The sequence below is a fragment of the Typopeltis vanoorti genome, chromosome 14, assembly GCF_054136105.1.
Source record: "Typopeltis vanoorti isolate ZY-2024b chromosome 14, IOZ_Tvanoo_1.0, whole genome shotgun sequence".
In the NCBI taxonomy this organism is placed as follows: Eukaryota; Metazoa; Arthropoda; class Arachnida; order Uropygi; family Thelyphonidae; genus Typopeltis; species Typopeltis vanoorti.
Window position 1 is genome coordinate 72,416,051 of NC_143562.1, and position 121,896 is coordinate 72,537,946.

Consider the following 121,896-nt stretch of genomic DNA (forward strand, 5'->3'; position numbering starts at 1 on the left):
GAACAATTATTGGTAGATAGTGCAACTTAGTTAACTGTGTTATCTGATCATCTGCATATTATCTATCAGACTATATCCTAGTTATTGAAGGGGATACTTAGCTAATTCGAAAAATAGTCTTCGACTCATACTAAGCCAGCCATGAAGACCTTTCATAATTCACTCAAAGCAGCCCAGTTTCGTTTAAAATGTCTAATGACCTTCGTACAAAACCAGTTAAATTAATGAATAATTTTATAAAATGCTCGTTATTTTGTTGAGGAATTTCTCTCTCTCTCTCTCTCTCTCTCTCTCTCTCTATCCTTCGCTCTACTTAACCGTTTGCGTGGATTCATATCAATTCAATGCAGTTCAATATCTTGAACATGTATTCGTTCAGAATAGGAAGGAACTCTAAATTGTGCGAGTCCGGTTTAGGAAAGTGTTTTTCCGGCCAACAGTCTTTGATTGGTCCAAAACAAGCCAGTGATGACTCGGACATCACTGGGTCCTCTTGCCTAAATTCAACATGCCTTAACTGCTAATTGTTGCCTAGGGATTTTTCCAACCAGGTACGGCCCTACATGTTGGCAATGTGGTTACATGGATCCGAACTCTTCCAGCAAAACAGCACAACGTACTACATCGCTTGCATTTGTATTAGCATAGGAAGAAGAGCATATCCAGTTCGTGTGTTCTCCTGGATTCCTAATTCTTCTGATTTGAATGACATCGCACATTTTTGGGATCCCGTGAAATGAAACAACTGCTAGTCGATGTCAGTGCCTCATACGTCGCTAACCTCAGGTACATTATTCTGTCTAGTTAGTTTTAGATATGACTTAAGACTACTTCCAGCCTACTGGAATCAGCGCCAAGATGGGTGCAAAGGGTTATCTCTGCCGAAGGAAGCCCACCACACTACTAAGTAGGTGGTCTTAATGTCCTTGTTCCTGAGTGTAATCTTGTACAGCACGTTGCCCATTTATTGCACAGTAAATCCTCAGTTATTCGAATGATATTTTCTTCTGTTTTCTTATTGCAAGAAACAAAGAACTTATTTAAGCAAACAGCCGAACAATATTTTATGGAATTAAATCTCAGACCTCTTTTTTTTTCATTGTTAATTATGCTGAATTATATCTACTTATATCTAGGAGCCTGTGTAGCTCAGTGGATGTGGCGTTTGCACACCACGGCGCTTGGCCGCACGAAGGAAGACTTCGTTTCGAGTCTAGTCGGCGACTAGATGAAATTTTTCTAAGCCTTTTTTTTCGACCGGTTCCCGAGTTAGTCGATCTCTGGCACGGGCAAGCGGGTTTTTTCTCCCGGAAACTCGGGTTTTTCGTCCTGTAAACTCAAGAAAATCGACCGTGGAACCCACATTATTTTAGACATTAAATATATTGTGTTAGGGTTAGGGACCACGAGATGACGGCACATTTGAGCCGTCTCTCTTTTCACTGTGTACCGTTTAATTAGTGAGAGCCATGGGCCATCTATCTCTGATTGGTACCAGTGGAGATTGAACTGCCCACTCAGTCTCCAAAAGTTAATTAGGGCTAAATGGCCTCGCCTACTCCCCGTATACGGGAATAAAAAGGCGTTAGCTGTTTTTTTTTTTTTTTTTTTTTTTATATCTACAAGAGCTGTTTTATGTAGAAACGGCAAAATTTCTCCATCAAAACAGACGAACAGAACCGAACACAGATACTAATGATAATGCTTTCAACTTGTAGTCTTGTTAAACTGTGGGCATTTTAAACAAACAAACATAAAAGCAACAGAGAGAGAGAGAGAGAGAGAGAAGGAAAGAAGTCAGATGGGTCTGTTGCCAGACCTTGCTAGAAAGGTATTCATGTTATTGCAAGAAATAAAAAGTACATTGACTTTTAGCAACAATTCCGAATGTATCTATCTTCATGGTTTAAATGCGCAAATTCCTTACCCAACGTTCTTTAACTGTATAACTGATTTTTTTTCTTGATCTAAAGGGAATGTCTTTTGAAATATTGATTTCTTTCATGTTCTTCCCATTTGTAAAATAGTATTACATTTTTATTATTTTCAATCTTCTACAGCTCTGTGAGGTATGACTTACATATCCAAACAACTTCCATGAGAGGAATAGAGGTAAGAAATATTTATATTTCTCAAATGGCTTGAGAGACACTTTTCCTAATAACTAAACTCTAAGAGTGAACAATACTTGCTTAACTCAAAGAGTAGCCTAGACTCGTAGACTTTTACATACATGGAGTTCAGGTGTGCGTTTCGGGATGCCGACCTACTCAGAATCGACCACATGCAAGAATAATTGTAGCAGATTGGATCAAGTCCGCGCGGTTAGCCGAGTGGTTATGCGCTTCGCAACCATATGCCTGGGAAAGGAGTGTCCTAGGTTCGATTCCCGTCGCTGACGTGAAGAGTTTAAGGATCTTCCTCAGACATAGCCAAGTTATCCGGTCTTGGGCATGGACAGCATGGTTTTTCTTCCCAGTTTTTTTGAGGTTTTTCATCCGAGAAGCAGGCAAACCGGCGCCCTGAACGCACATGGATTACACTCATGAATACTTAGAGGAATAGGGCTGATCATCTTATTCTCGTATGTCGGTTACTAAATCCAAGCATGCTTGGAAGATTGTGGGAGCTTAAATCCCTGTTAAAGCCTGATACGATATATTGTATTAGAGAACTGAAGAGGCGTGGTAGCGAATGGCTCAATATAAACTTTCCGTCTCGTCGTAAAGACGCCGAAATGAATGAACAGGCCATCATCATGCTCATGGAACTATTTTCAAATCGCCTTTTGCGTTGGAAGATGGCGCATTATTCTGTTGGCAATAATCGTTATCACATGGATAAACTGCAAGCAAAAATGATGCCCTTAGTTAATAAAAATATTAAAAGAGCTTGTTCTATTTTCCAGACTGCACTGTTGCCACTTAGCGAGATGGATCCATTAATTTATGCAGCTATCTCCATTCCTACCATTCCTTAGATTTACCATCGTGTGGACCCAAGGAATGGAAGGACTAGTTACTTCTTATAGCTGACCATAACAAAACCCCACAAAGTTATCGCTTGTTTCATCCGTTACAGAACAGAGTCTTAACGTACTGTACATGTTCCGATGTGCTCCTTTCCATGTGCCTTTCTATTTAATCGAATGGAAGCCCATCCATTATAAACTACGAGTCTTCTGACATCAGGCTTCCCACGTTATCAAGGTACATCGGATTCTAGAACATATATTGACATTTGAGTAACACTTCATATTATTGGACTGTTCTCGATGCGTTTTGGATACTGATGTGCTGTGCAGTGTGGCGTGGTGATAGATGTAGTGACGCATGCCCTCGACTGGCATGTCTGGCTGTGATTATCATGCAGAACTGGCTATCACTTCTCTTCTTAGTGACCATTACCCTTCAAACTCACATACACACACGGTCTCTATTCCTTGATGTCAGCCTAACTGCGTGATGTAACTTGAAACAGACACTGTCATTGAAGTCGTGGATTTCACAGATAATCAATAAATAATAAATGGGCCACTCAATCGCCTCTTTTCTTGTATTGTCCCATCCATAAAGTATATCATCGGGTGAGGAAACATAGAATTTAACAGATTAAATTAGAATTGTTTAGTTGGAATTAATACCGAAGCAACCGAGGGTATTAATCACATTGTGTGTGTTCGTTCGTTCGTTTTCTGGCCGATTTATCTGTTTCGCGAGAGGGATGGAAAATCATACATCTCCATATAGGACCAACTCGACTTTACTTAAAAAGCCTTTGTAAAGGATCTGTTCTAAACTGGATTCGAACCCTTTTCTTTACTACCGAAGGGCAAATGTTGCGACGCCTTTGCGATTGCGCCAAAAAGACACATCAGCTGTGGTACTAAGTTTTACTCTGATACTGAATCTCCTACATAAGAAGTTTTCTTTCCCCTTCACGATACGCCACTTCTTTCTAGATTCACTGGCCTGGTTGCTTTTCTTTCGCAATGCATCCACCTGCATACAATGCACGTATGCAGTAGATAACTTTCAATAAATATTGATTACTTTCTCCAAGCCACGTTTGCCTGTGAACAAGCTTTAATGATCCCAATCCATCCCAGCTTCAGTTAACATGCTTGGACAAAATAGCATGTCATGTCGAACAAACCGGTTTTCATAAGCATAATTATTTCTACAACAGGATTAGTCTTCCTCCCCCCCGTAGTCGGTCAGTGTATATGTGTGTGTTCTCTTGGCAAGAAAGAAGTTTATGCGGGGAAAACAACCTCTTTTCATATCCGCACGAGACCGGCTAACTCAGCCTCAAATGAAAAGCTCTTTATATATATATACAATAATAATAATAATAATAATATATATATATATACAGGATGTTCGGGATAAATTTGACATATTTATAATTAATTATATTTTTCCGTAAGTTACATGTATTAACACACACTTCTCTTCATTTAAAAGTTTGGACCCTTCTTCATTCATATACAAGATGTCAGAAAGGATGGATAGCTGGAACCCACCTGAATCATGGAAGAGAATAACTTGTATCATGATGATTCGTGCCCGCCATCAAAATAAGGATATTACGACTGCTGCCCAATGCTCCCTGAATACAGTAAAAACAATCAGGCATGAACTAGAGACTTGCAATGGTGACTACGAGGATGTAGCAAGAAGAAAGATCCCTAGCAGACGATCTGATTGCGTTCGTACAGCAGAATTCCTCGCAAATCTGCAGGAACAGGTGTTGAAGAACCCTGGCATTGGAATTCGGGCTTTGTTCGTGGAGTTGCTAACTGTAGTCAAGCCCTGGATAACAAGGGTAGCCAATGGTAGGCCGTATGTATGGCAGCAGGATTCGGCCCCTTGCCACACCTCTGGGAAAAGTCAAAAATGGTTGTCTGAAAATTTCTACGACTTCACCAGTCCAAATGTTTGGCCTCCAAACTCCCCAGACCTTAACCCCATGGATTATTTTGTATGGGGCGCAGTTGAAAAAGACACCAATCGCACTTCCAGTAATACAAAAGCCCAGTTAATGGATAAAATTAAAACAGTTTTTGCGGCCCTTCCCAGGGAGACTGTAGCATCATCTTGTTCGAGGTTCCGAAGCAGAATTGAAGCTGTGATCGATGCTAATGGTGGTTATTTTGAGTAAATCTTGTTGATAGTATTGTAATTAACTCTGCCTGTAATGTTTTTTGTCAATTCATTAAATTTAATAGATACAAAGAAGATTTTCTTTTTCCTTACGAAACTGTCAAATTTATCCCGAACACCCTGTATGTATGTATTAAATTTGTTTAGTTAGCAACTTTCAAAGATTTTTCTTTCTTTCTTTTTATTTCAGATTTTTCCCCTGGTTGCGGAAAGGAACAGACTGTAAGTACGTTAGATAACTTCACATTAGCCTGCTGCTGGCTGGCGAACTAAATGCACATCAAAACATGAAAAAAAATCGATTTTTATATACTCAAATGAAATCAGAAATGAATTTTGTACATTTGTTTTTTTCAAATCAATTTTGTTCATATTCGTACAGAATGAAGGTTGAAAATATATTTTATAAAGTTCCTTTTTTAGCTTTCGACTTTACAATGGAAATTGTTTTTTATAAAATTGAGAAATGTAAAACAAACTTATAACTACTGAAAAAGAGAGCCAAAAGGCTTCACTTTGGCAATACAAAATTATTCAACTTCAGTGGAAATTGAATCCAAAATTACTTCATAGCCGAATATAGAAACTACAAAGGTATTCTTGGTCTAGCTCCCACTGACGAGACCTCAAAAAAGGATGACCGGTTTCGACCTTTTAATGACCTCCCCCCATAATGTACAACATCATATATCTCCTAGGAGATGTGTTTTACATTATGGGAAAATACTAAGGATGATCCGACCTTGCTCCACCTTTACTACGAGTTGCCCTGTCATGAAAGGTTGGCGTACGCTTGTATCCGCCGAAACTTTTATAGTCTCTATATTCGGCATGAAACTCTTGTAGTTTCTATATTCCGCTATGAAATAATGTTGGATTCAATATCCACTTAATCCGAGCTTATAAATTTTTTGCAGTCTAGCATGGAATCAAATCCATTGTCTAATAATCTAAAGATGAAAGTGAAAATCATAAATAAGTAATGAAGGTGTAATTAATTATAAAACTGCTTGAACCTGGTGAATTCAATCCGATACTACGAATAACTAAATTTTCAGTTTCTATGAAGCATCAAGTAAAGCTTACTTGAGTGGTTTTATTAGTAGCAATGATTTTACTCATACTTTGATGAAACAACTGTTGAGCCTTTGGGAAATCCATCACTGATTACACTTTGAAAACAAATTCATTATTTATAAGAAATTATCATAATTATCATAGTACAATTAACATAATTAATATAATGTAATTTTAGGAGAAGTCGACCAAAAATTCTGGTGTCGTTCAAGGATATGGAATATGTCAAATATACTTACCAACCAAAATATCCGGTAAGAGCGATATTTGAATATTACATAAAACAGTATTTACCACACGAAACATTTATTCCCAATTTGTGTGAACTTTTTTCATTTACAGAGCGATATGATATTGCAAACATCCCAGTAAAACAACGACTACTTAATCAGTTTCATAACAAAAAATTATTTATTACGTCGCAAGACAACATGTTAATTTATTGTTAGATTTCAACAATAAAATTTAATAACCAAGCTGTATTGTTTCCTTTGTATTTGAATGAGAATTAATGTCGTTTTCTGTCTGTTATGTAATAGTATTATATAGAATAACCTAACAATTTCTATATTCATGCTTTACCTATTTATCGCAAAATGAAATGTTATTGTAATAATGTTATTAGTACAACAGTTTGTTTATTTTAAATAAAACAATATTTACACATTGTATATTGATTTTAAATGTGTTGTTACTAACTATGACTGTTTTAGTTAAGCGAAAATTACTTTATTAACATAAACTATGGGAATTCTAAGCTGTTAATATAACTGCCTCATCCCTGTTGTTTTTCAGGACATGGAACTCTTTAGTTACATCGGAGGTTACATCGGCATCTGGCTTGGAGCATCATTGATCACTGTTTATGGCACTCTGGAGACTGTTTGCTTGCATATCTGTAAACGCGATTCTTTGAGAAAACCTAGAAGAACAAAAGTGAAAGCGATTAAAATACATAAAACGTGGGATTACTAATAAATCGAATTTAATCGATGAATACAGAATTACGAATAATGATTTTCAATTCGCAGTTTGAAAACATTTTTCCCAAAAGTTTCAAGAATATAATGCAACTCAAAAAATATAGTATAGCACGGGCTATTATAAAATGATAGAATATTATAGCCTCGCGAATTATAAATTAATGCCACACTAGAGCATCACCTATTATAAAACTATATAATTCTATAATGTCATGATCATAAACTAATAACGTATTAGAGCATGATCATCAAAAAATAATGTTGTGTATAACAGCACCTATTTTACATACTATCTAATAGCACATTGTTGAAATTTCCACCTTCATTCATTTGTTATATTCAGTCTTTGCACAATTATTCGATACATGCTGTTTGGCTAAGATAAAAAATGGTAAACATTCTATGTCATCCACTGTTTCAAACCATTGTGCAGATTATCGCATTTTAGAAGTCTATATCAAACATTAATCCTTTTTATGTGAGCAAACACCAACTGATCATTAAAAAACCTGTCATTTGTGCATACTTCAAGCTTCGTTTACGTTAAGATAAATTACCTGAAGATTTATGTTGAAACTATTCGAAAGTATGGATCATTCAGCTGATAAATAAAAGCAATTGTGCTGGTTTATTTTTCTGTGAATTCTTTTTAAATGTTTATTTTCTATGTACCTCGAAGTTTGGCTTAATTTTCTTTATGCCTTAGATATTAATTAATACTCTGTTATCATTAAGATAATCTCAAGCATAATAGATGCCAAAAGAAATAAACCTGGAAGCAGTACTTTCTCATAAACTGCAGGAAATTTCATACGAGCAATTGGAGGGAGACTTTAAACCTCATTTGGGAATACCATAACATGACTCATATCCTTCTAGAAGATGAACCTCCATGTGGACTTTTGACATTTGACTGTGGTGGCTATACAGATCTTCTGCCTCCTCCTTACCTTAAAAATTATACAAAAAAGGCAAACTAGTTCGTCTTTCGTATCTCTATCAATTCATGGCCAGTAACAACAAGTTAGTGGCAAACTATTGCAAACTTTCTTTTAAATGTAATATTTTATGCTGTGCTGTCCAATAATCATTATTCTGTTTCGATGATGTAGAAGTAGGAGTTGATGATGGAAGAAGCTTGACGTGTTGCCTCTATACAATACTTCTAAGGTTGGCGGCATAAATGATTTTAAAAAATCAAAAGCAATCTTGTTAAACTTGCCAAGATATTCTTGTTGAATCGTTTATCCAAATATAAGTAAAGTTTGCAAAGTAGCCTAGTCACGAAGTATCTTCGCGACTAGGCTACTTATATAGTCTGATGCCTTATTATCCCAAAATGCAAAAAACACTTCGTTTCAGAAGTTCGTATTAGTATACATTAGGAGAAGGGCCACTACTGATACCGGTTTGAGGTCTGATCAGTGGGCACCACATACCTAAGGGTCCACTGTTCCTTCATTCGATTGTCCAATTGTTAGGCAGCATATTCCCAAATAGAAAGAGACTATAAAGAAAACAATTTACTACACACATTTCCTTTCTGTAATACATTTTAAAGCGACAATTAAGAAAACATTAATTATTGAATAAGGCAATCTGAAAGAAAAATTATAGAAATAATCAAAATCTATTCATCTATCAGTAGGCCGAAATTATTAGGAGTAGCCATGCATGCGTGCACTCGCGAATGTGTGTATTTGTGTGTATTATCTTAGTTAACACACTCTCGTGTTATCTTAGATAGCACGCACGCACGCGCGCGCGCACACACACACACACACACACACACACACACACACACACACACACACACACACACACACACACACACACACACACACACACACACACACACACACACACACACAATGCAGCCTGAATATCTTAGAAATATTGCATTGTGAAGGTGAAAGATAAACATTGTAAACATAGCTTTACATTGTACTTATGTAAATATAGCTTTAACTTGAATTTGAATTGCGCATGTCTTTCATTTTAAACTTATGGAATTCACTCAAAAATAAAATATTCTGACATCATCAATAAAAAAGCGATGTACAACTAGATAATTTCGACACATAAGTTCATATATTTCTAAAACTATAAAGGGCATCTCCTGTGGTGATTACAACACTACCCTATAATTTCATCGCGACATTGACAACTATTTTTTACTCATAAAAGTAGAAATATTGTATAGGCTATCTTATCCCTCCTTTCATGTGTCAGCTTCCATGTATTATGGTTCGAAACATATTTCATTTTTAATTTTTTAATAATTTTGCCTACATTTTACACCTGTTATTGAAATAGTATTTTATATAGACACAATATCGAAATTCGCCCCTACAAGAATACAAAAAACAATCTGACCTTCATTTCAAGCAGTAAATGAAAATCGGAGACATAAAGAAGGACTTCATAGACTTTATCAATTCCATTTCTGATGAACAAACCCTTTCATATACCTGAATCTCTAAATATGACTATAGAAAGCAAGAATATAAGAACCCTCCCAAATGTACACGATAACTAGAAATCAGAAATCTAGCTCGAAAATCTGACTTAAGTAGCCATAAATTTAAGCTACTTAACTTTCACACGGAAATCATCTGTAAAGATTTCACCCATATCAGCTGTCATGCGACTGGGCGAGAAACTTATAAAAAATATCATCGGTTAGCTGAAGGTTCACACATGAGAGGATGAAATGTTGGAAATATTCATATGGCATTAGATTCATAAATATCTCCAAACGAACAACTCATATTTTCCAAGTATTTAATTGATTTTTAGATATCGTATCTCTTCCAGCTTTACATATTTATCCTAAAAGCAAACTATTTTCAAGATTAAAATGTACCTTGCTGTGTTTCCCGATCTACATGTCAGTATCGTGAAAAACGTAATATTGAACCCAGGGTGCTCTGCTCAATTAAGAATCTGTTGTAATGTATTGAGGACTCGTAAAAACCGCATAATAATGTCAATTCAGCCTGCTGTTGCCGAATAAGTTGTGGACTGCATATCTCCAGGAGCTAACCTATAAGATAGTGCAGCAGATATACACTGCATAATCGGTATCTGTGAGCATAAGGACTTTTTCTCTTAAACAGAGTCATACAATTTCATATTATAATTTCATAACATAACACTATTGTGAAGACCTATTTATCGTTCCAATTTCGTTTCTTATATTTCAAATTCAGGGTTTAGGCAGAGAGTCCTAGAAGTATATTACAGTCTCCAACAAAAGTGAATGATGTTATGAATGAGGAACACAGAAAGTATAGGATTAATCTTAGAGGGAAATATAACATAGGCACATGGAATGTTCGGGGTCTATAGATAGGTACTCTTAAGATTGTCTTAAAAAGATAGACAGGTATAAAATTGAGATCCTGGGAATTACAGAGACCAGATGGAATGGAGAAGGTCACTTCAAAAGACAGGATGCTAAGCTAGTTGTTTACTCAGGAGGTGACTCAAAGCATCATGGGATAGCTGTGATACTGGTGACAGTTAAGGTAAGAATCCTTCTTGATTATAAAGAATACATAGAGAATTCAGAAGAGCAATCAAGCAGGACGAGGACAAGTTATATACTAATAAATGTGAAGAGACAGAGTTCCAAATGAGGATTCACAATTATAAAAGGATATTTTATTTAGTTCCTGACCTAAAGCACACGTTTAAGTCGAAATTGAATATCATCAAAGGCAGGAATTGAGCATTACTAACAGAAGAATGGGAAATCGAGATAAAAAGATAAAGAAAATTTGGAGGAGCCCTCTCTCGAGGAAAATTCCGATTTGGAACTTCTTCCGCTTAGGCATGAATTTGGAAGAGCATTTAAGCAGCTTAACAGCTCTAAGGCCTCAGGTGCAGATGGAATCCTAGCGGAGTTAATTAAGTCACATGGTATGGAGGGATAAGAGTGTTTCATAGATTGATTGCAAGGATATTTAAAGCAGTCTGTTTTCATACCATTACATAAGAAGGGAGATATGAAGGCTTGCAAGAATTATAGAACTATTAGTTTAATTCATTCAAGCAAAATTTTATTGAATATCATCTTTAATATGATTGAGGCCAAACTTGAAGCAGAGCTTCCCGAAGAATAAGCAGGTTTTAGGAAAGTTAAGGGCACCAGAGATCTGATCTTTTGCCTTAGACAGATCATAGAATAATATAAAGGATTTAGACTCCCTCTGATAATGCGTTTCTTAGACTACTCTATATCGTTTGCCTGTGAACAGCATGTGAAAATGTGGGGAGAGTAATGAAAACAATGGGGTTTCCTAAACATACTATCAGGTTGATAACCGACTTGTTCAGGGGAACAAGAAGCCGCGGTAAGAACAGTTGTTGGATTGACTGATAGGCTTCAGGTTGGAAATGGAGTTAGGCAAGAATGTTTACTTTCTCCTCACTTGTTTAGTATATATACGGAGGACATCATGCTTGAAACATTGGATAAGCTCAAGAGAGGGGATTAGGGTAGGTTGTAGATTGATCCGTAATCAGATGTGTGCTGATGACATTGTACTCCTTTGCAATGTCAAGGAAGAACTAGGACAAATGCTTGACAAAGTTAACAAGATCAGTAATAACAGAGAACTTCAACTCAATCCTAGCAAGACAAAGATTATGGTTCTCAAAAGAAATAGAAACAGTGAAGCTCTTGAGAAACAAGTGTACTTTAATGGAGAAAGAATTGAGGAAGTCAGCATGTACCTGACTTCCTAAATTGAGTACCTGGGATCCGTTATTAATGTGAAGAATTGCTGTTCAGATGACATCAGAAGAAGTTTAAGAATAACTAAAACAACAGTCAGATACTTGTTTAAAATCTGGAAGGATGGATCTATCTCCATGGGAACAAAATTGGGGATTTTGGATGTAGTTCTGTTTCAAACAGTGCATTATGGATGTAAGACTTGGAAAATTCTTTAAGTCAGATAAGATAACTACTTTTGAGATGGGGGTGTTAAAGAAGGCTGTTGAAGATATCATATACCGAAAGGCGTACAAATGAATGAGTGTTGGAAAAGTAGAACTTTACGGTTCCTTAAGAATATTGACAGAAGAAAGTTAAAATTACTGAAAAAGAGAGCCAAAAGGCTTTACTTTGGCGATGCAAAATTATTCAAATTAATGGATATTGAATCCAACATTATTTCAAAGCCGAATAGAGAAACTACAAGAGTTTCATGCCGAATATAGAGACTATAAAAGTTTCGGCGGATACAAGCGTAAGCTGATACCTTCCATGACAGGGCAACTCGTAGTAAAGGTGGAGTATAAAGTGGAAAATATAAGGACAGTGATCGGTTTTACTCCACCTTTACTGCGAGTTGCCCTGTCATGAAAGGTCAGCTTACGCTTGTATCCGCCGAAACTTTTATAGTCTCTATATTCCGCATGAAACTCTTGTAGTTTCTATATTCGGCTTTGAAATATGTTGGATTCAATAACCACTTAATTTGGAGACTTAATTCGGAGAAAGTTAAAATATTTTAGACACAATGAAAGGATGGAAGTAGGACTTCTCAGAAAAGTAAGAGAAGGTAATGTTCTTGGGAAAAGAGAAAGGTGGTGGACCATCAATGAGAGGAATGAATGGTGTGTGTGTGTGTGTGTGTGTGTGTGTGTGTGTGTGTGTGTGTGTGTGTGTGTGTGTGTGTGTGTGTGTGTGTGTGTGTGTGTGTGTGTGTGTGTGTGTGTGTGTGTGTGTGTGTGTGTGTGTGTGTGTGTGTGTGTGTGTGTGTGTGTGTGTGTGTGTGTGTGTGTGTGTGTGTGTGTGTGTGTGTGTGTGTGTGTGTGTGTGTGTGGTGACTGTTTTCAGAGAGTTGAAGCTCGAGAAAAGCATACTCTACAGGTCTACATTGCAAAGCCTGCGAACATCGAAATGACCATACGGCTTTTATGGATGCCCAATGAACACATGATGATATGACTTAAACCTGCTATTAAAATAGTATTTTAGATAGACCCAATATCAACAATAGCCACTACAAGAATAGAAAAAATAATCATTTGATCTTCATTTCAAGCAGTAAATTAAATTAGGAGACATAATGTGGGATTTCATGGACTTCATCAATTTCATTTCTGATGGACAAACCCTTGCATATACCTGAATCTCTACATATAATTATAGAAAGCAAGAATATAAGAACCCTCCCAAATGTACACAATTACTAGAAATGAGAAATCTGGTACGGAAGTTAATCTAATTTTAGGCTACTTAAGTATCACGTGGAAATCATCTGTAAAAACTTCACCCATATCAGCTGTCATGCGACTGGGCGAGAAACTTATAAAAAATATCATCGGTTAGCTGAAGGTTCACACATGAGAGGAAGAAATGTTGGAAACATTCATAAATATCTCCAAACGAACAACTCATATTTACCAAGTATTTAATTAATTTTTAGATATCGTATCTCGTCCAGCATTACATATTTATCCTAAAAGCAAGATTAAAATGTACCTTGCTGTGTTGCCCGAACTTCATGTCAGTATCGTGAAAAACATAATATTGAACCCAGGGTGCTCAATTGAGAATCTGTTGTAATGTATTGAGGACTCATAAAAACTGCATAATAATGTCAATTCAGATGCTGTTGCCGAATACGTTGTGGACTGCGTATCATTCTAGGAGCTAACCTATAAGATAGTGCAGCAGATATACACTGCATAATCGGTATCTGTGAGCGTAAGGACTCTTTCCCTTAAGCAGAGTCATATAATTTCATATTATAGTTTCATAACATAACACTACATGTTATGACGACCTGTTGGTCGTTCCAGTTTCGTTTCTTATATTTCAAATCAGAGGGTTATCTTCTGGGCATCCAGATTTCTTTCTTAGAAGACAAGCTCTGACACTGAATACAAACCATCTGCTCATATGCAGTCTATCATCATACAACGAGGGACTTAGGAGATCATATGATAGGTGAACTTAAGGGTAAGGACAACAATTTTTTTAAAATATTCTCACCTTCAGAGGCTAATCTAGTCAGTGCAACTCACATGAGAGAAATTTAATTAGGCCTATTAACTGCATGTTTTCTCTCGACGATTTTGCGAATAAAAAAAAGCTATTCACAATGAGGAATTTATTCTGCTATCTTTGTATAAGAATGACAAATTCGCGTTCAAATGAATAGAATTTATAAAGAATACATGCATCATAGATAAGAAACAAACCACGATCCTTTCAATTGAATGATGAATATTACCAAATCTTTTCGATTTCATTACTGAAGTTCCCTAAATGACGGGAACATTCATTATTTTACGCTTTTATTTTCCACAAATAGCTGAGTGACGATTAGATGCAAACAAAATTTCAAGAATAATTCTGAACTATCCAGTTTAATGAGAACAGCACTCAGGACGCTTCATAACGAAACATTTTGGATGGCTTATCGATGACTGAATTTTGATGAGAAGAAAGCATACAATTTCTAACGATGCGCAATGTTTATAATGTTTATAAGATCAGAGTTTGGAGAATAACGTTAAAATGTAGATTTATCATCCGTTCAGAATGCTTGTTCCGAACCCACGGTATTCTATGGTTCAAACTGTTATGATTTATTGTCACTGAAAACTCGCATGCTGTAAACAGGAATATCGGGTGTTCCTTATGTTGGTTGCGCAAGTCCATTCGCAAGTATGGTTGCAATCATTGCAGTAGCCTATCCTGTAGATGAGAGAGTATGACCTTCAGGACAGATACTTCCCCCATCCATTAAGCAAATCATTTCAAATATAGCGAGAGAACATGAGAATGAATGAATTATGTTGGTTGTTTCCATCCAGAACCGTTCCTCAACTGACTGTTATTAAAGACGTGGATACTATGGAAGAGACGCAGAAAAAATACACCCAAAGCGTTGCAGCCTACCTCTTGCATGATAGACTGTTTGAGTAATCAAACTGAGTCTCATTACTTTGTTCCGCTATTCTTTCATTCAAGTGTTTAGCACTAATGTAATTACAACAGCATTTTTTTGTACAATGAATATTCTTACTACTGCAATCAGAAGTAATCCATTTAGTTTGCAAAAAAATGTCAATCCCGTGATAGCTTCGTTCACTTTCCTTAAAAAAAAAAAAAACAGCAATAGTATTTTGGAGAAACGTGAAGTCCTTGAAAAGTTGGCTGAATGAAAAAATATCATCAAAAGAAGACAATAACGACCGGGAAATCTCTTGTCAATTCACGCTCTTTAATTTGAAGTTTACTTTAGATGGAATTTAATATGCAAAGTGACCAAACATATACCCCATTCTTCCACAAAACGTGTTATCACTTTGTTTGTCTTTGACAAGATCCTTTCTTCTGTATCATTCACTACCTTTCTTCTCTCTAATTTATTGAATTTTTGTCTTTTTCATTTTTAAAACAAGAGAGCGCAACTTTCTAAGTCACGCACAAAACCTATTTGAATCAAAAGCTATTAAAATGATTAAACATATCTTATGCGTGTTGCATGAACTGGACTGGTTTGTTTTAGATGTTTAATGTCGCAATCATACACAAGCAGTTTCAAAACTACTCTAAATAAATAGAATGATAATATGTATACAAGTTATTAGAAATTATTCGTTATTGCAGCAAAGGTGACATGAAATTTACACAGTTTTGTGGGAAAGGGAATAAATTCAGTGTTCTATCAAATTTTACGACAATAATTATAAATAGAAACTGAGATTTTAATGTCATTAGTTCTTCTCTAGTGATTTTATCAAGCTAGTCCTACCTAAAGACAGTGCCAGAATACTCATTCTGATAGTGCGATCCAATCCCGCAGCCTGATTGCTTGTAGCGGATACGCTGAACCACTCGACGTTCCAGATAGGCGGTTTACATAATACGAAGTTACTAGAAAAATAATTAAAAAACAAATGATTGACAGTATAACCGTGTGTAAACGAGTTACTTGATTTTTGGCATAATCAAGGTCTGAAATATTAATTATTGTAATATTTCATCTGAAATATTGCTTTGGGACATCGATTTTATAGCACATGAATATCAGATTCGGACTGATAAGGACTTGAAACCAACAGAGAAGTCTTCTTGATAAAAAACTAGGCGGTGTCTAAGCTAAGTCAGAAGGCCACTGATGGTTATTAATGCCATCGGAAACCACGCACCTCGTGCTTCTCCTTGTGTAATTGAGCACCAATCGATTTAGGCTTTTAACTCAAATAACATTTCGTCGGAGAAGGACTCTCAACTTTATCGTCACATAGGTGTAACTTTTCAGAGTGTATAAGAAACTGAGCCTTCCCATTTCTTCGCTACGTAATGCAGGTATGGTCGTCATAACTTTGATGAGTATTAGACATTATTTCTACTAAGACTGGTGAATTTTTTTTTCAAATCAAAAAATCATGTTTATTTGTAAGCTTCCTATAATAGTACAATATGTTGAATAATCATATGTGTAACCTAAGAGTAACAGCTCATCCAGGTTACGATATGCATAAAGTTACAAAAATTTATGTGATGCATTTTCATTATATACACATATGTACATTCATATAATATACATATTGCATATTATTATTATAATATAATTACGTACTAAAATCACAAATAAAATAAAATTTCATCATACAAAGAAAGTTGCATAACAATTAATTAGGAACAAAATAAAACAAAGCAGTTAAATAGCATTTAAATTTTACGTTTTCCACATGAGACTGGATCTTTGAATACAAATATGCTAAACACCAATAATTTATACAATTATTTTGAACAGAGCTTCCTCATTTCTGTGGGAAAATAAAGTATCTTGTTTGATATTTACGTATTCGTTGTCGTTTTTTATGAATAATAGTATCCTATAGACGTATAAATATCTAAGGGGTAGTGTGTTTGGCATGGTGTATTTATTACACATTGCGGTATCCTTATATTTGTTTCTAGTTAAGATTTTAATTACTTTATTCTGAGTCGAGACTAAAGGTTTCAGAGTGGTGCGATAGATTCCTCCCCAACTTAATATACCTATTGTAGTGTGCTTTGAATCCAGGCAGAGTATAATATTTTTAGCATATTTAAATTTAAGAATCTGTTTAGGTAGTAAAGTCTGTTTAACATAATCCTTACTTTATTTACGACATCGGTGATATGCGGTTTCCAGCTTAAATTACTATCAATTTTTAATCCCAAGTAAGTTATACGCTGACTTTTTCTATTTTCTCGCAATTGCAATTTAGATTTGTCCTGCAATTCCAATCATGCAAAATTAATTGTGCAGTGAAGTTCATTTTGCCAGTTGTATTTCGCATGTTAAAATTTACATATTTATTTTTTGAGACATTCAGACTGAGTTTGTTTGACGGGAACCAATTTGAGAAGAATCAAAACACTCTGATAATCTTTCTTGACTTGGAGAAAGCCTTCGATAGTATTCACTGGAACCAAATGTTTCACTTCCTAAAAACAATAAAGGTTTTAAAAATAAAACTTCTATAATAAAACTAAAAATAAAATTAATTAATTAATTAAAAATAAATAAATAAATAAAAATAAAACTTTTATCTTTCCATAGATTGGAAAGATAGAAGGCTCATATTTAATCTTTACGAGCACCAAGAAGCCCAAATAGAAACAGCCAGCAATAAAACAAAAACCTCAAGAGCAAGAATACCTAGAGATGTAAGAAAGGGATGCTCTCTTTCATCTATTCACCCATGCTGTTTAATCTCTACATCGAAGACGCAATGAATAAAATGAAAGAACTAATAGAAACAGGAATTAAGATAAGTGGAATTGATATTCACCGGCTATGGTTTGCGGATGATATAGCAGTTAGAACTGTTAACGAATATAAACTTTACTTGTAATTAATAGTTTTATTTTCTTATGAATTTTCACACAGTACAGCCTAAAAATTAATTATAAGTTAATAAAACTATTAATTGCAAGTAAAGCAAAGCCAATGAAAATAAACCTGGAAATTAACTATAACCTAATACAACAGGTATCCTCTTTTAAATAACTTGGCAGTCTTATCACAGAAGATGGAAGAAACCAATCAGATATTAAAGCACGAGTAATCTTAGCCAAAAAGAGCATTCTACAACATAAGAAACATTTTTACCAGTAAAGGACTTAGCACCCAGCTCAAAAAAAAAGGCTAGCGAAAACATACATATGAAGCATTGCATTATATGGTTGTGAGGCCTCGCTAACAAAACAAGACATCAAAAGGTTGGAGGCATTTGAACTTTGGTGCTGGAGAAAGATGATGAAAATTAGTTGAAGAGCGGTCACTAATGAACCACATCAATAAGAGAACCACATCTAATGAGACACAATTTGAGGCATGGGTTACTAATTACAGAAATAATGGAGTGTACTGTAAACGGAAAGAGGCCACGAAGCAGACCAAGAATTTCATATATAAATAACATAATGATGCTAATCGACGCTAATATTTATGAAAAAATAAAAAGGAGGTCACAAGACAGGATGTCATGATGTGCTGCTATAACTAATTAATCTTCGGATTGATGCACTAAAGAAGAAGAAGAGCTTGAAATCAAACTCTGTTTCATGCAAATATTTATCTTATTTCATGTACTGCTTCATAATATCTTAATACGCCTAAGTTTATTAATATACTACTAGTAGCATTAGCGTATCTCAAAATACGAATTGTCATATCATCTTATTATTGTAAATTTACTTCTGTCATGTTAACTTAAACTCAATGTATTAAATAAATTATAGTGGAATACATTAACGTTAATACAAGCTGTGTATCACCTGGGTTTTTTTTTTTTTTTTGGAATACGTGTCCTTTCCTCTCATTGAACTTGCATATTATTCTTAATAGGTTTGATCATTCTTATTTAATTACTAGAATGATCATTCTTATAATTTAATAAATCATAACTAGTATACTATAACTACTTCTTCAACTTCTTTCATATTTCAGATTGCATTTAAAGAAGCAAAAATGGACTATTTTTCTAGAAATCCGAAGAAAACTTTTAAAGTTATGTTTTCTTTGGCATGTCTATCTGGATTTCTCTTCCAAATGTTCGTCTTTCTTAGGACGTACTTTACGTATCCTACTGTAGTCGGAATAGCGGTCTCCAAACCCTCAGAGGTGGAACTTCCTGCAATTACTTTATGTAATTCAAATGTGTAAGTTTTTTTTTAAAACAATGATAATAAAAATTGATTTGTATTTATTGAATCTTATTTCCCATCTGGAAGTAGCCACTTATTCTCATATTCAATAAAGTTTTTGGTTATAGTTTTTTCTCAAATGATGTTACACTTTTAGGACATTTTCTGGACATTTTACTAAATCATTTCTTACGTACTTCAAAACGACACACTCGATATTTAGCACAGAATCGCAGGAAACACGTGGTTTGAAAAGAACAACATCGGCCCAGTGAAATGACCATCACTGAGTTGGTCCTGTTTTCAACAGGACATTCCTAAGACGAATATAAAATTAAGGTGGGGTTAAGACAGCTCACTTTAATGGTAGAATTAATAATTAAAAAAAAATCTAGCAAAACACCACCAAAAGTCTATTGAAGTAAGTCAGTCGATAGTCGGATATTATGTGCTGAATCAGTTACATAACATATTTAGTCTACATTAAGCATTCGCGTTTGTTTATTTTAATGCAATTATGTTTTTCTTTATATATTTTATTTTGAATATCTGCATCTATCCCTTGGAAGGCCGAGTCCATCTTTTTTCTGTTCAAATTTGAATATCGAAAAGCTAATAATATTGCTCTAAACTTTAGGTATCGCGGTTTGTTTTCCTCATCTCACTCACTCTCAACTTGAAACAAAAATTACAAAGTTCCTCACGTGTTGAACTGAATTCGAACCAACGTCTTTCTAAATACACTGTCATCGCCTTACACTATGTTTTGCATCTTAGAATTTCAATAAAGACATTATTTTTATTTAACTTCTACAAATAACCAATTTTTACATAGAAAATGAATTCTCTTTCGGTATATATGAAAATAGAAATACATAATCATATAGAATGCTTCCGGTACTACAGTATTTCAAGGAATCTTTCTCATATTCCTAGCAGGGACTAGAAAATGTTGCTAGCCACTAATAGGGATATTTTTTTAATTAATGAGATCTTAGAATCAGTGCGGATTTGACCATATCTTGGCACAAAAGGCACGAACAATCACAGATTAATAAAAAGATTATTGTAATGGTATTTCTGATTGGTTCTTTAATTTAGTCTCAAACGTTTCTTTCTTTGATTATATTATTCTTGCTAATATAATTATGGAACTTCCAAATTCTTATAATTTCGATTTTTTTCTTTCTTTATAGATAAATAAAACTAAACAGAAAATTAAAATTCTTTTTAATTATTTGCGAATTTATATCTTTATATCGACAAGCAAAAATATCAGTCTGCGTGTGTACTCGTATATAAGAAATCTCGTATCTTACTCTGACGGTAAATTACCATAATTATACAGGGTGGCCATAAAATAACTTTCCCTCTTTGGAGGCATCTGTAGCTAAAATCAATAAACGGAATAAGACCAAATTTTATTGAGACTTTTAAAGGCGTGGGGAGATGATTTCCGCGAAAAAACGATTTAGTACCAAAAGTCGCCGATAGGGGGAATTTTGGCGCTGCTGGGCCGAAAACAGCTGATAATTACATTAAAGGCAGATAAAATGGAATAATAGCATTTCGACGGTGTAAGCGACAGCCGCGTCACTCATTTCAGATGGATATGTGGCGCATTACAATGATAATAAGAATAATAATAATTAAACTAAAACAACAACTTGCGAGAGACACAGAAATTAATGTAGTGATTGAACTCACAGGAAATAATGTTTGATTCATCAGAATCAGAGTCCCCTGGACCACATACACGATTTTCAAGGTGCTGACCTTTCTTGTGTACAACAAATTGCATCCGGTGTGCGACTGCTGTACAGCTGAGCGTAAGGAGTCGGATTGGATGTTCATAACAGCCCGTTTTTTTTCCTCAGGTTATGAAGCCTTCTAAATTCTCGAAGGGCCGCTACGGCATTGCACTGTTTAAGGTAAAACAACTTAACAAGTAAAGTACGCTGAGGCAAGGTAGGACGCATATTGAGCACAATTCGTCAGTCATTCAAATAACTGCCTGAACATTCCGAATCCCTTTTTAAGTGGAATTGGTGGCGCTGCTGTCACGTACGCACAGTAAAATTTGCATAATTTTTTTTACCTGCGTTTACTGAAAATATTTGACTGCTTTCGGCTCCGCCAACGCTAAAATTTCCCCTATTGGCGACTTTTGGTACTAAATCTTTTTTTTTTCACGGAAATCATCTCCCCATGCCTTCGAAAGTCTCAATATAAAATTTGGTCTCATTCCGTTTATTGGTTTTAGCTACAGATGCCTCCAAAGAGGCAAAGTTATTTTATGGCCACCCTGTACTTCAGAAGCACCAACGAATACACTAAGATAATATTAGAATAAGAGTTAACTAGTTTATTATATTTTTCTTACTTATAATATCATTTGCGTTAATAATCCGAGTATATGTAGAATTGTATTGTTATTACTAAATTGTCCATATAAGTTAGATTTTTATTAAAAGTTGTTGAATCCTTTTAATCAACTCTGCATACACTATCAGTGATTAGCTTCCTTCATTACAGAGTACGAAGAACTGAATACTGTAAGAGATTCCCTGATGAATGTGTGAAAAGGTACACCGTCCCCAAATTGGCATGCAGATGGTTATCTTCGTTCTGTTCAGGAAATAAGAAGGTAAAAATAATGTTAAAAATTAACAGAATTTATTCTTATGGAACTAAGAATTTTACTGAAATAAAATTTGATAATTTTATTTACCAAGCTCACAAACGAAAGTTCCAAGAACTGCCTCGAGTCTGTTGACATCTGACGGTAGAAGAGGGACCTCAGTTAGTATGTGTCAGAGGGTCATCGATGAATATGATTGTCCTTCTGCGGTCTCAAGTAATCTTAAAAAAGTTCTTGGAGTATACCACCTCAAAATGTACGAATTGGAGATCTATACAGATGAACAATTGAGAAGTAATATGATGAGCAAAAGAACATCTAGTTTTTGGAGCTATTGCCAAGATGTATTTGCATCGGAAAAGGCTCGAAGTTAAAGTCAGATCAATGAGAGAATTTTGGTCGCGTTTGGGGATCTGGATATTTTCATAAATCAGGGAAAGTGAAACAAAATCTTACTATTTATTAAAATATAAATTTATAATACATTAACTACTGATTTTAAAGGTAATTTATTTGATTTAATACTTTCATTCTTTATTGATAAAACGTTCTGAAATTAGGGTGCGCCACTTTATTTATTTTATTTTATTTTATTTATTTTTATTTTATTTATTTTATTTTTTTTTTTTGAAACAGAAATGCCAAAATTAGAACCGCCAAATATCTTGGTGATATGTTTCTTATTCTAAGAGATTTTTTTAATGTTTTTAACTTATTTTTTGTATTTGGTATTTTTGTGCAGCACTTTAGGTTTCACTAGCTTAAGTAGAGAATGCCATCACTCAGTCCAAAACAGCCTCGCTTACTGGAGGCATGAAGTGGCTTGAAAAATATCCATGTTTGTACTTTAGCACTAGATTTCCGGATTATATAACCCTTGGTCTACCCAATGTTCAAATGTACTATATGTTATTTAGCAAATATCGTAGATTCATTCGTTGCAGCATTATGACAATATTTCATGACAATTATGTATATGATACATCGATATAATGTATAGTGTATAATTAAAATGTCATTCATATTGCTCTGTAGCTCACAGATAACGCAGCTTTGCCGTATAATTTTTCCAAACACGCACGAAGAAGTGAAATGAAAGCTGTTGGACACCAAATATCGCAAATGATAGCAAACTGTACCATTGTGACGTCTCAAAAACGTACAAGTTGCAAGTAAGTTAGATTATAATATTTAATTTGTCGATTATTTCTTTAAGAATACCATCAACTTACTAATAATAAATCATCCGCTCTTAGTGATAAATATAGATTTGGAGAAGGAAAGTCTTGTATCATCATTTACACAGCCTCAGTGCTTGCTTTGAGTACAGGGGATACGCTTCGCCATTCCTCTACCTACGCTACTCTGATAGTGGAAATCTAAAAATGAAAAAAAAAAATCACTCTCCTCTTTTCCGTGTGTTTGTCCTCTTTCCTTCTTATCCACAAATAATTTGAGGAGTTCGGATTATGTGATCAGAAGAACAGCAAACAGGTTGATCTTTGCAAGCAATCACAAGGCATGGCTTGTGATTGCTTGCAAACGTCATCAGACTTAACTTCTGCTCACCTGCGTGTCCATCTCTCTCTCCTCCAGATGTCGTCACTGTTACAACACCTGAAGATAAACTCACCTGGTGGCATTACTGTTTTCTTCCAAATCCTGCATAGATGACCAAAGCAAATCGTCTCATATCATACCCATATCAGAAATCCGTTACGCCTCCTGTGAGTTTTCAGGAGATAAAAACATCAAATTACTGAACAACTTGAACAATGGGACACTAATAAGTCCCTTGGCATCTCTCCAATTGTTACATCTCCAGATTAACACCTGTCCATTATCGTCTCTACAGCCTTTTGTTCTCAGCTAGCACTTATCCCAATGCATGAAAGCAAACATATATCCAGGCTATTTCAAAAAAGTGAGAAACAAGGTCTTCAAACTACGGACCAAGTGCCATAATCTCAACTCCCCTTCAGATTAATGGAGAAGATCATCAAGCACTTCTCCTAGACCTAAAGACCAACAAGTTAATCAGCGATCACAAATACGGATTCCGGCAATCTGAATCCACGTCTGATTTCTTCGACTACAACATCCACTTCTGGACACGTGTGAAAGATTCCGAGAAATGTGTGCTGTCGCTCTTGACATTTGCAGAGCTTTTGATCAAGTTTGATATCGAGCCTGCTAATAGTATTGCTTTTCTTCAGTTTTCCTGGCTCCAAGTATAACTGGAGAGCCAACTTTCTCTCTGGTCTTCATTGTATGTCATGCTGGATGGCTTCCTCTCTTTGAGCTTCGCCATCAATGCAGAAGTCCTTCAGAGCTCTATTCTATTAACTACTCTCTTTCTCATAAACATAAACAATGCACTTTTAATCAACACAACACTAATTCTATCTTACTATTGCAAGTACACTTTATCCTTTCTGTTCTTTTGACAAATCATATAGTGCTCAAACATCCCAAGCTTCAAGATCATCTGCAACCAATGCCCTTAACTGATCTCCATACCATCCTACAATAGGGAGAAGGACACCCTAATCACCTTCAGTGCTACCAAAACTCACTCTTGCCTTTCATCTTTCAAAAGGAATCTCGGCTCACCTATTGAACATCCCCTCTCGATAAACACATTTTAGTAATACACGAATCACTAGAGAAGATCAAATCCCTCTCCTCTGACTGAGTTTATCTCCGACTTCTACTGACATAAAAAAATCACATCAGTATCTGCCTCAACCTCTAAAAAACCTTACTACTTTACACCCTCTCAGCTACTAACCTATCCAAATCCAGTATCCACCTATCCTTAGAACATTATTCACATGTTTAGAGTTATGCACTTAAAGCCTGTCCAGAGAAGATTAATTCTGCTCATATATGATCTCTTCTTCACAGACACATTTCAGTCTCCATCTCACTGTTCCATGGCTACTGCTACAGTGAACTGACAACAGTTATTCTTCCAATTTCTGTTGAGCCTCTTAAAATAAGAGCAGCAATTACCTTTTCATTTAACTCCAAACATGATGAATTATCTCCTCCTTCTTCTCACTTATTCCATCTGCTTCTGTCCTCTGGAACAGCCTTCCTCATAAAGTGTTTCCCAACAACTACAACCTTCGACTCTTCCAGTAAAAATATCATTAGATTCGTCTCAGTCCCCGCCTGCATCCTGTCCACGACATAGATGTGATATAAGTTGTTCTGCCACTCGTGTATGTGATAAATATAAAAAAAGCAGAGAGTTCATAATGTCTCAATTATTGAAATTCAAGTATTAAAATTCAGTTATCATCAGTTATGCATTAGTTTGTTTTGTTTTGTTTTTGAAATTGCAAGCAAATACTGTGGCAATACAGATCTCTATTTATACGATTATAAAGCTTTGATTATTAATGACAGTCCATTAAAGATGATGTTATGCAATATGCATGGGATTAAAAAGTTAATAAAAATTAAACAAAGCTTGAAATGAGAATAAGAAAAGCTATCCAGTATATTTCATTATCTAGCATAAAGCATAGGGGAGAGAGTCACGCACTTTTATATTCAATAAATGAAATAAAATTTTATCTTTTTTATTAGATGATCGTAACTTTCCGATAATTATGAAAGTGTTTTTGAGTCATCTCTCTCTCCATATCCATTTAATGTTTCATATATAATCTCAATATCGCTCAGTATTTGATCACTTGATATTTTTATTTTAATATACTTTCTATTTATATTCATATCATTCGATTTTTATTTCTTTTTCTTGGTAAATATGACCTCAAAACTTAGAGGGATAATCTATTTATCTGGAATTTCCTCTATTTTAAAGGATCTCCATGTCCAGGCACTTAAAAAGTACTTACAGTAAATAATATTTTATTCTATAATTGTAGAGTTCGCAATAATATTAATTAAATTTGTTTCAATAGCTTAACGAATGTGTTGTATGTGCCTATTATGAAGTCGAAATTACATCACAATTGCTACACATTATTTTCTGTATGGAATCAAACCTCAGCTGCCCCTGAGATCCTACCAACATCAACAGGTTAGTGAACATTTATATTTACGTAATCTAACATTACATTTAATATTTTGTGAGTGCGTATTCTGAAATTCCAAAATATTAAAATGACATATCTTAATATTTTAAAGAAAACTATTCTTTTCAAATCTCAAAAGAGTACTAGATTGGCATTATTGTTAATTTTTTTTTCAAAACGTAAACAGTGAACTATGAGCAGTTTATCGAATTAACCATGCTACTTGGCCTTAAAATGTGTCCGAAGTACAAATTAAGTGGATCTCGTATCGACGAATAAAAATCCTAAATCTTCTACTTGATAAAATAATAAACCATAATCTCGTTAGATAGGAATATAAAATATATGTGATACAATTATTAATATTACATATAAAAAATCTGTACTCAGCAAAGATCTCTCTGACTACAAACCTTAAAAGAATAACATTGATCTGAAAGAGTATGATCACCTAAATGCCTCACTTTTAATTACTGAATAAAGTAATAATACTCAGTAGATTTATATTCTGGTTTTTTTAGAATTTTACCTTCTTTTGCAGAAATAGAATTGAAAATTAATTTGGAACCAGGAGAGTATACTGACTTCAAACTCAGTCCTTATGCTGCGTACTTAACTATCCATGATCCAAGAGTTATCATCAGTCCCTTTCAAAATGGGTTCACTGTGCTGCCTCAAACGTTTTACCGAATAATTCCAAAAGTGGTGAGTAACAAAATGTTACCTTATCACTGTCTAGCGATCATTGAAATTAGTTATGCAAATTTGAGTGCATACTACGTGCTCGGCATTTAAGAATGATGCACTCAATTTGTATCGATTATTTACCCATTTCCGACCAACATATTTTGATTAATCTAAATAATATTTAAATTAGGTTATTATTTCAAATTATAACTAAACATTCTCATGCCATTTCAGTTTCGAATTGAATAGAAAAAGTTTAATACTTGATGTTATGTGAAATTATATTAAACAACATTGTAGGAAACCACTTTTTTAATTATGATGGTCTCGAGTTAACAGGTTTATATAATTAGCCAATGAATCATAACCATAGCCAATAAAAATAACAAAAACCTTTATGAAGCAGCCATGCACTCTTTCCATCTCTCTAATATTATTATTATTATTATTATTATTATTATTATTATTATTATTATTATTATTATTTGACGTTAAAATGTCTTTAGTTATAGCCTACGTCAAAGAATATTGATGAATTTGCCATAAAATCATGCTTGCAATAAAATATTTCCACTCATTCATAATATGAAAGAGAAATGAGGCCTTTTTGGATTTAATGTCATTGCATTTTGAGATTGATTTATTTCATTCTACTCCAAAAATTATATTTGCATTGACAACTGCAAGAAATATTTCTTTTATATTTCTAATTCTTACTACTGTACAGAGTGTTATCGAACTACGCTATCTACCAATAATTGTCCGGATATCTGTTTCTTAGTTTTATTTATTTTTTTTATTTATTTATTTTTTTTGAAGTTATGGAAGACCCCAGATTTTATAATAACATAAAAGCCGGTGTACAGATAGTAGGAAGCAGTATGTCATCGTAGCAGTTGAATACAGGTGGTATGGCAACACGGCGTGAACTCAGTGACTTCGAAAGAAGTGTCATCATGGGCTGTCACATTGGTGCGTGTCCATACGTGCCATTGCCGTTCAACGTTAGGCGATGTGATCAACACATGGAGACGTTCTGGCACCACTAATGCAGGAAAACACCCAAAGTGGTCACCGAAAATGACTGACAGAGACATGAGGGTGTTAAAGCGAGTGTGCACGCAAATCCCGGCTAAAATCCACACAGACCATCCGTGATCAGTTCCAGAGCGCCAGTAACACCACGGTGAGCGCTAATACTGTTCGAAAACAACTTCATTTACTGGGTTTCCAAGGAAGTGCAGCCACACAAAAACGGAACATCACAACAACTTCGTTGTTGTGATGTTCCGTTTTTGTGTGGTTTTTGCGACTCGTCTGGTCTGGTGAAGTGAACAATTGACCAGTGGAAACCGATATTCTGGAGCGATGAATCAAATTTCACCTGTTTCCTGTCTGATGGCAGGGTGTGGAGGCAGCCTTTTGAACGCTTGTTACCACAGTGGGTTTTACCCACTGTAAAGTTTGGTGGTGGAGAAGTAATGGTGTGGGGTACACTCAGCTGGTTTCGAGTAGGACCACTGGTCATTGTCCGTGGTTCCATTGAAAGCAGCTCTTAACTTTATATTCTGGATAACCAGTTGCTGTCTACGCTGTGGAGTTTTTATGGAGCGGACCTGTGTTACTATCAAGATGACAATGTCCCATCCCACAAAGCTGCAGCTGTTATGGAATGGAATGAAGAGAATGGTGTTAAACGACTGCCCTGGCCTGCTCAAAGTCCTGACCTCAACCCCACTAAACACTGTGGGACGAACTGGAGCAGCGATTGAGGTCCAGAACAGCATGTCCTCGATCAGTCGATGAACTCAGTGCTGCTTTGATGGAGGAATGAAGAAAAATTCCACCTGATGTCTGCCGAACAGTTGTTGACGCCTCCTTCAAAGGGTGTAGGAGTGGATCAAAGCCCAAGGAACATACTAGATATTAGGGTTCGCCTGCTGGTATCAATTGTAAATTGCTAAAGTGTCCGGGCAATTATTGGTAGATATTGTATTTCCGAAATGTGTTTTTTACCGAGGACAACAAATTTGCCTTTTATTCCAAATCTCCTCAGCCCCTTCGAAATTATTCTGTTGTGACTTACAGTATTGGAATCATTATTAAAAATAACGTGAACGTATTGGATTCAGCAAATTTATTTACTTCTCTCATTAACTGATATCTCCCAATTTCGCCTACCAATGGCACTTGCCTTTTAAGCTAGGAAAGTCAATGAAATGTCTGACTCGGCTCATTGATTTTTCTCTGATAGTAAGTTTTAACATCTCAAAATCTTCTGTAGTTCTCTTTTCCAGTGTGAAACAGAACGTGATGCATATTGCCTCTTTAAAATGAGTGCCTTTTTAAATAGAAGGAAAAGAGAAAGATCACGAAGTACAGCCACACATTTTCAATAATGTAAACTTAGTTATCGTCAAATAAAGTCAACGATCCCACACATTGTAATCAGCTTCATCTAGCGGAGATGCTTTGTACTAACCACAGTATTGTAATCTGCCAGTTAATCTGGGAATTTGATTGCGCTTGATATATCCCAAAATAAAATAAAACTTCATAAAGATTGATTTGATTGCTTGCATTAAGTAATGTGAGCTGCATTAATTTCTTGTGGATATATTTAATATTTTGAGAGCTAAATTGAGTTATGTAATCACTTATTCTGATATTTTTGTTTTTTCGTTTTCGTTACATAAGCAATTATTTAAACAATCTATTTCGTTTTAGTAATGTCGCCTAATAATTATTTATTGTGTTTAGACGGAAAAACATCTCCTTCCAAAACCTTACGACACAAACTGCTCTGATTACAAGTATCTTCATGGGCAGCAGCCAAATGGACGTCTATTCACCCAAGCGGTAAATATTTCAATTATTATCTTCTTTCTTGTTTTAAAATAACATTAGTGAAATTTACGTTCGTAATTTTCATTCTAATCTATGCTTATTTATTCTAGATATATTTTTATAAAAAAAGAAAGAAAGAAAAAAAAGAAAAATAATGAACAGTGTTACTAGATGTGCACGATATTTTTAAGATCTTGGTGGAATTCTAAATACCAACAAATATTTTACGTTATATTTTTCATTTTTTGAAAATAGATATTTTACCCTGGTTAGCATAAATCAAGGAACAAAGAGAAAAATCACATTGACTCAAGAGAGAAAGGAAACACACACGTGAAAGTTAAATACGTTACGTTAAAAGTGACCCTGAGTCCGGTTATCGCATACAAATGAGCGCGGTGTCAGCGGTATATGCAAATGAACCACAATAGAAATTCGGCCGTTTTGGAGTGGTTTTCCATTTCGTGTGTGGAGTGAGAACAAGACATTTCGTGATAGGAAAATATTCTTGGATGTGACTGTAAAATATCATTTAACCAATGTAATCAAATGGCGAGCTATCGTAATGTACTCACGTGACGATCCATCGTTAGACTAGAGGCTGGTCAAAGTCAGGCAGAGGATTAGCCAGACAATTGTATATGAGTCGTTCTGTGGCTCGTAGACTGTGCAACCCATTCCAACTCAGTAATAGCATCCTTCAGATACAGTGAAGGAAACCCACGGGATACAACCACATTGATTTGACGGATATCTCCGATTATCCGCTCACGGAAACCGGACTGCTATCTCTGATCAAGTATTCTCTGACCTTACGTCGGCTACAAGAACATCGGATTTTGCTTCTACTGTATGCAGATAGTCTGTATGCTTAGCAAGCCGTAGTCCGCGTGACCCTATCTCCATGCCACAGGAGAAACGTTTGAAATTGGCCAGGCTCCATCGTCAACTGGATCCAAGACCAATCGAGGCAGGATTGTTAGACAAGTTACCATTTGCTCCGAAAAGCGATAACAGGCATACTCTGATCTGGAGAGAATGGGATAATGGAGGGAGTATTGTGATGGTTTGGGGGTGGCATCTCGTTGAATAGGCACACTGCATGCGCTTCTTGACAAACCATGAATGCTACAACTAATACAGACTAGATCTTGGACCTCTATATTCGTCCTTATGGGGGTGCGATAGGGAGAGACATTTAGCCTACAAAACGATAATACTCGTCCTCATCGAGCGTAGTTGGTGGAACAATATCTTCAATCATACGTATCGTGACTGGCCAGCCAGGTATCCTTACCTTAATTCTATTGAGCACGTCTAAACCTCCCCCTCATAACCTTGAAGGAATTAGCAGAGATTTACAGAAGCAATAGTTCTTATTACGAACTAAGCTCTTGGACAGATAAAACGTCGTTGTAAGTTATTTATGGGCGTCAGGCGAACCAAATTTCTTATCGAGGCACGTTAATAATCTCATTTTGACCACTTTTTTTTACTATTGTCTTTATGTACCCATTTGTTACATGAATACAATAGTAAAAAAAGAGGTCAAAATGAGATTATTAACATACTGAATTTTAGCGAATTGCATAAAAATTCGTCATACGGTTTTTGAGTTTTCGTGATTTTTCTTTTTGTTTCTTAATTTATGGAAAATAGTGTATTTCGCACCTCTCTCTCTCTCTCTCTCTCTCTCTCTCTCTCTCTCTTTTTTTTTTTTGCAGATGTTAGTTCTTTACATAAAACCTAAGCAGTAGCGCGAAATGAATTAGGAAAATTTAAACTTATCAAGTCATTGATGAGTTTCTTACTTTCATTCGATTTTAGATGTGTGTAGATGACTGCAGGAGACAACAGTCTTTGCAAAGATGTGGATGCATTGATAGAACCATTTCCATGTGCATGACTGATGACGAATACTGCAGCTTTGGTATGTTCTTATTAACTTTATTAACCTTTAACCTTCGTCTAGTAAATGCACTAACAAAAATAAAATGATTTATTGATATGAAAGACTAATAGATGTATTTACCCATTACCTATTCCAGTAATATTCTTTGAGAAGAAAAATTAAGACATTTAAATAGAAAATAAAAGTTTACTTTTATAAATGTGCATTCAAATACTTACATTATTTCATTTGTGAATTCCGTTATTATGGTATAAAATATTTTCAATGAAATCAAAATATTAAATAAAAAAACAACAGAAATGTGTACATGTTCTTAGCTAGAAAACTTGAATCACTCAAGCTTCTAAAAACACTTATTTCCTAAATAATACTGAACTAGCTGCCAAATAAATGTTCGCTCTAAATCTTCATTGTGTGTACTTATATCAGCGAATGTTTTTTCTAGATCACACGTGTCTAACTCATGAAATCAATGAGTATTGCTCATCGGTGTGCCCCCTGCCCTGTCAGTAAGTAAATTATCAGATTTTCTTCATTGTTGTATTATTTATTGTGTACATTAAACGAAAAACTTTGCAGCACTTTTATGATACTAACACATTCGATTGAAAAGCCGTAGTGAAGCGGGGTTTGCGCCAGAGTCGGGATTCAGACGCGGGTCTTTCTAACTAAACACCTGGGTCGAAACCAGCTGAGGTTCGGAGGCCATGAGGAAGCAAAATACGGTGATAAATATCATTTCCTATCGGAAACAAAAGAAACAAAGGGAAAAACAGAAAATTTTGTTAGAATCGTAAAAATAACACAGGCATCTATAATAATGCTCAAATAACTAAAAAATAAATAAATTTGGAAATTTATCTATTTTACAAAACCTCTGCTCTGTACAGGTAATAATTAAAGAAGCAATGCCTTCAATTTACCCTAAAATACTTTCAGATAATTTCAAACTCGAATATGTAATGCACATTGGTTGCCCACCTTCAGTGTTGCTTATTATCTATTTTGTATAAGTAATAATGATAATGTTAATGTCCAAAATAAATGTAAAGTTTGAGTTCATTGACTTTTACCAACCTTTTATGTGTTTGTGATTATGTTAAGTTTTTCAACTTTCGTTTTTTAATTCATGTAATATTGTTGTTTTCTGAGTTTTTACCTTTTTTATAGTTCCGTGAAATATGGCTTGAATATCCAGTCGACTTCGATGAGAGGATTAGAGGTAACAATATTAAATAATTCTTGTTTAACCAAACAATTGCACATTAATTAAAATTTTAATCATATTCAAGAAAAAATGAATACATTATTTATTCATTTAATCAGTTTTTATTATATTATCCAATTTATTATTTATTAATTTATATATTTCGAAGCGATGATATATGATAATATGATATAATATATATATATATATATATATATATATAACCATTAAGGTCTTTGTTATTTCATCAACACCAGTCTCTTATTTGCTAATAGCTTTTAATAGGATGAGTTTTTATACTGCTATTCATATGGTTGGATAATAATATAAACAATATAAACACTGCGAATTTAATAGTAAGATCGTCTTTATTCTCTTATGGAAGATTCCATAACTATTGTTCAAATATTCTTTAAATTAATGTATTTATATTCCGTTATTTTATAATAATTCATTGCTTTAAAAAAAGTGAAATTAAATTTAAAACAAACATTCGGACGTCATTATTCATAATCAATCAAGTATTCTATTTAGTGATTGAATTTTTAATTATTTCATACATTAATTGTTTTTCAGCATCTAAATTTTAAGAGTTTGCAAAACACATTCAACACTTATTCTTCTATTATTTTTGAAAAATATTAATTTTTGATTTGCTCAACGATATTTCATTTTTGAAATCTTGCTTTGCTGGTAAGATATAATTGCTAAATAACTAAACTAAACTAGCAGTAATTGCGAAATTACAAGTTTCGAAATTTTGCATTTCATGTGGAATAAATTTTATTTTCAGCTTGGCAGTTTTGACGCTGAACTTCGCAGATTGTAAGTATACCACTTAATTCCAAAAATGGAAGAAAGTGTTCTACGAATCATTTTTACAGAAAATATTTGATACTCAGATATTGTCATTAGTATGTAGCATGTTGGAATAAGTCTAATATTGAATAGCAAAGAATTCACCTAAGTAAGTACACTGCTATACATTTTATATATTTTATAAAAGACTGCTTCATAATCTTCCCAGTCTTCCTTGAGACCTCCATAAAATATCATTTATACAGCACTGCATCCTCTCTCTCTCTCTCTCTCTCTCTCTCTCCTGTATCCCCCCCCCAAGATGGACTGAATCATTATGAGGGAAAAAGTGTCCAGGAGCTCTGTTGGTAATAACAACTACTCCTCCTGGAAAGCTTTGCTAAGTTCCTCAAAGTTTTGGGAAAGAGATAGAGAGCAGTGACACGTTTACATAGAGCACCCCAGACACGCACAATGAAATACGTTCAGGGGCCTTTCTCATAAGATATTGGTCCAGGAGCTTCAGTACATGATGCCGGCATATGGAGAAACATAGGGGCTCAGGACCTCGTCTCTGTAAGTCGTAGAATTCACAGCAGTTCCGCAAGGAAGAACATACAGGTCTGTGGGCCCATTCAGCGAGATTACTGGTATCTCCTTAGAGAGAAAATCAGGACTCGTCTGTACACTATACCGACCTCCCCCCAATTGGTCTTGGGTCCTGTTGAAGTGGAACCTGGTCCATTTCAAACATTTTCCCCTGTGGCGTGGAGATAGAGGCACGCAGAATACCGATTGCCTAGCATATAGATCACCTTTGTAAAGCCTTCTGCGCACAGTGGAAGCAGATACCAATGTTCCAACACGAAATCAAATCGTAACTGATTCGGGTAGCGTTCCTGTTTCGTCGAGCAAATAATCGGAGATATCGGTCATCCATTGCAGTTATACTTCGTAGCCTTCCTTTACTGTATCTCTGAGATACTGTGTACGAGTGTTGGTTTGATTCCACTTTATATGAACCATGGAACGACTCACGTACAACTTCCTGGTACTTCCTCCTGACTTTAGCCGATCCGGTAGCTTACCATCTGAATTCATCGGATAATTGATGTCTTGCAGCTATCCAAGAAGTTTGCTATCAGATATGTCATGTGTTCTCACTGCAGGCACGAAATGGAAAACCACTTTAAATGGCTGCTTTTATGCCTTGGCTCATTTTAGTAAGACGGTGGCTCTCATTTGTATACGATAACCAAATTCTTCGTCAGTTTTCACATTCATAAAGTACCTGACTTTCATTTTTCCCTTCTCCCCGAGTAATCGATTTTTCTGTTTGTTCTTTAATTTATAAATACCAGTGTATTTTTTCAATTATTGAAGGAAAATGATATTAAGTAATGCTTGGGATCTCTCATATTCTCTTACATGTCATACAAGTCTCCAGGACTGAACAGAGCAGAGCAGCCACATCTAGTAGGTGTTCAGACTCACTGCATTTTCTTTCCACAGTTCTTTGTGTTATACTCCTCTCTATTTCGAAGATTCATGCTTAACCATCTCGTCTTTTATTTTATCTTCTCTTTCACTTCTTGACTCATCCATTCTGCATTTCTTTTTCACTTATACAATTTTCTTTAAATCATCCAACAACTCAGATGTAGATCCCTCAAATCTGGTTAAATCCAATAACTGTTCAAAACGTTGTCCATATAAATATCGGGAACAGATATTTTTTAAAAAAAAAGGTAAACCGACTGAAACAAAGGGTCTACAAAACCTTTCATTTCCAATCCAAACAGACAATTACTCACTGCTAGCAAAGTAGACAATTTCACCAACTAATGAATTCTCGTCTAGAATTGAACACTGATATAATTATTTTATTTTAGCATCAAATTTTAAACCCTATAAATGTGCTGTCTATATGCAATAGACGAATATTTTTTTAGTTTTAGTAAACTTTTATTTTCTACTTGCATTACTAGTAAAGTGCTATTCGCTAATTTCAAAGTGTATGTTATCAATTTCTGATTTTCCGTAAGTTATAAATTATAAACGAGAATTCTACACCTCACAAACTAACGAAAAGGTTCCTATAAGTATGGGTCCAGAAAAGTGATATTTCCCTGTAGTTGAAGGATTATCACTCATAATATGCAAAGCAGGCAGATGATGAATTACGTGATTGTAAATAACCAACATTGGATGCAGGACATACATGAGCGGAGTTGCGTTCATTCTAAGAAATTCGCCTTAAGCAAAAGACATTTGCTATTTTTGAATGTTTGTAATTCATATGTCGATGTTTGTTCTCAGTTGATGGGGGGGGGGGGAGAGTGTTCCCATTTATTTAACAAGCGGATATCCATCTCTTCTATGGACGTGCCAATGCAAATGTACATGAAGCACTCTCACTCTTCCATCAAAAGGTTTCCCAGCTCGTTTAATTCCAGCAATACAAAAGAAATAAAGAAGGCAAGGAAAGAAATTAGGGTAAACAAACTGCATCTGTTGTACACACCGAATTTTTTACTGGCACAAGAAGGATTGCAGGTGAAGAAATGAAGTATCTCTCAAACATCTGCATCCAGGATCCAGCATAAAAATTGCTTTTATTTGTATCATTTCCAGCAGGTTCAAGAAATTTTACCAGATCATCGTCTACTGTTTTATTTTGTCATTTTTTCTACAACAGATTCTAAAAATGTCTCATATGTCTAGTTTTCACAGACGAGGCGATTTTCCTTCCAGATGGTAGTTGCAGTTATCACAGCAATACCTACACTAATCGAAATTCACATGCTGTTATTTCGTTAAGACATCAGCAGCAGTTATCTATCAACGTACGGACAGGTATCTTTGGAAACACATTAAGAGATATATATGTTTCTCGAAACAGGCTTACAGAATCTTAGCAATCTAACTTCATGCAAAACCTGGTAGGAAGCATCCATTCACGTGCACGATGACAATCCATTGGCGTGAAGGCAAAACACATATCGTTCAAGCATGACAGAACTCTAACATAAAGCAATCGTTAGGTTCGAGTTTTACCTTAATCAAAACTTCCTGAAAGATGTATTGGTCGAGGTGAGCCAATTACAACTATCTTGGATTACCTCGTTCAAATCTTGTGGATTTTTTGGGACTATTTCACTACCTCACTGAGAAATGTGGGTGAAATACAGAAACATGTCGAGCATACATACACAGCATTCATCTAACTCTAGCCAGAGACTTTCCAAAGTACGAGGATGTTAAAGCGAGACATCTCAACGACTTCTTGTCTCACAACAGACATCATTTTGAACACCTTCTAGGAGATATGGTCATCCTGCAGTAATTATGCTTACTTCTTAATATTTCGCATTCTATCGCCATACTATTGCCTGCATTCTTGATTGGATGGATTCCTACAAAGGAATCCAACCAAAATGTGAGGTTTCTGAACCTATGTTTATGGAAGCCTTGTCTTTAGTTATGTGTACGTGGAATCACCCTGTAAAAAACTTATTAATATATTAATAATGTATAAATTTGTAGGGCTTCCTATCCTAGAATTGTACTCTCGTTCGAAGATATTGAATACATTAAATATACTTATCAACCAAATTATCCGGTAAGTATTATTTATGAATTAATACATTATAATATATTATGTCTTCTATATATATATTTTAGTATCCAATGCAAACAGTGTGATCCTCTTTCAGACTATTGAAATAATTGTGGTCGAGTTAGTTGACAATATTAGTTATTTCTATCTGTAAAACATTTTCACGTTATAATGTACTCTTAGTGAAACATTTCTGGCAAGTGATCCCAAGTATTTCTGCAACTGATCATACGTCAGATTTCAGCTCTTGGACCTATAGATCCTTTTCTATATACATATCGAAAAAATTTTAATATACATATATCATGAAATTCCTGATATGTACCCTTAGGGGATGCATAGGTTAATTAAGATAACTACATGAAAAAGTTGCACCATTACTAACTCTTTCAATCAATTTTCCTCCAAATCGATCTGTTACCTGTCATGATTCCAATATTATCAGATCTAATATTTCTGTCATTTAAGATGCTTTTTTACTGTATCAATCCATGCACGAGGCATCTTTGGCTTTCTCTGGGATTTTCCCTGCCAAACCTGGGAAAGAACACTTGTTCTGCTAATCTTTAAATAGAATGAGAGAATAAAGATTAGCAGAACACTTGTTCTGCTAATCTTTATTCTCTCATTCTATTTAAGTGACCATACCACTTGAAATTAGTTCGACTAACACATTCTTGAACGCTAACAATCGCGAGTTCTTTCCTAATATCCTCATTTTTAATATAATATTGCCATTGTTTCCAGCTGTTTCACCCCAATAATCTTTCTCAGAACTCGCATGTCAGAGGTCTCCTCTCTTTGATCAAGTGTTTTATTTCAAAGCCAGCTGTCAGATCAATAAGTTCAAATTGATATGAACACTGTCACATATACAGCTGGTTTATTGTTTTGACTCATTTCGCTCTTATTCCATATACTTTTATTCATTTGACTTCCTACCATACCAGCTTTGTTGATTCTGTTGTCTATTTCCATATTTAATTTACCATCTTCACTAAGATTTGTGCCTAAATAACTGGAATGTTTCACTTGTTCTATAGGCTCCCCATTCAGGATAGTTAATGTTTTCAATGTTTCGGTTTATTTTCATTGTCTTTGTCTTTTTTAGATTAACATCACCAACTTTGATATCAGATTTAATACCATTTTCCTTCATAATGTGATATAGTGGAGATTATGTGTGCATCCTTGTCACACCTGATTTTACATTCAGACCATCTTCCTGTACCTCCTTCATTTCTAAGTGCTGAACTTACAGCTTAAATAGAGACTATGCATTGTTTGCTATAATGTCCCATTTCCATCAGATAAAAGTATCGTTTTGAAGAACATTCTCTTGGCACCTTGTCATATGCCTTTTCAGGTAACAAAATTTAAATACAGATCCTTGTTATATTCCTAAGATTTCTCAACTTTGTCTTAAAGTGAAAATCTGATCCTGTCAGCCTCTATTTGACCTGAATCCAGCCTGTTTTTCACCAAGCTTCCCTTCCACAATTTTTCGCAACCGTTTCTCAGGTATGCTTCTATAAATATCTACTGAATGTTACCAGGAACATTCAGTAGAGAAATACCTCTGTAATTCTCAAATTCAGTTTTATTTCCCTTTTTATAGATGAATCTACTTGTTCTTCACTTCCACATTTTTTTGGCGTTTGTCAAGTATACCTTGCATAAATCTCACCAGAAACACAGACTAAGGAAATACCTCTGTAATTCTAACATTCAGTTTTATTCCCCTTTTTTATAGATGGGTACTATGAGAGGTTTCCTAAAAACTTTGGAATTCGACACCCTGACCAGGCCTTCTGAATTATGTAATGTAGCCAATGCAAGACTCGTATACCTTCCAACATGCGCATTTCTGGTCAAATTTCATTTATTCCAGCTTTATTTCCACATTTCGGGTTTTTATGACGTTTTCTACTTCAATATACTTCAAATATAGATATGTATTACTGACTGCATACCTGTTGAGAGTTTTCTACCATCATGTTGACACTGCGTCTTTCATTTACCATCTTTCAATACTCCAGACATCTAGAATATCTTTATCGCAGTTTTCATGTCATCGTTATCATCTCTTATTCCTTTTACAGCACTCTTTCCTGCATTTATGCGCTTTTAATATACTCCATATTTTTGCCATCTTCCTGATATTATTTTTATATTCTTTCCAAAGTCTTCCCATGATTTTTGTTTATCTAGTGTTAGCAGCGCTTCGCTTTCTTACATTTTCTTCTGTATTCTCTACGAGTACAAGCTGACTTACTTGCCAGTAACTCCATATGCTTTCTTCCTTTCCTTGACTACCTCTTCAACGTCTTGAGCCCACCATGGAGTTCTGATTGTTCTATTCTTGCGGACAACCTCACACATGGCTGAATCAATCAATGTTTTCGTTAGGGTTTTCTAATGAATCTTCAAGGTTTGGTTCTTGTGTACAAACTCCTTCAATTTTTATTCAATCATGTTTGTGTATTTTAGTCTACAATTCACATCTGAGACCTGCTCAACTTTGATTCATTTTAAAACCTTCTTACACACACTTCTGTTTAATATCAAATTCAGTTTTATCCTGTTCAAAACTAAAGCGTGATCACTTCCTATTTCAAATCCTTTGTATACACTAGGTGTCCTGAACCAATGGGAAAACGCCGGTATCAACTATGATATAGTAAATGAGACTTTGCATATTTCTCGCATCTTCTCTCTGTGTGAATTTGTGTACATTTTTATGTTGGAACATAGTGTTAGTTTATAATATATATATTTTGGTAAGAGCAATATAAAATGATCTGTTAACACATGAGCAATAATGAATGCTAAGCATTTTGATGTAACAAACATACTTCTAATATGAGCTGACTAGATTGAAATGAATATGGAACAGCCAAAATTAATTGTTGAAAATATTTTGTGCAGCTAGAAGTCATAAAATAATGTTATCGACCATCCAATAGCTGGGTTCTCGAGTTTTAATGAAACTCAGTTTTTCAACTTGAAGACAATCGATAAGCGGCAGTTTTATAACTCAGAATCTCCCATCCATTGCCCTCACGGTGATTATGTGGGAGATATCGAGAAACCAGAGATAGCTATCAGAGAGAGAGAGAGAGAGAGAGAGAGCGTGAGAGATGCACTAACGACAAGTAGTACAACCAACCACCTTTTGAGAGGGTAAAAAATTATTTCAGAACAAGAGTGGCATAGTTTGATAATGTGCAAGAGCGGTTGAAGGAATATTTTAGAATTTCTAAAGTTATACTTTATTCCCCTTTTTTTTGTGTTCCTTAAAATGAAATCCTATGGAAACAGAACTATCTATCGTCTTTGCAACAGAATTTTCTGTAGATCTGTTGCAGAAAATTAGGTAATATTCTATGTATGACAGGGACGAATAGTAACAATGAAGATAATTCTATTCTCCTCTTTACGTATTTAGTATCTGGTCCTGTGTCAACAGTGATCACAGCGAAACGTGGGCTCGATCTATTACTCCACTTCTCTGAATATGATATTTCCTCAAATTTCACTTTCTTGATAAAGAAATCGGGATAAAAGTTAGATAAATAATATAATATATTTAAGAGAAAATTCCAATTGAAATTGACTCATTACGTTTTTATAATGTAATGAGTCTATTGGAGGCCCAAAACTTGAAAAGCTTTAGTCAATAATACTGTGGAAGGTTTATTATTATCTAACCTTAGTCCGGTTCTAAAGGTATGATTGATTCTCAACCTTGATGGGTGGGATTCACATAAAAGGATATAATAATTCACTTAATTTCACTGTAAATAAACAGGGAAGTTAAGTGAAATTATCTTTTAGCAAGAATATTAAGTTGAGTATTAAGTGAGTTTTAAAGATGATCTCATTCTTTCCGCAATGGCCAGAGGACATACGGCTTGTACATCACGATTACAAAACGCGGGAGATTAACTCACAAATCGTTAGCCAACTGCACACAAGTTTGAAATGATCAGCTCGAAACTACGTTGAGCAGCAAGCAAGAAAAAAATGACTATGGTTTCAAAGTAATCACCCATTCATATAAAAAGAGAAAAGTCTTTGGTGCATTAATTTTCTTTTTTTTTTTCAATTGTTTCCCCTTTAACAGTTAAAGTGATAAAGAGTGATCAAAGCTTAGGAAGAGATTTTCGTAGAGAAATTTTAATAACAATTTTTCTTGCTGCATTAATAATTCATTAGGTGGTAGCGCGTTTTCATTGCCTGCTGTACGAACATCATTCTAAATTAATGGAGACCTGCAGAGAAAAAAGTGTGAATGCACTATGTTTAGTGACTATGGCAGGGTGATTTATGATGAATGTAGTTTCTATCCGCAACATCTTATAGGTAGGAATCACATGAAAAATTTGAATTCGTCAAATTATGTAAAAAAATTATTTCGTTCCATTTGATCTATTTTAAGAAAGAGTGAAGATCTCATTTGATAAGAGTTAAAATTTATAAAGTAAATAAAACTGCCGCCCGACCTTATCGCTTCACAATCTCAAAGCAAAATTTAAAAGAATAATAGTAAAAGACATCCTGAAAATGACTGTCTATTATTTTTTTAAAAAAACCAACCCATTTAGCGGCCATTTTAACTGAACTCATTTTACTTATATGCTGTCTGTATGAAGTTCCACAGTTCTGAACGGTCTGACACTGATTTATATCATCCGAAGTACATGATGCGTACTTAAGAGAAGATATCAGTGCGGATAAACGAAACAGAGTGTAATAACTGAGTTTGTGACTTCAGAAAACGTGTCCCTCATTGATAATCATGAACGACGTGAGGGGAGAAATTGGAATTGTTAGGCATTGTGCTACGCATTTTCCTAAGTCGAGAATTCAAATTCACGTGAATTTGAATTCTCAAATCAGGAAATTAACTCTGATCGCTATTTAAACAGTATTAAAATTGAAAGTAGTACGCATTCGGAGAAGTTGTCTTGACACGCGATATCTTTTTCTCAACACGACATAGCGTGGCATGAACAACAGAAGACGGGATTCGCCTTCTCTTCAATTCCATTCTATAAATGCAAAATTTAGACATAGACCTGACATCCGAATTCGATATCTTCCCAAACTTCAGGGAAACGTTGAGAGGAAATTACTTCTCATCAGATGATGAAGCTAGCTGTTTTTTTATGGAAATAAGAATTCTCAGTTTTTTCGCAATGGATTCTTGAAACTGCCTTCATATGGGCAAAAGAGTGCGGATATTTGAGATAATTTTGTTTATAAATAATTTAGTAAAATTGCAGAATAAATTTCAAAGAAAACAGATATTTTGTCCTCAATATTGTATTTTAGGTTTAAATTTCAGCATGACCCAAAATGCAGAGAAGCGCCATATGGCTTAGGACTTCTTTGTATTTCCTAAATGAAGTAAATATAGAAAAATAATCATTATACTCTCTCTCTCTCTCTCTCTCTCTCTCTCTCTCTCTCTCTCTCTCTCTCTCTCTCTCGCGCGCGCGCGCGCGCTACCTGCTGACATAATTAAGAAAGAAGCAACCTTCATCTTGCTTCAGGCTTATTCATTACTGTATAACAAGATAAATTGTTATTTTTTGCGATAAATGCATGCGAATTCACAGCAGAATTTGTTATTTGTGATCGCTTCACTCTTTTACAGGCCATGGAACTCCTCAGTTATATCGGTGGCTATATTGGCATATGGCTTGGAGCTTCTCTGATCACCGTCTACGGTATTTTGGAATCCATTTGCTTTCGCTTATGGAAAAGAGACCCTTCAAAGTATCTAAGGAAAGGAAAAGTCAGAATAGTGAAAATCCGGAGTGCAATGATGTACTAAGTGTGACTGAATGAAGAAGATATTTGAGGATACAAAATGCTTGACGATTCATAAAATCTTCAATTGAGATTTATAAGATCTAAAAATATGCAAAATTCAAATTAAAATGCAATCGAAGCCTTTTCTCTCTTTCAGTTATAACCTTTTTTATGTCTTGAATCTGACTTCGTTTTTATGATAAAATCAAAAACGTACATCTTGACGATTTGTTGAAAACAGAGAGCTCACTAAGATGTCTGTAAAGCACTTACTAATAAAATATCTTGCATTATATTGTATGAACAGATCTGTAACTAATCATTTATTTATTATAGTTATCAAAGTTATCCATTATGATATCAATTCATGCATGGTTGCTTGTTATTTTAAAAACATTAAATTTAAATGATTCTAAAATCATTAAACAATGACGACGTCTGTTTTGTTCCCCTAAAGCACGTGGTGGTGTCCTTAAATTTCCAAATCAGGATTTGAACGTATTCATTATTGTATTCAAGTAACTCTTACGATTTCATGAATATGGCAGTTTTTGTGCCAGGTCCAAATTTCCCATGGGTAACCCTATCTATTGAAAGATAGGGAATTGTAAGGTGAAAATATTTACTTAAAGCAAAAGACCAAATAAATATAATTTTTTCATACAAGAGGTCGACTATCAAATTTTAAAATTAAAATGTTGAGTTCATTATTTGGGAAGAGGAATATTAAAATTTGTCATAATTATAGTTCTTCATTGTGAAAATCTAAACTGATGTACATTGTCAATTTCAAAAAAAAAAAAAACATACAGAATGAAATTATTGTTGGTTATTGGTTTTTATTTTATCTTTTATAAATTATGATAATAAGATAAAAATGTGCCTTTATTTTAAATTTTCCAGTTAAAATCTATAAAGTTCTTATACACGAAACCAACTCGTAATGAACGTCATAAAACACATTAAATGACACATCAAATAACAGCATCAATTATTATAAAGCAAATTAGTGGAAAACATTATTCCTTGACACAATGATACTGTTGATAAAACCTTACTACACCACTCGGATATGTGGGACCAAAATTCTCAAATCTAATACTCTCCGTAAATAGATTTTTACGAAACTTTCATAGTTTCTACATTCCGCTTTGAAATAATGCTGGATTTAATATCCATTGGATTTATATAATTGTGCATCGCCGAAATGAAGCCTTTGACTCTTTATTTTAGTAAATTCTACTTTTACGAACCCACCGAGAGTTCGCTTACGAAACATACACCTCTCCGACACTTCGAGTTCCTTAGTACTGAACTGAAAGCTTTTGCTCTCTTAAGGTTTCTTCCGGATCTGGCTCCCCAATTTCTGGCTTAAGATTTCGGGTAGCTGGTTTGTTTGAGAGAGCAATTTGAGTCTCCAGAGGTTGGCGTTTTCCGCCATGACTACTACTGGGGCCCTGTCGGTGAATGCTTTTCCCCTAGAATATCAGCGATTTTGCTCAGTAGTAGGGCGATCCTGTCACTGAATGGAACCAACTTAAGGAGTGGTCCGGAGGATCGCTTAATTTTTAGAGAGGTGCTTTACTTAAACAGTGCCTGGTTTCAGAGGAGAACGACCAGTTCGAAACATCTGTCAGGCCAGTGAGACCTTCAAAATGGGCCAATAAAAGGCGAATATTGGACGAGTGGGCAGGCGATCATGTCTCCAATAAGGTCCGGCTAGTGCAACTCGTAAATGCTGTCGATTGTATTCCCGTAAGCTCTCTGGTCAACTTTTTTACGAAATTTTCATAATTTCTACATTCGAAGTGGATTTAATATCTACTGGATTTATATGATTCCTCATATCATTCAGAATTCAAACTTAGGTCTTACTAATCAAATGACACTCCCACGAAACAAAAAGAAAATTATCAGTCAGAGCAACAGTAACATTTAGTTGATTCATATTAATATTTGAAGCTCACTTCGTGTTTATTTATTTTAATGATATTCACACTTAATATGATGATATAATGTGATTCTTTATCATATGACGATTGTGTTTGCTCAGGTTTGATGAAGTTTTTTTTTGTTGTTGTTGTCGTGTGGGATTTCCCCAATTTTCCTCATCCGTCCCTTAGGACAGGCTGAGCGCTGCAATGAGGAATTTTAAGGTGTATTTCCTGTAGATCCGTGTATGTGTGCGTGTATTCACGGGCCGGTTTGCCTGTTCTGGAGGACGAAAAACCCGAGTTTCCGGATGACAAAACACCCTACCTCAGTATGAGACCGACTGACTCACCTTTAATCGAAAGAGACCAGATAAAGGTTCCTGACGTCATGGATGGGAATCGAACCCATGTCTTTCCGACCAAAGGGCTTCGTCTACACCATCTGAGCTACGGAGGTTCTTAAGTGTTCTTATTTACTCTAAGATATTAAATAGTTCTTTTAGAACAAGCAATAATGAAGATATTTCAGATATTTGCATCATGTGTAATTTATATGATTTATTATCATATCAGAGGGTATGAACAGGAATTCGAAATTATGACAAAAAAGGGCATTAAGTCACTGTAAAATTTTGTAATAATATATTTTTTCTCAATCATGAATAATTTTTCTATTGAAGGTCGTTGTTTTTATAAACAGTTTCTTACAATGTCGGGCAAATAGTCTTAGTTTCTTAAAGAAAAACGTTTGAAATCTGGATATGCCAACAGAGATTACTTTTCCAAATCTTGGGGATTTCTACGAAACCAGCCTGGTCCGGTAATGTCTTCTAAGCACTCCTGTAAAGAAAAGGGGAGAAAATTAAGAAATCACATAACCGCAACGTGAGTAAAATAATAATGTAGGAAGAATACTCAATTTCTCTGAATAATAAGTAATTGTTGTCAAGCAAAGAGACAAGACGTAGCTTAGTCCATTTCACATTCATTCGTTTAACCGATACCAGTGATTTAACAAGATATTTAAAATAAAATAAAATAAAAAAAAAATAATAATAATAATAATAAATGCATAAAGTATTTCTTATGAAGAAATTATATTATAGGAACAAAACAGCTGCGAATGAAATACGTATTTTCTAGCAGAAAAATAGTTCATTGAAAATATTTAGAAACTCCTCTAGAAATACAACTTACGTATGAATTACATCATGAAATAATTTTTCTATTTAAAAGCTAAATAATTCACAGAATTAAAAGAATATCCAGAAGAGTCTTCAATAATAGAATTGCAGTATCGGCCACACCGTAATTAATTACCAGCTATATGGACTACTAAGTATCGCACTGTAAGAGGTCGCTAGAATCGATAATGAAAAAAGTAACGGCAGTTAATTTCTGTAGTCTTACGTCTTTCCGGAATTAAAATATGGAATATTCTTCTGTCAAATACCAAACTGAATAACAAATTATGTTTTCGGACTGCTGCTTTAGTGAGATATATTGAACTTACTTTAATTTGGTTTAAAATATCGTAAACCGCAATGCAGTGTATATATATAGTCAAGTTTTTCTTGATTACAACTGGATTTAGGTGAATCGAGAGATACCGACTGACTACGGAGCTTATACTGCTCAGAAGGTCGGGTGAACTGCTGGAAATAAAGTGGCCTGGCTGAGTCCAGTTCGCTAGATCGTCATTCTTCCCCAAACACGGACTACCTGTCTACTGGCCAAATCAGTCAACCACAGACCATACCTTAAAATACTACGACAATAGCCTTTGTAAGACGTGCTGCTTGTAAAGAATCGCTAATTCTTGCATAAATTCCACTCCCATTGATACCAGCCCTTAATGCTGAGTCATGCCTTCACAAAACAACATGAATTCGTTGCCCGACGAAGCGATTAAAAACCACTTTAAACTATTTTTCCATCACAATCATTAGTTATCCCATTGATTTTATTTTTGAAGAGCGCTCGTGGATAAAAGAAAACTAACGAAATGCTAAAAACAAGTTACTGGAAAATATATTGATCTGTTTTCTGTTTTCTATCAATCTGTTTTCTGGATTTCACATTAGATAGGTTTGTGTATTTCGAAGCAAACTGTGGTCAAGTTAGTGCAGTCTCCGTATGCAATGTGATTTAGTTGTTCTTTGCCGTCACAAAAGTAATGAACTGTGCGCATGTCCAAAAGAGCATTGTAAAGGCGAATGTTTTCTAATAATCATGTCCAAAACTGATATAATCGACGTTCACATCAATTATTATTATTATTATTATTATTATTATTATTATTATTATTATTATTATTATTATTATTATTATAAAAACCTCCATGGAGTCAAAGACTCATCATGGGAGGTCCACTGTTATACACACAGTTTATCATACTGTGCCTTAAATATATTCACTGTCTCTGCACACACCACACTCTCGGGCAAAGCATTCCAATCACTCACCACTCTCCATGCAAAAACCCTGCTTCTCATTCCCTTGCTCACACCCTACTTATACAGCTTCCAGGAATGACCTCTTGTTCTCCTGCTATCCTCACGCATTCTGTGCAAAACCTCCCCGACATTAATCTGATAATAACCTCTAAACAGCTTATATGTCTCAATTATAACCCCCCCCTCTTCCTTCTATCCACCAATCTCTGCAAATTACATTTTGTCAATCTGACTTCATACTCTACATTCCAGAGACCAGAAACCACCTTAGTCAATCGCCTCTGAACTTTTTCCAACGCAATTTTATCTTTTTGAAAACCAGGTGACCAGATCTGTGCACAGTAATCCATATGTGGCCTGATCAAAGCCTTATAAAAAGGAACCATAACATCCTTACTTCTACAAGTCAATGTCCTCCGCATCTTTCCCATTATCCGCTGTGTTGTCTTCACTATTTTAGTAACATGTCCTCGAAATTTTAGGTCCTTGTCTACAATCACTCCCAGATCTATCATTTCCTCGACCTCTTCCAAGATATTCGCACCGATATTGTGTACTTTACATCCCATTTCTGCTTCCCAAATTTCAAAACCTTACACTTTGAGATATTGAATTGACATCCCCACTTATTTACCCATTCAGCCAGTGTATTCAAGTCCTCTTGCAAAGCTACAGCATCCACACTACTCCTGATAGCTCTGCCCAACTTTGCATCATCTGCAAACAACTACACATCAGCATTCAGACCTCTCCAGATATCATTTACATACAAAATAAACAGCAATGGACCCAAAACAGACCCTTGAGTTACACCACTGGTAACTTTCCTCTTCTGGGATATCGCTCCTCCATAGACAACTCGCTGATACCTATCAGACAACCAATCTCCAATCCAGTGAACCAATCTACTGTTCAGCCCCATCCGTTCCAATTTAATTACCAGCTTGTCATGTGGCAATTTATCAAACGCCTTTGCAAAATCTAAATATACCACTGTATATGCAATACCCTTATCCAACGCATTTGTCACTTTATTATATAAAGTAAGCAGATTGCTAAAGCACGATCTTCCTTTAGTAAATCCATGCTGGCCCCCAAAGAGTATTTTTCTGTTGTCAACCCAATTCTGAACTTTATTCCTAACTAACTTCTCTAATACCTTGACCACAACTCCAGACACACAGACTGGTCTATAATTCAAAGCCTTATTCTTATCACCTCCCTTATGAATTGGAACAATTTTACCCACTTTCCACTCTTTTGGAACTTGATCCAGTGAGAGACTCATGTTGAAAAGATATGCAAAAGCTGTCTGGCACATTCCCTCAAGACACGTGGTGAAATAGCATCAAGTCCCACAGCCTTATTTACATCAAGTCTATTCAATTCCTCATATACCTCCTGTTCACTTACTAACAGTTCCTCCTTTCCCACTGCTTTCAAGTTCTGCATGATGCCACATTCACAAGAATGAAATACCTTTAGAAATTGCTCACTAAATATCTCAACTATATCCTCCGCAGCGTTTATCATTCCTCCGTTTTCGCCAATCAATTCCATCCTACCATAATCATTCTTTCTTCTACCGGCGACATATCGAAAAAAACTCCTTAGGATTTTTTTTGGCCGCTTTAGCTAACTGCTGTTCATACTGCATTTTTTCTACCCTTATCAACCTTCCTCGCCTGCTCTTTGTACTTCTCGTGCAACTGGTTGTTATAAATACTCATTTCGTGTTTCTTCCATAATACCTTCTTCTTCTTCCAGATTGCATACCTTACACCCACTCTATTTATCCTCTTGACCCTTGGAATACACTCTGATATTGCCTCCACCAAATAGTTTTTGAGTATGGCCCAAGCAGCATTAATATCCTTTCCATCCAGTTCCTCTTTCCAATTTATTATCGCAAGCTGTTTCCTGAGCTTTTCGTAATTATGTCTTATAATTCCACATATATCCCTTTCTAACAGACGTCCTCGAATGACTGGTCACCCTGCACGTGATCACTTCATGGTCACTCTCACCAACTGGTGGAAGATTTGACACCTCATTTATAATAACATCATCTGATGAGATGATCAAGTCCAATACTCTTGATCCTCGTGTACCCTCTTTACCCCCAGATGCAGTCTCTTGCTTCCAGTCTATATCACCATAATTAAAGTCGCTCATAATGATAACTCGTTTCTTGCTAGCTAGGCCAATTTGCCTATACATTTCCTTCTTATTACCCTCCATATTACCAGGTGTATAGCAACACCTAACTAAATATTTCATCCTGTTTACTTCTACCTCACACCATACGGCCTCAAAACCGTGACCACTATTTGCACCTTGCAATTCCACCTTAGATGGGCACAACTCATCTGCTACCATTAACAGTACTCCTCCTCCCTTTCTTCCCTGTCTATCTTCACGAAAAATATATCCGTTCATCTCTATTCCTGTCAGTCTGTCATCGTCATCTAGCCATGTCTCACTTATACCAACAATTTTGGGGCGAACAGACTCGAGCAAAGCAACAACTTCGTTCCCCTTATTTCGAATACTTCTAGCATTAGTGAATAAACATAAGAAATCATTACTGCGTCTACAAGTCCTAAGAACGTCACTCCTACGATGTGACTCTTCAATACTTTCCCCAGTCACTTCCTCTATATTACCACCAATTCTACAACTTTCTTCACACCTGAACTCTTTCCACCCATCCCAAGCCATCTCAATCTGTGTTTGTCCGCTTACACATTCACCTCTGAATTCAGCACCCGAATGTTTCATAAAGTTTCTTCCCGTTCACCCTGACTTCCCCCGTTTCCCAGTTCGTGTTGTACCTCCACTCTCTCATTTACTTCATTCATAATATTCACCTCCCATTTGCAAGTGAACAAATTAATTATATCAGCTTTGTTAGCGAAGTGATATCTCTGTGACAGGGTTTTACTTTATTCATTTACGCTACTTTTTACGTTTTTTTTACTATCTCCATAAAGTAATATTCATTTATGAACATACCAGCCACTGAATTACAAATATAAACGTTCACTTGCGCAGCGTATATGCAAAATACTAGGTCACATGCGTCACCATATTCTAAGCAACTACTCGTATCTGAGAATGCCATTTTGTCAGTAATCGTCAATAGGGTTGATCACAATGAGAAAAACAAATGATCTTTCGGAGTTAGATAAATGGCTTATTGTCGGTTGGAGTCACGATGTTGAAAACAGCAGAGCTGACTGGTTTCTCAAAAGGTCACATGTTCAGGGAATTCAATCAGTGGAAAATTAATCCACATTGATTGTCTAAGAGGCGTTATTGTAGTCCTAAGACAGTCTGTCAGGAATTCCTGTGTGCATCAATTGACCGAAATTTCATTTACTGAAAGCTGTTAGTACCCTATTTCACAGAACTATGCTCAGAGAATTGAAGAGGATCGGTATTGGCAGTAGCAGGCCTATATGGAAACCAATTATTTCTGCAAAGAACCGGAATGTTCGTCTACGGAGTTGTCAGGAACACCGTGTCTGAAGATTGGTCATGTTGTCCGACCAGTCAGGAGAAGTCTTGTTCTGTATCGACGGTATACAGAGCAGCAATGAACTCAGCTTGCCTTGTAAACTCAAATTTCCGGCGATAGTGTCATGGTGTGGGATCATGTTTTGTTGGTATGGAATAGGTCCCCTGATATTGCTGGAAGGTCGGGTATCCAAGGAAAATGTTACCATTGTTGCCGATCAAGTCCATTCAACAATGTTGACTCTTCATCCAGCTGGTGACTGTTGTTTCATGGACGACAATGCTACAGTTCATCGCGCAAGAACTGTTCAGCAATGGTTCCGAAGGCATGCCAGCGATTTCCAGCATCTTCTCTGGCAAACACAAATCCAAGAATTAAACCCATTGAGAATGTATGGGGAATGTCAGAAAAACGGATCCAGGAGCAAAGTCTTCATCCGTCAAATCTGATCCAGTTAAAGGATGGTCTGGTGAACACCTCGTATGTTGTAGACACGGATGCAATCCAATACCTTGTGGAATGTATGCCGAACGCATGTGCTGTAATTCGGTAAATCAGGTCCAATACAGTTTTACATAAACGCTTCTAATTCAGTGGCCAGTATGTGTAGAATACGTTTCATTGTTATTTATGCTCCCTGTGAATATTATATTATGTAATTAGTATCTGGACAGATTCGGGAAAATTTTCCTGAAACAATTAATTCATATTAGAATTTCTTTCAAAATTCCTTCAATATTTTTCTTTCTCAGCTTTAAACATTAATGCGAAATTCAAATACTGTTTTCGAAGGAAAAGTGAAATGCATTTCCTTAAAGAAAAATATCGAATTAATAAAGAAATAAACTCACACGTGTGAGAAAAAGAAAAGAAAATTAACACTTACATAAAAGGCATACTGTGAATATATCTCAGGATTCTGTTTCTGCAAAGAAAAAATTTCATTACTCTTGTTGCTCATATACAACTAATGTTTACATATTACTTCTTAAATACGAGGATTGAAAAACGCACTGGCAACACTCGTAGTTTGTTTAAACGTAACTCACCAGTCCTCACTGGTACTGATAACAGAATTAATTATGAACTGTGTGTGTGTGTGTGTGTGTGTGTGGTTTGTAGATTTCAGCACCATTGTACAATGACTCACCAGAGTAACGTTCTACTCATTGACAACAGTGTTGCCAGTACTTTCTTCTCAACCTTGATGTGTTTATTTTGCTTTCCCTTGCTATTTTGTCTTACTTTAAGCAATCAGTTTTAATCTAACAGGATGATATAATTCTCAATGTTTATGAATATTTATGAAATGGATATTGTTAGTCTTCGTCAAAATAAGTAAGATCATAACTTGTGATTTTCAATTTTTGTCGAAATATATTGTAGGATTGTTAAAGAAATAAACTTTAAAAATATTTTCCTGAATAAAGAGCTAACTTCCTTTGAATTTATTTAAATATGAATTTTAGAAATTGTAATTCTAGGTTAAGGTCTGCAACCTTTGTTAGGTGGGATTAACATAAAAAAAATGCCACAAAATATAATAACATTTACTAAAGTGATGCGAAACAAGTCCTATTTAAATCCCTTTATATACATTGTTATGTAGAACATCAAATTAACCTTATCATCATTGATATATTTCCCAACTTGTCATTATCAAATGCAACAATTAACTACATTATTTGTTCACCATTTGGAAACTTCAGTAAAACAAAAAAAATGGCATATCCCACACTTTAAAGAAACTGTCCTTATGTGAATATTAACTTCAATTTCCACTGTTCATGGTGGCCGTTTGTAGCTATGTGGCATTTAATATAAATATTCTCATAGTTTTGTCCGTTTGGTTTAGAGAAGTTGTCTTAGTTCAGATTTTCTTAAACCTGCACTGTCAATTTTTATCGTCGGAGACGCTCAATTATTGGTGGCTACCAGTAAATCTACCGTTCTCTATTCACAGCTAATCTTTCAGACATTATCCACCTTTGGAAACAAGAAATGGAGAGATTTTCTGAAACGTGTTCTCTTACGTTACATTGCCAGGACAGTTTATTGGATCTGGCAGGAAGGCCTAGTTACCATATTAGTATTAGTGATTTATCGCCCATTCTTTGCAACTGAGTTGCCAGTTTCCTGTCTAGTTGTTCAATACGTGCACATCATGTTGAATTATTTCCTCTTCTAAATTTTCGTCACCAATACCGAAGTATTATAGTCCCTTGGATTTTCACCAAAACTCTTCTCGTGTACATAAATCACCTTATCTCACTTATCCCAAATCTCATTCCTAGTTTGCTGATGACATTTATTCCTCTTCTTCAATGACAAATCTTGCTTTTCAGATATCAACGAAATTGCTTAACATTTATCACTTCAAGACCTACCATGACCAATGACTGAAACCCCATCTCCTGACCATTCTCAGTAGAGTAAGGGAAACCTTGTCAAACTTTAATGCTACCAAAATGGTTGTATTTATTCGGAATTATGTCCAAAGCAGCGAAGCTATAATGCCAGTGTATTCGGCCTGTTAACTGTGTGTTCTGACCAGTATGCCTGTTTGAAGGGATGAAAAACCGGAGTTTCCTAAAGAGAAAAAACCCTGTCGCCACTGAATGAGAAGAGATTATCCGGATAATTCAACAACTTCATATAAAGAAGAAAAAAACTTATAAAGGTTCGTCATTTCCTATATGAATTATAAATGTTACTAAAACACCATCCTGCGTATAAAGAGCTAATAAGCTTCATTTCGGCAATGAAAACATTACTTAAATTAAGGGGATATTAAATCCCACATAGTTTTAAAACCGAATAAGAAACTCAAAGATTGGAATCAGAGAGTTTCTTGCCGAATATAGTAAACTATAAAGTATCGGCGACACTAGAGTTAGCCAATGCAAGTGATCTAGTATGTAGTACAATACCGGGCAACTCGTTGCAAAGGTGGAGGAAGTTCAGATCGCTATTCTTAGGTATTTTCCATAATGTAGAAACACATTTCCTAGGAAATGTATGCTGTTATTACATTATGGAGGGAGGTCACTACCCAGACCGGTTTCAGCCTTATGAGTAAGTAAAGCCGTCTCTAAAAATTCGGACGATCCCTAGGCCACTCAATCGTAGGCGAAAGACCATCCATCTCAGCGTTGGCTCCACTCAGTGATGGCCTTCCACCCACACGCCACCACCGAGCAGAACCGCTCAAATTCCGAAGAAAATCATTCACCGACAAAGTCCCTCAGCGGGCCGTGCCGGAGAACACTTTCTCCGGAGATTCAAATTGCTCCCTTAAGGCAAAAACCCCCAAGGGAGCAAACTCATAATAGCCCCCACCGGTTTCAGCCTTTTTTGAGGCTTCATCAGTGAGTAGCTAGACCTAATACCAAAGTGTATAGCGAAAAGAACTTATGTACTCTGCGAACGAGTTATCCAAACAGGTGCAACCATTAAGTTACTTAAGTATAAAGAGCTAATAAACTTCATTTCGGCAATGAAAACATTACTTAAATTAAGGGGATATTAAATCCCACATAGTTTTAAAACCGAATAAGAAACTCAAAGATTGGAATCAGAGAATTTCTTGCCGAACATAGTAAACTATAAAGTATCGGCGACACTAGCGTTAGCCAATGCAAGTAATCCTAGTACGTAGTACAATACCGGGCAACTCGTTGCAAAGGTGGAGGAAGTTCAGATCGCTATTCTTAGATATTTTCCATAATGTAAAAACACATTTCCTAGGAAATGTATGCTGTTATTACATTATGGAGGGAGGTCACTACCCAGACCGGTTTCAGCCTTTTTTGAGGCTTCATCAGTGAGTAGCTAGACCTAATACCAAAGTGTATAGCGAAAAGAACTTATGTACTCTGCGAGTACATAAGTTCTTGCACCTGTTTGGATAACGAGTTATCCAAACAGGTGCAACCAGGATTACATTATGGAAAATACCTAAGAATAGCGATCTGAACTTCCTCCACCTTTGCAACGAGTTGCCCGGTATTGTACTACGTACTAGGATCACTTGCATTGGCTAACGCTAGTGTCGCCGATACTTTACTTTATAGTTTACTATATTCGGCAAGAAACTCTCTGATTCCAATCTTTGAGTTTCTTATTCGGTTTTAAAACTATGTGGGATTTAATATCCCCTTAATTTAAGTAATACCATCCTGCGTTATTTCTCGCAAAACAGATCTCACTTTATCTCCCGTTGTTTGAAAATAATCAGATCTTCAGACAAGATCCGATTTCTCTGAATGCTTAAATTCACCTCAACACTTTGTAAACTTTGTTAGCTACATCCATAGCATCCTCATCCATCAAACAACTTAGTGGACGTTTCCGCTCCAGCACTATTTGTATCAATAAGCAGCTAAGCCTATTCAAATCCCATATCACTCCAACTTTAGAATATACTTTTCTCACATATTATGATGTCCACCAGAAACATTCCAAAAATACTTGTTCAGTGTCCACTTTTTTCCTTATGGACTCACTACGTCTTTCTCATAATCTCTTTGTTTCTCCCAATTGCTCTTCTATAGCGATTTTATGGCGCTGTGCTGATAATCGAAGATATCTGTAATTCCTCCGCTATCCTGTAAACTTGTAAACCTAAGTGAGCAGTTGGTAAGCATCCATTAACGGGAAACCTGAGATTATCAAACCAATATCTCGATCTTCTCTTTCATTCAGTCTACTTGCCCTTTGGAACAACTTTTCTTCCACAGTCTTCTAGGACTATCTCTTCCAGCTATTCGAGAAATGCATTACTTAGCTCTTAACCATTTGTCCACACAGCAGTGATGAGCTGTAGTTTTTCTTTTTATTTCATCGTCTCATAACTATGTTATAATTTTTGTTTTTAGTGTATATGAGACTCCGCGCAGTTAGCCTAGTGGCTTTGCGCTTCGCAACCATATGCATGCGGAAGGAGTGTCCTAGGTTCGATTCTTGTCGGAGACGTGAGGAGCTTAAGGATCTTCCTCAGCCATTCCCAATTTAGCCGATCTTGGGCGTGGACAGCAGGGTGTTTTCCCCAGTTTATCCTGGGTTTTTACATCCCACAAAGCAGGCAAACCGGCCCAGTAAACGCACACTTTGACAGACATGAGATACTACCGGGAATAAGGAGCAACCAACCTAATTCCGCGAGATTATCGATTACGAAAGTTTGTATGTGTAGGCCTGCGCGAAAGCATAACATACAATGAGAGTTTATGTGCATATTTTGTATACGAACTATTATAATAATTCAGGAAGATGACTCCATCTCCAGTTTTACAAATTAGATAATATTTCGTTAAACCTCAGATATTTTGTTTAATTTTCTTCGAGTTTAATAATAATGTGCTGTCTGTTTTAAACTTCTACCACTTCCAATTACAACTTACCTTGAATTTCTCAGCAGCGCAGTCCATCACCTATAAGACAAGAAGGAATAAAATTAAAATATGCATTCAACGGTAAATATACGTTACAACTTTTTTTTCTTTCAGGAAAGTATACATGCAGAAATAAATGATATATACCATTCACAATGAAAACACACACAAAATCCGCACAATATCTATCATACCGCTTCTTGAATTCATTTACAGACGAAGCACTCACAACTGAGTCACTCAATGCATTCCATCCATTCGCCACTCTCCAAGCGAAGAATCTAGTCCTCAAAAATCTAGACTCGAGTTTTCGCTTTACACTTTTTCACATTGAACTGATACCCAATATCTTTTATAATATAATACCAGTTTAAATTCCAGGGATGATCGCTTTTTCTTCCACTACTATCTCACTGCTGAAATATTTCTTCTGCATCAATCTTTTAAAAAAACGTTTGGTAACTTATATGTCCCTCTTCTCCGCCTATCAACCAACTTCTGTAATCCGCAAACTCTCAATCTATCAATGTAGGGAACATTCCTTACAACACTCAACAACTAGGCCCTCAAATCAAAAATTGTTTCTACCACTTCCTCATCTCCAAAGAATCCAGGCGACCAGTCCTAAGCACAGTAATCCAGATGTGGACGTATCAACGACTTATAAAGAGGAATAATAGCATGCGTTATCTCTGCATGTTAGTGCGGTGTTCAATAGCCAAGGAGTCCTATGATCTATTTTGTACACCTTAACAATATGCCCTCTGAACTTCAACTCTCTATCCACCAACACCCTCAAGTCCCTAGCCTCATCAATCTCTTGGAGTACAGTTCCATCTATGTGATCTATGTGGTACACAGATGGTAATCTTTTAATCCCAAAATGCATAACTTTACACTTTTCCACATTGAACTGATATCCGGTATATTTTGCCCATACTGTCAACTTATTTAAATCATCCTGCAAGCTCTCTACATCAACTTGATTAACAACTTTGCATCATCAGCAAACATCATCAGCAAAATTAAAGAATAATGGTTCAAGCACAAAGCCATGCAGCACACCACTGGTTTCCTGCTTCATTCTGGACTCTCTTCCTCCATACATTACTTTTGGTATCTCTCCATGAACTATTCTCGTATCCACATCACCAGTTCAGTTTAATATCCATCCTCGTTTCTTCTAATTTGGATAACAGTATTCTATCGAGTATCCTGTCAAAAGACTTAGAAAAAGCAAGCAGTGTCACTTATAGCCATTCTCCCTTGTCTAACTTCGCTGTCACTCTATTATAAAAAAAGTTCATAAATTACCGAGGCAAGAACGACCTTTAACAAAACCATTCCCACCCCCCAGAGTATCATATTCTTAATCCACCCACTCCTGGATTCTGTCTTTAACCAACTTTTCCAACAATTTTCTTTTACCACCACTCCTGAGATGGTGATTGGTATGTAATTTTTAACCGCAGTCTTTGAGCCTCATTTATGCAAAGGAACTATTTTACATTTTTTCAACTCCTTAGGATCCTTACCAGAGCTCAGACTTAAGTTAACTTCAATTCTCATGTCAGTTATTGCTACATAAGACACAGAAATATCTTCACTCGAGTGATAGATTTTGAAAAGCTGTCACTTAGTAACTCTACTATTACATCTGAATTTGTCACCTCAATACCATCAGCACCCACTATAGTTATCCTTCCAAAGTCATTCTTCCTTTTACTTCCCATGTAGCAAAAGAATTCTTTGGCATTTCTTTTGACTTTCTTGGCTAAGGTCTTCTCATAATCTGCTTCAGCTTTCCTTACTATGCTGGTAACCTTTCTATCCTGAGTTTTGTAATGCTCGTGAGGGTACTGATCACCTTTCTCCTTGTAAATCCTCCATAGCATTTTCTGTTTTCGCAGTCATTTTTAACCACAGTCTTTGAGCCACATTTATGCAAAGGAACTATTTTACTTTTTTTTTTCACGCCTAGTACTACTACTCATCCATCTAACACCTACCTTATTTATCTTCCTGATCATGGGGAATAAATTCCGATATTGCTTCCTTTTGATACCCGTTGATTATATCCCATGCGCTGCTAACATCTTTTCCCTGCAATTTCTTATTCCGTGAGATGGCTATAAATTGCCTCCGCAACTTGTTATAATTACCTACCCTGTATTTCCGCATATCCCTTCTTAAGAGAGAAATTCACAAATTTTGCAACAACCTACCAAGTCAATACCGCATGATCACTCTCACCAATCGGAGGTAATGTGGACACCTTACTTATGCATACGTCTTGTAAACCTATGACCAGATCCAACATTCTCACACCACACGAGTCCCTTCAGTTAGATGCTGTTTGAAGTAACTTCGTAGAAAGTGACTCAGGCTTACTTTCCAGTCGAAATCACGGTGGTTAAATCCCCTATTATAATTACACGACCTGCACTAATTGCGCTAATTTTCTTATGCATGTCTTCTACATCATCTCTTGTACCTCCTGGCCTATTGCAGCAACCAACTGTATTTGGTTCCGTTGGCCACTATTTCACACCAGATCACCTCAAATGAATTCCCATTCACACGTCTATCTTCTTGATATCCTACTATTTTTGGTTGCAGCTCTTCCGCTATCATCAGTATTACTCCTCCCCCTGTTTCTATCTTCTCTATCCTCCCTGAAAATACCGTACAGTTCCAAAAAGAGAATCTGCTGTGAGCATAAGCGAATGTTAAAATAGAAAATAACTAATTTATTTTTAAAGGCACTAGTTTCGTCCTTCTAGAAGACCTCATCAGGTTCATAATACATAGAAGAAAAAACCAAAAAGAAATGCATAAAAACATTACTTGGGTATATAACCAAAGTTCTAAATTATTAACGGATTGCTAACATTTGAATAAATTCACTGACGAATTGCGTTCTTGTTCTAGTGCATGAAGACGTGGTCTCGAGACCGCCGTAGCTGAATAGTAGAGAAGAAACACTCAGAACTTTTGTGGCTCAATTTGACATTAAGGTTAACAGGATTTACATCAATTTCTGTTGATTCTAAGATTTTTCTTTAACGTTCATCGTAGCATTTGATTTCGGATCCATTCCAGTTTACTGAGTTTATAGTGGACTGATGGTCATTGGAATCAGAATAATTAAGCATATGACTGGATAAGACCCTGGCCCTGGTTCTTCCCATAGGTGATACCTCTGAGATGTTCTTCTTTACGAAGCTCGATGGATATTTCTGTTTGTCCATAATATGGTGAATTACAGCCACACCAAATACGATACACACGTGAATACTTCAAATTGTGATGTTTAGATCTTACTGGTTGAAGTCAGCATCTATGTTTTCTTAAGGGGGATGAATAAGATACGAATCTTATATTTCTTAAGGATTTTGTCAGTTTGTTAGAAATAGAGCAGATATACGGAATGGTGATATAACCTTTCACATCATTACTCTCTTCTTATCCTGTGTATAAGATAAAGTAAATACAAATATTTCTGCTGCGATAAAACTTGCTATTTTCCTTTAAATTAAAAAACAGCAATGTTCTCTAAACCTCTCAAATAATAATTTTATAAAAAGCTTAAAACTTTGTAGAAAGGGTAGCTTAAATATATTGCTAATATTACATTTTCTTGTACAAATATGAAGTGGTTGCAGTCGAAGCACTAGTTAGCAGGATAAACTGTATATACTTACTGTAGTGATAATATCTGAATCCACACACATGCGATTCATGAAATCTGTAAAAGTATCTTCTGAAGTAGAAATATACTTTTTAGTGCAATCGACAACTGCACCTTTGAACTAAAAAAAAGAAGATAAATGTTATTATGTATATATTAATGTCATGGACAATTCCATGTAACTGATTTTAAGTTAGAGAAATTAACTAATTGTCTACAATACACAAAATAAAGAACAAATTCCTCAGTTAATTAATGTGGATAATAATGCCTGTCTCTCTCTCTGAATTTTCCTCAATAACTTATCCAATTAATAAGTAAACTTTATTACATTAATCAGACTGCGGTAGAAATTGAAAACATCATCCAATTGATTCTGTTTACAAAAACAGAATAAGGCAAATTTACATTCTATCTCCAGGATTCTGCAGTCTCTGTGGTGAGAAGATGTTTGAAAGACTGCAATTAAGACTACTGATGGGCCGCTTTATAATCCATAACTTAGATATAATGACGACATAGTACTAATAGTGGAGAATAACAATTACGAGAATCACTTCCTTGAAAGAAAAGAGGCATACTTTGACATATGGACTTAAGATTATCACCAATAAGACAAAACTAATTATTTTTAATGGGAACCATAATGAAAACACTTCGGGAATGCTCACTAAGATAGAAAAAGTTAATCGACTTATCTGTCGATGAGTTCACTGCTCTCTGCTAATGAGAATCATATAGAGGAAGTAAGAAGATGAATTATAATGGGAAGAAGAACAACGACACCGCACATCAAAAGAACTAGAATGATAGAAAAATATCCATCAATACGGAGATCAAATTAAAAAGATTCTTGTTCTTCTCCTTGGTTTTAAATGCACCAAATTCCTGAACATTGAACAAAGCAATTAAAACGAAAATCGTGTCTTTTGAAATGCAGTCCTGCAGAAGGATGCTTGGAGTTCCGTGGATGAGAAAAGCACCAATCTGAGCATCATATACAAATTAAATCTTAAAATTATCTATGCAACATGGTGAGAGAAGAATCCTTAAATATTTCGAGCACATCTCAAGAACAGAGAGCAAGATCATTCAAAATTATCCATGCGCAAAATATCAGAAGTCAGATTCAAAGGTTGGTGCCCATGGGAGATGGCTGAATTGTTCGTATACGAGGTCCGACACAAAAAAACGAGACTAACCCTATAGCTCGGGAATGGAGAGTGGGAGGGAAGAGACAAGAGATGGTCATAGAGCATGTTCTAACTTGTCACTGTGAGACAAGGCTCAACTCCGTCGCTTTACTCAGTAGGAGTGGACGCGTGTTCAAATATATAGACATTATCTTAACCCTGGTAGCAAAAGCTTGGAGGGAGGGCAAGAGTGAATAACGAGTTAACGTCAAGTTGCTTGTGAAACTGAAGAAATCCGCGAAGGATACTTTTCAGTTATTGACCTAGCTATACGGTGAAAGGTGAATGTTTCGTGCACGCGTTTTTGAATGGCACAAATTTTCGGAAGGCACACAAAGCGAAAGATGACGATCGCCAAGGCAGCCCACGCACAGCAGTTACCGATGACAGCATTAAAAAAAGTGCGAGATGTGATTCGAAAAGACAGACGGTTGGGTGTTCGAGCTGTAGCTGAGAAATTTCATTTGGACACGGAAAGTGTTCGACGCATTTTAACAGAAGAATTGAACATGATTTGTGCAAAAATGTGTCCAAAATGTTGTCAGATGAACAAAAAGAACGTCGCAAGGATCTGTCTTTGGACATTTCGCAACTCATTAAGGATGAACCAGATTTGTTGAATTTGGTAATTGCTTGTGATGAAACTTGAGTATTTACGTGTGATCCGGAAACAGTGCAGTGGAAGTTAGTAACATCTCCAAGACCAAATGAAAGCACGCATGTGTCGTTCGAAGTTCAAGGCCATGCTGATTGTTTTCTTCGATATTCGGGGTATTGTAATAGCAGAGTGGGTTCCCAGCGGCCAGACGGTAAACCTTGAAGTCTTGACGAAATTGCGCGAGTGCATGAGAATGAAACGACCAGAATTGTGAAGAAACGGTTGGATGTTTGCACCAAGACAACGAGCCAGCACACAATGCTTTGTCTGTGAATCAGTTTTTAACTAATCACAACATCATGGTGATTGAGCACCCACTCTATTCGCCAGCCCTGGTTCCCTGCGACTTCTGCCACTTCCCGAAGAAAAAGTCGGAGCTCAAAGGAACCCATTTTTTTTTTTTTCAGTAGAAGATGTGAAAGCAAAAACGACGGAGATCCTCAACAGCCTTTCAGAAAATGATCTGCAAAATTGCTTTGAACGTTGGCAGCATGGTATGCAGCTGCGTGTCAACTCAGACGGGAACTATTTTGAAGGAAATCGTAGTTGATTTTCTCAGTTTGTTAAATAAAAAGAGAATATAGATTTACAGTCTCGTTTTTTCTGTATCAGACCTCGTATGTATATTATAATACGGTATTAAAAGGTGAGAATATACGGATCTTAAAAAGTCTGTGCTTCACTATTGTTTTAATTTGCGTTTATGTATGAAATAAAATCTGCAGATATGAATAAAAGCTCTCGATTGAAATATATTATGCCTAAATTAATAACTGGAAAACATTGCATTATTACTTTATATAACACTTGGCTATTTATATAGCAAAGGTGCCACATAACAGCCAATAATTTGACTTCATAAAAATCTCAGTAGTCCGCGCTGTTATCTTAGTGGCTGTGCGCTTCGCAACCATAGGCCCTGTCGAAGGAGTGTCTTGAGTTCGATTCCCATCAGTGACTGGAGGAGCTTTATAAAGATTCTTCGCATCCCAAACAACATTCGAATCTAAGTCATTAAATTCGAATAAACTAAAGAAGCATTTGAATTTTTTTTCCTTATTTTGAAAAAAAAGAAAAAGAAACAATCTGTGCATATAATTAATCTGGATTCATTATTCCTGAAAATTGAATAAATGTCACTTTTAGATTAACAACTGCCATCAATACAGACATGTCACATAATATATCAATTTATTTCGGTTTACCTAATGAGCATAATGAAAGTTTCTTGATGGAATCTTTTGAAAGTATGAATTTTGAAACTCTTTAGTACTTACAGGTTCCGTATAAAGGGTCATACAATGAGCAGCCGCATTTTTATTTTCTTCCGAACCTAGAAAATAAAAAGAGAAAAACATTGGGAGTAAGAATCATAACAGTTCTGTTAAGCACCTTACGAAAACGGACTCATTTTAAGTTTCAAATAAACTTGGTTGCTGTAATTATGAGATTATAAATCATACATGATTATCATTTTAGTTATAATTATAATAAATATAATTAATTTAGATATTTATTTAGTATCTATATATATTAAATAATATATATAATTTTAAATAAATATATATAACATCAAAATTTTTGTTACTCCAACACCAACGATCACAAAGCGCTGGTGGAAAAGTTACTATCTGAAAAACGTTTTTTACTGAAGGAAAATTGGCTGAGGATGTCTTGACTACCAGTTAACCTTTCAAGAATATCAGACTCTAGTCAACAACGTGCACTCAGTGACAATAACAGCGAGACACCGCCTTCCAAGATGTCAATGATCACACTCATCGAGCCAGAACGGTTAGGGGTGATTTTGGAGGTCAGACAAACACCTGCCAGCACTCTCTCTCGCTCTATTGGCCTGACTTGATTAAGCTATGAGGTCGCAGCTTGACCTAACCGGGTTAAGCTGCGACGTATTCCCTGTTGCGTAGAAAGAGTTTCAAAGCTACACGTTGTCCAACTCATAACTGCCCATTTAGGCTTTGTCTCTTGACTGTATACGGTCAGTAGACTGGTTATAATAAATTGTAGTGAGATGTAATTGATAAAAAAATTCTCCTTGAATATGTCTCGTTATCATACTTGAAAAGAGATAGATCTCTTATTGGGTAATGATATTTAATGGTGAATTTTTCTTTAATGATCTTAATCAACTCGCGGCACATTTAATTTATTTGTTGTACTTAGATAACACACTATGGCGAGGTTTTAAGATCCCATACTAAACAAAAATGACTTAGTGTTTCCCTCGTATAACGCGGTACTTATACAACGCGGTTTCGATATAACGCGGTCTACAAATTGTAGTAATCTTTGTTGAACGCAGTACTTATACAACCCGGCTTCGATATATGACGGTCTACAAACTGTAGTAACCCTTTATCTTTTCATATATTTATCAACGAGCGACTTAAAAATGAAATTTTATCTTCCTTAATTTGCGTCTGCCCGTATTGCGCATGTAGTTATAAGTAGAGAATTTATATTAGGGAAAATACCCTTTAGCACGCATGTACGTCAATTGTGTAGCGTATAAAGTGTTTATTGTTGAAAATTGTCTTCGTTTTCTGCTAGAAAAGCGCATTAAAAATCATAAGTGTGTTAATCTCGAGCTGAGCACTTTATATTTTTTGGTGAGTTAAATACAATATGTAATGTTTTTTCATGTTAAAAAAATATTTTTATAGTAATGTCCACTTAGAGCGCTTTCGCGATATACGCGTTTGTTAATAGAGATTAAACCCACCCACTGTGTACTGCCAAGGTAACAACTGAAACAAGACTGAAGATACATTCGGTTTCGATCAGCACATGAGACTCAACTCTCCAATCTCTTCAATAGTGAATTAACTCTTTAACTGCTACGGTTGAGTTAACTCGAGCTGGAAAAAAATGGCGCCCTCAAATGGACACCCCTTGCAGTTTATGTAAATTTTATAAAACACTATTATTGCCATTTTTGTGAGTGAACAAGTGTATTTCAAGACTGTATGATGTTGTCCGGACTTCTTACATGTAAAAAAAAAAAAAATCAGCTAACGCCTTTTTATTCCCGTATACGGGAGTAGGCGAGGCCATTTAGCCCTATCTAACTTTTGGAGACTGAGTGGGCAGTTCAATCTCCACTGGTACCCAATCAGAGACAGATGGCCCAAGGCTATCACTAATTAAGTGGTACACAGTGAAGAGAGACGGCTCAAAATGTGCCGCCATCTCGTGGTCCCTAACCCTAACACAATATATTTAATGTCTGAAATAATGTGGGTTCTACGGTCGATTTTCTTGAGTTTACGGGACGAAAAACCCGAGTTTCCGGGACGAAAAACCCGCTTGCCCGTGCCAGAGATCGACTAACTCGGGAACCGGTCGATAAAAGGTTTAGAAAAATTTCCTCTAGTCGCCGACTAGACTCGAAACGAAGTCTTTCTTCGTGTGGCCAAGCGCCGTGGTGTGCAACATGTAAGAATTTTAATTGATTTTATTTATAAATTTTTTGCAAAATTAATTCAACACATGGGACAATGTCAGTAGAATATAAAATCAGTAGTTAAAGGGTTAATTGATGGGGAAATATATTTAAATAAGGAGAAACTAATACAATTAATATATGACGTCGAACCAAATGGCGGGGAAAGTTCTGCCCAAGATTCTGATTGTGATGAATTCGTTAAAGAATTCAGTTTAAAGAAATTAACAGAAGGGTTGGACTTGACAAGAAAGTTATTTTATGGATAATGATCTCTCAATGGAGCACTCCGGAAAATCCACGAGACAATTGGATATTTGTTTAGCTCCGTATTATGAACTTTATAAAAAATTGCAGCATAGTAGTAAGCAAGGTCTTATTACTGACTTCTTGATTACTAAACCAGCTGAAGTATGCAATGAGAATTATAGAAATTATGTCCAAGATATTTCAAGTGATGACGACGTCCGCCACTCGTAAATAAAGAACATCTACGAAATGTTAGTTTCGAAGAGAGGGATGAAGATTAAAATATGCACTTTATTTTATTTTGTTTAAAACATTTATGTATTATGTACAATAAAGTTTACGTACAATTTACAATTTTTTATAATTTTATACTATGTATTTGTTTCATAGTTTATGTTTTCTTAACTTACATGAATTATCTAAATTAAATAAAAATATATTTTTGTTGGATGTGTCATTGTTTATATAATCTTAAATACGATTTCGGAACCTAACCCTACTTTTTGTATGTAATCTGAGTCTCGCATAACGCGATTTATATAACGCTGAATTTTTGTGGAATCTAACATCCGCGTTATACGAGGGTTGCCTGTAATTTTACTAAATAGAAAAGACCACTCACATGTAAGCATGACGGAACTGAGCTATGGTGCATGTGCATTGTCGACCAACTCATGCAGCAAAATCTGTTTCAAATCTAAGATGACCAAGAGGCGTTTAAATGAGCTAAAAGAGATAATTGCCATTGGTCATGCACTGTAAAGCGGAAGAGATATTTGTAATCTTTCCAACCAAAATTCTTCTACACATGCTTCATCTGAGGTTCAATATTCTGCACTTCAGATGAATTATCAGCAATGTTTTAAAATCATGTTCTTTCAGTGAGAATCACATGACGCCTTTTAGGACATACGTGGGGTTTAACGAACATAATTTAAGTTTCTTAAAAAAATGTAAATGACAGTGACATGATTTGTCGAATTAGAGGGACTTCGAGTAATAAGAACTAGTCAGATAATAAGAAGTAGATAAAGGAGTTAATCTACTTTCTTTCTTTACAATCAATTAGTCTTGTTGGTTTCCATCTTGAGTAGACATTATTTTTCTCGATTTTTTATTTTGAAACTTTTTACACATACATTTTTCAACTTTGATATCCAAGACTGTATTTCACATATTCTTATATGTGAAATACAGTCTATCAATAGAGTAAATTCTGAATTTCATTTTAGCCTAGTTTTCAGTTTGTTTTGGTTTTTAACTCGTGGCTAAGACACGCGTAGGATGTCGGGTATTATGGAATAGTTAGTATGTCATATTACTCACAAAGGCCAACTAGGAAATAAAAGATGCATCAGCACTTCTGTTTAGGGAAATATTCGATGGATCACAGGAGAAGAAGAGGAGGGGGGGGGGGGGCTCAGCGCATGCAGTGTGAGTTATGGGCCCATAATGCGTGTGCTCATATCAAAAATATTTGTGTGTGTGTGACTTGTTTGTGTGTATGACTTTTGCAAGTAGTCTTTAGTTATTTTTTCTAGGATTACTTTTTTTGTCAGATTTAATTCGTATATATGAACACATATTGTCCATTGTTTCGGACCCGAAAAAAAACATCCCATATTGTTCATACTATTGGTATTACCCAAGGGAAAAAAACATTATTTTTGAAAAGCTTTGAATAAAAAGAAATTCATAAACAGTAATTGAGGTGCGATATTCTGGATTATATCTTAGCACAGAGACATTTAATTTTCCTGAGCCGTTTTCGTTTAATTTTGCAAAAACAAAATAACATTCTGTTATTTTGTTTTTATAATATGATTTCAATGCCTTTACACTATCTTATTACATCTGATTTTTTCCTTCTAATGGAATGATAAACAGAATTAATAATCCTCAACATTTGCTTAGCATTCTCTAAACAAGATAAAGTTTAGATAATAATTTACCCTTAGGAACATATGATTTCTTTTAGATACTTTTATAACTTGTGGCAAGTAAGAGGAAGAAGTTCATCATTCTTTCTCTTACTTGCCACATAACGAAAGAACTCTTTGGGATTTCCTTTGGCCTGCTCGGCTAAATTCTTCTCATTATCTGAGGCAAGAAAGGTGACGACTATGGTCACCTTTCTTGCCTGAGCCTCGTACTGTTCATGAGTTTGCTGGTAATCTTTCTCCTTATATACCTTCCACGGCAATTCCTTCTTCTGCAGCTAATGATTATTGGTATTACTCATCCATCTAATTCCTACCTCATTAACCTTCCTTACCTTAGGCATACAATTTAATATTGCTTCCTCTAGATGCTCCTTAACTATCTCCCATGCACTACTAACATTCTTCACTTGCAGTGTATTATGCCATGTCACAGATTCAAGCTTCCTCCTAAGTTTACCATAATCATCTGTCTCCTAGTTCCACATATGCCCCTTCTTGATAGAATATTCCTCATGTTTTACAATCTTGCCTTGCTGAAGCAATCCATGACTGCATGGTCGCTTTCGCCAATCGGAGGCAATGTGGCCACCTTGGTTATGGATAGCTCTTCTGATCCTATCACCAGGTCCAATCCTCTCACAACCCTAGTCCGGTTCATTACATGCTACTTCAAGAAATTATCTCACAGTAGGTGTATAAATTCCATTTCCTACCTACCATGTGATCTTTCTTCATTCCAGTCTATATATATATATATATATATATATATTCATAACTAAAGTACCCCTTAATAATCACTCGACCTGGACTCATTATGCTAATTTGAAGATGCGTGTCTTCCAGATCATCCGTGAAACCGCCTGACGTATAGTAACCAACCGTATAATTTGGTTTACTGGCCTTGATCTCACACGTACTGCTTCAAATGAACAGCTACCCACCAGCTTATCTCCTATTCTTTTGGCTACAATTTATCTATTATCATCAGCAGTTCCCCTTCTCAAGCTTATTTTCTCTATCTTCCTTGAAAATACTAAATCCGTCACATTCTATCCCTGTAACTACATCATCTGTTGTTAATCAAGTCTCACTAATTCCTATAACTTTTGGCAAGGTTGCATTAACTAATGCTAAAAACTCCTTTAGTCCTGTTCCTGATATCTTCTTCTGGCATTAGTATATAGAAACTTCAGCATACCTTTAGTCCCCCACCTACCTTTACTTCCTGAACTGACTACCCTATTCAAGATTTTTGCTTGAGAGACTCACTGGCCTCATGGTACCTTCACACGAATTCACAATTTTCCTGAATTTGCTCAAAGGGACCTATTCAACCATGGCGCTGTCATGGTTGAATAGGTCTTGGAATAGACCTCACGACTCTGGTCCACTCTGCAGAGGTCCAGTTTTGATGATCCCGACACCAGGCGAGGCAATTCCCGGTGACAATCAGCCAACAGTGGTACACTATTAGGGAGTCGGCTTCCGTAGCTCATGGTATGCAGGGTACGCCGTACAGTTAGGTCTCTCACGCTGCTGGGACCTCCGACATTGAAACTGGATTAGATGTGTGCCTTCATTGCCCTGCAGTTGGTCTATACGAGCCTGGACAGTCTACGTCTACCCCTGTCATCAATGGCGTGTAGTTGGCCACCGCTTGCTTGCTGGATCCCGTTACGTTCGTTGATGGTATATCGCGGTAAACCCTTGATACGGTTGCCCTCGAGAACCCTAGGGTTCTTACCACTTGGGCGAAGAATGGCACATCTATCTGGCACCGATAACACGTCCCCGATTAAATTCGCTAAGATCGTCACATTTACCCTGCGTTCGATTTGGGTACGTTTCACTCTACGCTGGGGATACCAGCGTTAACCTCATACCAGTGTTAACCTATCTTTAATGTTTTGTCCACTGAGTGTATTTGATTACGACTAATTAGGAAAATGTGGATGATGGCTCATCACTCACATTTTCTTCTTTTTATATTATGGGGAAATATTTTTGTAGCCTTCATTTTTCTGCATTCAAGTTTTCAGGGCATTGGCTCAGAAGCATATAAAAAAATATCGGAGTAAAACTACTCCTGTAAAATTCACCATGAACTTAAAATTCCCATGACGATGTATATGCAAAGCAAGTGTGTCCTTCGGACTAGTTGCCAATCTTCAGAGATGAAAAATCCTGCCACCTCCAAATGATTTCTTTTTCTGTTAGCTTAAATGCCTCAGAGAAAGGAATAAGAAAAAATAATATCCTCGAGAACTGCAGATGAATGCGGAGAAGTCTGAAAAGTAACTGCTTTAACACAAACTTGAACCTTAATTTTTGCTTAGTAATTTAGTTTGTTTGTCAAGCGCCTTAAGAAGACGTCTTAGCAAATTTAGTTCAGTAGCACCTTACTTAAACACAATGTATCTTCTTATCTTCATTACCAAAATGGAATCAAACTCTTTAATATTTATTTTACGCTGTTCAAAACAGAGAACTCTACTCCGGCAAACTCTTTATTCACTAAGTTATCCGAACCGTCCAAGTAGGTCGAATATTTTCCTGATGATTAAAATCTGTAATTCGTATATAATAGACGACACACTCTTTCATCTTTTCCCCATATCGAGTCTGCATAATCTTCTTTAATAGTTAAAAGAACTATTAAAATATTGAAAAAGCTGTTAAGAGTTCGCTCCATTTAGATCACGCATTACAAAAAAGTAAAACACATTAAGAACATAAATTACTTACTACAAATGATCTCAATTGGATCGTTTTTCTCAACCTTTTCCACAACCTTTCCATGCACTGCGCAGGAGAGCACAGAAGCGAGAGCGATGAAAACGAATATTGCAGTCATGGTGTGTCACATGAATAAAAATGCATGGTGTTGCAAGAAAGATATATCTTCTTTTTCTATGAAAACAATCTTTTCTTTTTTACTTGATCACGTGAAAAATCACGTGTAACGTCTGTAGATTTTTATCCCAATATTCTATTGGCTACCACGTTAAGAATTCATTATAAACACCTCTGTCTTTTGATTCTCTCCATTAAAATTCCACGATGAAGGACAATTTTAATGGATAGAATCAAATTACAAAATAATTGTGTAATTAGTTTACTGTGAAGCTCCTGATGACGTCAAAAGTGATGTATCTCAATCTAACTGCCTGCAGACATATCATAATGTAGGAATGAAAATGCTTGGTTAGATATTGAACAGGCACTGAAGGATATCCAAGGTTAAAGTACGTAGGTTTTACGTATGTTAATGTATTAGGTTTTATATACAGATTGATTATCTGATTTGAGAGAGAGAGAGAGAGAGAAAGAAAAGATATGTGTGTGTACTCCGAGGTGCAGCACAAAATGGGTTCGCAAAAGGAAAACCAATTCTGAGAAATCAAACTGTGTTTTAAGTGGTGTTCAACGATGAAGAACAAATTTAACCATCCCACGAAGCGAATCAAAAGAAAAGAGCTCTGTTATTTTGCTGTCTTAGACAATAATCGTTCTAAATAAGCAATTGTGAATGCACAAGACAGATAATTTCTACTGTGTAGTCGCGATTTAAATTATTGTCATAATAAAAGTGAAGGAAATACTTCACCTTGATGTTAAGATTTCCTTGACGAAATGAAGGTCCTAATTTTGATCAAACCTATCTACGCTATAAGTATTAATTGCCAGATTATGTTATGTTGTGTTTTGTAGTCATACTACCAAAAGCAAGTTATTAGTGATTTTATAATGCCATTATATCCATTCTTTCACTTATTTATTATTCAAACATATTATGTACTGTTTTCTGAATTGAAAAATTAAATATAAATGGAAAGATTAAAAACAAAATATCTCTTTACGTATTTACATTATGAGAGCCAACTTGCCACAGCTTAACGAAATGAATCTAACTTATCAACTTAACCACCCTGCGAGCACTATGATTCACCTTGAAGGGGTTGTTCTGCCTTCATCGCTTTGTCTCCACGAAACAACAATAGCTTCGCAAATATTGCTAGAGGCTTATTTCAGGTCGACCATTCTGAAGGTCGAATATTCCTACGTCCGACAAAAATATCATGAAATATATTCTTAGCGTAATTTACTTTTTTTTATAATCAGCTAACGCCTTTTATTCCCTTATAAGGAGTAGGCGAGGCCTTTATACCCTATCTAGCTTTTGGAGACTGAGTGGGCAGTTCAATCTCCACGGTAGCCAATCAGAGATAGTTGGCCCATGTCTATCACTAATTATAGCAGCCAACAATGAAGAGGCTGGCAAACAAGTGCTGCCATCTCTTGGTACCTAACCCTAACAAGATATGTTACTGTCTGAAATAATGTAGGTACTACGGTCGATTTTCTTGAGTTTACGGAATAAACAACCCGAGTTTCCGATAGGAAAAACCCTCTTGCCTGTGCCAGAGATCGACTAATTCGGGAATCGGTTGAAGAAAGGCTTAGAAAAAGTTCCTCCAGTCGACGACTAGACTTGAATTTAAGACTGACTTCAAGCGACCAAGAGCAGAGGATTCAAGCACCATTTCCACTGAGCTACACAGGCCTTATTTAATAAATCAAAAACAATTACAAAATCCTAATTGCTGTATAATAACTGTCTTCAGAATATTTTGATCGTAAATATTTTTTCGGTATTTGTGTACAAAAAAAAAAAAAATGGACAAAATGGAAACACTGAGCTATCCGGTCGCGTTAACGTTAGTTGCATGCAACTTCTACGGTGCACCAAACACAGATGCAGTTGATATGCAAATACACTCCCAACGTTCCTAGGGACGTCTATATAAAGTCAAATGGAGGTTTTTCGCCGTTTATTTCATACTAGAATGAAATTCAGAGAGGACCTCAGTGACTTTGAAACGGGCGTGATTGTTGGAGCCAGCCTGGTAGGTGCATCTGTGACCAGAAAAGCTGAAATTGCAGATTAGTCAAGGAACAGTCTCCAGGGTTATGTCGGCATGCCAGTCGACAAGACAAACATCATTACGAAAAGCAATGTTGGAGAAAAGCGTTTACTGCAAGAGAGGGTCGTTTGAGCAATAGTGCGCCGTACCACGAAAAATAGCGGGCTACTGCGCAATTGGGTGAAAAATAAACCTATTTCAACAAAAATTCGGCTCCAGGAACTACACATTGCTGGGTATCAAAGTCAGGCTGACTTACCCAAGTCTTTGATCACTCCCGTCAACGCGTCGAATGGTGCAAAGATCACAGACAGTGGACTACACAGCAGTGATATGGCCAGATGAATCCGCGTTCACACTTTTTGTTGCAAACGGACGAATACGAGTGTGGCATCAGCCGAAGGACGCTTACCAGCCAGAATGCTTGCTTCCAACAGTGAAAGATTTTGGTGGTTGTGTAATAGTCTGGGGGACGCATTCTCATGGGCACGGTTTAGGTCCCTCCCTTGTTCTATTTGAAAGCAAAGTGGATGCTGCACGATTTCTTTCAATCATAAATGATCATCTTCGTCCCATGTTAACACACGTTTTTCATACGCAGTCAGCCATTTCAACAGGATAATGCTGGCATTCATCGAGCAAATGTGGTCACCCCGTGGTTTGCGGAACATGACGGTGAGGTGTCCTGTCTGTATTGGCCATCCCAATCGCCAGATTTAAATCCTATGGGACATTTTGGAGCAAGCTCTCAGGCAACGTTTCCCACCTCCAAACAACAAAAGCGAAATCATCCAAGTTTCCATTGGCGTAAAATTTCTCTTGTTGAGTTTCAAGCACTGACAATCCCTCACTCGAAAAATAGTCTGTACTAGGCGCGTACAGCAGATCAACGCCATATTAATCGAAACGTGTCGCTGTTTCCATTTTTTGTCCATTACTTATAAATCGCTTAAGTCAATTCAACTGACTACTTATTGGCAATCAGTAGAGTTTTTTCTAGAACTAATTAAATAAACTTTTTGCGTAATAATTACACCTGAAAAAAATGCATGGTTTGTTTTCTGTTTTGAAATGCGTGTCAGATAATAATATCTAGGAATACGGCGATGATGTTTTATTTTCTTCATTAAATGAATTTTTACATACATTCCTACTCTAGTTTTCTACACTTGTTAATTACACTTTATCGTCTGTTTGAAATCATAAAATAGAGGGCGTTCTTAACATTTGGTATTTCATGTTTTGAAATATTAATGTCAGTTGGACGAAAGACGTAATTCCACCAAAATGATAATGATGTGTTAGGAAATATTTACAGTCACGATGTCACCACTTTAGGCGCCCTTCGACGTCATGAGACCAAAGTTGATTTTTTATAACTATCATTAATCCAAAGCTTTCCGTTAGAACAGGTTTCGTAGATTTTGAAAGGCTGGTCGTTGAAGTCCTTCTCTAATCATGACAAGTTTCCTTGCACAATATTTATATTTCATTATTCTCTTATAAATCAGTAGACATTACATTATGGAATTGTGGGAAATGCTTTAGAATAATGGTTAGCTAACTCCATGAGAAGAATATCTAATGTAAGTTGACGATGTGCGCCGACAAGTTAGAGACGGGGGGGGGTACGAATATAGGTTATCCAACGAAACGATATGATGCAATCATTCTTTCAGCTGCTCCCATACAGATTCCTACGCCATTATTCAGGTATTCACCTACGCCGTTACTTAATGAGATTCTCTTGATGGGTATGAACCTAATCTTAATATTCATGAGTCATCTTGATGCCATATAACAAATGATGCAATACTTTTTTTTTCTTATTTAAGTTTCCAATTAAAAATTCATTCTCCAAAGAACAGTTAGCATTCAGAGAAATGCATTTAATTAATTCTATAAAATATTAATTACCTGATAGAAGGAGTTCATGCTTTGTTAGAAACTAGGTTTCTTGAGATTTTGATAAAATTCAAATTCTGTAATCCTACAGAATTCATGCATGGTTATTATAGGAAACTCTCCGCAGGCATTCATATGCATAGACTTTGGTTTGGTTTAATTCTGACCGGAATACGGCTGAAAGAACTAAAGCTGATGCAATGCTTGTTAACTGCGTATGATCCCCGACCAATTTACGAGTTTTGAGATTGATAAAAGGAAACTGAGTTTCCAGGAGGGCAAAAATCCTTGCGACTAAGTTGAAATTCCTGTATGAAAGTTCTTCGCATACCAGACGAGTTTGGTTCCTTCCCATTGATGACAAATCCTTCTTATTAGTGTATTATGGACACGCTGTGTGTGTTTCGATTAATTGTTGCCAGATGTATCCACACGTTAATCCAATGAGATCAATCAAGTGTAAAAAAAAAAAAAAAAATGTTCTGCCTCCCTCTGACTCGAGTATTTTCTCCAACCATTAAGAGTTACGATATCATTGGCTGCATACCACCCTCTCAGAAGATTCTAACTTCCAAAATCATGGTCCATGAGTCACTTCTCGTCTTACTTTCCTAATACTCAGTAGAAAATTCCACTAGAATGAATAAAATAATGATAATAAAGAGGATTAAGATAGCAGAACAGCGATTGGTGTTCTTTAAATAAAGAAAAGTAAAATGATGAACACATCTCATTAGTTCGAGAATTTAATATTTAAAAATTATTTGGGACCAAGAGGCTATTCCAGAAATGTCGACAAAAAGAATTGATGTGCGCGGTGCTTGAGATTGATTGGATTAATCCCTGATGATTCTTCTTTCGTTACATGTTTTGTGATAAGTGCTGCCATCTAGAAGTCATTACAAGAAACAGAAAAATATTTAAAATTCGCATAAAAGTGCTCAATTGATATTTATCCATAAAGAACAGACACATAATTATGTCTGTGTGGAAATCATGTGGTGATTACTACATAACCAAACTTTCTACTTCAAGGGTGAGAGAAGGGAAGGATAAGATTAACGGATCCAATGAAAGCACTGGAATTCATAAGCGGAAGAGATGGGGGTGGCGGATTAAGGCTTCCCTATGAGAAGACAAAAAAAAGCAGTGATGCTACCTAAAAAGCATTATCCTGTTATATATATTTGGAAGTATTTGTTATGACTATAAAAAAGGCGTGTACTGTTCATTCTTTTAAAGAATAATAGTTTATTATACTCTAATTTCTATTTTTTGTTCCATATATATAGTTCCATATATATATATATATATGGAACAATATATATATATATATATATATATATATATATAATAAATAATAAATAAATAAATATATATCCTTAGAACTGTACCTGTATTATATAAGGAAAATGAAACTGGATTGAAATGTTTATAATACAGAAATTCAAAAGAATGAACAATAAAAATATACCATTCTAAAAATAAAAGCGTTTTATTTTCTTTCAAAACTGAGTGTTCACTTTCATGTAGTACTTTTAAATTTCAAGAAAGTTAACGTAATTGTTATAAAAAAAAATAATAACGAAATCACTCAAGACTCTGATCATAAAGTGCAGTCTATGATACAAATAGCTTTTAACTCTTCCATAACTATTGAGCTAAAGAGAGGATAGCAGTTCCAATGCGGACCTTTCCAATTCTTCTGTGGCAATATCATCTGAACATTTCTGCAAGACAAGAAAAAAAAATTATTTATACTACGTCAGAATATTCTTATGATCATATGAATGAAGCAGTGTTAAAGAAAATCATAAATGGAATATTATGCATTCATTTTATATTCTGCTGATCAAGCCTAAGCAATATTGTAATTCGTGTGTGGTTCAGAGATTCACGTTAAATTTCCCATAATCAACATAAAATGGAAACCGATATTCATTGTTTCTATCATAATAAATTAACAATCAATGACATAGTGTTAAAATGCTAACATTATTAAGAATATCTGTTCAATAATAAAGTCGCTAACAAGTTTTGATTTCCTTTCACTGCTTAATCCGCTTAAAAAGAGTTTCTTGAAATTTTCATTGACAAAAAGTTCTTCGAATTCTGCTACACTTGATCCTCTTCAGTCATATTTTCTTTCGCGTTCATGCTTTGTTAAATTTGTTAAATTTTCACGTTAAGAATCAGTTTTTTAAAAAACAGCTGAATCATAACTAATCAATTTCATATCATATCATTATAATCATCACAGCGAGAAAGAGGGCGTAGCTAACTCACCCTAACCATATACTGTCATCCACAAGCGTTATCCGAAAGAACGGTGACACTTTCTCTTTTTTTTTTCTTTTTATGAAAGATAAAAAAATAAAATAAAAATGAACTCAAATAAAAGCTAATAAATAAACTCACCTGAACAGCCGTTTGTTGGTACACCATCTTCTCTTCGGGAGTCTGAAAAAAAGAGAGAAATATAACTGAAATGGGTGTAATTTTATGTATTTTAATATATTTATTACTTTAACTTCTTCCTTTTATTATCAGCTTATGTTTGATCTAAAATCTTTTAAAAGATAACTTTGTAACTATTAAATTACAAAATGAAACAACATATTTTCAGCATTTAATTGCAAACATTTCTTGGAATACTTACGCCCTCTAGCTTTTCGTGCGTACAAAAAACGATCTGAAAATATAACATAAATATACATTTATGAATTATGCATAGGTAAAAGTTTTTATATTTGAAAGAAACCAATAAATGAGCTGTAATTAATTTTACTAAGCTTTATTGTATACTTTAAATGTATTTATTTTATTTCAGTTTTGATTTAATATAACTCATAATTTAGCCTACAGTTAACACTGTTAATTACCTTGTAAATGCTACCATTGAAATGTTTGATTTTTAGCGGAATATCGCTGTTTATTGTGAATAAAATTAATTGTTACATTAAATTAAGTTATTTTATTTGTTAAAATGAAGTTTATTACTAATGTCTCAACATTAGATTCGATTATAGTGTCAGAGGAGATTTTAGTTAAAGGCGTGACTATTCTACCTCCAGCAAGTGACAGCAACATGCGGTACTCACTTGCGAAGCGACTAAGTTTATGAATATACCATTCAGCAAAGGTTACATGCTGAACTAAAGCAGGAAATTATGCCCAGAAGTATGCTGGATTCTGTGCCATGGTACCAGTTGTTGGATGGGAAGGAGATCAACGATGCAGTGTTTAAAACATACTTAAATGATACGATATGTGTCCCCTAATGTTCGAAAAACAAGACTAGGAGTGCAATGGATGTGTAAGCTTATCAAGAATGAAAGGATGATGTGGAAGGAATACCGTTTGCATAAGGATGATGTCCGTTATAAAATTTATAAGCAGCAGGCCAGAAGAGTACAACTGTTGTACGGAAAGCTATGTCGCATACACCATGCAAGAAAGTTTGGTGTATGCAACATTGCACTCCCTACTACCTCTTCACTTAATGAAGGACTCATGTGTTTGAGGAGGAAGTATTAGAGCTGTTGCAAAACTTGAATAAGAATTCAGCAATAGAGAATGATGGGGTATCAGCACGGATGTTAAGAGAGTGTTCATCTGAAATGGTTATTCCTTTGACTAAGCTATATAACTGGAGTCTCAGAACAGGGAAGATTCCCCAGGAGCGGAAAGAATGTGTGCTACTTCCACTGCACTACTGTGGTACAAAGACCAATGTATTCAATGAAAGGAAAGGGGTTGACAGAGAATCTCTGCTTTACAATGAACAGTATGGATTTACAAAGGGAAGATTATGTTTTAGCAACTTGCTCATATTCCATAATAAGTTATAATTAAGTTAGATAAGGGGTAACGGATACACCATTCAGCTTAATCCTTTAGTCATTAAATTTTTCCCTTTAAATAGAAATGTATGTGGTAATGATTATTTTTATCTACTTAAATTATGTTAGAAGATTAATTTATTCTCTAATTTGTAAATTATAGAATATGAGATTGGATTATAAAATATTAGCGTGGATAAGAAGATAGATGACTGGCAGATATCATAAAGTGGAATATGGAGAATGTGAGTCTGCAAGATGTAAGTTAACCAATGGTGTGTCACAAGGATTACTTCTTGGTCCATTGTTATTCAATCTGTACATTGATCACATTGAAATGGATTTGACAGGCGACATACAGCTATTTACTGACGCTGCAAATATAGGCAACTTAATCAGGAACGCGGCTGATATGCGGTCTTGCAGAATGATTTGAATAGGCTGGAATTGTTAGCATGTTAAAATGGCTGACTGTTCAATGTTAGTAAATGTAAAGTCATACACTTTGGTGTGATTAGATGTCCAATATCATATTATATTGGGTGGATGGAAATTATGCTAGAAGAAACTTATCAGGCTACGAATCTTGGAGTTTTAGTAGATAGAAAGCGGAAATTCAAGGGCCATATAGCAAAGATTGCAAATTCAACTTAGAGGGTAATTACAATGTTGAAATGAACGTTGACATGTAACGATAAGGAAATCACTTTGCTTCTGATACGCATTCACTTGGACCACTGTGTGCAGGTCTGGTCTTTTGGTTTCCGTGATGATGCAAATACAGTGGAGAGAGTGCAAAGGAGTGGTTAAAGATGATATGAGGATGGAATATTGGTTATGAAGAAAGATATGAAATTTTGTAGACTGCAGACACTAGCAAACAGGAGAAAGTTCGAAATGGTTATACAGGATACCAATTGATGGAATTTTTCATTTTATGGAGTGTGGGGAAAAGGAAAAGTGGCCATGGAAGTTGAGAATGCATTCCGCTAAGAAGGGATGAGAGCTAGATTTTTCTCTCATAGGTAGGTGAGCGATTGGAATGGATTGCCATTGGATGTTGTGATTGCAAGTCGTCTGAATGAATTGAAGCATATGCATGACAACTGGTTCGTGTAGCATGTGGCCGCCCAATGAGTCTCTGACTCCCTATAGGTCTCTATTAATAATAATAGTAATAATAATAATAATAATTAAGCTGGATGTAGTTTGTCCGCGCTGTTAGCCTAGTGGTTGTGCGCTTCGCAACCATATGCCTGGGGAAAAAGTGTCCTAGGTTCGATTCACGTCGAAGACGTGAGGAGCTGAAGGATCTTCCTCAGCCATAGCCAAGTTAGCCAGTCTTGGGCTGGGACAGTAAGGTTTTTCTCCAGTTTATCCTGGGGTTTTTCTTCCCGCAAAGCAGGCAAGCCGGCCTTGAGAACCCAACACCATAGGACATAGGATACACCGGGGCGTATGGCTAACCACCTTTTCCTGTGAACGGTTTGTGGTCCGATGATTAATAAACCCTCGACACGGCAAGGTAAAAGAGGGTAAATGGAAGATGAGATGAGATGTAGTTTATATAATAATCAAGACGGAATCATTTTTTGACAACTTAAGACTACTCTCAACATTTTACTGAGTTTCTAATTTTTGGGACAATACCTAGCGTTGATTACAAAAATATTAGATAGTCTAAGCGAGAAATGGATTGGCACATACCCAGAAAGACAGAGTGTAATTGTCACACATCTCATGAACGAAATCTTGAAAAGTATCATTGGCAAAAAAGTTTTCTTTAATACATTCTCGAGCTTTGGTTTTTACCTGAAAAACATAATAATGTTGATGAAATTAGATATGCATAAATACATTTAAGTTGGTTTAGCAATAATCAATATTTCAACCTACAGTTGAAAAAATATGTAACATAGACAAATCATCAGTAGGTGTAGTCATATAGAAATAAGTCACTTACAGGTTCAGTAAGTAAATCCAGACAGCCAGCGGTTCTTGCTTGTGACTCTTCTGAGGCTGAAACAAATAACATAAATATAAATTTGTATGATGGCACTCAAAGGTGGTTGGCTATTCTAATGGCCGCTTTGCTTGATTTAAAATAGAAAAAAAAAAAGTTTTGTGGTCAATGTAAATGGTGAAATTTTACTTGCTTAGCAGTTTCCCATTTGTCATCCCTAATTTATGGTTATTTCTGGGTATAGAGGTAGACGAAATGAATGAAAAAAAACGAAGATGGGTACGTTCTCTGTGTTTGAGTTGGACTGAAAAATAATGTTAGGCGCTTCTGCCCTTGTTTTAACGGTCGTAACAGAAAGTGGAGGATTGTGGTTACCTGTTCAGTAGAACAGTGAGCAGAGAAGTACTTGTTAAAAATACACGGGACTGAAATAATTCGTTTGTGAGATAGTTTATTAAGGGAATCAGCCAAGAAAGAATCTATCATTTCAGTAGGATTGAGAATTTATAGGGATGTTTGACTATACAATCCCAGGCTTTCAAACAGTATTCGAAGGATGGATATATTCGGGATTTGCTATTTCTCTTCCGTTCGTGATACCTAGTATCTTGAGCCGAAAAGAATACCTAATCTTTCAAATGCTGAGGAAGGTATTGATGTGATGTGTTAATGCCAAGATAGACCTGAGGTAAATGTTAGTCCGAGGAACGAGATCTAGTACTTTCTGATGATTTTTGTATTGCTGAAATTAAAGGGAGGTGAAATGAAATCACTTTTGGCGAGAAAAAGGCATGCTTGCTTTTGGTAGAATTGAGAGGTAGAGAGAACAGCATTTAATACACTAGTTTTGGACGATCACTTGAGCCCCTCTAGTTCAGTCAGTTTCGACGATAGTCTTTTCTTGTGCAAGCTTTTCAAGTGAAGATGAGGTTACTAAGTCTCACAATGAAGTCACTGCGATTTTCTTCAATTTTTCATCGCTCAAAACAGGCAAACCGACATGAAGAACAGATGCTATTTACAGGCAGAATGCACTGCCTCAGTTGCTTCTACCGTAAATCCAAAACAGTCAAACAGACGACCTCAACTTGGAAAGTCTAAGCAATGCATCTGAAGCAATGTCATCAACAAAGCTGAGGACCTGATTAGTGGTGATTAAGAGTAATTCGTCGAATTAATAGAGATCGGTCGGTGATTAGACGACGACTTTTGTCTTCCTTTTTTTGGAATAGGTCTAATATATAAATGGTCTCTTCCACACATTAAAATAAACTCCAGCTGTGAATAAAAGATTATCAAGAGGATACAAGATAGATGTTCTGGAGTACAAATCTGAGTATAATTGCAGAAATGCCAATCGGACTGGAAGACTTTTATTATCTAATTCATCAATATTTTTCTGATGTTTTTCTGCAGAAAAAACTTCAAGAGGCATATGGTTCTTTATTTCTGGTATGGTAGCAAGCGATTTGCCTTCATCATCTCTACAAGAGTTAGAGGAGAATAATGCCATGACGTTACCTTTATCTTTTGATGCTGTAACAGGTGCCATTTCGATTAGAGAATGGTTTAAGCATTGGTGAGAAAAGTGGCGTCCGATAATCCTTTGAAGGAAGCAGAAGACACGACTTTCATTTTGATAAGTGAATTTTCTGCTACTTGCACTTACGCTTGTATTTGGATTTGTTGATGGTTGTTCTAAATTTATTGTCTTCTTCAACAAAGGCTGAGTATGAAGCTTGAATGAAATGGGGAACAAAGGTCTTCATGCCGGTAAGCAATTGCTTGGATCAGAAGCAGTAGTCTGACCATGGAAAGAAAGAGTAGACGTTCCAATAAGTATCTTACTTGATATTTTTATAGTGTCGAAGGACACACATTAAGAGTAGTCGAAGATAGTACGTTCTGTGTGAGTAGAAATTGCACAGGATTATGATCTGAGTTACCAAGACAGAGGTCATCTGTTCGGTATTCGGCTTGATCCATGTAAGATTTGTGTTAGGTCATTGCTTATATAGAAATCATTGCTGATAGCATGCCGTCCATCATGCTCAGTGGCGTTAGAAAGGGCAAGTGAATTGTGGACATGAAGGTTACCTAAGAAGATTATTACTTCACTGTTTGAATGGATGGATTGCAGAAAGTCAAACTTCGTATATATATGAAGGTTACGAAGTCAGAATTTTTTGGGAATTTAAAGAACAGTAAATACTGCAGATGAATTTACTAAATGGGGAAAAGAAATCTTATGCCAAAACAGATCAGAAGCAGGTAACACATCGAGAAGGTGAGGTTTGAAACTGGCAGGTAGAGACTGCATGTTGAAAATCGTCTTCCATTAGTAGTCTAAATAAATAAATAAACAGCAAGTAGAATGTCAAAATATGTTTTTCTTATTTCGAGAAGGTATAATTTCTTACTTCAAGACCACCTGATTATGCCACTGAAACACAATTTACTTTTACCACATTTGCTTTGCTTTTTATCAAATAAGCAAAGCAAATCGTTAATAATAATAAGAATCAGTGGTGCTTGTGGGCTCATGAGTCCCGCAACCTCCTCGGGTTCGCTTTCATAACCATAATTTTAAGATAAAGCGATTATCCTCGTTTAAATAGATACCCTTATGTATAAATTGCTTGTGTTCTCCTGGTCAGTTTGTCTGATTACGAGTTGAAAAAACCTGTTCCACTTCCCTATGAGATATGTGTACTCACCTTCAGTTGAAAAGTCCATATAACGGTTCTTTATCTCCTTGATGGGATTCGAATCTCAGTCTTCCCAACCAAAGGGCTTCATTGAAACTGCTAATCTATGGAGACTCGTTAATAATTATAGCATTCATAAAAAAAAAGAAATAAAAAAGTGGGGTGAAGACCAGTAGCAACATTTCTGTTTCTATCAGTCTTCGATGAGTTTTGACTGCAAGAGATTTGTAAAAATAATTATAAAAAATATATATAATTATAATAATATTAGTTGCTGGCTTGGTCGAATTGGTAGCGTACTCTCTGTAACTACCAGACAGTGATACTGAAGTTTTGAGAATGTCTTTAGGTAACAAATTATATTTATTTTCAAAATCTAGCATCATCACAGTGCTTGTTGGAGACCTAAAGTGACTTTGTTCTCTAGAGCAGCATTTCCCAAACTATGTTCCGGAAAATGAATAAGTGTTCCGTGAAAAATTATAAAAATTAATATGAGCCTGGAATGGTTTGAAATGCTGCGAAAACTGCAAACATCTTTGAAAATCAAGCGTTCCTCACTTTGCGTGTGGATTGTGCTATTAAGGCCAGTGGCGCTGGCCTTGACTCAGCCGCCCGCAGTTGTCGACATCTCCGAGTGCGACTGAAGTACGGAGGAATCTATTCTAGGAAACCTGAGGTCACAAGAAAGGTCAATGCGATGCGATGCGGCCCTTCACGCTTGTAGTGTGCGCTGTGGCATTTTTGCGATGCGATACAGACTGCTGCGGCGATAGTATGCGTAGCTTTACATTGAATATGAGACCGATGATACTCGACTCTGACCAAGGTGTTCCGTTAAAATTTCAGGATTTATGAAGTGTTCCGTAGGAAAAGTTTGTTTCTCAAACTTTTCCTACTGCTCTAGAAACAAAGAACAAGAACCACTTACTGTAGAGCAGTGGTTCTTAACCGGTGTTCTCCAGAACACTTGTGTTCAGCGAACAGGTTACAAGTGTTCCGTCTTGTAACACAGGTTACAAGTGTTCTTCCGCTGTATCATATGACAAGCTATCATATGACACAGTTCTGAGTGTAATTGGCTACTCTAATCCTAACAACTAAAGACTGCTATGCGCGTTAACTTCTAAACCAATAGAATATCGTTTATAAGTACTATTTTAATGCGTAAAAATTTAACAACATTGGAAGAAAAGATTCCAAGTTACTTTCCTTCCTTAAATACACACAGTTATGACTGGATACGAAATCCATTTGATGAAGAATAATTAGTTACCTTGTCAACGGATCGTACTCTAAAAATGAAATTCTCTGAAATTACTCTTAGGAAATTTTGGATTTTTGTCCAAGCCGAATACCCAGCTTTCTCCACAAGGCACTGAAAATTTTGTTCCAGTTTTTGAGATCATATTTCTGTGAGCTCGGTTTCTGAATAATAACTTATATAAAACCTAAAAACCGTGAAAGACTAACTAATATAGACAAATAAATTTCAGCAAACAGGTCACATATTAGACCTGTTTGCTGAAATCTGCAAAAGCCGACAAGGTCAAGTATCGCATTAAATTAAGTTCCATTTTTATAAGAGGCAACTCCATGTATATTTTTATTGTTAGTTTTGGGACCCTAATGCTTTTGGTGTTCCGTAATTTTTCTTATAATTAGAAGTGTTCCGTGTCTTCGAAAAGGTTAAGAACCACTGCTCTAGAGGATCGCAGATCATCGTGGTCCCGCCATCATCTTAAATTCAAGATACGTTTGTAGCATACGGAAAGAAAATTCACATTTAAAATAATAAATTAAATAATTCTTTTATTTTATTACATTTACAGTAGAGAACGAATATTTCGTGTTTTTCCCAATATTCTTCTTCTGGTAGACCTCTATTTTCTTCCATTTGATTTCGTGGGTGTAGAATATCACAGCAAGCAAGCAGCTGCGCACAAAACGGCACAGACGAGACCTGAGGAAAGAATAAGTGAATACTGTTTTGCATTCCTTAATGAAAAAGTATCCAAAAATTCAATTTATAATCTAATTAAACTACAGGGTTTTCCATTTACATTAGAACCACGGTTGTCGAATATAATTCGTTCCTAAGGAAACCAATATGTTTGAAAACTGAAACCATTTTTCCATAAGAATTAATGTAAAATGGATTAATTCGTACCCGAAACCCAGATTATTGGTTATTTAAACCTTTATAACAGTACTACTTCATGCATAACGTATACAAAACAAAGAAAATGCATAAAATGTTACTCAAAAAGAATAAACACAATAAATAGATAAAATATAGATGAAAATTGATCGCCTCTTTATTTTTGAGTATTGTGCAAATCGTTGATTTCGTCATCCCGAACTGCATAGCAAGATCCGAGACACGAACGCCATTTTCATGTTTGGATGTGATTTTTTTTTTCGCCTCTAGGATAGATATCACTATCCTTCGTCGGCCCCATGGTGGCTTATTTAATAATAATTAATAAAAATAACAAGAAAACACAAAAAAAATCAAGAAAAGGCACTGCAAATTCGAGCAGGTGTCGGCACTGAACGGAGGATGCGGAGTAACTGACGCTCTCCCGCCATACATCTCATCCCGCGGAGCAACTGGTTGCCGTTTTGCCTGTTCGGGAACCGAGATTCTGTTTGGAAACCGGGTTCGTTTTTTGTTTGGAAAATATGTTCGGGAACCGATTTGTTCGAGATGAGAGTCGTTCGACAACCGAGGTTCCCCTTTATTCTTATACGTGTATTAGCGATCAGTGAAGGAGTTGTGTGTTTATTTTGTATCTGGTCTGTCTCTTACAGTTCACGAAATCCTACCTCAACTTTGTACCTGGACTGGAAATTCGGAGAGTTCTTTAATACTCGAAAAAACGGAAACTGACCAAATACGCACATTGAAGTTATCATAAATACACTGGCCTCATAGATTTGGCGCTTCTGCAGTAATTTCCATGATATCATGATAATGTATTTCATGAAACAATACAGTTTGATGGAGGTTTATTGCAGACAATAGTAAATTCGTCTGAAAAAATAAAAATATTTGGCAATTTATGTAGAATTTGTACAACATGCAAGAATATGACCACAACAATATAACAGAACCTTTAACAATGCACTATGGATATCTTTTCTGCCATATTCAACTGTCCGAAAACTGTTTCTTTCCATTTGGTTTAAACAAATCTTGGTTTCAATCTTGCTTATGATTCAAGAAATATTTATAAGGTTTTTTTAAGTGAAAGTGAGTTGGCCAGTCTCATATCGACGGGATAGAATTTCTCATCTAGAAACTCGAATATTACCCCTGAAAAACAAACAAACAAACCGAATAGAGAACAATTAACAGGAATAATTAATGATCTCATAGCATAGCTATATTTGCTTCTGGGTGTTCCCAACATTCCATCATTTTGATTTAAGACTCTCTCTCTCTCTCTCAGTTGAAAAAAAATTATCAACAAACGAGATCAGAACAGATTAATGTGCTCATCATTCCAGTCACAGATAAGGAACCCCACTATAAAAAACAGTAACTACTAAAACATTGGATAATCCACAATGCCAGTGTTATTACACCTAGGATTAGTTAGACCTTGAGCTAGGGAAAAGGAATATGTAACCCAGCGTTCCCCCAATTTTTCCTATCACGGAACACTTCACAAATCGTGAAATTTTTAATGGAATACCTTGGTCAGAGTCGCAGCATTTAAAACCATTCCAGGCTCATATTAATATTAATTTTGATAATTTTTCACGGAACACTTATTCACTTTCCGCGGAACACTGTTGTTCCGCGGAATACAATTTGGGAAACCCTACCCTATACGATAGTCCTCAAATCTCTCATATTTCAACTTTTGTCATTATGATGATTAGCTTTGGAAGCGAGAACAGATGAAAAACCTTGTTCTAAACCTTTTTTTTTTTTATGTTCCGGGAGCACAACCCCCATACACTCTAGTCATCCTACGGTATATGGTATAATGTCCGTAGAGATTCCCCACGCCCTTTTTCAGTTGATTCTCAAGTGTGGCCTAACAGACTGACCATTTAGTATTGGGAAGCACAATACACGAGTAATGCGATCGGTGTCATTATACTTGCTGCAAATCCAATACGTAAAGAAATATTCTAGCCGTCGATTACATTTGAGAATTAATTTTGTTAAATAATTCCAGAATTTAGATTTCTATATTTTTCATTATGACTTAGCACACTGTCAATGAGTTGATCCTCTAACTGAGTAGGGACCCCTTTAATGCTAACAAATTCGTGGTTATCACTCAAGGTATTTAGGAGGGTATTTTTAAGTGAATCTTGTCCGTGAAAGGGGCAAGATTCGTTTATTCACTATAAGAGATTCACCATAAGCCTGTAATCGGAATATCTTACTTTAGAAACCAACCAAACATGGAACATTTTTCAAGCCACGTCAGTCTCCAATAAAAAAAGGATCTCACACCGAACGATGAAAATCATCCACCGCTTGAATGATATTCACAAACATTTGTGGATATCATTCAAGATAATGATATTCACAAACACTAATTCGACAAATGACAACAGTTAATTTTAATTGGTGTAATCTGAATTAATTTTAAAATATAATAAGACAAAGCATCTCACAATTAGAAGCATTTGTTTCTTTATATTCGCACGCCGACAAAATGCGATGAAAGTTTTCTGAGTCTTTTTCTGATTTCGTCTCTCCCTACTGCAAATATACAAAGCGGCTAGGGTAAACTAGCCAGAGAGTATTCTCATTTAAATATATTAATCCATATTTAAATATGAGGTGGAATACACACCAGATGACTCCGTGCTGAAAATATTAAAATATTCAGTAATTACACCACTTAATATAACTGTGACTGAGTAAGAGGTTTATTGAACTTACAGCACAATAAATCCAAAGGATGATTTCCAAGAACTATACATATAATTACACACATCAACACGCCAATAAAAATTTTTCCGCACATTTCGTTGCTTCAGTAGGTCAAACTAAACTAAAGGAAACAACAAAGAGTAGATTTCAATACTGAAACATGTTTTATTGTTGGTCACGAGATCGATCATGTGACACTGAAGTTACGCGATCATATGAAGGAAGCGAACATTCAAAAATTAATTATGAAACTGTATTGAAATCCCTACTTGTTTCCCATCTTTCTCTCTTAATTAAAAGAAATGGGGTTTTGCCTAACCGTATAACTACAATAAGTGAAGTTTAAGTAATTAACAAGAAAACCCTTTATGCTAAGTAGAATCAGACATAAGACATTAACTTCTGAGGAACACTTACAACGACCTTCATCGGAGGAAACAGGAAAACTCTAATCTTATCGCAAAACATGTGCAAGGTTAAGTTAATGATTTCCTGTCTGGAATAATCGTAGACGATAGACAACAAGCAATATACGAAAAAAAAATTTAAAAAAAGATAAAAAAAAAAACACTGGTCAGGGTTAACTTCCTAACCAGTCAGTTCAGTTTGCATGGAAATATTTTAAGAGATTATACAAGAACGTGGATATTTTTGCATATTCTGCAGCTGGTTGTGTATTAAACTCTGGATCCAATTCGTAGTCTATTTGCATACACCGTTTTTTGTTCTTAAATGCTTTGTCGCATAATGAAACCAACCATAAGCAATTTGGAAGAAAATGAATATACGTGAATTAATTGGATGTCTTGAACTCATTCAAAAGTTAAGCCTAGATGCTAGGCGTAGCTCATTCAGCATGTAGGCTTAACTAATTTAGAATATTTTAATCAGTCAATAATCCCAATTAGCATTGATATAACTGCTTACTTAACTGAACACAACGACCGGCACTATTATGACTGTGCCCATTTCAACAGCATTTTAATTCTGACCTCTGCTAACTAGAATTTATTTTCTAAAGTGACCAACATTATGCGTTTCGATGACGTAATCGTCATCGAATTTTTATGATGGAGTCTCATTTCGGAAACCTCTACCATTGTCACCACGTTTGTGCTACAATGAACATGCCTGAGTCAGAATTTTTTCGTAAATACTTATTTTCTCGAATTCATGATCAAGAATTCCATAATCTAATATGTCACGCAAATCGGACGTCTGTTACATAAAATAATAAAGGGATAAAAATAAAATATTAAATTCTGTCTGTCTCACAAAAATATACATTACATTCGCAAAAGTATTGGAATGCCCGAGAAATACAGAAAAATATCACAATTTTACTTAAAAAATAAAAATAAAATAACGTATACATCCATATTTAGCATGTATCACAATATTTAATATACTGAATAAACTTTCGAATTATCTCTGATAAAGTTCACGGAAAATTGGCCAACATTCTCCACGAAGAATTGCCGCAATCATAATTCCTTCTAAGGGAAGATTTTTCAGAGTTATTCCGCGATATGCCTGTTTTTGAAGAAGAAAATCTCTGTTCCCTCCATATGGGATGACATAACTTGCATACCGATGAAAACAAACAAAAAAAAAAAATCAGAAGTCAATAATATTAACAATTCGGGTAAAATTAAATTTTGATTCATTTGTGAAGTGTCTACTTTCGTGTATACATTTTAACAATGTTTTGAAGCCAGATCTTTTACATGATTTATAAAATATTACACCATTGTTAAAATGTCCACTTTTGTGTATACATTTTAACAATGTTTTGAAGCCAGCAATTTTCACATATTTATACAATATTACACTAAACGTCACGTAATTTTGCTACGTAATTCCAGCAAAAATAGATTGAGTTTCAGAAAGTATTATGAGTGCATTTAATGGCGCTCTACAACATATCAGAACTATTAAAGAAAATTCACTGAAACCAATCGCTCTCTATTTTCTTTCATTGAATCTGTGGCTGTGAATAACATCCGTGTTTGAAATGGCACAGCGCGCCCGCCCGCCAGCACGCGCACACACACACACACACACATAAACTCTGAAGTCAGAAACCAAACCTAATTAGTTAACTGCCATGCTGATAAAGAAAACTGAAATATCGTTCTCAGTTTAGGGAGGACTGTTTTTTTAGAAATGACTTGATATAAGGGGGACGGGAAAGTAATCAATTTTTTGAACTACATTTTTAATATAAATTTTATGAAAGAACAAATTAACATTATTCAATTATATAATCGCTATCGTTAATTATAACCTTATTCCAATGATCTATTTTTTTCAAAAAGTTTTCTTTGGAGGCAAAAAATGATATCAAACTCCTTTGGACATCATCTTGCAAGCGGAAGGTTTAATTTCTTATGCTGTGTTCTAAGTACCTGAATAAGTGATAGTCACTAAGGGCAATATCCGGAAAATATGGAGGATGTGGTAGAAGTTCTCATCCTAACTGCCTCATTTTTTCTTGAGTCATTCTTGCAGAATGTGGTTTTCCATTATCTTGCTGCAAAATTGCCCTTTTCGATTGACAAGTGCAGGACGTTTGATTAACAATGCTTGATGTAGTCGCTCTAATTGTTCACAGTAGATGGCTGCTGTGATAGTCTTACCTTGTTCCATGAGTTCGTAATGAATAATTCCATGAATATCCCACCAAACGCACAACAGAACTTTTGTGGATGAAGTCCATCTTTAGGTGTTGGAATTGGAGTTTGATTGGGAGAAAGCCACTGTTTTTTGCTTTTAATATTCTTATATGGCACCCATTTTTCGTCACCAGTTTTACGTCTCGTTCCAAAAATGGGTCATTTTGCTGTCTGGTCAACAATAAATTACAAATCACCCGTCTCTGTGCTTTATTGTTTTCTGACAGTTCATGCGGTACCCATACACCCTGTTTAAGAACCTTGTCACTCTTATGTAAGTGCTCTTGGACAGTTGACCATGATGAATTAGGTTTCTCTGCTAATTCTTGTACGGTTTGTTTTGGATCTGATTCGATGCTCTTAAGACGAGAGTCTTAAGAGCATCGTCATCTAGAGTAAGAGGTCTTCCAGATCGAGGACGACCAGAGAGATCAAATTTTTTTTCTGCAAATCTCCTAAACCATCGCTGACATTTGTTAACCTTCAATACGTCTCCATAAGTTAAGCAAATGATTTTGGTAGCCTCGGTAGCATTCTTTGCTTGGTGAAACAAAAACAGCATACAATGACGTAAATGCTGCTCTTCAAGTTTAAATATAGTTTATATAGTTAGATATAATTTATTTTTTATTAATTCACATAAATATATTTCATCTACATAAATATTAATATTACTCATAAAACAGAAACCGAAATACAACAATCAAGTAATAGAAATGGGTTAATTATGAAATAATTTATGTAATTTAAGTAAATAAAAATCCTATAAATTTAAAGTCTCTTTAAAATTTTTAATTTAACTCATTGATTTAAATTTTCATGCAATATATTTTTAAAGGTTTAAATTTAAAAATATATTAAATGTAAACGCAACATACAATACTTGACAAAGTTTAAAGGATGACCCTCCTTTCGTAAAAATTTAAAGAAGGGAATGATTCTGCCCGCGATCTCTACTGTTAGTGAATAATCTCTCGATACATTATCGTATTTACATGCTGCTATTCAAAATCCCAACCTTGAGTGCAGCTGAAGTGATCCTATTTCATAACAATCCGGCTATACAGCCAACCTGTTTCATAAAGCGTTTACCTTGATAGCTCTGGATGGAAGGCTGACCTTGATGGCCAATATTTCACTAGCGATGATGTTGATGTAAAATCAGTCACATGTCTGGCTTAGAGGGCAGATTGTCATACGCAACAATAAAAGTATTTAAAAAATCGCTTTGAACAATACAGCAAACGAGTAATTAAAATTAATAAATAGAGTACTAGTACTAGTGCAGGGAAACCATATTTAATTAAACCCGTGATAATATGAAGGAAAGAAGAAAATGATTAATAGATGGCGCTACTGTTGTGCATTCATCATAAAACTTTGGATTTTAAATTAGATATAGAATGAATTTAAACAATGACCTTGTTTCATTCACATGTTTAAATTGTGTCATGTAAAATTCTCTCTTAAAGGTTGCTTCAAGAGAAGATTAATAGCCTTAATCCTCTCTTGGTTCATTAATTTGAATATTCGTCTTTTCAATGTCGCTTCCGAAAGCAGGTTAGACAAAGAAACTTCATTGAAATGTGATTATACCAAGGCTCTCTAAATGGCCAGAGAATACATGAAATTGACAGACAAAAATACTTCTAGGAAAGGAGTAAGACGCAGTTTAGTTACGGTAGATGGCGCGGCGTGAATGATAGATTCTGTAGCGTGCACACAGTGTTTTAAGTAGAGCAGAAGCTGAGCACTACCGCCCTCTCGTGATCAGTCCTTGGACTTCGTGGAGGTATAACGCAATACAGTGGTAATAATAATTCTTGTCAAAATATTGAGTGAAGGTATTTTATTTTTACACAATACTTAAAAAACTCAGACTTTAGTATTACAAAATAATGATAGCAGTTGGCACTACTTGTTAACCGTTATTCTTAAAGCAATGAAACAGAATGTACATTTCTTTGAGAATGCAAAAAGATATCGGAAATAAAAACTTACGTAAAAAAACGTTTTGGATTACCCGCTTTTCTAAGAAGTGAGGAAGAAGTGTTCCTGAGAAAGAACCTGTCCAACTACAAGAACAAATTTTGTAATGATAAATGTCGTTGACTAGGCAACAGCCGGAATGAAGAAAAGTAAAATGGACTCGTTAGCTTGACATTTAACTCGGTAAACATCCACTTGACTCATCGTGGGACAGTAGTGACTGAGAAACCTGTAATTCACATTACCCAGTATTAAATACTGCATCGTGGAATGGTTACAAAGTGTCTGCCCATTGTTAACATCGATGTTAAGCGACGCAAGACGGAGGAACAATTCAAATGATACTCTACTCCGGTGGTTGATAGATTAAATCTCGTCCCGCTTTCACTCCAATACAGTAATTGTTGTCGTCCTTCATCTGGTTAATAAGTGCCTAACATTAAGATGGATAAATGCCAACAACTAGAGGATAAAGAAAAAAACGTTTCAGGTAATCCAAGGACAAATGAATTGCTTTACATATTCAACTTTTACACGCACGCAAATGTCTTGCTTATTACGAAACTAAAAAGTGGTTATTAACACTGACAGAAAGCTCGCAAAGCATTTTTGATTTTTGTCAACCTTGTTATTATATCTAACAACTCTATTGTTGTCGGCAATAAAACGAAACTTTGTCCTACAGATGACCTTTCAGTGTAATAGTTCCTAAAATTATTAACTAATAATGAAATCAGATTGAATATAAATAAGCCAGACTTCTGTTAACAATAATCTAGACAGTATCATTATAGACAATCATTCCAGAAGGAAATTAAAAACTAGAAAAACGAATAAGCATGAGAATTTCTCTGTATTCTTTTCCTAATAACTCAATCCTTTATCTCATAATGGCTTTAACTTGCTTTCATCTATGGAGAGCAGGAAATGTGGTCTACTTTATTCTTTGAGTCTGATACCATAAAATTGAAAACGATGCGTTATATTTTGAAACTTGTTAACAGTCCATAACACTGTTAGTAACTGAATAAAGTTAAACGTCTTGTAAAGAAATCTAAGCTGGGCTGTGTTTTGGCAAGTAGGAGAAATACCATACCGGCCACTGGATTAGAAATCTTTATGTGCGTAAGTGTCACTTACGCAAAATATCCCGGATGTTTAATAAGAGGAAAACCCCCACATCGGTCGTCTAAGAGGCGTAAGTGTGCTCCTAGGACTGTCAGGAACGAGATTGCCATCGTCTGAGAAGAAGTGTGAACAAACAGAACTTCCTGTGTGCAGCAGTTGACCGAAGCATTTAATGAAGACTGTTCCTCATCCATAACCCTTGGCAAGTGTGCCAAATGGCACGCCAACGACTTTTTTCCGGCATGCAACCAGGGCTTACCTTAAAAAATAAATAAATACATATCCAACATCTTAACCTGAAGGAACTTCTTGAAGTGATGCAACCACTAACCAAGGTTATTAATTACATTTCTTCACGTGCTTTGAATAAAAGACAATTTCAGAATCTATTGAATGAGGTTGATTCGGTGTACAGGGGAATAATGATGTACAGCAATGTTCATTGACACTTAGTCGAGGTCTTGTTCTAAAACGATTTGTTTAATTCCTGGATGAGATAAATCGCTTTTTGACTAACGAAAAATGTCTTATAAAGAAATGTGTCACATCGTGTGAGTTTGTAAACTGATGTTTTTTTTGCAGATTTTTGCAAATATTTAAATGACTTGAACCTTAACTCCACGGCTCTGGTAAGACTTGATGTTATGTTTGATGACATAAAATGAAACAAAAGTTATGAAGAGGGATGTAGACAATGAGAGATTTGGATACTTTCTAAACCTAAAGAAATACATCAATGATATCCAGAAGGATGACAAAACAGACCGCCGATGTAATGTCTTCAAAAGCTAACTTTAAACTTGTGTCAACTGCTGAGCAGTTCCCTCTAAGATTTGATAAGTTCAGAGAATTAGAAGAGACTGCAAAATTCATTAAGTTTCCAGACATTATAAAACTGGATGAATTAAACTTGCAAATGTTTTCGTGGATAAATATGGACGACTTTGAAATTCAGTTGATTGATTTTCAAAGTAGCTCAATTTGTAGGCAAGAAATGTGTTGACCTCAGAGTTGACTTGGAAAATATTGAAAAGTGCTGAAAACGAGCTGTTAAGGACTTGGAATACTATTCCAGGAACACAAAAATGGATAGCAATACTATCCATTTTTGCATCTATGTATTCTTGTGAATCATTGTTCTCAGTGATGAACTTTGTTAAGTCTCGTAAGAGGAGTAGCCTTATAGATGAAACTAGTAGGGCTTGCATATCTCTAAAAGTACCTGATATTAATTATCTGTCATCAGCGATGCAGCAGTAGAAGTCTTATTGATGCCATAAATAAATAAAATGCCCATTATTTTTCTTTCTCTAGTTTTGATTTGATGTTTTCTGCTAAAACATGTTAAAGACTGACTTCTGTTCAATCTATTATCTAGGTAAAATGACATTTTATTTTATCTATAATTTTTATGTATTACTCGTAAGGGATTAATAATTAATAAAAGAATATCTTTCATTTTATTTTCTTTTATTGTCAAGTTTAGTCAAGTAAACCGGTTACGAGACTGTACACCGTAACGTATTGGAAAAACTTAAAAAAACTTATGTCTGATTGATTTTTATAAAAAAACAAAAACAAAAAATTCAGAATTATTGTTTACTATTTTGCTGATGTTAAAAATTGCATCTTTAAATTCTGTGACTGTTTATCGTAGTTGGAATTACACTTAAAGGCAAATAACCACGCTATCAATAGGGTAGAAGGACTTATAATCTTTACACGATTACAATAATCACTCTTACAATATTCTTTGATTTTATCGCTCTAGTGTGATTTTCAATTGTTTGAAAAGGTTCTCCCAATACTTAAAAGACACGAAATACTAATGTTCCCCAAAATTTCGGTTGACACGTGAGAAAATTTTGCATCAAAGATTTGGCGATTTTGGCACGCATACTTAGAAAGGTTGCCCACCCCTCGTCTAGTCTTTCGATATTATTGACATTCTCTGTGATTTCATGCTAACAGGTTTGGTGTCCATGTTAAGTCATTTCGCTACAATACAAACACCTAAGAGATTTATATTATCTGTTAACAAGAATACCTAGATCAATAACTAAACGGATTTAAAGAAAATTTGGTGTCCCTTATCGTTACTAAAACATGTTTATTGATTAAATTTTCATTTAACGTATATCGAATTTAGTGATAACCTAAAAAAAGGGATTTAGTGATAGCCCTGAAAACACTAAAAACCGCATCAAAATACTCGTTGTTGTTATTATTATTATTATTACTATAAAAATAAGCAATAAAATAAAATAATAAAAATAATAATAAATGAATAAATAAAAATTATGCATTAGTTCTTCGTGGTAATATATCTTTTAAGTGGTTCATTTTAAACTGATAATATAGTTTTTTATGTATATAGGTAACTTACCCGCTGTGTCGCATATTATAAAGTGCAAGTCTAAATATTTGAGGTCTGTTACTTCCTGGACTGCGGGGCAAGAGAATGTATTCCTTAGCTTCAGCATTATGAAATATGACATTTCATTGATATATATTAGAGATCCGAGATCATCCGAGGACTTTTAAAGATGATGAGCTCAGAGTTATTGCTGTTTAATATGAGTGAAGCTAGTCGGTGATTATGTTAAAATCTGTAAATACTGCATAATCATTGATGGTTCTTTGTATAGAATATGAGCAGTATGTCATCTGCGTACTGATATTGTGGATTAGTTAGAAAATTTACAAAAATTTACAAAAATTTAAAAATTCGCTCTCAGTTCTGTCACTGGAAGTGTCATTATAGTGTGATGTTGGCATACCAGGAAAGTACCAGAAGTGGTGGAATTTTCCTCGTAATGTCACCTGTTTCAAAATTTTGAAACGAAATGGGTGTTCTATGCTATCAAAAGTTTTAAAAAAAGTCAAAAGGTAGTGATCTTTATTGTTCGGGTAACTTTCTTGTATATACAAAGCATTTGGTGACAAGTCACAATTCTTGAGGATTGTCGGATTAAGTTATAAGAAGACATCATCAGTTGCATCACTCTTGGGACTGGCGCTCAGCAGCATTTCCTCCATTCCGCTCTGTTATTTGCTTTCTTCTTAACTTCCTGATAACTCCTCAAACCCGTGCTGTCTTTGACTTGGTCAAGAAAGCTTTTCCTTGGTCTACCTCTTCTTCTTTCCCCCTCTATTTTGCCTTCAGTTATTCTTTTCACAAGTCCATCATGTCGAAGAATATCTCCAAACAGCCTATCCCTTCTAATTTTGATCGATTTAATTAGAGTTCTTGTTTAGTTTATCTCTCTCTGGACTTGTTTGTTTGATTTTGTTTCTGTCCATTTTATTTTGTTCATGCGATGCCAGCACATTTCAAAAGCCTCCAATCTTCTTACATTTTCTCTGCCTAGAATCCAGGTTTCACATCCATACAGTGCAATGCTCCATATCAATGTCTTTACTATTTTTTTTTCAACTGTAGGTTGAGGTTTCCAATTAAAATGCTTTTCATCTTAGATAATTGGACTTCATTGTTTATTCTTGATCTTATGTCTTCTCTTGTTCTGCCATCTTCTGTTATTAGGCTTCCTAAATATCAGAAGGCCTGGAGAGAGAGACGAATTCCAGATGATTAAAGTAGAGCTCTAATAGTGCCCATAGCTTTTCACTTGTTTTATTTGTTTCCAGCTGATGTCTATATGCTCTATATTGATAGGGATTTGCCTGTAACAATGATTTTAGTCTTATCTGTGTTGATTTTCATTTTATATTTTTCAAGGTTATTATTTAGTAATTCTAGCATTGTTTTTAACGTTCTTCTGTTTTCTGCTACAAGGGCTATGTCATCAGCAAATCTCATACATATGACTTGTTCACCATTTATCTCTATGCCACTATTTATTTTATCTTTAGTTTCCTGAATGGCCTTTTCGATATATAAATTAAATAAAAGTGGTGAAAGTGGTACATCCTTGTCTTACTCCACTCCTTATATTTATTATTTTCTCCTTATCATTGATTTTAATCCGTCCATTTTGATTTTTGTAAATTTGATAAATTATTTTCCTATCCCTCAAATCTATGCCGATATTAGTTAGACAATTTAGGAGTATTTGCTGGTTTACTTTATCAAATGCTTTCTCTAAATCAAGGAAGCAAATGTAAGTATTTTAACTAAGGTCTAATCTTCTCTCAATTATTGTTCTTAAACAGAGTATTGCCTCTCTTGTTCCTTTATTCTTTCTGAATCCAAATTGGTCTTCATCGAATAGATAATCTATTTTTGAATAAATTCTATTTTGAATAATTTTTAGCAGAATTTTGCTAACATGTGGGATTAAAGCTATTGTTCTAAATTGGCTGCATTTGTTTGAATTATTCTTTTTTTTTGGTACTGGTATTATGGTTGATTTTATAAACTCCTTTGGTATTTCTCCTCTATCATAGATTTGGGCTATTAATTGATAGAGTAAGGTTTTTGTCTCATCACCTAGATTTCGTAGCAATTCTATAGGAATATTGTCTACACCTCGACTTTTTCCCTTACTCATTTCGGAGAGTGCTTTATCAAATTCTTCTCGCATTATCGGGGGTCCTAGATTATCTTCATTTTGATTTTCTATGCTGATATCAACATCAAGTTCGTCGCCATTATAGAAATTTTCAAGATAATTCTTCTATTCCATTAATATATCCTCAGATTCTATTAGTAATTTTCCATTTTCATCTTTGGTGGCATTGTTTTTACTGTTCTTATTAAATTTGAAAGTCAGTTTGTTAATTTCTTTATAGGCTTTCTTTATGTTTTCTTTTTTAAATAATTCATCTATGTTATTACACTGTTCTTCTAGGTATTCTTTTTTGGCTTGTCTACATTTTCTTGTAATTGGATTTTTAAGATATTTGTATTTGGTCACATCTTCTTCTTTAACAGCATTTTTATATTTTCTTCTTTCATCCATAAAGCCAAGTATTTCATCTGTTATCCAATATTTTTCAATAATTGATTTGATGAATTTGTAAATAACTCTTTAATCATATTCCATTGGTTTTCAATATTATTCTGACTATTTATGTTTTCTGGAATGTTACGATCAGTTGCCTCTTGGTTTACTTCTTTACTCTTTAATTTTTCAAGGTTCCATCTTATTGGTTTGTATCTTTGGATTTGTTTCCTATGTTTCAGTTCTGTTTTCATTAAGACAAGGTTATGGTCACTACTAATGTCGGCACCTGGATAGCTTTTGCATTTTTTTATTTGGTTCTGTATCTTTTCTTCACCAATATATAATCTATTTGATATCTATTTGAATTCCCAGGCGCTTTCCAGGTGTATCTTCTTCTTTTTGGAACTTGAAATAGTGTATTTGCAATAACTAACTGTTTCTGTGTGTAAAATTCTATTAATTGCTTTCCTCTTTAATTCCTACGTCCAAGGCCAAATCTTCCTGAAACATTATCATTGCTCTCTTCTCCCACTATAGCATTCCAATCTCCCATTATTATTGTATTGTCTCTGTCTTTAAAGCTGCTCCAGATTTCTTCTATTTGTTCATAAATTTCTTCTATTTCTTCATCGTTATGTTGTGATGTTGGCATGTAGACCAATATAATATTGAGGTTTACGTTCATTTTGAATGCTTATCACCATGATTCTGTCACTATGGTTAATAATTGTAGCGATTAAATTTCCAACTTTTTTATGAAGCATTATTGCAACATCTGACTCGCCCTACTTTTGTCCTGAATATATTATCCGAAATTCTCCACTCCAGAAATCACCCTGTCCCTCCTATCTCATCTCATTAATGCCCAGAATGTCTATTTGAAGCCTCTCGATTTCTTTTTTCACATTTTCTATTTTACCTGGTTCTAGCAGTATTCTTGCATTCCACTTTCCAATATTCAGCTTATTTCTTGTATTCATTTTTGAATAAGTACCAGGATTTCGTTGGCTGTCGACCTGAGAAGCCTGGACTCTATAAGAAGGCATGATGTATACTAATTTCTTCATCAGTTTCATCGTCCATTAATAGTTTAAAAAAAGTGATTTTTATCAAGAGCTGAATTAATTATATCACAGAGATCATCCATTATGATGATGGTTCCTTTATTTCTACAAAATGCACATTGCATATTGTATAAGAGATTAACTTTTTCAAAATACGTGGATATTTGGTCGATAATTCTTTCCATGAGTTTTTCTATTACTGAAAATGCGAATATCGTCCTTTAATTCTTAATTTCATCAGTTTTTCCTTTCCTGTGTAATGGAATTTGTGCAGTTTTTAGATGTTTTTGCCTTTCTGAAAATCAGGTTTAATATTTTGAGTGTAATCGGCCTATGACGAGGTGGTGTATTTTGATATCCGCCAGTCTTGTGTGATCACATCCAGATATTTTAAAATTAATTTTTGAAATGACCACATACAAATCTTTTTATGTTATCTGGGGAGCCAAAGAGACATTTTTTGTGTCTGAATTCTTTCTCCGGTGTTTATATCGAATGCTTTACTTATTATTATCCAAATTATTTTAACATTTTATTTTATTTTATTGTTCTAATCGATATAAATCGAAATAATTGTAATTATTTCTTTTGAAATTAATTGAAACGATTAAAGTTTGAATTATTAAAGTTTCCGTATTTAGGATATTTAATTAGATGTTTCTTTATTTAATGCTGATGCCACTAGTAGTCTTTTTGTATATTTCAGTAGCCTATGATCGTTTAGCAATGGCGATGAAACCTTGAAACCTTATTAGGGCTAATCTTTATTGTTCGAGTAAGTTTCTTGTATATGCAAAGCATCGTGGTGACAAGTCACAATTCTTGAGGATTGTCGGATTGAGTTATACGAAGACATGAGGTATTCTAATTTCTTCATCAGTTTCATCGTCCATTAATAGTTTAAAAAAATGTTTGATCTGAGCGGAAATGGAGTTTCTTTCTCCAGTGTTAGGTTATGTAAGGATGGAAAGTAGCCGTCGGCTAATTCTGTTTTAATGGTGATTATGCACAGGTTTAGTAGGAAATGTATATACGACCAGGTCTAGTATAAAATTAGGTGAAGAAATATTCTGTCCTGGTATAAAAATAAATGCCATCTGAAGATCGCTTCTGAATAAAATGACTAGGCATTTCAACTCTCTAAAAATATTAACTCTGAAAAGCGATAAACACTTTCTTCATAAGGACAAAAATGAACTTTGAATTAGTATAGTTGATTGACTAATCATTAGCATCTTATAAGTAGTTATTTTGTTCCATCAAATAGTGGATGTTGTTTATAGGATCAAAAGCAACTTCCGGATTTACTGATCCGGAAGTAAACGGTTTCCCCATATATATACAGAAAAACCCAGTATGCCTCCAGTGAGGACTTTCCCTGTCAAAATTTCCCATATTCTTACAAAGATATCGAACTGATGGCTACATTTATTATCCTTGAAATTCCATTTCCGCCGGGTAATGAATGCAACTGTGCGCGATTTCCTTTAAAGGTATAGCCGCTGTGTTCTTTAACGATATTGCATCACCAGAATAAAATCAGCATTTATAAACAAGACGCTCAAGTAATATTTTCAAATTGATTTGTTGCTAGCCGAGATCATTCTATTCATTAATATTGAATATTTTGATTGTCAGGAAAGAAGATTTGTTAAAATATTTTTTGACAGAACTATATAATTCTGTTTTTACCATTCGAATTTTGTTTCATTATACCATAAGGTTTCCAAATGAATCTTAAATTACCCTGCACCATACTAATATTTTTAGTAATTTACCCAGTTTTAGGAAGAGCAAGAGTTCGGGAAACTGCTACGTCTGAAATTGGAGGGAATCCTATATGCAGTAAGTATCAGTTAGTTACTTTTTTCGACTAACCTGTTTTATGCTTCAGTTACTATTTAATTATTTATTTAACGATTTTTGACACTAGCAACCATTTTTACTTACCAAGTAAATCTAGTAACATGTTAATTGTGAATCACCTAACGGTTATTTACAGAACACTAATTGTTGAACTTAGTTCTGAAAATAACCGCTAGGTGATTCTAGAAAGGACTGATTTGAACAATATATAACCATTTTATTTCGGCTTAATCCATCTGTTCTTGATGTAACAATAAACGCAAAGCTGTAGTTACCTTTCTGTTAATTTAACTATTCTAATAACAAATATAAATGCAACTTATTTTCATTTTATTAAATAATGAAATTAATGGAGTTAGATATGGGCAAACGTTTATATTTATAAACAGTTTGATCTATGTACAAATTTATTTTTTTAAAGCATTCTTTTTATTTGAAAACTAAAACAAGGCCGAAGGAAACACTTATTTATTTATTTATTTATTTTAGGTTCTGAAGAGAAAAAAACCAGAGCAGCGGGATGTTTTCAGTTGCTCGAACAACCTGTAAGTATAGAATTTATCAATCTATTTTTACTTACGTTCTGTTGATAGACATTATTTATTAGACGTTATGTTGATAGACTTGTTTGATTTGACTTAATCAAACAAGTCATTTTTTGTATCAAAAGTGTATTAAATTTTTGATTGATTTTTAGATACGGACCATAACTCAAGAATGCATTAGCGAAAATCTCCCTGTTTCTGCAAATGTTTTCCTGGCTTACGTGAATCACATCTGTACAAGCAGTGAACGAAGTTGGGTTAGTATCTTCTTCATTTTAATAAAGCACTATACATGTTTAAAATGGCCTCTGATACAATGAAGAGTAAAAACAGAATAAGTATTTTAGTTCATGTTTCCATAATTATATGTCTTAAACCAATCTTAATCTCAATCTCAACCAAAATCTAAGCCTGCTTATTGTTCGCTTAAAGCGCTTTGAAATAAAAAAAAGTTACAATATCTTTGAATAAAATTAGTCCCTACAGGAGTTTTCAGTTAGCAACCTAGTAATTGAAAAATAAATTTAAGTATATCATCTACTGTATACATATATTTCGAATAACAGCGTAAACATACATTGTGATGTGTGCAAACAGAACCCACAGCGGAAATGGGAAAAGCTGAATCTTGATGTCATATCCGTTTTAAATAAAGAATTTTTATTATGTAGAAAAAAGTTTAAAAGTTAAAAATAAATGTTCAATCGTGTTTTTTTTTTCTCATTTATTTTTCGAAATGAATATATTCTTGTGCTCTTTTAGTTCGAATGCATTCACTGTTTCCATGGTAATAAACTTTTGATTAAAATGCGACAAAACTTTTGTAAGTATGGGTGCATCTACGTATTAAAAATTCTAATATAATGACTAATTATGAATTCATGGATTTATCATTCAAATCAAGAATCAGAAGTTCATAAACATAATAAAAGAAGTGTACATAGTTGTGATTGTTTCAATCGTTGAAAAATTATTTACTCTCTTTTTGTATTATCCGGAAATACCAAAATTGGTATTTCCGGAGCACTTCCGCTTCTCCTTAAGAGTGCTGCTTTTAACGCTAATTTATTACAGCTTAAAAGTAAATTGTCCACACCCAGAAATGCGCCTTGTTACTTCCGAGATAAAAGAGCGAGTTATATGTAAGTTACATATAAATGATTACAGAGAAAAAAAGATATACCATCTTAAGATGAGAATTATTTTTTTATTATTATTGAGGTATGATTAAGTCACGATTTTAAAAAAAAATAAATAGACATAAAAATCCCTAAAGGAAATATTTTTGAAAATAGTGTAATTAGTCATGGTATTCTTAATTTTTATTTATTTATAATATATATATACAGTATATATATATATATGTTAAGAATACCAAGCAATTTTAAACCTGGTTTTACTCCATTTCCCAAGTAAGCAAACAGACAAAACGTTTGCGTCTGCAAACTTGACTTGTTCGTCTTCTCTTTATTATACCCAAGGTAAAATACTTTCTACATATATATATATATATATATGTTTGCGTCTATGAATAGCTGTTTAGTTGATTACCGACACAAATAGACAGATTTTTTTGTTAAATTAAATATAACATTTTTGCTTCCTTTACACAGTTTAATTTTTCTATCACGACCTGGATTTGTGAGGGTAGATATTCAAAGACATTTATAATTGTTTCTATTAGGTTCCGTTAGCGGGCAATAAGATCAAATTCTTCTTCTACTACGCGTTATTCCCGCTTCCCATGCAGGGTCCGCGTGTTACTTTTAGATGCGACTTCTTGTTAGTACTACTCCCAACCGACCCGTCGCCTGGTCTGCCGCTGGGGGGGGGGATATATTTTTGACTGTAGAGGCGTATGTTCATGGGGCCGGTTTGCCTGTTTGCGGGATGAAAAACGCCAGATAAACTGGCGGAAAAAAACCCTACTGACCGCGCCCAAGACCGGCTAACTTGGCTATGCCTGAGGAAGATCCTCAAATTCCTCACGTCTGCAACGGGAATCGAACCTGGGACACTCTTTCCCCAGGCATATGGTTGCGAAGCACAAAGCCACTAGGCTAACCTCGCGGGTCTGGCAATAAGATCAAATAATAATCTAATTTCAAAGTAACCGCAGCTACTGTGAATATCTACAGGAAAAATCACTGCATATTGAATATTTCAAATTACTTATGAAATCTGAGAAAACAAATTTGTCAACAATTTTATTTTATTTTCTTTATAGTTCCGGAACTGTATGGAGACAAAACTTCAAGACGTAAGTATTTTAATATGTTGTTCAAATTGTAACGTATAAAATAACTTGATACGAAATTATATTCTTCTTTTAACCCTTTTTAGAAACGTAAGCAAATAAATAAAAAAAGTTTTGAGTGAAACATTTCTCAACTAGTTTTTTTCATATAGAGGCTGTGGATGTAATATTAAATTGCTTCAGTATCCAATAATGCAGAGTACACTTCCTTTTGGACGTATATATTGTCATGCATTACGAGAAGGGTCACTATCCAGTCTGTACCTTTATTGAGGTCATATCGGCGGAGCTCTAACCCCATGCAGATTACTTAATAATTTTAACTTGAGATGTGTATGTGTCACTATCGCGATATTAAATCTGTATCATCCATAATGACACGAAAGTTATACAAATATCGACCACTTATCCATTAGCACTCTCAAAGCAAATCAATATTTGTACAGCCCTCCATAAACTCGTACCGTTAATTCAGGTGGACTTCTATTATTTGAGGAAAAGCCTTGTTAGTTGACGTGAGGTAACAAACTATAATACAGTGCATTGGGTACGGAAATTAAATATTTAAAATTTAAATTATTTTTAACAATCCACATACTAAGACAAATTCAACAAAATAACGTAAACTAGATTTCAGCCTATATTTTGTTGTTAGATAAACTTACAATGAATTTTTTATATAAATTTATTCCATTTTAGTTAAACACGTTAATCTCTTTCAGACTGACTCTGAACACTTATTGTACAGCCAGTACGCGATGCAAGTAAGTTTGATTTGTTATTTCTTAATTCCAAACTATAATACTCACATATTTATGCAATTCACGAACATTCTAAGCACTGATTTATTGATTTGGATCCGTTTCATAATAAAGATGAATATCATGTTAATTTGTAAAAATTACAACGGTTTTATTTAAACAGAAATGTCTTGGTTTTGCTATTAGTAAGTCCGCGCGGTTAGCCTAGTGGCTTTGCGCTTCGTAACCATATGCGTGGGGAAGGAGTGTCCTGGGTTCGATTCTCGTCGGTGACGTGAGGAGCTGAAGGATCTTCCTCAGCCATAGCCAAGTTAGCCGGGCTTGGGCGTGGATAGTAGGGGTTTTTCCCCAGCTTATCCCGGGTTTTTCATCCTGCAAACCGGTATTGAGAACTCAACCCTACAGACAGGCTACACCTGGGCGTAGGGCTGACCACCTTATCCTGTGAACCGTTTGAGCTCCGATGATTAACTAATCCTCGATAACGCGAGGGAAAGGAAGATGAAATGAGATTATATTTTTCAAGTGATTATAGTATTCTTACCATTTTGCTACAATCTATTCCGATTTTCAAAATTAAAAATTAGGAGAAAGCATTCCCATTTCTACAGGCACAAGTCTTAAACGGAGTATTATTTAGAATTATATTCAAACTCATGTATCAAGAGAATTATCAGCGTGATACATATTTAATAAAGCCCAAACACTCGAAAATCTTTAATAGAAAAGGTAACAATATGTATTACACAGGGCTCAAATTTGTTGTTATGCTATTTTGAAATTAAATATCAAAATTGCTTTAATACCTGTTCGACTGATGTCAAATTTGCGTCTTGTCTTTTTATATTTATTGTTATTGACACGAACAGAGTATTTTTGAGAGCCAAAAAAAAAAAAACAACTACCAGCTCAGCTATATTTTCCATTTTGTTTGAATACGTCATGCTTTTTTGCATTCCACTGAATTAAAAATTAAGCATCTCTTCCAAATAAATGCAAAATCCTTTTAAAAGAAATTTTTTGAACAAGATATTACTCAATCAGTTCCTCTAGAACACCCACGAGCATCGTGATTCTGCGTTTTACAGAGGAGAAAGTTTGAAATCTATGAGGATGAACCAAAAATAATACGTCTTGACGTGAAGAAAAAAAAAACTAAAGAAAGCAACTCCTGCTGCAGTATCACTGCCCTAAACGTAATGTTGTTACTCTTCTTCTAAAAAAAAACATGAATATCTGATAATTAATGGAACTGATTAGTTATCATAATCAAAAAATTCTCTAACATGAACCAACTAAAATGGTATATTTTATCGAGTTCGAGTTTTAAGCGGGCTTTTGTCGATATATGTACAATTATTTCAATTCCCTCCATCGCTTCATCACTCTGACACCCGAAGCTACAAAATAGGAGACATCAATTCGTCAGCTTGTCAACTCAGTGTGACATATCAGAGAAACCAAGTCAGACCAAAAATGGCATCACTGTTGTTTTGATCATATCTTGGACAATAACTTAATAATTTGCTATAATCCTGAATTACGATGGTCAGTGTTTACCCATACTTTTATGCTTGGAAATAAATTTCAAAATTATTGTATTTGTGACTATAATAGAACTGTTGTATTAAACTATGATATACTGTCTTGTATTAAATATAAGAGGCGAAATCTAATTTCTTTTATTTTTTTCTCTCATAGGAATGCATGCAGAATCTGTTTTAAATGAAATGATTCGTCACTGAAATAATTAGCAGTAACAAAAGGTGAAGAAATGGAAGTCTGAAGAATTATTGTTCCTAAAATCATATAACAAAAATACTAAACGCTATACAATGCGATTTTTGATTCTATTTAAAAGTTAATATTGATATTACCAACTGTTGTAAAGTTGATATTGTTGTGCTATTTTGGATGTAATCAAGAAATTGTTATACATAATTAATGTGTAATTGTTACAGTAACCTTAGCAACTTGTCTTTGTAATAAACTGATAATTGTGCACAAATCACTGCTTTTTTCAGTAATCTAAAACAACATATTTATAAATAACCAAATACGAAAATAATCATAAATTTAAATCCAATTTCAGTTGATGGAATGAAAACTCCATTCATTTTAGTTCTTTACACTGACTTATTAAATCAACAATAATGTGAGTTTTGTAATCTGAGATAACAATATTGAAAAGTACCATATTATTTCTAGGCTAATCTCTTTGGAAACCTGTAACTATGGAAACAGGTTTGGTATAATATGTTAGCATTATTAAGAAAATTTTAGACTTGTATGTTATATTTCCAGATAAACACAGCAGGATGTATGTCACTCACATAGGGTACACGTGATGAGAGTTTCCCAAACAACCATTGTGATAACAGCGCTACTTCCAGAACCTCTATTTACAGCATGTTGTTTCCTTTAGATTTACTCTTAACAAGGGAATTCGTTAACCCAGATCCAGAACAATAATTTGTATTTTGTGAACTTTCCTATATGACCGTAATGCAGTTGCGAGAGCAGGAAGACTTTTACATTTGGATTGGAAAGATCTGCCCAGGATGAAAGTTTATTAGACGTGTTCAACTGAAATAAGTTAACCGGTTTCGTACGAAGATAGAGGCGTTTTTCCTTCAGTGCACTTTTTTTCATATCATAAAACAGACAAACCTTCAGGTTATATTAGTCATATAGCCTTAGTTGGTTTAGCGGGTAATTCCAGCCGAGATTGGTTTCATTTGACTTGAACTGCGGCGGACGCAACTAAGAATGAGGCTACTGTATTTTATCTACTGTGTGTGTGTGTGTGTGTGTGTGTGTGTGTGTGTGTGTGTGTGTGCGCGTGTGTGTGTGTGTGTGTGTTTTCGTTCTCGAACTAGATTGCACGTTTTGATGTAAAAACGCTAGCAAACACGATGGTGGGATAAACCCCAATACTCTTTTTTCGCTTTATAAAGCTTTATAAAGATCTTTGTCCTTCTACACTACACGCAAACTTGTGTTTTCAAACCGTAGAGTGCATATCGCGTTCTCAGAAGTGCGGTATGATAACGCTCACTAAACCGAAGTACACACGCGATTAGCAGACAAGAATACTGGTCTATTGGCCTCTGAAGTAATTCCTACAAACAAATAAATCCTACATTGTTTTTTGATTCCCGAAGCGGAGTAGGGATCTTTCTTTCTATAACATATTTGGAAATCGGTAGGCAGTCGGTCTTCAGCTACTACCATTAACACAGTTCAATACATTTCTGTGGTGCGTCTAATCCTAATTAGTATGCATTCAACTTACTAGCGTGTTTAATCTGCCATTGATGTAGCTGAGTTGCTCAGCTATGAACATGATTATCTCCAAGGTGCAAAAATCCTATTTACTTGCGAATAAGACTAATTAACTTTAGAATCGGCTAGAAAAATATCAAAAAAGTACTTTTAGTCGGTGACTAGAAATGAACCTATATTATACTCTTACTTCTGCAAGCCTAGTGTAGTGGAGTGCCGGCTTATCCGTTTGACCAAGCGGTTAAGTAGCGACCATATCAATCTTAATCTTCCTGCGAAAGAAATCGAACTGATATTTTTACGTTAAGTGAACAGTATTGAACAGTTTTAAATATATTTATGGACAGTCCATAAATATATTTAAATGTTACTTGATTCGATGTTACTTGAGTTCCTTGCTTAATAACAATTATAGTTAAATCTGTGATCACTTTTCGATTTGCAACCCACATTAATGCAATTCTGTACAAATCTTTTAATAATTCGATTTGAATGTTTTGTTTTCTATTACCGTTAATCTCTATGGTTATAAATACCCCATCAGAAAATTGTTACAGTGAACGTTGCCAGCAAGTCATCTAATATTCGATTTTATGTTGCACCGGTTCTTCAGCTCAAAATTTAGATATTTCTTAGTATTCTTTATTAATGACTTTAGTCCAAGAAAAAATAAATAATTCGAAAAAGAAGTAACCGGATTCGTCTGCAGGACTGAGACCTGCAGTATCTGATTCGAAATTAGAAGTTTTATCCATTAGTAACTATTTTATTGCCAATTAATTCTTATTAACAGATTATAAATATTGTATACATCATATACACGAACAGTATTAATAACATCAAGTTTTAATCTCTTCAATAAACCATTGTTTCAGGATTTATTTTTCAGTTTCCTTAGATGTGAACTCAAAATGTTCCAAAATTTCTTGATAGTTGATTATTTGATGACTTAAGTGAAAGGACCTCTCTCTCTCTCTCTCTCTCTCTCTCTCTCTCTCTCTCTCTCTCTCTCTCTCTCTCTCTCTCTCGCACGCACGCACACACACACACACACACACACAAGCTCTTATGTTGGTGACTGACCTAGTTAATCCGAGATCAAGTGAAATTCTGAGAATGACCATTCCGCCGCTGTCAAAGAACAGACTTCTGGGCCATTCTTTCTTTCATTCATATACACTGTCACACCCCTTGTGTAGGGGCCTATACTTTAAAACAATCGTTTTAAATATTTTCAATGAACTAATATTCACCTATTTGACTACAGAAATCGTTAATGTCAATTTGAACAAAATTGGGCTTATTTAAAAGGTGCTCTTGTTCGCCTGTTACAATATTTTAATAATGTTTTTGTAGCAAGTAAATAAGGGATAAATTTGTCAATAGCAAATAAAACAAAATAATTAAACAGGTATTAATTTTAATTATAAAAAGAAAGTTAAATTTAAAGTAAAATATCGTCTGTCACACCTGAAAGTCTTAGCAGTCCCATTTCTTCTAATTTTGCAGCAGTTGTAGCTGATGCAGCTGGCGTATTCTTGTCTCTTATATACTTTTCAGAATAAGTAGCTTTTTTTATTGATTATTTTATTGATTCTTTCTACAAAAACTAGGGCAATTCATCGCATTTCTTTCCTTCACAATAGATGTTTACAATTATCGTTGATTTACTGCATCGAATTAATTCACCAAACGAGAAAACTCTACTAAAGTAAATTGGAAAGAAACATTTTAATAAAAAGCTTAACTTTTGATAATAGAATTGGTTTAATGAATGTTACATGAAACCATTTCATATTGGAAATCAGATATTGAAACCCGGAACATATTAGCGTGCATATTTGAGTATCCGATAACACTTAAATATCGTGTAACCTAACACCCAATCCATTCGTTTGAGAATTATAAGTTTCAGGTTTGATTTTGGATAACTTTGTTTCCAAAGGTGAGCTAATGTTCTTCTAGCTTTGAGTATACTGTACTACCAAAACAGTGACAAAAAGTTGCTTATACAGTAAAATATAAATAAACAAAATAAAATAGGTAATTGTGAAAACAGTAATAATATGGAAATAAAACGATAATACAGATATTAGTAGTTGTTTCCACTCAAGCCTTCGAAAGGGCAAGAACTTGGGCCCGTTAACACAGTGGATAGGCTTAAGATAAAATAATCCAGAAATTATGAGGGAATTTAAAATATGTGTTTGTTCGCCTGTTACAAACGTTTAGTCAGAATTCGGCCCATAAAGTTGAATTTCATATCAGATAAGTGAAGAAAGTTAAAGCAATTCGGTTTCTTTGCAAATAAGTTTTTGTTGTTAATGTTCAAGATCGTAAAACTGCGTTAAAAGCTAAATCTTTCGTCATGCGTAAACAAATCATCAATATTTAAAATTATCTTTTGTTCTTATTTTATTTCATGAGCAAATTTCTTAGCATTTCTTCAAGCGAAATGTAAATATGCATAAGAAATTAGAGTTAACAGTCTATTTAAGTAAATTTGCGCGCTCCCTATCATTCCGATCGATTTTGACATGTCTGGCCTTTTGGATATAGTATCTTTCATTCTTATGAAAGATACTACATTCAATATTTCTGGTACTTTTTTTTTTAATTTAAGTATTTTATCAGTTTGTAAATTTTGAATTCGATTCCTCGTACGGAGGTGGCAGGATTTTCGCTCACCAAAAATCGGGATTTTTCATCCCTCAAACAGGCAATGTCAGAAAAACGCAATGTCAGAAAAACATGCAAATTTACAGACAATTCTGTGAAGTCATAGCCTTAATTGCCTCTTCCGTTATCCAAACTACCCAAACAACAAATATGATTCAATTAAGTTAAGACATAAAAATGCTTTAAACGATACTCATAAAGTGTCTGATGCTAGAAAATAAATCAATACAAACAGAGTAAAAATTTGATAATACGCGAAAGTGGAATAAGCCACTGTGAAGCAAACTTTTTGTTGTACTTGCAAGTTGACTGCTTTGATTACCTCAACCTAACAAAAGCGATGAGGTAATGTCTGCAAGTTGTGTGTACGTTTGTTCTTCTCCTGTTTTTATGTTATGCGAAATACACACACACACACACACACACACACACACACACATGTATGAGTTTTTTTTTTCAAGGGGGGGGGGGGATAATTTTCCATGTTAGCTGAACGGACTGTGCTTCCAGTAATTACATAATGCTTGTAATATGAATTCATTTTATAGTCGAATAATGATCATCTCAGATAGTTCAGGACTTTAATCATAAGCTTCCTGTAGCCAATTTCTCGTCATATGCAGCACGCATATGACGAGATATAAAAGTAATTTGTTCCAGCAACGAATATTAGTCGGCACTTCGGTTGGAACTGAACTCAGTTTGCCGAAAAGGAAACGCAATGACTTCATTGTTTGTTGTTGTTTTTTTTCGGTTGATACTTGGAGAAAATAAAGGCTTCCCAATTCCATGTGCAAATGTTTAGATATAGATGCTTCAATCTGTGTCCTTTCAGAGCAGAATTAATCACAGTATCAAAGGAAGCAAGTGAAATATCCACCAAGAGTCCTACAATGTAACTGTGCTTCATCTTTCCGTGGTGATTTCTTTCTGATTTTACTTCCCTCCAATGGATACGAGAATGAAAGTAGTGTTTGCTGCTGAGATATTAACCATTTTGTTGTTAGAAATCATTTTAGCTCAAGAAGGTGATATTTTCGAAGGCTTCCTTTACGGTAAGGTTGTAAATTTATAATGTCAGAAGCTAACATTATACATTTTGTATAAGGTTTTTGAATTTCGTTAATTGTCTTACAACGTATATAAAAAGTATACATTTCTCGCTCCCTTGAAAACATTTAAAAAATAATAATTCAAATCTTAACTTTTTTTTAAAAAATTTAATAAAATAAAATCAGTGCAGTAGGTTTAATATTTCCGCGACGAGTCGTTGACTCTATGTAGGTCTGATAATTTTGTTTGGCAATTAACATTTGTCTTCAGTAAAAATCTGCAGAGATAGCAACGCCGTTCCTCGGTCAAACCTCTAAACGCTTTATAAAAAATATACTTGAAAAAAGTTCTTTGGGGTGGGGGAAATTGCAAGGTCACTATCATATCACTGCACTCACTCCTGTTTGCCAGTGTCTGCAGTCCAAAAATTCTCGCTTTCTCTTCATTTACATTCTACACGATATTATCTTTAGACACTCTGCTTTGCACTCTCTCTCTCTCTCTCTCTCTCTCCGCTGTATCCACACCACGTCGGATGCGATGAGACCATTTCTGCGCACGGTAATCTAGGTATGTCGTATCAAAGCCTTGCAAAGAGACAAAATGATTTCTTATTCCTTACATGCCAATATTTGCTTCAGCCATGCAATTACCCACTAAGTTGCATTTGCAATTTTAGTTATATGGCCCTTGAACTTCAATTTTTTATCCATTAAAAACCAATTTCATCAGTTAGAAGAAACTGATCAAGATTTTTGATCAGTTTCTTCTAACATAATTCTATCAAATAAATTTAGTTTAATCCTTTATCCAAGCGTGAGCAAACAAAGTTTGCGCCTGAAAATATCTTCAGGACTGGGGTAAGGTAGTACAACACCAGACAACTCGTAGCAAAGGTGGAGCAAGCTAACATCACTCCTATCCCAGTATCTCCCATAATGTAAAACACATCTCCTTGCGGATATGTATAATGTTATGCATTAAGGGAAGGGCCACCACCCAGACTAGTTTCGACCTTCATTGAGGTCTCTTCAGTGGGAGCCAGGCCCAGAGGTGGAGATACCAGGCAGAAGCAATAGCGAGGTCATCTTCACCTATAGAAGAGACCCACCGAAGAGACCTCAATAAAGGTCGAACTAGTCTTGGTGGTGGCCCTTCCCTTAATGCATAACATTATACATATCCGCAAGGAGATGTGTTTTGCATTATGGGAGATACTGGGATAGGAGTGATGTTAGCTTGCTCCACCTCCTTTGCTACGAGTTGTCTGGTGTTGTACTACCTTACCCCAGTCCTGAAGATATTTTCTAGTGTAAACTTTGTTTGCTCGCGCTTGGATAAAGGATTAAACTAAATTTATTATAGTCTAACGAAGTGCAAAATACACTTTCAACATAATTCTATCAATATTAGATGTTATTGGATGTAATATATTTAATAACATGAGACCGACATCCATTTTCACATACCAACATTTCTAACTTATTCAGATCATTAAAGTGCTGCAAGTCACTCGCATTTTCGATTAGCTTACCTATCTTTATATCGTCAGCAAACAGCTGTATATCTCTTGTCAAACTATTTGTTGTATATATCTGTTGTCGCTTTTATAGTTCAAAGAATGTTATTGTTGTCGTTACTTTCATTCTTGAATAAATGACTGTGTTCCTCGTTCTTTCTTTCTCTTTCTTTCTTGTTAAAATTTATTTGTTTCGAAACTTATGAACCTCGATTGAGGAAATGAGTTAAGCAAACTAAATCATTTATGTCACGTGGAATTATTCTAGAAATTGTCAGATTCATTGCCAACACGATAGAAAAACAGTCGATCCAGGAAATGCAGGACATAATCTTAAATATTTCGCTGCACTTCTTCAAAGGTATTTCATACATGAATATACAAACATAATATTGCCATAATATCATCAAAACAATAATCAATTTTTCATAGACATAATCTTTGCAAAACCAAATTTTATTCAGAGTTCTCACTGTTCTTTCTTTATTTTATTTTTTTTTTCAAAACAAACTGCAGAAGTTTTTTTATTGTTGTTATTTATGCCAACTAAACATCGAAAAAAGTATAAGAATGACGGTGATATTGATATTGCTTCAGTAATCTTTCTGTTTTCATTCTTTCAAACATGTTCCATCCTTTTGTGTTTATATTTTTTAATTTTTTCTATTACTGATTCCTGGTTTAGTTCTTTCATAATTTCTTTATTTCTTTTGTAATCGAGTAGAGTATACCTTGCAGTTTTTCTCATAAACTTCATTTCATTTGTTATTAATATTCGTTTGTTTTATTGTCCAGATTTCACTTCCATACAACAGGACTGGTAGGACTAATATATTGCATATTTTTAGTCTAGCTTGTTTTTGAACTAAGTTAGATTTAAATATACACCTGTTAATTAATTACACCTGCTAATTAATAACAGTTAATTACACCTGTTATTTTTAAATATTTCGCAATTTTTAGGTTTATATATTCTTCATTTTCGTACGTAATCATACACCCTACGTAGTTAAATGAATTCACCTGTTCTAAAAGCTTGTTATCTGTTACTATTTTAGTTCTTACTGGATCTTGTCCTTTAAATGCCATTTTTTGATCTTTCTGTTGATATTATCTTTCCACAATCTTTGGCTATTTGTTTAAATTTAAAAGATCTTTCTGTAAGTTATCTTCAGAATTTAGTAATTATTATTTAGTCATTAGCAAAAAAGGAGAGTGCTTAAGTTCACAGTAGTAAAAAAATTAATACCTTGAAGGCAGGGGTGTAGTCGGGCCAGGGTGACGCCCTGGTACTTTTTTAAAACTATCAAAATTTTTAAATTCATTACAAGATATAAATTATAAGAATTATAGTAATAAGACTTATAATGCAGTTTCAGCTTTCGGTCAAAAAATAGCAGGCTTGCAGCTTTTATTATATTATCTAATATATAATATTATATAATATAATATTAATTGAAATATATAATAATATAATAATTAATATAATATTATATAATTAAAATTAATAAAATAGAAAGCCGCAGTTTAGAAAGAAAAAAATTCCACTTTAATAATATATTTGTTTATTTTTCAGAAAACAAAAAAAGAATACAAAAAGGTGCAAAATGCATTGCTCGGATAAGAAAAATCATAAGGTATTTTAAAAGTTTCCGGAAATAAGAGTGATACTTTGGTGCTTTTCCTTAACATGAGGAGAAAAATATGCTTTTGGAAAAAAATGTGTAAATAATAAAGTCGCTGATATTCAGTGAAAAGAAATCGCATCAAGTTGGCTGCTTGGTTATGTGCTTGTTAAAAATCCAACTGCCCTTATCAAGTGAGTCGAGTTCAAGTTCAGATTTTGCCATCCAAAAGGTGAAAATCAACCTTATTTATCCGGCTTAGTGTAGGTAAAGACTTCATATTTACGTATTAACATTCCTACCAGCAATGTCCACCTTAGATCCATACAGTATGCAATATTTGTATGCTGGTCGAGATCAATGTTCATACTAGAATAAATATGCTTTTATACATTTGAATTCAGTCTCATTTAATTGTCATTGATTTCACATTCAAAGACATTGTGAATTAAAAAAGAAACTTATTTTATGTTCAAACTTACAGTGTCTTAAATTTTTCATGCGGAATAAAAAAATCGTTCTCCTCTGTACAAGTAATAATTAACCCTGGAAGGTAAATGGAACGTCGTCTTCAGTGGTGCAAATGGCATGTACAGTAGGATGTGGAAGCTTGGAAAGCTGCGTTATGGAGCGATGATCAGGCTACACCCTCTACCGAAAGATGGACGGGTGTGTGGATGTGACAGAAGCATGGTGAATGTCTTTTACCAGAGTGCATAATCTTATGGAATTGACCATTGTCCCTTTCAGTAAGACAATGTACCGTGTCATGAGGCTGCTGCTGTAACTGCGTGGTTTGTGGATATGAACGTCACCACACTTGACTGGCTTCCACAGAGCCCTGATCTCAACCCTATTGAACATCTGCGAGATGAACTGGAGGGTCGAGTGAAGTCAAGGGATGTCCACTTCATAACAGTCCAGGGCCTCATTACTTGAAGAATGGTCCAAAATTCCTAATGATCGCTATCGTAGGCTTGCAGAAAGTATGCCCGGAGTGCAGCAGTCATCGCAGCGAAAGGTCTTATTAAGATGGGCACTATGGCTGTTTGTTCCTCACATTATGGTGTTCGTTTACTTCTTTCCAAGCAGTGTATATTCTTCATTGCCTAAGGAAGCATAATTTTTAACTTCCTTGGTGAGGAGAATATTTAAAATGGAAAATTTTTCTATAAAAAATTGTCAAGCTTCAGTTTCTCGTTTGATAATTCACCACATAACGATTGCCCTTTGGCACGGAGCCACTATAGTTAAAGATTGCGTGAGATGGAAAGTTTATCTTGTTTTGCATAAACAGTCCTTGAAGGTCTCAGTAGACCGAATCCTCGACATTTTTCCATTGTATACTGTCATCTTATATCATAATTTATTGTTAGCGACAAGCTGACCATTGTGTTTATTACAGTTAATAGGTCCTGATATTTATGCATGTATATTTCTTATTGTTGAATGTATAATCTTTATGATTTTACATCTACGGAAGATTGCAAAAATCTAAAATATATTAATAAGAGAGTGGATGTTGTTATTTTAATATTTTTATTTATATTAGCTTTTATTTCTAGTAACTGTTATTGGAGTACTTTGTTTATTTTTTTTAACTAATATCGGATACGCAGCTTTTTAAATGCCACTGCTTTCAAAGTTGTTTTTTGTTTTTGTTTTTCGAATAACAAATACATTATATACTGGAATCGAAACAAAATAAAAAGATCTATCATGAAAATGTAAAAGTAAAAATGTATGAAGATGATTTAAATTCTTATAGCTTGAAAAAATATATAAAGCAGTTATTGTGTAAAGTCGGCGTGGAAACAGGACCAACCTCTGCAAACAAGAAAATAACTTCACATTAGTAAAGACGGTGTCGACTTTTCCTTGTCCCTTCCTCAGGAACGTGATCTTAGAGAGTATTAAGAGTATGCTCTGCATAATATATATATATATATATATATATATATATATATATATATATATATATATTGTTGTCCACCCCATCCCTATTACCAAATCAACAGAGTAATTACTTTGCGAAAGAAAACATTTTATTGACTTCATTATTGTATTGATATTGCATTGCTGTTTGTTCTTGTACGTATACAAAATATTATTGTGAATTAAATGTAATTAACAATTAAGATACAAACTATTACATGAATATAAGTTGAAAAGGATCAAAAGGGATAAAAATAAATAAATAATCTGAAAGGGAAAAAGTATGAAATACAGTACTTCTAATGTCATTTCCTGTTACCATGAAATGTTTATCAGAAGATTTTACTATAAGGTTTTTCTGCATCGAAAAATAACTCAACTAAGTCATTTTGTTTGTAGTTACTGTCCTCAATAAAATCATTGATACGCCAAATAACCATTGATTAAAAAGGATATGTCCACGCTAGAGTTTACCCCCAAACACTGTGTCATGAAGCTTCATCATGCAGTCCTGCAAATTTAAAACAAACATTAATAAATACATACAGTCAAACTAATACTAGTACAGTTAGCGAAATTCTACCAGGTTAAGAATCTTCTGCAAAAAGTTAATTTCAATATTACAATAATCTCGGACAGTTATTTATAAAAAAAAAGTAGAAATAGTTACCAAAAAATCTGGAGAGACAGCTGCAAGTGGTGGCTACAAGAGAAGAAAAATAAACATTTAAGTGACATCAAGAATCAACCTGATAACAGTGTATTCAGTAACGATAAGCCTGATAACCAGAAAAAATTCGAAAAACCTACAGTTGCAATTTTATGGAAGCTATCGGCATATACAGCAAAATAATGACAAATATATATTAAAAGAATTTTCGTTTGTATTCAAATACTGTACGACAGTGAAAGTTTTTATAAATAAAACTACAAGAATATAACCAGGAAGTTTTACTGTCTTAATACCCATTTGCTTTTAGCAGGATTATAGGTTAATTAAACATACAATTCAAAGATCTTTTGAGTTTCTGTTAACCGATAATCCTGTGCTGATGAAGCTACCAAATATTAGGTTAATGAAAATTGTTACATAGGGTCTGTTAGTTTGTGCTTTTCTATATTCTTTTAGTTTTGTCTTTTTCTATTATTGTTGTTGTTGTTGTCGTCTTTTTATTTAATATAAGAATATTTATATTAATAAATATATAATATAATAATATTAATTTGATAAATATCAATATTTTTCTTAAAAAATAGTCGAATAATCTCCCATACACAGCCAATGAGAAAACTCCCTAACACTGGTTGTATATCAGCACAAGCCAATGATAATTCAGAATATCAAACCTTCATGTTAATAGTAAGCAGAAACTCAACAGACTATTGGAATCTAACGCATCTGAAGCCATTTTAGAATTGTAGGTAATTAAGGAAGAAGAAGTCTTCACTTCTTCTTTCTCGGTCTCTATTCATCCACTGCTGGATATAGACATCCTGCCTTAACTTTCCAGTTCTGTCTTTAGCCAGTGCCTAACTTTTGTAGATCATCCCTGCATCTTGCATCTTGTTCTTTAGCGATATTTCATTCTCTTGGCATCCAGTCAGTGCTTAATTTTCTCCACCTTTCGTCTGCCAATCTACTAAAATGGCTAACCCATTCCTATTTACATGCTTTACAACACTTCTCAATATCTGCTTACCTGAGCAAACTGATCGAGCAAACTGATCTCAGAACATAACGTGATCACACAAGAACATCGGGAAGTATAATAATTAAAAACACTCCATTACAACACGCAGTCAGAATGTAGGGTGTTGACCAGGATGAGAGACAAAAGTCCTAGATCTGCATGAGGTGTTTGCCAAGGTGGAAGCTGAATCAATGGTTAGAAAATCGGAAATCTGATCTAGAGGAAAAAATAAAATTAGGGACCCTAAAATAAGAACTTGAGTTTGCCTCAGACTCTTTCTTGGATCTACTAACCATGACCTCCGGTTATAATCACCACATCCTAGTTATGGCACTCAATAAATAGAAAAAAAATGCATTATATTCTAATAGCCCAATACCTGAGCCTTTGACCAATTATCGTTGTAATACTGTAGTGAAGGAAATGCTTCGTCATTGGAGAACCTGACAGTTCTATAGCCTGGACTGAGCTTACAACATCCCTCAAGAACGATCCTTCATAACTTGGAAACGATGATGTCCATGGGATGGGACTGGGCTTGAATCCAGTCGAATGCTAAGATTTTTATAAACACTTTTCAGCTGAGAGTGAATTAGCGTCTCATATGGAACTGGGCAGGTTATTCATCCCACTAAAGAAAGTGTCATGGAAAAGTAAGAGACTGTAATCACTATATTGTAACACAAAATAGATGTGTGGATTATCAAGAGGACATAAAGTTAAAAAAAAATAATAAACAAATAATTTGTATTTTGTATATTTAATTATCATTCACACTACAGAAGTGTTAATACTTACAGGATATTGCTCTTCGAGACAGGTCCCCAACTGAAAAGCAAATAATACTGGTTTGTTTTATGAAAATCTACTTGTTTAAAATATATGTATTTAAAAACAAACTGGTGAGTATGTTGAGAAATTTAAACAATGACTTTTAATTATTACATATGCGGTAGGTTTGGAATAGCAGAAAAAAATAGTGCAGAAATAATACATTATTACGAATCATATTATAAAAACGTGTATTAATAATCATCTGGTGTACTAGTGTCAGTTATTATCATCGCAATTGAAAATCCAGGGTGTTTTTTTTTTTTGCTTATGTATAAAGAACTTATTTATTATTAGTTATATATATATATATACTTTTATTCGAATAGCTTTGTTAAGTTTTCTAATAAATAGTCCGCTTTAAATCAAAATTGGAATTTTAGCGAAAATCCAAAAAAAAAATATTCTCTTGTTGGTGGTGATAGAACGGTAGATGGCGTTGACGGTAGTTGTATGTAGAAGAATTTAGTAGTAGGGTAGACAGATATGTGTATCGAAGTGGTGTGCAGTGCCTTACCGCAATGAGTCCAAGGGCTCATCGCGGTAAAGTATTATCACGGGATGATAATGATAATAATAATAATAATAAATTTATGGAAATTCAAAACTTCCTTCAGACAGAGCAGAGTGTATCATATTGAATTTTGCGATAATTACGCTATTAAAAATGATTCGATTTCAAACACACTGCGAATCCTCCACAAATTTCAGTGACGAATAAAGCTCCCAAATTTAAATAAAATCCAACCAAGCCACGCAGTTTTATATGCGTATGAGCAGAGAGATCTAACAAACTGTTAATCATTTTGTGGAACTCATTTAATGAGAAATCGTGTTAGTTAAGAATTCGTTACGTGTGGCGCTACAATCGCAATCAGAGAAAAATGGCATAAAATAACCTGTAAACACAAAGTAAAACGAAAACTATAATAAATAACCCAATTAATTTAACTTAAGCCCAATTAAATAAACTTTGCTATATACATTTAATATCTAATTTAGCCATTTTTATTTCATATTTTTCTCTGTTAAATGAAGTTCCACAAATATAAACAATTAGAACAATTAATGGACAACTAATTTATTCATTTTCAACATAGTAATTTGAGGCTTAATAGAGCATTAATTGTGCTAACAACAAACACTGTCATCGAGCAGACATTACTTCATCTAGAAATAAGTTAATGCTAATAATGTCTAAAATATGGTCGTTTAAAAATAAGTTATTGGTAGTATGTTAGTACCATATTTTGCTTTGTGTTCTCATATATGTAAATCATATTTATAACTTTTACTATATAGTTATTTTACTTTTATTTTTCTTTTGTCGTTGTCATGCCTACCTTATACATCATTATCTCGTCCTTACACATGGTTCGTATGAAGAATTCATCGTTGTTTACAGCTTGTGGAATAAGTTTCTCTAAACACGGTCTCAAAAAATTTCTGATCTAAAAGGGGAAATAGGAAAAAGAATTAAAAAAGGATGCAGTGCAAACCAAAACGCCACTGTTTTATATATGACAGTTAAATATGTGTGAAGGTAGTCAAAAGCTGATGTTTGTGTGGAGAAAAAAATCTGTCACAAATTATGTAACCATTTAAGTGTAATGCCAGCGACATATCAAATAAACATTTCCTAGTTCAATATTAATTACTGAACTAGCAAACTGTGATGATCTTCATCTTCTCACATACATAAAAGAATTGCCAAATTAATTCAAAATGGCAATATATATATACTGCTTCGAGCAGAACCTAAACTAACTTTTAATAAAAGAAGTACACGATCAGTTTCGTGAAACTATGAATAACAATAATTGAAAAGAAAGGATAATAACTAGGAAAGAGATTTCTCTTTCGAAATTTAAAAATTTATTGGAAAAAATCCTTGCAATGTTTTTTAGGGTGAGGATATATAAATATGTGTTCCAGAAAAGTCAAATGTTTGACTTTTAAGCGCTGTTTTTCCCTACAGTCTAATTTATCAATGTAGACAGCAGAGGGGAAACGACAAATTTCCACAAATCTTATCTCTTTTATGAGACTGTCGTAAACTATATATATTTTTTAGAAATTTTATATTCTATAAAATCATAAACTTTTATTATATTATAAAATAGAATTTTATTGTACCAGAAAGGTTTCGAAAAGCCTTTGCTGTCATACCACATTATTATTATTATTATTATTATTATTATTATTATTATTATTATACTTTCAACTCACAACTCTCCATCCCAAAAACCTGCTTTTTACTTTCTTGCTCACACCCTCCTTATACAGCTTCCAGGTATGATCTCTTGTTTCCCTTTTCCCAACATTTTATGAAAAACCTCTCAAACATTAATTTAATAAGA

At 34.8% G+C, this 121,896-nt stretch overlaps 3 protein-coding genes and 1 long non-coding RNA gene across 5 annotated transcripts; 1 reads left to right on the forward strand and 3 right to left on the reverse strand.

The window, feature by feature from the left end:
- Positions 1-45,452: 45,452 nt before the first annotated feature.
- On the reverse strand, positions 45,453-70,334 carry LOC150099651 (uncharacterized). The gene is made up of 6 exons (XM_090403473.1): positions 70,226-70,334; positions 63,103-63,158; positions 59,988-60,095; positions 56,293-56,322; positions 51,777-51,815; positions 45,453-45,754 (listed from the first exon to the last, which is right to left on the reverse strand). Exons 1-6 carry the CDS (start codon positions 70,332-70,334, stop codon positions 45,689-45,691), a joined length of 408 nt encoding a protein of 135 aa, XP_090259599.1. The 3' UTR covers positions 45,453-45,688.
- A 5,447-nt stretch (positions 70,335-75,781) lies between these two features.
- On the reverse strand, positions 75,782-87,959 carry LOC150099652 (uncharacterized). 2 transcript variants are annotated; one of them, XM_090404000.1, is made up of 6 exons: positions 87,736-87,959; positions 80,116-80,171; positions 79,860-79,964; positions 76,970-77,002; positions 76,729-76,770; positions 75,782-76,040 (listed from the first exon to the last, which is right to left on the reverse strand). In XM_090404000.1, exons 1-6 carry the CDS (start codon positions 87,818-87,820, stop codon positions 75,972-75,974), a joined length of 390 nt encoding a protein of 129 aa, XP_090260126.1. In that variant the 5' UTR covers positions 87,821-87,959; the 3' UTR covers positions 75,782-75,971. The 2 variants fall into 2 exon arrangements, with proteins under 2 accessions (XP_090260126.1, XP_090260127.1); XM_090404001.1 differs by lacking the exon at positions 87,736-87,959 and adding an exon at positions 84,648-84,778.
- A 13,109-nt stretch (positions 87,960-101,068) lies between these two features.
- LOC150099653 (uncharacterized) lies at positions 101,069-106,920 on the forward strand. The gene is made up of 6 exons (XM_090404315.1): positions 101,069-101,334; positions 101,845-101,900; positions 102,053-102,157; positions 104,128-104,160; positions 104,880-104,921; positions 106,620-106,920. Exons 1-6 carry the CDS (start codon positions 101,220-101,222, stop codon positions 106,641-106,643), a joined length of 375 nt encoding a protein of 124 aa, XP_090260441.1. The 5' UTR covers positions 101,069-101,219; the 3' UTR covers positions 106,644-106,920.
- Positions 106,921-117,472: 10,552 nt separating this feature from the next.
- Positions 117,473-120,942, reverse strand: LOC150099654 (uncharacterized). The gene is made up of 4 exons (XR_016549399.1): positions 120,880-120,942; positions 119,504-119,533; positions 117,685-117,717; positions 117,473-117,525 (listed from the first exon to the last, which is right to left on the reverse strand). It is a non-coding gene; the product is annotated as an uncharacterized LOC150099654 (long non-coding RNA).
- Between the last annotated feature and the right edge of the window lie 954 nt (positions 120,943-121,896).

Bases quoted from the DNA above. Each gene is read 5' to 3' on its own strand.
- LOC150099653 (XM_090404315.1), top strand. From the start codon at position 101,220: ATGAATCTTAAATTACCCTGCACCATACTAATATTTTTAGTAATTTAC. The intron at 104,161-104,879 runs GTAAGTATTTTA...AATCTCTTTCAG, and splicing joins TGGAGACAAAACTTCAAGAC to ACTGACTCTGAACACTTATT. The intron at 104,922-106,619 runs GTAAGTTTGATT...TTTCTCTCATAG, and splicing joins ACAGCCAGTACGCGATGCAA to GAATGCATGCAGAATCTGTT.
- LOC150099652 (XM_090404000.1), bottom strand. From the start codon at position 87,820: ATGTGCGGAAAAATTTTTATTGGCGTGTTGATGTGTGTAATTATATGT. The intron at 80,172-87,735 runs GTAAGTTCAATA...TATTTGTTTCAG, and splicing joins TCCTTTGGATTTATTGTGCT to CCTCAGAAGAGTCACAAGCA. The intron at 79,965-80,115 runs GTAAGTGACTTA...TATGTTTTTCAG, and splicing joins TGGATTTACTTACTGAACCT to GTAAAAACCAAAGCTCGAGA.
- LOC150099651 (XM_090403473.1), bottom strand. From the start codon at position 70,334: ATGACTGCAATATTCGTTTTCATCGCTCTCGCTTCTGTGCTCTCCTGC. The intron at 63,159-70,225 runs GTAAGTAATTTA...TTTATTTTCTAG, and splicing joins TCCAATTGAGATCATTTGTA to GTTCGGAAGAAAATAAAAAT. The intron at 45,755-51,776 runs GTAAGTGTTAAT...TTTTCTTTACAG, and splicing joins ATTCACAGTATGCCTTTTAT to GAGTGCTTAGAAGACATTAC.